At 39.3% G+C, this 144,179-nt stretch overlaps 3 protein-coding genes across 11 annotated transcripts in view; 1 reads left to right on the top strand and 2 right to left on the bottom strand.

Moving 5' to 3' along the window:
* Nucleotides 1–688: 688 nt before the first annotated feature.
* MAP4K3 (mitogen-activated protein kinase kinase kinase kinase 3) lies at nt 689–84,696 on the bottom strand. 9 transcript variants are annotated; one of them, XM_067463227.1, is made up of 35 exons: nt 84,322–84,696; nt 65,698–65,755; nt 62,174–62,264; nt 59,765–59,829; nt 56,710–56,765; nt 54,836–54,883; nt 50,924–50,966; nt 48,917–48,989; nt 47,988–48,119; nt 47,321–47,383; nt 47,161–47,242; nt 46,724–46,834; nt 43,862–43,937; nt 41,645–41,703; nt 35,984–36,046; nt 24,926–24,984; nt 23,588–23,626; nt 23,259–23,315; nt 21,770–21,868; nt 19,711–19,753; nt 18,925–19,081; nt 18,571–18,683; nt 16,960–16,998; nt 13,996–14,080; nt 13,754–13,833; nt 12,498–12,558; nt 12,289–12,406; nt 11,514–11,572; nt 10,603–10,706; nt 8,766–8,937; nt 6,368–6,436; nt 6,181–6,273; nt 5,487–5,557; nt 3,795–3,850; nt 689–2,783 (listed from the first exon to the last, which is right to left on the bottom strand). In XM_067463227.1, the coding sequence occupies exons 1-35, from the start codon at nt 84,427–84,429 to the stop codon at nt 2,696–2,698; spliced, it is 2,790 nt and encodes a 929-aa protein (XP_067319328.1). In that variant the 5' UTR covers nt 84,430–84,696; the 3' UTR covers nt 689–2,695. The 9 variants fall into 9 exon arrangements, with proteins under 9 accessions (XP_067319328.1, XP_067319327.1, XP_067319330.1 ...); XM_067463226.1 differs by having other exon boundaries at nt 16,960–17,001; XM_067463229.1 differs by lacking the exon at nt 35,984–36,046 and having other exon boundaries at nt 16,960–17,001.
* Nucleotides 84,697–97,438: 12,742 nt separating this feature from the next.
* Nucleotides 97,439–129,004, top strand: TMEM178A (transmembrane protein 178A). The gene is made up of 4 exons (XM_060754497.2): nt 97,439–98,038; nt 125,269–125,382; nt 126,058–126,195; nt 127,835–129,004. The coding sequence occupies exons 1-4, from the start codon at nt 97,612–97,614 to the stop codon at nt 128,074–128,076; spliced, it is 921 nt and encodes a 306-aa protein (XP_060610480.2). The 5' UTR covers nt 97,439–97,611; the 3' UTR covers nt 128,077–129,004.
* Nucleotides 129,005–131,364: 2,360 nt separating this feature from the next.
* THUMPD2 (THUMP domain containing 2) overlaps nt 131,365–144,179 on the bottom strand; it is a 23,402-nt gene continuing 10,587 nt past the window's right edge. Inside the window, exons 4-10 of the mRNA XM_060754496.2 lie at nt 143,091–143,168; nt 140,904–140,956; nt 140,062–140,149; nt 138,464–138,535; nt 136,650–136,764; nt 134,871–134,988; nt 131,365–132,499 (exon numbers count right to left, since the gene is read on the bottom strand). Coding sequence (XP_060610479.2) covers nt 132,145–132,499; nt 134,871–134,988; nt 136,650–136,764; nt 138,464–138,535; nt 140,062–140,149; nt 140,904–140,956; nt 143,091–143,168 — 879 coding nt within the window. The 3' untranslated portion in view covers nt 131,365–132,144. The remainder of the gene's footprint in view (nt 132,500–134,870; nt 134,989–136,649; nt 136,765–138,463; nt 138,536–140,061; nt 140,150–140,903; nt 140,957–143,090; nt 143,169–144,179) is intronic.

Consider the following 144,179-nt stretch of genomic DNA (forward strand, 5'->3'; position numbering starts at 1 on the left):
TATAAAACAATAAAAATTAAAAAATAGTGATGCTAGAAATGTAGCACCACAGTCTTTGAGCATTTTCCAAATTTCAGCTGGTATGTCATCTGGGCCAGTGGCCTTTCTATGCTTCTTTCTTTGTATGGCTGCATTTACTTCAGTGACTGTGATAGCTGGTACTGGGCCGAAGACTGGAACAGAGCTTATTACTGGTGGGAGGGGAAATTCTATATTACTGTAGGGAAAATAGTCAGATCATATTTGTAGGATAGTTTGAGTGTTACGCAATATTTCACCATTTCTTTACCATTACTCACAACCGCTTTCTACCTGAGAAACTTTTACATGACCCTAGACATATAACTGTAAAACTCTAATGTTTACTGATAATACATCAGTATTTTCAGGCTGATCTTTCTTTTTATGAACTACAGCTGAAGCATTTTCTGCAGAGTCCACTGTAAAGACTGCATGTTGTTGCTAGCAGGCTCATGTAAATGGGTAGCATTCAGAAACTTTATTGTTGCCAAATGTTTTATGACACCAACACTGAGCAAAGACCCAAAGTTTATGAAGTGGTTTGGTAGATGACCTTTAAGAGACTGCCTAATTTTATGCTCCATTACAGTATTTTAGTTAAGATGCTTTGTCCATTCCTCAGATGTTTAATTTCTTCAGAAAATGAGTGCAGATGGCAATCCAGATATACAACAAACATGTTAAAAAAAGTTTATTTTACATTATATACATTAGGAAATATCCAAAAGCATTACCAACAACATCGATACAGACCATAAATCACTTTTAATGTAGTTATTCTTAGTTTATATCACAGTATAAAGAACATATACAAAAAAAGCCAATATGTGCATTTCCCAGCTAAAACTTGGCATATACATATTACTGCATTGGAAAACAATCAAAAATCTTTTCGCTCAAAATTAAAAATTCCTGTGATGTGTAATAAATCATTTAAATTGTTTGTGTGAGGTAGTAACTAAATCATTTTGGCCGGGTGTTAAGACATTAAAAGGAAAATGTGAAAAACAGTAGTAAGGCCAAATATTTTTTAAAAGAAAAAAGGCCAAATTAAGACAATTAATTCATTGCTGCGGTAACCGACAACTCATTTTCATACGAAGAACAGTTGTTCTGTGGGTGTATTCCCATATGGCAGTAGGTTTTAAGCTTCTGGCCTTAAGAGAAATTAATGTGTTTCCTGAATAAACCCCGGCATATTGCATGGGATTTTTGGTACAGGGAATACACCATTCACACAGGTTATTGGGTTATGTATGTTTGGGTCTTAATCTCACCCCACAGGAATCAAGTGAGATCTCATGCTACACTCCCTGCTCCACAATAACTGCTTGAGACAAGGGAAAAAGTAGGGGAAAGAATGCTTTCTTTTAGGAACCCTTTCCACTATTGCTGAGAAGCTGAATGCTCTGTGAGGAACTCCAGAGCTTCCTGGAATATAGCTTGAAAACCACTATTCAATGAAGACCCCACTACTTAAAGAAAAATAAGAGCAGATGGATCATTCTGCTATCTGCATGTGAAAACCACTATGGAATCTCAGGGTGCATAGTTATCCTATGACGATTAACAGAGCAGCTATGCAGAACAAAATGGGTGAAACTACTGGTAACTAGCTAGGGATGCTACTCCTGTCCTGCCAAGTAGGACACCTACCTCTTAAATGAGAGAAACATGCATATCTTTATCATAATTCGAGTGCGAATGAATATCTGTGAAGTACTGCAAAGAGTACTATTTATGTGCAGTGGCCTTTTCGGTGCAAATGCCTGGATCTAGCGCCAAAATATAGCAACCACTTCCACAATGTGGAATGTTTTTTAATTTTTGCATGATATGGGTGGCACTGAAGAACAAAAACAAATCAAAATAATCCTTATTTTAACATTGTATACATTATAATTATGCCAAGGTACCACTATTTGCGATCCCCCCCATTCAAAATATTTACTTTATTCCCCCAAGCGCAGAAAATAATTAGAGAATTTTCCTTAAATATAAAAATACAGGTGTTCGACTGGCTAGTTTCACAAAGAAAACTATCCAAATAAACTAAAACACCCAAATCATATCTACAAAGTCACAGCTTACTTTTGTGACTAAATACATCACATATTAATACTTTGTGCAACCAAACACCAGTGTACTTGCATCAAATTTAAAACAAGATTGTAACAGGATTAACAGCCTTGGTTACAATGTCTAAAAGGTAAGATTTATTTGTATTAGTAAATTACATAATAAAATACAATAGTGTTATCTGAATGCACTGTTTAGCGCTAGTATCCATTCTTTTTTTTTTAAAAAAAGTGTCCTTAAAATAGTACCCCAAAAAGCAATTCCTTGTCCTTAGCTATCTTTACACATCTGTACAAATAAGACATTCGACCACTATCTACATAAAATCAAGAGATGCCTCCATTTCAACGAAGAAATACTGCATATATGTACAAAGATTACATAATAGTGAACCAAGCACTTATGTGATATAAATGCGCTAAATGTGTCCATAACATTCAGGCAAACATTCTTGCACTCATTCGCTCACACGCCACAATAAATTACAAACTAACTGAAGTTGGGGTACTGCTGCTTTTGTGCAATTTCAGCCATCCATAAGTGTCGAAGCAGTAGTGTTCTCTTGTCAGAATTAAATTGCCATGCAGATTGCTTCTCAGTAACTGTTTTCATGGCCTGCTAAGATGTACAAGTTGCTGTTGGCGGTAGGGTTATCTGTGGGCCGACTCTCCAGTACCACAACCCTGTGAGCAAGGTGGATATAAGCAAAATATAAACATAATGGCAAATATAACAAGCTAACAGGGTGTGTTTATGATAAAGAACCTTCAGGTTGTAGGGCAATTTGGTACCCCAGAAAATGTCTCTCCTTTTAAATACTGTTGGCTATACTTGTTTATCCAAATCATAACTTTGCATAAGAAGTCCACTTTAAAAATGAAATTTGAATATGTGCCACTGAATGATTATTAGGCAGGACTGATAATTATATCGCTGTCAGTAGCCGGAAAAGCTATCCGAGCAATGCTCTCCTTCATGTCCATTTATTGATGCAAGTCAGACTTTTAAGCTTTTGTTTATACCAAAAACAAATTTAGGAGTAAGTTGGATGTTGCCTGGATTTACATATTCAGCTTTGGACATAAAGCCCATTTTCAAAGCTATTTTCAATACAAAAATGAAACGATTTCATTCCACACATTAGGGATGAGTCCAATATTTTCCTGTATAAAAATATGCAAATGTTTGTGGTTGTATCTAAATGTTTCTTTCCAAAATAAAGGTTTATGATTATATTTTCTTGTACCAAAATGTTGTTTCCAAACCTACTATGTACATAATACAAAACACCCAGGCATGAGGAGTATATCAAAGTTTATCAAACTCTGCTCCTCCAGATGTTTTGGACTTCAGCTCCCACAATTCCTAACAGCTGGTAAACTGGCTGGGATTTCTGGGAGCTGAAGTCCAAAACACCTGGAGGAGGACAGTTTGAGAAATACTGGATTAAATGAAAGAAGGAAAAACTTTTTGGGTTCTCAATAATTAGTGACAAAGTTAGGGTTCCATGGGGGGGGGGGGGGAGTCTTCTGGAGGGTTCCATGACCGAAAAAGTTTGGGAACTGCTGCTCTAATAAGCTAACTACTATCCATGGTCCTGAGTCTACTGGTTAACTGAATCCAACACTATTCCTTCCTTCCTGAAGAACAGTTCCACTCAAGGTCCCATACACAATGACTGAGGGTGACCTTACCTGTCAGATCCAAGGAGTCTGAAAATTCTTGTATTGTCTGAAATTTCCTGTGTGATCTGTATGACGAGTCAAATAAAAATTGCGAAAAATGTTACTCTCTTGCTAAAAAATAGTTTTTATCTGCACATAATAATCTACTCCTAGCCAACAATGTGCTGCCACCAATATCATTTTTTCCCCCTAAGGATTGACAACTTTATCACACTAGAGAAAAGAAATCTATTTTAAAATCCGGTTTCTGCCTTCTGCAGAATTCTGAGGTTTGCAGTTTAGTGAGGCTGTTAAAGGCTCCTCCCTAAACTACAAACCCCTGGAATTCTGCAGGAGGCAGAAACCGGATTTTAAGTGGATTTTTTCTCTAGTGTGATGAGGCAATGAGTCTCTTTTGGAAACAAACCCCACCTATATTTCCAAGAAAGCTCTCTCTGCAAGTACAACAAGCTGAACACATTTTAATTATCCTTTAGTAGTTTTTATAGCACACATATGTTGCATGTCTCCCTAAACGTCATTGCATTTTTAGATGTGAATTCAAAGATTTAAGTCCAATCGTTAATCTCAACTAGAGTGATGCCCATTAAATCAATGGTCCTTCCAGAGGTTTGATGGCTAAAGGAAATAGTTTTGTATAGTGGTTAGAGCTCAGACTAAGACTCTCAAGATGGGTTCAAATCCCCACCCAGCCATGTTAATTTACTTGAAGACACACACCTAATACTTCCAAAGTTCTTGGTTCTTTCACAATATATATTTACAGCACTACATTACACTTTAATGCCATAATCTTGTGAAGTTTTGGGACATGCAGTTTAGGAAGGAATATTTAGAATTCCCAGCCAGAGAGCTCTTGTGCCTCACCAAACTACAAACCCAAGGATTCCACAGGATGTTGCCATAGCAGAACTGCAAAGTAGTACTAAAATTTTGTGGTGTTAAACAGTCCTTTTTTCTGTTGTTGAAGGCTTTCATGGCCAAAATCACTGGGCTGCTGTGAGTTTTCTGGGCTGTATGGCCATGTTCCAGACGCATTCTCTCCTGACGTTTCACCCACATCTATAGCATGCATCCTCAGATGTTGTGAGGTCTGCTGGAAACTAGGTAAGTGAGGTTTATATATTTGTGGAATGTCCAGCATGGGAGAAATAACTCTGTTTGAGGCAAGTGTGAATGTTGTAATAGGCCATCTTGATTAGCATCGAGTGGCTTTTCAGCTTCAAAGACTGGCTAATTCCTGCCTGGGGGAATCCTTTGTTGGGAGGTGTAAGCTGGCCTGGATTGTTATAAAATCAGATCAGTCAATAAAGAGGAACACTCTCACAACAGGGGAATTCCTGACATTAAACAATCATAGATGTGGGCAAAACCTCAGAGAGAATGCTTCTGGAATATGGCCATACAGCCCAGAAAACTCACAGCAACCCAGTCCCTTTTTGATTTGATGAGACTGTTCTAGAAGGGATCAGCAACTGGAATTAGGTCTAAAACTGAAAGACTGTGTGAGGTTACTCTGTGACTTCTCTGATGAGCTGAAGTTTGATGTGGAGTATTTCTAGTTTCACTATTTTAAAACTGATTTTGTATCCTGCAAAATCTTCTCAAGGGTGAAATATTATGGGTATTAAGAAAAACAATTTTATATTGGAGCTTATTTTTCAAGACAAGTCAAGTTTTATTCCACCATGGAAGATTTACCTCGTTTGACCGAAAACTTCTGCCCTGCATTCCATGCTTCCAGAAAGCCAAAACACTGTCTTGTAAACAAACTGGCAAAAGAGATAACATTGATTAACCTTCTACAGCCATTAGACACCCACACACCTACTGGTACATACACTATATTTATTTGACACACGTCTGAATACACACTCAAGTAAAACATGAGGTTACAATCTGTAACCATGGCTAACCCCATCTGGAAAGAAAAGGTCTCATTTAGATAATTGGAGTTTGTAAGTAATAGGACACTGGGGTTCTGACTGAAAAGTGAAGTGAAAAGAGAAGCATCTACTTCTTGTGATTAATAGATGTCCTCAACAAGGAGAAAATTTATGTTTAAAACACTAACAAGTTAATATAGCAACTGAGATACACAATTAACTAATTTATTTTATAAACCCAGAGATTTTAAATCAGCAGAAAATGCACATAAAACTTAAATACAAAAGGCATCATTTCTGTATACTGTGTTACTGTACACATTATCCTTTATTTGAAAAGTGATGTACATTTAACTTATTTTTGGAATAACGGATTTATGATTTGTCCGAGCTAGCTTTGTTGTCAGAAATACATAAAATGAATGGCCTACAATGAAAGACCTTAGAGGACTAGCTAGATGCTTCTAAACTGATTCAATCTGGAAAGTGTGGCAGTCAATTTTACTTACCTATTGATTCAATCTGGAAATCAAATGTGAGTTCTGAAGACAGTTTTCGACTAGATTTCAATCTACCTTGCAAATTTACTATCTTTATACAGCCTGAAAAACAAACACCATATATGTTTTATAGTGATCTTTCTTATATCATGCCCCTTATTTGAAAATGTATATCCAGGTCCCACAGGGCACTTACAATCCAGGCAGACTAAAATGGTATCTCTCTCCAACTGTGTTACGTGCACAACATTTGTCTGTGTAGTATCTACAATAAAAGAACAAAATCAATTGGAATTCATGTATATATCTTAATTCTACGTAGATGCTGTAATTCAAGTATTAATTTGAATATGAATTCTATTTCCTTAAGAATCTTATTGGACCTTATTCTTTATCAGAAACTATTTTATTATTTATGTATTTAAAGCATTTATATTCCACCCTTCTCACCCCAAAAGGGGACTCAGGGCAGAATATAAATGCTATGTATATACGATGCTGGTACAGCCTTTGGTACTATCAGTATGAACACAAATTTTTACATTTGAACAGAAAATAGAAGATTTTTGTTTATTTGTATTTGTTTTCATGACATGGTCAAGGTTCAGGTCTAGGCTATTTGGCTAGCCACATCCCCTTGTATGAACCTGGCCCTAAGAGCTTCAGGAGAGGCCCTTCTCTCAGTCCCACCTCCATCTCAAGCTCGGTTGGTGGGAAGAAGAGAGCGGACCTTCCTTCTCAGTGGTGCCCCTCGACTTTAAAACTCCCTTCTTCCCAGGAAAGCCAGAATGCCCCCCTTCTGCTGTCCTTCTGGCGGCAGGCTAAAACTTTTTTATTCAGGCAGGCTTTTAAAGATTAAAGTGTTTAAGATCAATTCAGGAGGTGCAATGGTTTTTAACTCTGAATTTGTTTTAATGGTTTTTAACTGGGCATTTTTAATGCTGTTTATATTTAATCTTGTTTTAATGTTCATATAATTGTATATTTTAAATGGTTATGCTGATGCTTTTATGTTAAGCCGCTTTGAGTCCCCTTCGGGGAGATAAAGCGGGGGTATAAATAAATATAGTAGTAGTAGTAGTAGTAGTAGTAGTAATAATAATAATAATAATAATAATAATAATAATTCAGACAAGGACTTCAATAAGAGGGATTTAATATATGTAGTATTGTTATATTCTTATTACCAGTTTATCAGAGGATACGTAGCCCCCGGTGGCGCAGTGGGTTAAACCCCTGTGCCGGCAGGACTGAAGACTGACAGGTCCCAGGTTCGAATCTGGGGAGAGGTGGATGAGCTCCCTCTATCAGCTCCAGCTCCTCATGCGGGGACATGAGAGAAGCCTCTCACAAGGATGATAAAACATCAAATCATCCGGATGTCCCCTGGGCAACATCTTTGCAGATGGCCAATTTTCTCACACCAGAAGCGACTTGCAGTTTCTCAAGTCGCTCCTGACACGACAAAAAAATAATCAAAAGTTATTATTATTAGTATTACCATCATCATCTGTGTATCAGAATACCATTGCATTTTTTGTTCCAGTCTAAGATGTGCTGGGGCATAGCAATACTATCATGTTTTTAGCCCTATTTCTTATTTTTGCTCCATATCAATTCTATTCTGATGGGAATCCTCACTCCTATTTCTCAAGACTGAGGAACTGAGTGTCCCTGTCAAGTGTAAGCAATCAATCCTCCAGCCACATGCGTACCCAAGTTGTGATGGTCGTAGAAATCAGGCAAAATTCAAATTAGCTGACAAGTCACAAGTACACTCAATCCCTCAGTCTTAAACGAGAAAGGAGTGAGGAATAACAGTTTCAGGGCAATCCCAAATAGGACATATATCTCAATTTTAGAATAACTGTATCAACACATTTAGCAGCATATCAGGTCAGTTATCTGTGTATTACTCCATTACGAATAGCACAACTTGAATGTAACATGGTTGCCTTTCCCTCACACACTGCGGGCCACTGAAAGCACTATGATTTGAGTTTTAACCTTTTTATTTAACCTTATTTTACTGTGGCCACACAGCTAATTGGTTATCCAATCAAAATCATTATCTTTATCTATATATCAACTACATGACAAGGTCTTTTCGTTGCCTGTCACCTAGTGTCCTACTAGTTTCTACTTTTAAAATTTTTATTTACCGTACATTCCACTGAATATCTTGCAGTATACACAGCCTAAAATTGAAACCATTTTTGAAACAATGTATTAAAGAAAGAAGGCTCACACTATTATTGACTTAATTGCCCGAATTAGTTCTTACGATTTATCTTATATTCTATAGACAGTAATCCATTACAGTCTATCCTTTTGAAGTATATGATTGGGCTGCAAAGTTGGCAACCAAATAATCTGGCCTGTAACTATAAAATTAATTTCTTACAACCAGGTCTGGAATTATTTGGTGAGCAGCTCATTACATTAGGCAGGCAAAATATGGGTTGGTTTGTATTCGAGTACTTTTTCAGTAAATGGAATTTACTAAGAAATCATTGTATCTGTAATTATGGGTGTTGATCATGCTCTAAGACAACTAACTGTATAAGGAAAAGTGACCAAAGGAATTCACAAACCTGTTTCAGTGAACCATGAAGAGGTAGAATTTGGGTTGACAGTCTCAAACTTCACCACCTGATTGAAGTCTCTTCCTTTACTCACACCAACACAAACTAAAGGGAATTCCTGTTCCGGTACTACCAGCATTTCAAATAATCTCAGTGGACAAGGTACAGGAAAATCTATATGCTAAATTAAGAAAAATATTATTAATTAATGTTTGTAAAATACTGTTAAACATTATGAGCTAAATCCAATTATTAGTTACAACTAGAGCATGAAAGAATGGGACTAGTTAAATTAGTACGTATGTCTCAATTGATTCAATGTATAAACTTTAGTTAAGACTAACAATTAGGTTTAATGTGTTGTCAGAGGTTTTCATGTCTGGAATCACTGGGTTGGTCTGAGTTTTTCGGGCTGTATGGTGATGTTCCAGAAGTATTTTCTCCTGATGTTTCACTCACATCTATGCAGGTATCCTCCGAGGTTGTGAGGTATATTGGAAACTAAGCAAGGGATGTTTATATATCTGTGGAATGTCCAGGGTGGGAGAAAGAACTCTTGTCTGTGGGAGGGAAGTGTGAATATTGGTATTAATCACCTTAATTTGCAATGCTAATCAAAGTGATTAATTGCAACATTCACACTTGCCTCAAACAGACGAGAGTTCTTTCTCCCATCCTGGACATTCCACAGATATATAAACCTTACTTGCCTAATTTCCAACAGGTCTCACAACCTCTCAGGATGTCTACCATAGATGTGGGAGAAATGTCAGGAAAGAATGCTTCTGGAACATTATACAACCCAGAAAACTCACAACAACCCAATTATATTTATTGCTATTATTTCAACAATGTCACAATATGATCTAACAGATTTCTCCTTTCATTGTAACTTCAGGCCTCTTTCGTGAAAGAGGAAATAGGTAAACGTTGGAAAGCGGTGTGCATGCAGATTTTGCCACTAGTATAAAAACAACATCTAAAAACACTCTACACCAGAAAACTTCAATCAGTTGTGATAGGTCATTGGGTGACATGTCTCTAAACTGTCAAAATGAGGTTGATTTACTAGCTGCTGATCCTGAAAAAAAAATCCATGATCTCTGAATAATTCTAGTTGTTTGAACTTGCAGGAGTCATTAGGAGAGGTGATACTTAATCCACCACTTCCAAAGCACTACCAATTGGTGACTGCCAGGGAAAAAGGTAGGAGGGCTCAATTCATTTTTAACACAGTCATTTTCTCTAATGAAGGGGAACTCACTATGCAAATTTGGTATAATTTATCTCTATTGGTGAAAGGTTGTCAGGGGACCAGAGGGGCCTTGAATCCAAAGCCTTCCCACAAGAAAGAATCCTTTCATCTCTTGCTGCTAGGATACTAGGAACACAAGGTGTGCTTCCAGTGAACCCTGACTTCTACATGCCAGAAACAAACTGATGTAATTGTACTATCTTAATCAAATAACCTCCTGCCCCAATTCAAAACATCAACATGCAGTACTTCTCCAACCTCCTATCAATGGGCTAGACTTTTTTCCAATTTTCTTACGATGAAATTACTTCGACAGCTTTTTTTGAATGAGAACATACTCCAAAAATTGGTTTTTAATAAGATGTACCTAACTCATTGGTTCCAGCAGGCATTATGAAGGACAGGCTATTTTGAAGGACCGGGGGTGGGGGAGGATGGGGGAGAAAAGTAATATAGCTGAAAAATGTATAGAAATCACAGAAGAACAGAAATATGGAAATAATTCAGAATGACAACTACTGAAATCTGAAAAAAGACTTTTGATTACTTCAATAATATTTAGGCTAGGGAAAGTTATGCTAGGAAGCTCACCTTGATTAACATGAATTTCTGCATTGGTTCAACCCACTCTAACAGAACAATGCTGGACTGTAGTGCTCCACACAGATATTTGTGTCCTGTGTAAGGATTCCTCACTATAAAAGAGAAGTGTTTGAAATACATTGAAATAAACACATGTAAGGCATGTGCGTGGCCTGGTCCAAAAGAATGCCGTGCTGCATTCATATGACTCTCTCTTGATAATAGAGGAATAATGAAACCTGTTTTTTTTAAGATTTTTATTTGTCATGATTACTTATGAAGAATGGATTATTTTGTAAGTTATTTTTTCCCCTTTTTCAGAGTCACCATTTGGATATTACAGAGTGTGTTGCAGTGACTTGAGAAGGAAACCAGGATTTGAATTTCTGCTCAGCCATGGAAACCCTTTGGGTGACCTTGGGCAAGTCACACTCTCTCAATTTCAGAGGAATGCAAAGACCCCTCTGAACAAATTTTGCCAAGAGAACCATGTGATCGGTTTGTTTCTAGATCAGGCTTAAGCAGCTGAGGGGGAAAAGGAAGGAGTCTGAGGCTGTTAGCAATGGTGGGACTTGAAAGTCCAAAGTACTTACAGCAGGCCTGTGCCTGCTCTAGATCACTGTAAGTCAGAAACAACTTGAAGGCACACAATAAAAATATTAGAAGATATTGAATCTAAGGAAAAAAATAAAGAAGGATTTATCCTCTTGACTCTCCCTTTCTATTTTACATATGTTAAGACTGCTATTCCTACTCAGTATGATCCCCTATAAGGTTATTTGAGAAAAAATATAAAAATTGGGTCTCCAGAATTATCCTGTGTAAAATTCCAACCCCACCATTTCGTTAGCAAAGACATATGATAACAAATGACAGAGGATTAGAAGGATGAGTGCATATTTGGATGACATTTTACTTACCCACGCAACACTTCTGGCACCATTTAGTGTCTGGAATTTTTGTAGAAACAGCAAACTTCCTACAATAAAAAACACACCAAAAATAAATTGAGCTCATAATTTTGCTTTTCAAAATGATGCATCTTCAAATTTAATCAAGTGGCTTTCTGCTCCAAATCCAGGAAGGTCCAACTAGTTAATGAGATATGGGTCGAAGTTAGCCCATGGCATATAGGTTGTGTGTGTGTAGATTGAACATGTCTTCCAAAAATATAGCATCAAAATGGCAAACCAATGCAACATACAGGGCACCCACCCCAATCTGAGTGAAAGCAGAAAATTCCACATCTCCACCTTGTTATAATTTCCCCTCCTTTCTGTAATATCTAGCAGCTTTCATAGTTAAATATGGAGGAGGAAAAGCCCAACTCCTCTATTCCCACTTTATCAATCTGTATAAGCATTTACATCTTTCCTGTTTTCTTCATAGTATCTTAAAATTTAATCAAGTGGCTTTCTGCTCCAAATCCAGGAAGGTGCAACTAGTTAATGAGATATGGGTCGAAGTCCATCTTTCCATCTAACTATGATCTTAAAAATAGTCTTTCAAATACATATATGGCTGCACACACACATATATGGCTGCACACACCAGAAACGACTTGTAGTTTCTCAAGTCGCTCCTGACACAACAACAAAAAAAAACACATACAGATATCCACATTAAAAATGGAATCTAATTGCTGGATTCCTAACCAAAATTCAACTGAAGTCTAAAAAAATGCATATTATTTACCTCGGAAGTATTCTGTCAGGAAGCTTGTGTGCTGGTATAGCAACTGGTAATTTCTGCATTTGTCGAGCGTAATCAAACAATCCCGGCAAATTATGGGAATAAAGTTGAGAAGCTTTACCTGTAAATAAATGTAGAAATTAAAACTGAACCACAGAGCACAGGCATTTGCATGCCAAATGATTTAAAAAAAAAAGGTTTCTAAGTCTCACCAGATATTGATAGTAAGCAGTTGTTCATTACGTACAGCCACGTACATCGTCGGGGAAAGAGCTGATAAAAGATTAAAAGAATCCAAATTTTGAGACTTATTTTTTGAAGGAGAGAACATATTGAATGAACAACTTACTAAATCCATAATCTACTCTTCAATACAAGATTCCTAGAATAGTGTTAAAAACAAACATAACTAAATTGGAGGGATAGTTGGTACTATTGTTTAGGTCAAAGGTGGGTAGGTGCTACTTGCAAGGTGTGTGAGATCCAAAAGCCCTCCACAGCTGCAAGATACCTTAATTTTTTAAAAAGAAGTCTGTTTTTTGAAAAAAATCCAATCTCCCAAATGGCCAAAAACTACAACAAAACAAAGAGATCTTTCTCTCTTTGTCTCCAAATCCCTTGAAAACCCCACCAAAGCTCAGGATTGATGCAAGATCAAAATGTTTTACGTTGTGTCTGTGATTGTTGTTCAGTTTTATAGTTTTAATGGTTTTAATCTATTATCATATGCTGTTGATTTGATATGTGATGTTTTTATACATGTGAGGCATTGAATTTTGCCATTGACTATGTTGTGAACTGCTTTGAGTCCCCCCAGGGGTGAGAAAAGCTGTATATAAATGCAATAAATAAATAAATAAATAATCAAACAAAATCATGAAATCAGCCTGAAATCTGCTGAAATTAAATACAAAAGTGACATTGATCACTTCTTGTTTCTATTTTGGGTTCTTTTTACATTTGTGTATTTTTTTTCATGGTCTGGCGGTGCCTAGGTGAGCAAAACAGCATTCCTCAATGGGTTTTGACGCACTGGAGAGCTGGGTGAAAAACTACCCAGAAATTTAAAATAATTCTTAGGGGTGTGGGGGTTTTAGTATGTGAGTAAAACGCACTGATGAAAACTCACTCCTGCTCCATGTAGTTGCCAACTCGTTCTAACTTACACTCAATCTTGAGCTCCTAGGATCCATTCACCCATGTTTATATTTCCTCTATATGTCAATATGAATATATGAGTATATTATTTACATATCTGGGAGAGTTTTTAATCATCAGGGTTCAAAGTGTAAACTTTTTTCAGTACCTTCTCAAAAACAGGTGAAATCTGAATTTAGATATTTTCAACTTCAAGAGGGAAGGGTTAAGATAGACTTAGGTAAAGCCATTACTTTAAAAGAAAAACAAAATATAATGAACGACACCAGGGCATACGTCGAAATAGGATAAACAGAACATGAACACAAACCTGTTCCATTGATGTTTCATGGAGCTCATTAAGGTTCAAGGTATAAATGCCTTCCTCAGCACCAAATATTAAGTACTGGTCTACAAAGAAATGAACATACTCATTTATTAAAATGACTTTATCAGGTGAAAGCATCAGATATAAGGTTGCTATTGTTGCAATTTTTATCATCGTCACCCTGCCTTTTTCCCAGTTCAGGAATACTATTAGGAAAATGTCAGAAATAGACATGAGATTATTACCTCGTGTGTCAGGATTAATCCATGAAGTTGCACAATGAATTTTTAAGGGGCATCCATTGAAAACCTTTGAAAAACAGGCACCCATCTGTGAAAAACAAAACCATATATTATTTGTAACATTTGTTTAGAGGATTCATCTTACCTACAGCTGCACTTCAATTCATGTGAAATTATGAAAAACAAACACAAATTGCTAAGCATATAAATTATTTCAATATTGCAAAAAATTCTCATTGTCTTGGCTACATTCAATTGATTGTATTGCTTTTTTTCTTCTTCCCTCCTTTTTTACTGGCTATCCTTTTCTCATTTGCCTATACAACTGTACAGTCTATATGTGGGAACCAACTTTTTTGGTTCAAAGCACTCTCTCCTTCAAAACACCAGGTTCAATTGTGATATTCTGGACTGATACTAAAAGAAGTTGGATTTAAGAATGGTAATTACTGTAAGGTACTGCTGTATGTCTAATTTATGTAATAAAGTAAGTGATCTGTCAGTGGAAGGTGACAGCTGGGAGTGACTGTCGACTGGCTGAATGTTTGAGGGGATTTTAAAAGGCTGGTGTTTATTATATGGAGCCATGATGGTGCAATGGGTTAAACCCTTGTGCTGCTGAACTGCAAGAGACACTCCAAGCAATCTCGCTAGCCACACAACCAGGATGTGAAAAGGCAGGCTCCTCAGCTTGAAAATGGAGAAAGGTACATTTCCAAAGCCAGATATGAGCACCACCTAAGAAGCCAGAGAAGCCTCTGCCTTTGTTTATGTTTGTGTGTCTCACAGTAAATGATTGTAAAGGCATGTAAATGCTGCAATCCGCTCTGAGTCCTCTAAGGGAGAAGGGCAGAATATAAATAATGTGAATAATAATAATAATAATAATAATAATTATTATTATTATTATTCAGACAGTGAGAGACGTGTGTGTCTGAGGAATAGCAGTGAAAGGCAGAGATGATATGAGAGTTAAAAAGGACCAGAGATAGAGATTCTGAGTTAGGCTCAGTCAGTTAGCAATATGAGTGAGTGCTTTGAGCTCAGTAGTTAGGCTCATTTTTATATGCCAATTGCCTATGGTTAACCAGAAGTCCTTTTCTGAGATCTGATCTATTTCTTTCTACAATCCAGTACAGAATCTTTCAATTTCTTTTCTTTTGCCTCTTTAGTAGGATCATAAACTTGAGTTAAGGGTACATTGATGGGTTTTCTCTGAGGTTTTATTGATATGATATGATACCGTACGGTCAGACTTTGCTTTATATGCGTTGTCTGCTTTTACTACATCTCTTCTCACCAGAAATGTCACCCAATTTATTTATACATTTTCATTTTCCGAGTAAAATACTAATTATCTGACTCTTTAGTTTGTTGCAATGTTTGTTCAATTTCTTATATCTATTGTAATCATATACAGAACACAATTTCTCTGTATCATTTTATTTTGCTCCTAACAGCATCCAATTTAGGATTCTGAATTTTTCAAGACTTTCACATGAGGGATTATCAAGAAAGGTATGTTGAAGAAAATACTATGCTTTCAGAGTAAAAGTCTATCTCAAAATCACAAAGCTTTACATCTAATATTATAAGCTATGCAGAAGAAAATAGGCCAAATTTTCCCTAAAGAAATGAAAGCCAAAACTCCATTTGACAGTTGTTGCATTCTCCAGACTGCTTTACAACATTACTGCTCATCAAAGTATGCGAAACCATCTGGGATCTTCAAACTAGAGACTTGGTTTCATTTTAAAAAAGGATTCTATCATTAAAAAATATACTACAGTGTATTTAATTAAGAAATTATCAAATGGGATTACGTTATTTTTCATATAAGCCAGTTTAATTTTGTCATAACTATATAGCATTAGAATAAACATGACAGGTTAATGTTTCTGAATTCTTGTTTTTTGAAAACTAACAGCATATACCTGTTATTTATAACTGTTATTTATAACTATGCATAATAATAAAACTTGTTTTGAAGTTCAAGAAACATAAAGATTATCATCACAGCTGCCAAATGAATTAAAATGATTTTTAAAAACCACTGCAGTTCTATGACAGATAGAACAGAATTGCAGGCCAAGACTGGTAAATTAATATTATAATTTTAGATAAATGAGGGTGCTAAAACACTCCCATCCCTTGAGATGATCATATTATTGGCACTTACAGGTCTTGGTATATAACAAGGATGTGCAAAGCATAGCCCATGGGTCACATGTGACCACCTGGGTTGTTTTTATGCCTCCCAGTGGATCAATTTATTTTCACAAACAGAAAACAAATATACCAAAATAACCTGGTGTGGAGTATTTCCATGGAGCTTGCCTGGAGCTTGCTTGGGATCAAAATAAACATTTGAAAAAAAAATCAAAATCACCCAAAATGTCTTCTAGATGCTCAGCAAGACACAAAAATACGATGAAAATGCCATGTCCCCTGTAGGGTATTTGGAGGCAAATAACCTTTTTCTTTTGCAGGTACAGTGAGAATGTAGCCCTTCGAGGCCTTCTGTGGGACTAGTGCAGGCCCCGAGCCACCCACAGTTGTCAACTGTGGCCTACAGAATACTAAAGCAAATAGTTAAGAATATGGAAGATCCAAGAAGTATCAGATTTTTTTATACGATTTGTGGACGAGGTATTAATGCCATCCTAGTTTATATAGAGCAGCTGAAACAGAGATGGCCCACTTATGTTCCCCCATAAGTTGCTGAATTGAATCTTCCAGAACTCTTTACCACTGGCTATGTAGCTTAGTTGTGCAACAACATTGGGAGGTGGGTGGCTGTTCTTTTTTGCCTAGATTTGTTGTGAGTTAGAAACAGGCCAATGCTGTATTAATTTTGACAGCCTTTATATTCTTAAACCAAACATCAATATTTACCCTTAAACAACAACACTCTCAGACCACATTTTAGTTAACATGAATAGATCATCTTCTAGACTTAATACTTACATGTACTTTTGGTGTAGGAGGAAGACCATTACTAATAGGCTTCTGGGGAAGAAAAAAGTTGAAATGTGACTTTGTGAAATTATTTCTGTACAACAATTAAAACTACAGAAAAGAATATAGTGCAAACATGTAGGGATAGAAAGCATACTGGAAGACCTGAAAAAAAAAGGGGGGGCACTCAAGAGAGGGGCTTCCCAAGTGTTCAGAAGTTTCCAATAAGGAGACTCTTTCCCAAGCACATTTCTAATTTTTTCCAGTCTTCAAAATACTGTTCCCACATCACAGACCCCATTGCATTCCTGCATTTCCTACTGCAGATTCATGAAGTGGCTAACAAGTGAATGGGACAGTTATGTGAAGACGATTGCTTTCAGTGCAGCCCATGTACCACAATGATGTTAACCTATATGACCTCTGTAGGTTACTGAAGAAGTCCCAGATGACTGCTTGCATTGACATGCATTAGCTACAACAGGACATCCTCCTTACCTGGCTATCCTTGTTTCCTCCTGAAAAAAAAGTCTAGCTTGAAGGTATAGTAATAATAATAATAATAATAATAATACTCTGGGACTTCTGAATTCAGACTGACAAGAGTTTTGGAGCACAATACTCCTGATCTCACGACTGTGTTAAAAAACCAAGTATGGATCGTCGATGTTGCAATCCTAGGCGACAGCAGGATTGAAGAGAAATAACACGATACGAGGATTTAAAGATCGAACTGCAAAGACTCTGGCACAAGACAGTAAAGGTGGTCCCAGTGGTGATCGGCACACTGGGTGCAGTGGCCTGCACTTAAACACAATCGGCGCTGACAAAATTACCATCTGTCAGCTACAAAAGTCCATCCTACTGGGATCTGCACGCATTATTTGCCATGCATCACACAGTTCTAGACACTTGGGAAGTGTCCGATGTGTGATCCAATAAAAACAGCTAGAAGAGTGACCTTGTCTACTGTGTACTAATCTTTTTGTGTTTCAAATAATAATAATAATAATAATAATAATAATAATAATAATTTATTTGGAGACCGCCCTATCTCCCTGAAGGACTCAGGGCAGTTTTCCAACACATATGGCGAACATCCAATGCCTACAAAGAACATATAAACAAACTACATCAAAACAAAATACATGAAACAATATACAAACAACCTGGCTGTAAACTTACCAAATAAATTAACCAAAAATACAACTGAAACCTATCACCATGTAGATTGAATAGAATACTTGTATAAGTGATTTAAATTGAGAATAAAATCAAAAAGTCCACCAGAAAAAGAAATTCAAATAATGTTAAAAATCTGTTTGATTTAAATCAAACCAAACCTGGAAGATTCAAACCGGGATGCACCCAATGACAATACAGCAAAAGCACAAGCAAGCACATTAGGAAAATGTAGAGCAATGGTTCTCAACCTTTGGGTCTCCAGGTGTTTTGGACTCCAGCTCCCATATTTCCTGCGAACTGGCCAAGAGGGCTGGGGAATTTGGGAGTTTTAGTCCCAAATTCCCAGTGGAGAACTACTAATGTAGAGAAACCAATTATGTGTTTCTCTATACACAATGTAAAAGGGCAATAAAAATGTAGCAGGAATGGACCTACCGGTACTTCCTTCTTTTCTTTCCTAGACGCATTAGTGTGTCTATTCTCATTTGGCTCTTGATGGGGAGATCCCTCTCTGTCACCATTTATTTGTACAGAATTCAATCCATTACCTTTACAAAAAATGTTAAAGGCAATTTAAAAAACATTAACAATCACCTTCCACATTTACCAATAAGATATCTTGAGATCATTAGAAGACACCCATTTAATGTCAAATTCTGGTAGTAAAAGCATAAAACATTATTCTTGGTAGCTGACCCTCAGTTCTACCACTCTTTTCAGTACACTCTATTAGACTCAACTAATTACAATTCATTTAATTTATAAATAGTTCTCAGAATGATGCATTACCTAAAGATTTCTGTGAAGGTAACCGAGGAGGTGGTGGTCTAGGTGGGACTTGAGTGTTGGATCTTGCAGGGCTTTCTGAAACAGGACATCTTTTTATGGTTCCTTGGTTATCATCCTCAGAAGAATTAACTTCTTGTGGCATGCAGATGGATTTAGGCTGAAAGATATAAATTATTATTCAAAGGTATCAAGGCATATATTTTTAGCACCTGTACCATGATTCCTGCATCTGCAAATTTCCATACAAATTAATAAAAATGGCACAGAGGAATGCAATTTTTTTCACTGGAAGTGAATGCAGTAAAACTTTCTGACTGATGACGAACAGCTCAGCAAATGCCTACACAACGGAAAAAACAGCAAAGCATAAATTAGATTATAGGTTCCCAAAGTCTAGATGTGTCAACTGCTTATTAGCCGAGTACTGTGAAAATAGGAACTTAATGTTCAAAACTGATAGCTAATGACTGCAATTCAGTAAAGTAGTTCTGCATTCTCAAACAAACAAAAAAAGTGCACTGAGGGAACTGCTTAGAAAAGGACTTTTAAAGAGAAGCACTGAAATGTAACACTAGTGTGGAGATGAAAAATTCAGAAGCATGCATTTTCAGTTTAAATGAACTGTATTCTGCTCTTTCATCCAAAATGAACAAGCTATTGCTAGTTGAAAACTCAGTTTAAGCTTAAAAAACAGAAAATGGGGAACTCACAGCCCAGTCCTGGCCAAACTACCAAGATCAATATGTCTGAACTAAGTTGCATGCAGGTTGTGAGAGTGCTTCTTACCTTTGGCGGCAAAGGAGGTGGCACTTTTGCTTTCATAGTTGAACTGCAAGAAGGAATTAAATAGATTATCAATGATACATACATATTCAATAAATATAAAAACCGAGATATTTAAATTTGTTAATGTACTGCTCAAACTGGGGTGGGCAACATGAAAACTGTGGATCACTCAAACATGGCCCAGGGGTTCCTGATAAGAATTGTGAGCCTCCCAGGTATTGGGTTGTCACGTGTTTTCCAGGCTGTATGGTGATGTTCCAGAAGCATTCTTTCTGACATTTCACCCACATCTATGGCAGGCATCCTCAGAGGTTGTGAGGTATATTGGAAACTAAGCAAGGGAGGTTTATATATCTGTGGAAGGTCTAGGGTGGGAGAGTGTTAAAAAACTGTAAAATCAGGACACTAAATAAAGAACAACACTCTGAAAACAGGGGAATTCCAGACATGAAACAATCAGGATCAGCTAACACCTCCCAACAAAGGATTCCTCCAGGCAGGAATCAGCCAGGTCATGAAGCTACAAGGCTTTGTAATGCTAATCAAGGTAATTAATTGCAACATTCACTCTTGCCTCCAACAGACAAGAATTCTTTCTCCCACTCTGTACCTTCAACAGATATAGAAAAACCTCCACTGTCTAGTTTCCAATATACCTCACAACCCCCTGAGGATGTCTGCCATAGTAAAGGTAAAGGTTTTCCCCTGACATTAAGTCCAGTCATGTCTGACTCTGGGGTGTGGTGCTCATCTCCATTTCTAAGCCGAAGAGCTGGCGTTGTCCATAGACACCTCCAAGGTCATGTGGCTGGTATGACTGCATGGGGCGCCATTACCTTCCCACTGATCTACTCACATTTGCATGTTTTCGAACTGCTAGGTTGACAGCAGAAGCTCACACCGTTCCCTGGAATCGAACCTGCGACCTTTCGGTCAACAAACTCAGCGCTTTAACCCACTGTGTCACCAGGGTCTGCCATACATGTGGGCAAAACGTCAGGAGAGAATGCTTCTGGAACATGACCATATAGCCCAGAAAACTCACAGCAACCCAGTGATTACAGCCATGAAAGCCTTCTGTATCCCAGGTATTGTTTTTAAAGTTTTAATATGTGTGCTTTCCATCCATTCACTTAACTTCTTACATGTATGTGGGAATAATTCTTATCATAAATGCAGGCATATCAGAGGAAGCAACAAAAAATATCAAAATTCAGAAACCAAATTCCTTATTTTTCATATAATTTTAAAATTCAAATATCAAGATGTTTTTCCAAGGTCAAATTTTGCACATTTGTAAGTGAGGCTTTCAGATAATACATCTCCTCTGAATAATTTATTACCATTAACAGATCAGACATCTCCCCTGCCTCAGCTCAAAATCGACTCTCATGTGCTAAGTATTAATATAATGCAACACAGAAATGCATATATCCTTTTTATATTCCTGCACTAATAAGCAGGTTGCCCAACCCAGATTTAAACGTTTAAGATATATATTGAAATTTCCAATAAGTACTTTCCCATCATATTTTTAAGATTTGAAATCCAGCACCTATTGTAAAAAACTCATCAAAACATGATTACACACACCAATCATTTGGGAGGCAGGGCCATTATGTCAAGCAGTTGATTTAACAGAGAATGATTGTGGGAAAATGCAGAAGTGATCTCTAAGGTAGACAATAGATTATAGATTTTGAAAAATTAGGTAGTGTGGTTTAAAAGGCTGGAGTACCACTTAAAAAGAAATATATAGTTCCTACTAAAATCAATGGAATTTAAACGGTAAAATGTGCTGAAAATTAGACAGGCTTTTCAAAAAGGCCACACACTTTGTCCAACTGTTGAAGTTTAGTTTTTCTCTAATCAGTTTGATATGGAAGCGTGATCACAGTCAATTAAAATTTGTAGTAAAACCATTTGCCAATATTCAGATAGATATATTTGTTTTCAAATAGGCTCATTACTCTGGAAGAAAAGCCTGCTCAAAAGTCCAGCCTTGAAAAAATGAGGAACCAGCAAAAAATAACCTCTGCATTTAAAACACTTTATTTACCCAGAGTTTGGGTTTATGATATTGACTTGATTCCCTACGTACTGCCGTGGAATCACTCTTTGTTCCCGTGATAGTATTTTTCCAAACTCCAGAACTGTCCTGTTAAACAATAGCACGTTTATGTATGGTCTTTTCCAAACATAGATGATTACACAACTGAAGGCAACAAAGATGAATTAAGGCTGCATTCCAGTACACTTACCTGAGAATAAATCCAACTGAATTAAGTGTAGGAGTACTGGAATGCAGCTACAAGGCCACACACTTTGGCCAACCTTTAGAGTAAACTGTAAATATTTTGGCTACTGATCAAACAGAGGCAGAATTGCTATGTCAATTCAGAGTGTGTTTCACTCACTCTGAAAGTAGAAACACAACATCTGAGTCTTTAGAGCTGCTCCAGTCCTTTAAAGGAGATGTTATAATACCTGTGAGGCCTTTCATACTCAGTGTGTGAATTCTAAAAAGGAAACAATCTGAAACATGCTACCTCACAGAAGAAATGCAAGTTACAGACAATTATGTTAACTCTACAGATTTTGCTTGAGGTAGTACCACTGAAAGGAAACAGCTGCCCGCTTGAGCCATGTCAATGCCTGAATTCCTAGAAGAAGATGGTAGAAAGCTTTTGTTCAAGCTCTAGGGAGGTCAATATATCAGATAGCTGTGGGAGCAGAGCAGTACCAAATATGGAACACTTTTGTGCAATGTACCTCTAAGGCAGAGGTTCTCAATCTGTGGGTACCTAGATGTTTTGACCTTCAACTCCAAGAAATCCTAATAGCTGGTAAACTGTCTGGGATTTCTGGGAGTTGTAGGCCAAAACACCTGGGGACCCACATGTTGAGCACCATTGCTCTAAGGCAGTGGTTCTCAACCTGTGGGTCCCCAGGTGTTTTGGTCTACAACTCCCAGAAATCCCAGGCAGTTTACCAGCTGTTAGGATTTCTGGGAGTTGAAGGCCAAAACATCTGGGGACCCACAGGTTGAGAACGACAGCTCTATGGCATGTGTTGCTCAAAACTGGATTCTGCTTTTTGTAGTGCCAGTCTGGGTAAACTTGACTAAGAAATTTGACACTTGGGAAGACAGTACACAGCCTCTTAGTCTGTACTGTACTTTAGCTAGGGTGAGACTTTACTTCTTCTACAACATAATCATATCTGGAGTTGATAATAACTGGAATTATTTCTGCTTGGCAGGATGACCTTATATGCCTCTTAAATCTAAATCAGGAATAGGAAAACTATGGCCTCTTAGATGTAACTGGACTGCAACTCCCACTGCTCCTCAATACTGTCTATGACTAATGGCAGCTGCAGTCCATCAACATCCAGAACGCCATGAGCTGTCCACTCCTGGTTCAAATATTAGATTCACAGCAGAATATAATTTGAACAAAAGTGGCTAAGCATTATATTTACACTGAACTACATGCATACACACTCTCTCTCTCTCTCTCTCCAAATATATTAATAAATGAACTCACTGTTTGGAATCATCACTGTCCACCTCTTCCTCATCTTCAAGGTGTGCCACATGTCCCCTAAGGAATTAAAAGCTGTGATCAGACGGGAATGTAAACTGTCAACTTGTCTCTGGTTATATAAAGTCTGTTCTCTGCAATCCTGAAAAGGTTATGTTTTCAGAAAGTAAGCGACAGTTGTAGGACAAACAAGCAAAGGGTTTTTCTGTAAATGCTTGACAAGAGTATGGTCAAACAAGTAGCATTAGACAGAAAGAGATACAAGGAACATTTATACTGAAGTAGAAGAAAAAGGATTTTGCAATCAAGAGAAAAGGAAAGTTAAGAATTACCGCTGATGCAGCTCTTCTTCAACTGATTTGAGAAGGCTCCTTTAAAAATAGAAGTAAAATTCAAGGACTGGACACATTTAGCAGAAGCACATAAAATTAGACATATTTGTATATGATTTGACAAATGTACACCATGAAATAAGCCACACCAACTATTTGTGGAAATAGATTAAACAAAGCAAGTAATTTTCAACTGGCTACACAGCACTATTTAACTGAAGTCAGCAATACAATCAGCGTCCTAATTATTGCAATTGGCCATCTTTTCAAAATACATTAGGACAGATGTAGCTTATTCTAAATAAAGCTACAAGTGAAACAGAACGGGGGAAAATCTATGTAAAATAATGCAAAACCACGAGAAAAAGGACTGGAGAAGATGAGAATGATCAAACCCTGACTAATATCTTCTTTTAGCATATTTATATTAATTTTAAACAATATACTTTAAATTAGTGTTGCTCAAACTGGTGGTCTTGTGTTTCCAGGAAAAATAACAGTTGTAATTAATGAGCTTAAATATGGTAACAGTCACTGACATTGGATGGAGAGGAGAGATTGCCGGTCTGCCACCCGTTTAAATTTCTCATTGTAGCATGAAAGCACATTTTTAATAAATGATTCATGATGAATTGCAACGTCCTCATTGAGAGTTCCAAGATGCAACAGCAGGTATTTAATTAATATAATAAAAGGAAAAGGAAAAGGGAGGGGGGGAAATGCGGCCGCGCTTTTAAAACTAATTGGTTTTATTTTGTGTGTGTGGTTTTGTGGATATAAAGTCACTTCTTTAGATGGAATAAATTAAATAAAGTGGGTCTTTAATACATGCTGGTGTTTGATTCCAGGAACCTTGTGGATGAAGAAATCACTGTATTTTTATATTCACAGCCTTAATACCATTCAAGTATGACATCCAAAGACATGGATTTATAGTGATAAAAACACATGAAAAAAATAAAAACCAGCTGGTCTTAAAGGTGCTGCCACATTTCTTTTTTCCTGTCCCCTTTTCTTTTGCAAGAGACTAACATGGCTAGTTGTTTGAAAGCTAATTAATGCTACAACACTGAAGCCAACCCTCATAAGCACACAAATGCTTAGGCACATATTCAGAATACAGATACACATGGTAAAGCAACCTGTCAGCACCAAAAATCTCCGTGACAAGTACATTAGCTAGACACCTGCCTCAAAACATTAGTAAAATAATAATTGGTCCAAACTTCAAATAGTTTCATTATATAGATGCTACATTCCTGGTTTAAGTCAATAGGTTCATTTAAAACCACACTCCTCCTCACAGATGAAAACGACAAGTTACTAAACAATACTTACTTATTTGCACCCAATAAGTAGCTTCCTTGGGGACCTTGGCCATATTCTAGCTGCAAATCCTATTGAAAGAAAACAATCACATACAAAATAAAACACAGATTGATGGATCTGTTTCATCCTACCCATTTCAAAGGTCCAACATCTAAACTTTTACTGCTATAGGTACATGGACTCAGACACTGCCCTGTGTATTACAGATTCTCACACATTATTTTAAGAAAGCACTAAGCTTCTAATATGAAATGTATGCACAAGAAAGGAAAGGATGCAGACAGGCAACAAGAGACAAAGTTAATGTTCTGTTTCAGACATTCCACTATATGAACACATACTGACCATTTGCTTGGATTGAAAGATCCCATACAATTTCCCTTCTGGTAGCTCACCCCACAACATATCACATGCCATATTGTGCTATGAAATTTCCCAACTACCAGAAGCAGGTTTTAAGAGAGTTTGCAAGGCAACAGCTGTAAGAAAGGCAATACTGCAGCATTCCATAATCTGAACTGTCATGGGGATCGAAGTTAAAAGCTATTTAGAGATCTGAAGAAAGGTCTTTATACTGGCAACGTTTCCAATTTCAATCACTACAAAAATACCCAAAATCTGATTGATGATAGGTGGTAGAGAAAAAAGACTAACCTGATGGCTACATCATACAACCTTAAAGTGCCTAAAAGATTATAATTACACAATCTACTGATCATGCTTCATTCATTGGAATACTGAAGCCAAACATGACCTTTCATAAACATACCACATAAAACAGTTGAAAATCTCCAAAGATATAACTAAACATGAACCAGAGAAGTGGTTCTCAAACTGTGTGTCCCCAGGTATTTGGCCTACAATTCCCAGAAATCCCAGCCAGTTTTCCAGCTGTTGGGATTTCTGGGAGTTGAGGGCCAAAACATCTGGGAACTCACAGGTTGAGAACCACTGAGTGAGTGTTCACCAATAGCTCCTTTTCAGCCTGGAGACAAAAGACTATTGGGATTATGTCATGGGCCTGGCATTATTCAATATCTTTATGATGGATGATGGGAAAGATGGCATGCCTATCAAATTTGTAATGATGCCAAATTAGTAAAGGCAGAAGATAGATGCAAGATACCGCAGAAGACAGAAGCAAGATACAAGTTGACCTTTACAGACTGAAGAACTGGGCCAAAACCAGTAAGATGGGTTTCAACATTAATACATTTTATATATTACATTTAGGGAGGAATTGCAAAATGCATATATGTGAGATGAGCAATACTTAGCTTAAAAGTGGAACACGTGAAATATATCTGAGTGTGATGCCACCATAGCCAAAGTGATGCTATGTGTGATGCCACCATAGCCAAATAAGCCAATGGGCTGCATCAATAGGAGTGTAGTGCCTAGATCATGGGAGTTAACAGTACAACACAATTCTATTCTGGCTAGACCTCCCCTGGAATCCTGTGTCCAGTTCTGGGCACAATTCAAGAAAGGGATTGACAAGCTGGAATATGTCCAGAGGAGGGCGACAAAGCTTAGGAAGCTGGCATGTTTAGCTTAGAGAAGATTGATAAGGATAGGACATCCATCTTTAAATATCTGAAGGAATGCTATGTAGAAATTGACAGACTTCTTTTGTGCTGCTCTGAAGACTAGAAGATGAACCAATGGATCCAAGTTAAAAAAGATTCCATCTAAACATTACAAAGAATGTATTATGGAGAAGTGACATTCATCAGTGGGGTAGAATGGTACTAAACTTTCTTTCTTTGGAGGTTTTAAAACAAGGCTGTGTAGACATCTTTCAAAAGTACATGAGCTGTGGATTTCTGCTTGGAAGGGAATTTGTCTTGCAGATGCTTCTAACTCTTTTTATTCTATGATTCTGTCTAACAGTGGTATTATAGAAACAGTCTTTGAAATCCTGGAAATTTTAGCTTCCTTATACAAAAATGTGGTTTTGCAAAATAGCTTGCCTCTCTTAGGGACAGAACAAAATAACAGGCACAGGTGTAAATAAAATGACTCATTGCTGCTGCTGCATCAACATGGCAAAACCCCTATCACATCACAACCCTCATTAATTGCCCTCATTAATGTGGTTTCCTAGCCCTCCAGAGCAGACTTCGTGGGTATATGGGAGACCGGAGTGAGAAGAGAAGATTTCTCCCTCCCAACTGTGCCAAATTCAGTTTCCACCAGTGAATGTCATGTGTTGGATAATGTTGGCAATTTTAGCCAACATTTATAGGAAGGATATCCAGGGGTCAGTTTCTATTGATCTTATCTCTTCCGATGAATAAAATTTCCCTTTGCCTTTATGCATTTTCCCAAGCTTTCTTACAAATCATAACTGTGTTTCTTGTCTCTATTCATCCTTTATCACAATATACAATACCAATGTACACGCTGCTTTCCTCCATGGAGGTGGGGAACCTATGGCTACAATTCTCATCCTTTGACTACTGAAATAATGACTGAGGCTGAAAAGCACTGGAGTTCAACAATACCTGGAGGAGAAAATATTCCCCAGTTCAGTTAATCAAAATAATGGCTGCTTGATAAACTGATCCTGAATTACAATTATATCAATTTTACTATTTTATGTGTAGGTGCCTCAGTGAAAAGAAAATCACTTACACTTTGCAATGACATTGAGTCAAAGAACTTTGGATCCATTAATAGTGCTGTCTGAATTAAATATTTCAACAGCGAAGATTTTAGAGTATCATTCAAAATCTTTTTTCAAAGTCAAAATTCTGAAAGAAGTGACAGTATTTAAAAATGGACTACTTGGAAAGTGATGCAAAAGTCAGGAATTTTTAAAAGTTTTGAATAGAGGAGGAAACGACGTCTTGTAATCAGTTGATTGAATGGAGGACAACGGACAACAGCACCAAATAAGTCAGAAGGTATTCATGCCTTGCAAAATGATCTTTACAATTTTGACAATTGTTACAGGATGACTTAAAGTGTGAGATGTTTATCATGTTTTATATGAACAGGATTTGAGAAAGGGAAATTATTGAAATAATTATGTCCCAATAAAAGCTTTCAATAAAGTGCATTTGTTTAAAATGCTTTGCGAAATGACAGGTGACAGCCACAAATAAGAGTATCAGCAAAAGAGTTGAGGATCCATTCTTAGAGAGTTCCATCTATTAATGTCCATCTGTCAACAAAACACCATCCATAAAATATATATTCCCCTTCCAGCAGGAGCCCCTCTGACAGCCCCCACTTCCCTGTTGCTCCAAAGATTGAAGGATCTCTCAAACATGATGGAAAGGCTGTAGGGAGGAAGTTTTTCGGCCAAAACATTAGTCTACTGAAGCAGCCCTAGATGTTGCCTAGAGAGAAAGAGCTGTAATAAATGTGCATAAAGATGGAAATGGGAGATCCTATGGCTGGGCAGAGACACAATGTCTCCCTCGATTTGGGAAGTGCAAATCCATGATAATATGTAGTCTACAGCAATGACAGAAAAGTTAATGTGAAAAAATAAGCAAACCTCTACAAAATGTAAAGAGACCCTTCATCTGTCACCATACGTTAGAATTCTCACAGGAACATTTTTACAAAAAGTGACATCTGTCAGTGTGGTTTATGTTTGGAACTTTTAAAGACCTAAACCTTTCTTTAGAGACAGTTTACTACTGTACTGTCCGCTAGCATCAGAAGAGTAAAACGTGAGGGTCCTATTCTGTTTTTCATGTCTCCTTCTAAACTACAATTACTATGAGTTTAAAATACAACCTGTGTTTTATCCCAGATATCTGTACAGCACAACACTGGGGAAATGCATTCTTTTGTATACTGATGCTGTATTTTCTTGCAGAAAAGGAAAACTCCTTAAAAAACTAGGACAAGATGGGACAGCAATTACTGCCAGTTTAGCATAGGGATTTTCTAAATAAGATACTCAAATCATATTTTTGGAGCACATCCATTTGGATGACAAAAGGGGTGCAAAAGGCATTCATGACACCTGTGCCATCAGAAGTGACGATAACTTACATATGTACTTCAACAGAGTATATTTTGCATTCTATAACTACAAAAATTACGGCACATAACCATAGTGTGTGTGTGTGGGGGGGGGGGGGGGGGGAGGGAACCTCATTAGAGCTGGAATAGCAGATTTTCAATTTTTAAATTATCTTTAAAACACTGTCCTTGCTCTGCATTATTCAACATAATGGGACTCAGATGATGATAGCTTGTATGATCCCAGCAATATTCCAAAATAACACATGATTTTGCCTTTGTGTACAATCCTTTCTGCTTAAAAAGGGATATCGAGGGACTTCAAAAGTGTACATGAATATAACTTTACCCCACATTGTGATATGGCATTGGGAGGGGAGGTTGGGCCTCACTCTTCCTTACCACACACATTAACACCTACTGTGGTAAATCAATGTGTTCTTCTACGATAACTGCAAGGGGGGATTCCAATTTTTCCTCCCTCTGAATATACCTGATCCTTCCACTTACAGATGGAAACAAGGTATCTAGAGCACTTCCAACTGAAGGCAGGGGGAAGGTGATTTTTAACTATTCTCTGTACAAAACCGTTCCATTTCCCACACTGACTTGAAGGGTAATTCAGGAACAGCTTAGGTGATTCCAAGGGAACCTTTCACCAGTGCCAACAAAAACCTATTGAGTACAAGACTGAATCCACTCATTACATCAAAGAAAGTTCTGGGTATAAGAAATCCCCAAGTTACAAACATCTGTTTTACAAACCACTCATAGTTAAGAGGAAGTGAGAGAACTCTACCCCCAGGAAGGGAAATTCACTCCTGAAAAAGTTATCACAGGGAAAAGGGGTCTCAACTGAAGCTGAACTTGATTCCACAACAAGCCAAACTTTTCCAGAATCCAATAATCAGAAAGTGAAGTGAAATCTTCTGAACAGAGTCACAGACAGCAAAGCAAACACCACAGGGGTGTTAACCTTTCCCTATGCTATCCAAAGTATGTGTGTAAGTGTGTGTGTGTAGCTGGAGTTACCCTTAAAATGTACCTGTTCTAACTTACAAACAAATTCAACTTAAGGACAAACCTACAGAACATATATTTTTAGTAACTTGGAACCCAACCTTCAGAAATGGGGCTACAAAGTGGAATCCACGACATGCGAGTGTGGACAAGAGCAAACCACTGACCATCTGCTGCAATGCACCCTGAGCCCTGCCACATGCACCATGGAGGACCCTTCTTGCGGCAACACCAGAGGCACTCCAAGTGGCCAGCTACTGGTCAAAGGACATTTAATCAAGTACCAAGCTTGCAAATTTTGTATTTTGTCTGTCTGTTTGTTTTATTCTGTTAGAATTGTAATACAATTGACTGGTTGCCCTGACACGACAAATAAATAAATAAATAAATAAATAAATAAATAAATGAAAATAGTAACTTGGAACTGCCTGTCTATGTAACCTATACAGCACCATGGTTCATTCACCCGCTGAAGAGAAATACTGAAAGGGAATACATTTTTTAAACTGGAACTAGAGACTACAATTATCTTTCCACATTTGGGTTTAACTTTTGCAGATTTGCATTTTTGCACTTTCCCAGAGTGTTTCTGAGTTTTTATGTTTGCATTGTTTTGTACATTTTGTATTTGCAAACACTGTAAATGCCAAAAATGAAACACTAATTTGTAAGACAAATACCCCTGCCACCTCACTGATGATAACTGAGAAAGGAAAGTTGTTAATACTACCATGGGACTTTAATATCTGGCAGGTTTCAAAATTCTAATTTGCTTTTTAACGGGAATACTGAAAACTATTTATCAAATTGACACAAAAGACTGACTAAGCAGACTGCCAATGACCTATCCCAGAAACCCATTCAGTGGGTAAATATCTACCCATTATCATAGAATAGGGATTCTAACATACCACTCTGACAAATACCTGACCCAAAGCAAACAGGTGGAACTATTTTGCAGATGTACAATACCAAAGCTGAGAAATAAACCATTAGCACAAAACCAGTGACAGCTAAATTCCCAGTTTTGTTGTTGTTGTCTTCTTGTTCTCACTAAAGGCAAAGACCCTTGCAAAATACCAGTAGAATTACCAGTAGACAACACTGACACTGAAATACAACATTGCCTGAGTTCTGCGAGTGCAGCATTTTTCCAAATGAAGCAGAGGGTGTTTGAGGATCAGGACATCCATAGGGATACCAAGGTGCTTGTTTATAAAGCTATTGTCCTCCCAACCCTGCTATATGCCTGCAAAATGTGGACTGTCTACAGACGTCACAGTAAACTCCTGGAACGATTCCATCAGCGTTGCCTCCAAAAAATCTTGAAAATCTCTTGGGAAGACAGGCGGACAAATGTCAGCGTGTTGGAAGAAGCAAAGACCACCAGCATTGAAATGATGCTCCTATGCCATCAACTCCGCTGGACTGACCACATTGTCTGAATGCCCGATCACTGTCTCCCAAAGTAGTTGCTATATTCCCAATTTAAGAATGGAAAACTAAATGTTGGTAGACAGGAAAAGAAATTTAAAGATGGGCTTAAAGCTAACCTTAAAAACTGTGGCATAGACACCGAGGACTGGGAAACTCTGACCCTTAAGCGCTTTACCTAGAAGTCAGCTGTGACTAGCAGTGCTGTGGAATTCGAAGAGGCAAAAATGAAGCGTGAAAAGGAGAAACATGCCAAGAGGAAGACGTGTCAAGCAATCCTGACCGAGACCGCCTTTCACCTCAAAACTGATGCCCTCACTGTGGAAGGCCATGTGGCTCAAGAATAGGGCTCCAGTCCTATTGTATCCACTGCCAAGACACTACACCATCATACTCTGACAACGAGGGGTCGCCTAAGTAAGTAAAGTACAAATCACTACTGATAGAGTTAACTAGACTGGTTAAAAATCCAGAAAGAGAAACACAGCAAAATTAAATTGGCAAAAGGATTTCGCATCCTAGACAGGAGACTCAGTAACACTGAGGGAAACACTGAGTCTTCCTTTGGAAGTGATACAAGTACTGTTATGAAAGAGCTCCCTATTTAGGGGGAACAAGAGAAAGAGAAGATGCAACCCTTTATTTTCCTTTTAATGACAATGTCGCTTTAATGTCGCTCAGATACATTTGGTGTATGATACAGTCAAGTTGTTAAAGGAAACTTTAAGGGGAATTATTTCAGAACAAGGCTGCCCTGACTACCCTCCATTTGATTTTTAACACAGGATTTGGCATAAATGATTTGAGAAGGAAACTGTCAAAGGATCCAGTCAACTTCATTGCCTCTAGAGCTCAAGTATGAAACTACAGCAATGAATTCTAACTTAGTTCTTTCATATGTAACTTTCAAAGAAAAAAATAGCATGAGCTGGAAGCATGTTTGACAAGATATGCTTCTGCTAAAGAACCAGGGATGTTGCCTGGATACAAGGAAAAAAAAACTTGCAAAATATGATCCATACTTTTATTAGCACTACACTTCAAACTGTTAGAACCAATGTGATTTTTTTTTTAAATGGGCAAAACTTGTCTAATTTTCAGACAATGCAAGGAATATCCATTCTATTGAATATCAACGCACTATAAATTAATAAGGATGGGGAACATGAGGTCTTCCAGACATTTATATATTGAATTTAAGTCCAGTCTTTCACCAACAATGATGAAAAACCATTAATTAAAGAACAGCATTCATCAAGTTAGATACTGCTTTTACAAGAATTCAACTTAGTTGCTTGTGTGTTTTTTGTATTACAAATCCCCTGGTCTTGAATTTGTTGGGCATGGTTGATGAGACATGCAATTCAACCTTACTTTCAATGGGAAAATACATTGGTTAGTATGATGAAAGCTACTTGTAATTCTGTAATGAAGAGATTAGTAAAAAAAAAATAAAAAAAGACACCTTCTGTTTAGCAGATAGTATTATAACCATGAGATGATTTGGGGGGAAATCATAAATTGCAGAGTGCTTTATTACTCAACTGAAGCTTAGAAACTGGGTCAGCTGGATTGCCGCACCTTCAGCAAATGTGCAAACAAGGGGACTGCTGTCATCATAACCGCACAATAAGCTGAGACACACTTTTTTTTAAATTCACCAAGGCGAACAGTTGGACACAGTTCTAGAAGAAATGTAAAAACGTTCATCGGAGTGTGCTCCTGAGCACATTTGACTATATGTGATACAATGGGACTTACTTCTAAGGAGATATGCATTCAACAGAGCTGCTATTTTAAAAATCTCTTTCAAAAAAGCCTTGAGAGAACTTTTAAAAACTGGTGTGATTTTACATGGCTTGGAAGGTGACTGTGATTAATCTGAGCATGCTACTTTATGCTGACTTTATACAATTTGTCTTAATGTTCCACTTCAGTCAGTATTTTAAAATTTCATTTTATATTACAGAAAAAGGATATAATAAGTCCTAAGGAGTTTAAAGATTATAAGTAAATTTAGACATTAATTCTGGAAAGCTGTACTTTGACTTCAATCCTAAGGCTGAACTAATGTCTTGTCTATGCGAGTGTGTAGGTTGCAAGAATATAACTTGTCAGTCATATTATCAACGGCAAATTTTGGAGTAGTCTATTAATAATCATTGAATGGTGATCACTACTCGTATACACTGTGGAGCTTGGGGGGGGGGGGGTTGGGTTACTGTTTTTGCCTGAAACTCACAGTAAACCTCAATAGTCAGCATTGACAATAAAATTTTGCAATAGATTTAAAAAGCAATTAGACACTATATCTTCACAAACCATAATTAATACAGAGCCAACAATCAATTCATTTTATATTCCTAAGTGGCTCTTCAGATGTTTCCTGCTATGGCATATTTTATGGGCCTGTCTTATTTTTGGGGAAATGTACAAGCAGATATGAACAGTCCTAAGAAAGAAAATATTTTTGGTGATTTATGATGCATTACAATAACTTAAAGATGATAAATATTCTGATTTTTAAAAATTAAAGCTGTGGGGTTGTTATCATCTGTAACTCCGATTTCCTTAAAAGGAAGCAGATGCTTTTCAACAGTAGATGATGATATAACATCAGACATGTTGTTGGATAATATGGCAACATGGCAAGGAGTAAATTGGGAAGTTTTGTATGTAAATAAATATTGAATCTTGGCTTACCAAATTAGGAGAAAACTATCTTCAAAAATAAATATGTACCTTTGCCAGTTTGAGAACATTAAAAAGAAGAGAGTACATAATTCTAAGATTGTCCCTACTAATGCTTCAATCATGAACTCCTATGGTGAAGCAGTGTTTGAACAAGCCTACAGATTTTTTTTTTTAAATCAGACAATGTTACGTTTGGTACAAAATACTGAATCTGCTGTGGCCTTCTGCTATAAATGGTATAAGTTTATTTTCCAGGGAAATCAAAATTGCAATATATTTTGCCAAAAAAAAGGGGGGAGGACAGGACAAGACCGGGAGTTGGGGGGGAATAAGGTTTGAATTTTCACAGAATGCTCTTAAAATAAAATGCTGCAGAAATGGGCTTTGGGTGAGTACTTGACCTGAACTCTATCTCAACTGAAAGCCACTGCTGAAAGGAAATATCTAAAGACACGAATAAGACAAATTTAGAAAAGGGTTTTTTTCTATCATGGAATGTTTTCTAATTCAGTAAAAGATAGGTTGGCAACAGAACACAGAATGTGATTATCACTAATTCCCCAAGGGTCCCAGGCCCGCAGAAACAGGTTTTTGGATGATGCATTGGTTGCAAAAAGAAGGGGAAGCAAATTGTAAAAGTCACCTCCTCTTCTGCTGGCAGGAGATGATTATGCCAGCAGGAGTAAGTCTGGATTCATGCCAGTATTAATGACACTACAAAATTCAAGAGGATTCTTAAAGAGAGAAACATATATGTCAAGGAGAAAAACCAGCATCTCAGTGCAAAGCTAAGGGTTGATAGTAGGCAATGAAAGCTTTTGACAAGTGGACAATTTCAACAGAAAGGAAGAAACCATGAAATTGAACAAATCTGGTTACCAGTATTTTTTAAAAAATGCTAAAATTATAACAGTAAATAAAGAACAAAACTCAAACACAGGGGAACTCCAGACAAAAAACAATCAGGAAAAGCTAATCACCTCTCAACAAAGGATTCCCCCAGGCAGTAACAAGCCACACCTAAAAACTCTCAGGCCATCAAATGCTTATCAAGGTGGCCAATTGAAATATTCACACCTAGCTCCAACAGACAAGAGTTCTTTCTCCCACCCTGGACTTTCCACAGATATATAAACCCATTTTTCTAGTTTCCAACAGATCTCACAACCTCTGAGGATGCCTGTCATAGATGTAGATGAAACACCAGGAGAGAATGCTTCTAGAACATGGCCATACAGCACAAAAACCTACAACAACCCTTTTGACAAATGCCTAATCCTGTTATTTTACGAGCATATACTGTAATGAAATTATTTTCTTAAATTATTCACAACAGATAAACAACAAGTAAGTATTTGGCAAATAATGTAACAAATTATAATCTGCCTATTCTGATTCAGAAGAAAAAGAAGGAGGCTCTCCAGAGCACAACATTTCATAGTGAAAATGTGGAGAATACTGTATTACGTGGCTGAAAAGGGAAAACTATTTTCTTTGAATCTTAAATTTCAGAGTTTACCGACAATGTTTTTTAAAGAAAAATTATAATGCAAAGAAATTAAATATACTGAAGAAAAACGTACATGCCATGTTTGTCAACATATGCTGACAACTTCCCTTCCCAATAACATTTTTTAATCTTTACTGATCTGATTATCAGTTGCTGATTATTCTGAGTATTAACCTAGCTAATATTATATTAATTATATAATTTTGTTTCAGTATAACATTTGAAAGATAATTAAAACACTGTGATAAATGTTAATGTCCAATTCAACAATTAAATGTTTGGTTAGTATAAGTCATTTTATTGAGGTATTTGCAGAGTTTAGTAGACCTTTGACTATTCTACAGAGGACAAAGTTAAAAACATTTAACTTTGAAAAACAAAAGACAAACACACACAGACGAAGAAAAAGCAATAGATGAAAATACCAGATTAGATCTTGCAGTGTAGTATATTTCTTCTGAACTGTCCAAAAATTCATTACTGTCGGGCTGTTCATCAGACAAAGACCAGAAACTCAAGTTAATTACTTTTAGACTTAGATACATGTATGTACAAAGGGATTTTTGTGTGATAGCTGTCTGTGGCATTTACACTTATTAAGATTTATAAAAACCTTATACACCATTGCAGCTAAATTAGTATAGTATTTAGACATGTACTGTGACTACAGAAAATAACTACAAAAGCAAGTAAAAGGTGCATGTTTATAATTTCTTTTAATATTTATCTCTCATCTTTTCTCAATAAAATTGTCATACTTATGTCCCTAGTCTCTAACACATACAACTACTAAATGTATGTAAATCCTCAAGGGCCAATAACATGTTGACATGAGCTGCTGGTTTGACCAGATGTCTACAATAATGATCCAGACCAACTCTATAACTTTAAGAAGGCTTACTGTGAGGCAAATCAGTTTCAAGGAAGTTTCAGATTAAGTGCGATCAATTTCTATTGACAAGTGGGCATTGGGACTAAAAATAATTTAGTTTTTTCTTGCGTAGGATGGCAAGAGCTGGGAACCATGGAACCAGAGGGACAGTGGTGCTCACACAATACCCTGCTCTTCACTCTGTGCCAAAAGGTAAAGTGCTTTTGAAGCTTTGAAATGGAAAAGAAAATTCCACTAAACAAGGTCCTTTCACAGTCTCTGCAATTCCCTGGGTCTCATACACTGCCTCAGAACAGAACAGAAGGGTGGATGTATAGATGAATGGATGGATGAATAAACAAACAACACTTCAGAAGCCCTGTCAGGCCAATTCTCTTATTCTGCCTCTATGTTCTACAGCTAAAACAAGAACAATGTATATGCCAAGCCTGCACAACCTGTGGCCCTCCAGGTGTTTGGGACTTCAACTCCCAGAAGCCACAGCCAACTTGTCCAATGGCCAGGGATTCGGAGAGCAGAGGCCCAAAACACCTGGAGGGCCACAAAGTTGTGCAGGCCTTGCCTATGCAATACTTAAAATCCGAGGAGCCCTTATTCATAAGTTCCAATTGATGAAATGGAACATAGCTACAGGCAAACATGCACTAGACTAGACAACCAAATATGGCACTGATATTTTAGCAGCTTATATATGAGCTTAGCTTGACTGGAAACTGCTTGGTGACCCTGTGCATGTTACATTCTCAGCCCTAGAGGCAGGCAAACCTCAGCTGAATACATTTTGCAAATAAAAGCTCATGATAAGTTGGCTTTAGGAGCACCATAAATCAGTCATCTTGAAAACACATAAAACTATAAAATCTAAAGAGAATTAACCTCAGTTTTCACATAATGTCAGACAGATAAATATTAATGCAGAAACCAAAAGAAAAGTGAGTTTGAAATCAGCTGCTTGTAGAAAAATAACAAAACACTGAGTTCCCTGTGTTGATAACTTTCCGCAGCTTGCAGAGGAAAAGAAAAAGCAACTGATCTACTAGTTGACTACTTCCATACACATATATGGAAGGTCCTTTGCATAGGAATGAATAATTGGTATGCAACTATCAAACAAGAGGGTGGGGTGTATTTTAAACATATGTATGGGCCAAGAAGTCAGGTTAGTCATAGCTTCACCAGCATGATGCATAAAACATGCATACATATTAACATCTTGCAGATAGAATCTATAAAGGAATGTAGTGATGTATGAAGAAGCACAATGTCACATGGAAGAATGCAGACTGAAAACAAATGACTGAATAACAGAGGCAAGATGAGTTAATACAGAAACCTTAAGCATTTCTAAGGCAGAATATAACTAAGCTATTAATTCTCAACAACTCTGAGGACTCAAAAACAATTGAGTATGGAAATGAAAGCTACAGAAATTGGAAGTCTGAAAGAAGCAGCCATGCTGCTGCAAGAATGGATCCTCTCTTCTTGCTGCATCCATTGTAAATCTGCTCCGGATGGCAGGGGGAAACCTCTGTAGCACAGAAGGGAACATGCAAGAAGAGGAAGAGAAAATCCTCGTGTGGAATTCTACATGCAGGACACTGGACAGAGTCAAAGTTGTACTGACTTCCACTAATGCAAGCAATGCTTAAAGCTGTGAGTACATAATCAGAAACCATTTTCTATGCATATGCTATGCAGGGTTGTGGAGTGGGAAATAATTTGGATAGAGCTGGATCTGGTAAGAATATATTGACTTGTGTCTTCAGCTTCAAAATTAAAAACCTATAATGCTCTAACAATATATGTATTATATTTTGTTAGTCTTAATTTTATAAATTCTTTAGTTTTAAGGTATATTTTATGTTTCTATTTAAAAATCTTTTTTCAAAATGTATTAAACAGCATATTTATTTTCACAAGAATTTAGTAAAGTTTTCATTTTATCGAAATTTTAATCAAATAAATGTATTTCATATTCTCTCAATCTAAATAGCCTGGTAATTTATGTGATGGTAATGAAATGCCCTGTGCTACCATTTTGCTACAGTAAATTTGTTATTAGTTAATATGTATTTGCCATTTATGAAGATGTCAGAGTCAAGGATTTGGCACACTGATTCCACATCTCTCTAATTCATTTAAAACTTTTTTAACATGCCTTTTAATCTGTGAATTGTTTTACATGTTTTACACTTTGAAAGCTATTTTTATTATTTATACTTATTATTATGTTTATTTATTATTATTTTATTTATATCATTTTATTTATATCATTTATATTATTATATTATTGTATTATTATTATGTTTGCTTATCGCTACTTTATTATTTATTAATGAATTAAATGTTAATTAATTATTATTTATGTTTATTTATACCCTGCGCTTTATCTCTCATGAAGGAGACTTATTTATATCTTAAATATATTAGACTGGTTTTGTTATTTGAGCTCTCTATATAAAGGGTGGGATATTGATATTTTAATCACTCAATCAATACATAAATATGGTAAATGTGTTTCATCCTTTACTATTCCAAGATCAAATCTTCATCTATTCTCCATACATATGTTTTCCATACACTTAGTTCCTGTAAATGCATAAAATTATTAATAGATAATCAGAACTACACAAGTGATTTTTTCCAAACTTCTGAGTTTTTATATTCTCCCAATGAGTATTTATACTCATTGGGAGAATACAGGCATTATGTACTGAAAGACCCAGCCTACCAATGCTATCAAGTAAGAGTGGACAGACAATGCAGCATGGTATTTTTAGTGTTGGGCTAGTACTCTGGATGATGAGAGTTCAGATCAAGAGTTCAGCCACTAGGTGACCAAGGGCAAGTCACACTTTCCCAACCTTAAAGGAAGGCAATGGCAAACCTCTTCTGATTAAATCTTGTGAAGAAAGTACTAAAATAGGGTTGCCATAAGACTGAGTCAACTTTGACGGCATGTAACAACAAACACTTGGAAACAGGGATGGATAACTTGTTTCCGTGTGTGGGTCACATGCAGTGGTGAGTCAGGATATGTATGTACACAAAGTTTCCTCTTGATTACCTCCTTTAGATACTCAGGTGTACATATACTCTCCCCATTCACCTTAATATGTAGGATGGAAAGGTTTCAGCCTCCTTGCTTTGCATGATGCCATTGCCTCCTCCCAAAACCAACTGACTGACACCGGGAACAATTTTTTCCTAGTGCCAATCATGTGGTTGTGATTTAAACATTTATATAACGAGAGCAGCATAGGGGATTATTTTATTTGTGCATCATCTCTTACATCATAACCATACTCCACATAACAGCTTCCTGAACAACTGAACAACAACCTTAAACCTGGCATTGGTTAGCAAGTGGCGTTTTGGTCACTTTGACCAACCACTTGCAATAAGGTCTGTAGGTTATCCACCCATGAGCTAGGCAGATCAATATATTAGCATAAGATAGCTTACTATCCTTATTCCAAAATCATTCAACGTGAAAATTAGAACCTGGAACCTTGACACTGTCTCGTTGCCTTGTTCTTCACCAAAAGAGAAGTTGAGAAAAACAAACAAAAGGTCTAGAAATAGTCACTGGAGTAAGATGACTAATGATTTAGGCAAAAAGAAAAGTGATAAAAATCCCAGAAGTGCACACATTCACACATATCTTAACATATGTGTGGGGAAAGGTGGTTATCCTGATTAGAATTCAGTGTAAAAATAAGACAAGGATGCTAAATTTTTATTAAAATTTATTCTCCAAGTGAAAAAAATCTGAAAATCTACAACCATCTGCCAAGCAATCATCTAACAGACATGAAGAAAGCATGGGGACAGTGATCTGTTTAAGAACAACATCAATAATCAAGCCAAATACTTAAAAGTGCTTGTCAACTAAGAACTGGCTTTATGGACTCTCCACCTTACAAGACCTGACAGAAACTGAAAGATACCCAAATCTTCTAAAACAAGAATGATTTTTCTGTTCAGTCATCACATACAAAACCATCAAAAAGATGCTCGAAATGCCAAAAACTGATGGTGTAAATAAAAGTACCATATACATCAATGTATTAGCATAGAAATTTTAGTCGAAAAATTGACCAAAAAATCTGGGTCAACTTATCCATAAGCCGATATAAGTATTGTACCTTAACACTTATTTTAAAAAGGAACCATCTTCTTTTCTGAGTAAAGGGATGAAAGGCAAGAGCTTACTCCATTCTGGGAGAACCTAAAAGAAGTACTGACATCTTCCCCCATAAGCATTGCTATGACAAAGACTAACTGTGTTGGTACAAAAATGACAATTAAAACAGTAGTTGCATAAAAATCTGGTTTCAGCTAAGGAGAGTGAACTCCTAGACATTTCTCAAGAGTAAATGGTGTAACTTTAAGGTGCCTTTGCAACAATTTTCATAGGACCCAATATTATGACATGCTTTCAGGCGATAAGCAATTACCGTCCTTTCCAGAACAGCAATTTGCCTTTACAATTATATTAGTCTTCAGACAATTGGAATACCATCTACCAGATTCAAAGTTTCTGCCCTTATGTGATTTATTCAGTAACCTTCTGCTTATTGAACACTGAATAGTTTGTGTCTAGTTTTACCTGATCTTCCCATTTAAAATTCACTATACATGTGTAACTGCTTCTCCCAGTTGATACTATCCTTCCATACAAACGAAGAGCTTATCTGTAATGTACACAGAACTAAAATGTGTAAGTGGGAGCCATGTTTTTTTCTAAGTAGATACTGGAAAGACAGCAAAGAGATTGAAAATACACCACAGTAAACCAGAAGAATGAACACATGTTATTTAGTAAGAATCCAAGTTAATGCAAAAACAATTCCTCTGAAATACCAGTAAGTTGTTATTATATTATACAGTCACACAGAATTTCTGATCTGTTAAGACTACAAAGCAGAATACCCATAAGTTACAAAGCCTGAACATTTTGGTCTGCTGTGTTTCATGGCTAGAGGGATGTAGTGACTGACACAAAGTTCCCCAAAACTGGGTAAATCCCTAAACAAACAGTGACAATAAAATTGTAAAGTGTTTTACAAAGGTATACTATGCAGAATGGAATACATATGTATAGGCTTCCCTTTCTTTTGTTATACTATAAGCACTTTCCCCCATATATATGGTATGTGACTAAAAACACCAAATACTTTTTGTTACTTACAAACTCATGATGAGGCTCTGTCTCCTTCCTTAAAGGTGGATCAAATTTTACTTGGCCAACTATTAAAGACAACAAGCAAAGATAATAAAGAGTAAGATAAAAGACAAGTAAAATGAGTTTAGTGATTTATACAGAAATTTTATCATGGAATATATAATATTTCATTTGGTTGTTAGCACTTTGTATTAGCTGAGAAGAAGAAAGAGAGCTCAAAGAAGAAACTAAGTCAAGTCAAAGCAAGAAAATAAGCCAATTAAAAACTACAATAGTTCAAATGAAACCCAATTGCTAGGCCTTGCTAGAGTAGTTCCACTGAATCAACACAGTTGCAAAAAGTGTTGACTTATGATTGAATGGCTCTACCATGCTTGTTTGTGTATATGTGTGTGCGCAGACCTATAAATCACTTGACTTTTTAAAATAGGAGTGGCCTTGCCAGTTATTTCCTCTGAAACATCATCTACAGCACTTGGCTTCTGCTGGGAATCTCTCATTTAAGTCTTAACATAGCTGATCCAGCATAACTTCCTAGAGCAAATGGAATCTGGTGTCTTTAGGTTATTTAGGCCCTGGATCTACTCTAGCTGAGACTAAAAATTCAATTTAGGGAAAAGAACCTATAGTCTTTACACAACAAAACCTTTAAACTTAAACTTCAGAGAAATCAAAGAATAGTGAAGGTGTCATCCTACAGTTGTTCCCAAATTCCATTATCCTAAATCACTAGCTATTTTAGCTAAGGCTGAAAGGAGCAGCAGTCCAAAAAATATGAGAAAGCATTATGTTCCACATCCCAACATTATTTTTAAAACCTAATAATCAAGCTTTATATTGTAAATATCAGCTGTTCGGCGATTTCCTACTACACATATCTCTTTTAGGACTATGAGTTTTATTGACCTTTTCATTCTAAACTTTGTATACTTAAGAAAAGTGAACAATTTCCATAAAGTTGCAAGACAGAACACAAGCCTATGACTCTCCTGAAAAATGCTGTAATCAAGGTGATATGAAACAAAGCCACCTTCAGGAATTTTTTTACAAGAAAGGGGACTGGTGAATTACTAGAAAGTGATTTCTTTTTTAAGGGGTAGGGCATCAATCATAAAAAGTTAATTCTCCTATAACTGTAAAAATCACTTCGCATATCTGTTTTTATTCAGCACAAAAATTCAATTATTAACAGCCCCCCACCCCCCAAAAAAGGAATGGAGATGAATTTTACCACTTTTGTATTATTACAATTAATTATGTAATAATAAAAATGTATTTTTAAAAAACTGTTTGATAGGGGAACAATATACAGAGGTAACATACTTGGTGAAATCACTCCTAATGATAACTCCTACTGGGTCCCACAGATCTTTCCTGATACCTAACTCTTGAATATTCCTTTCAAATAAACCTCTTCTGGAATAGTGAATAAAAAAGAAGAAAAACCAATGGTTAACCTCTTTATCATGCACTCAAAAGTAACAAAGTAGCAGCAGGTGAAACTCCGTTGATCTATTTCCTGCTTTTATTTCTCCTCCATCTGTTAAAAATAAAACCAGCCAAGCACCTATTATGCAATAATACAAACAACATACTGTAACTGGCGGAAAAGCAATATTGTTTCCGTCCTATATCAGTAGATACAGATATATTGAAGAAAAGGGCTTGTTTGTCTAGCCCAGGCATGGGTGAACTTTGGCCTTCCAGGTGTTTTGGACTTCAACTCCCACAACTCCTTACCAGCTGTTAGGAATTGTGGGAGTTGAAGTCCAAAGCACCATGCCTGGTAACCCCAACACATAAAGCAGAAATGGCTAGTATTTTCTCTCCTTCCTCTTTTTGGCTGAGAAACTTGAGGTGCAGAGAAGAATGCAAGCTTAGATATTTCAGCAATTCAGTACACAACTAGGGAATGTCACATTAAACTTATGATGATTTATTTATTATTGAATATCGTTCATATTATGTTCTAAAAGTGGGTCTTTCAAAAAGACGTTTCTACTGCTACACACATTTTTCATTTTCCTGACACTTTTTTTTCTTTTCTACCCGGGCTCTAACGCCTGCTTTTCTTCTACAGATAAATTTACTGTAACTGTTAAAATAATTTTGCAACTCGGTCAGAATGCTTAATCCAGGATGGAAGGACAATGATTAAATATGACATATATTAAATAAAAGGTGCAGTTACAATATTTTTTTCAAATGCATATCTATACTTACAGTTTATTTCAGAGCGTGTTTTTTCTTCTCTCACATTTCTACTTGTCGAGTGAATTCTATGAAGCACAAGAAGAGGCTAGGAAAAATATAACAGTTTACAATTAAGGATGTCCTATATACATTTTATAAAGAGTCTTAAAGATACTTTGCAAATTGAACCCCAGAGCTCAAGAAGTAGCCAGTCAGAAATGACTACTCATTTGCAATTAGCTTCTTTCTTAAATAACCAATAAATAACTACATCATGCTTGCAACTTAATGGGGGACACCTTCACTATGTTAACTTGTAGCAGAAATTAAACTCAAGAACTCGATTGTGCTCTGTAATGAGCACTTTTTTATTGTGTCAGAAGCGACTTGAGAAGCTGCAAGTCACTTCTGGTGTGAGAGAATTGGCAGTCTGCAAAGACTTTGTCCAGGGGATTTTTTTTTTCATGTCAAGAGCGGATTGAGAAACTGCAAGTCACTTCTGATGTGAGAGAATTGGCCGTCTGCAAGGACGTTGCCCAGGGGGTGCCTGGAAGTTTGAATGTTTTACCATCCCTGTGGGAGGCTTTTCTCATGTCCTCGCATGGGGAGCTGGAACAGACAGAGGGAGCTTATCTGCGTTCTCCCCAGATTTGAACCTGTGACCTGTCAGTTTTCAGTCCTGCTGGCACAAGGGTTTAACCCACTGTGCTACCGGGGGCTCAAGGGATGCTCAGATATGTTACCATACTGTGGGAAGCTTATCTCATGTTCCCACATGAGAAGCTGGAGCTGACAGATGGGAGCTCACCCCATCTGGCAAATTCGAACCACCGACCTTCAGGTCAGCAGTTCAGCCAGTACGTGGGTTTAACCCATTGTGCACTGCTGCTCCTAATCTGGGCACTGAAGTAACAACAAGATTGGCAGGAGAAGAGTATGTTTTGTATCACGGGACAGCAGCTTGCAGCATTCAGATTTTTTTTAAGAGTAGTAATAAAAAGGCAGCTATGTTTCTATGGTTCTATTTTACTTTCTTATGAGATATGCATACAAGCAATTATGAGAGTAGCCATGTAGAGTAACTGCACGTTACTGTAATATTTATAATTGTGATGAACTACCAGAGAAAAAGCAGATAGAATTGTAAGCTATTATTTTTTTAAAGAAATTTGACAGAAGAAAAGGGAATAGGAGTTATTAAAAACACTCTTTAAAGGGGAAAATAAGAAAAGAAAGCATAAAACAGCAAAGGACTAGAATGGAAGTCACAAAACAACAACACCTCCCTCCCTTTTTTTATTATTCTGTGTTTCTTGGTGGGTTTTTCTTTGTTTTTTTCTTTTCTGTTATCTTTTTCTCTTTCCCTCCTCTCCTTCTCCCAGTCTCCCTTTTTTACCCTTTTTTGTTGATAATTCTTTTCTTTTATGAAAATAGTAATTGAAAACTTTAATAAAAATTTAAATACACACACAAAAAGATCTATTCAATAATCTTAGAGACGCAGAGAAATTGACCATAACTGAAATCTCTGCTATCAAATGGCAGAGGGATGGCAAAATGTACCACTATTATAGACAGCCTTGTAGATGCCGTGTAGTCCAATAGAATTTGAAACCTCAGCTCACTTCAGAGAAGTAGATGCTTGTGAATTCAAAAGGAATACTGTATCCTCAAAAAAAACTGCATTAAGTGGAAACTACTTTGATGCAAAGTATCAATCTTGTATTCAAAAATACTTCATTCAATGAGATACAGGCAATTGACAAACTAGTGTTTTCCTCATTCCTTCATCATGAGTCAAGACTTGTCCACTATGAAGGGGAAACTGTTTATTTAATGAAGGCCTTGGGCCTTGGGCATTTTTTCTCATTTAAGTGTCTTATCTTTGGCTTTCAGAAGTAAAATGCCATTTTTTTCTAGTTCTGAACTGTTACTGCTAATGTGCGGTTTAGAGAGCACTCTTCAAGCACAGTTAATATTGAATTAATAATACAGGTAGGAGAGGGAAGATATTAGGAAGATGCATAGAGTCAACAGGAAAGATTCAAAGATGATGTAACTCCTGCTTTTATTTCTGAATAATACAAGGGATAACTCACAGGTGATTCTCAGCATCATTTAAGACAGTGAACAGATACCAACAGATAGGGTGGGAGAGAAATACTATATATTTTTTACAATTAGGTGTTCATTGTGCACTCAGTGATGTTTACATCCACTGTAAACTTCTGAAAAACCATTGCAAGTGGACACCATTATATATTTCATGCTGTAGTAAAATGTAAGTTCCAAAACTGGGCTGAGCAGATTGTTCAACAAAAGGATAATTAAAGGATGATTTAAACAGGAAGCTAGATCAGATGCTTTCAACAGTCCCTGCAATAAAATCGATTGTACCTCAAACAGTTTTATGGAAAGTTAAATCCAAGCAGCTTAAAATGTAGCCTGAAGAACAAAGAAGGCTATCACAGTTCTGCTTTATATGTTACCAAATGTTTAAAATATATAGAGATTTTTAAAAAGCTTATAGAAATAAAAATTAAATCATATAAGTATTAAGTGGCATCAGCTTCTTATATATTCACTGTAAACATCCAAATTATATTTGCAGTGACAAGAGTTTCAAAAATTTTAAACTATCTCAGAGGCTGAAGTTGGGCATGGTGTCTTTTTTTTTTTGGTCTCTGAGGCTCTCAGAGCTTCCTAAAATCTCAGCGCTTCCTAAAATTCAGTTCCAGGGGTTTGAAGAACTTTCCAGAGTGGGTTTGGGGATGATGGAGGTTGAGAATACAGCACTTAAGATGGATTCTACTAATATGCAAACAGAGCTCCAGCACAAGATACATCCAAGACTCTTTAATTGCCAAGGTCTAATTTCAGTAGTATTCTTACCTCAGGATCATCATCATCAAAATCATGGTAGGTGGAATGATCAGGATTGTTCATTTTATCCAATAGTTCTATAGCAAGGGTCCGGTTTAATGGCTGGGTAACAAAAGGATGCTGGAAAAAACAAAAGGCAAGTTAAAAAACAGAAATGGCATTAACGGGGGCTCCTTTAAATATAATGAATTAATTTCCTCCCACAATACTTCCTACAATTAGCAAATATTAACTTTAGAAAGGTGCTTAAAGATCCCATCCCTTCTTTGCGTCAAAGCAAAGGGACAGGCAGACTAAAGAAAAGCTGACTGGGCAAAACAAGACTAGGTTAGCTAACACATGTGCACTGTTCACACTGAATTAATTATTTACAAAAGTGTTCCTCATATGAAAACAATGAATACATAACTTTTTAGAAGACTTTAAAAAGTATTATGAAGTTATACCTGCAATAGTTTTTCAGCTGTAGGTCTTTTTTTAGGATTCTTTGTAAGTGCCATTTTCACAAAATGATGGAAACTATTTGACCTTTAAAATGAAATTACAGACTTTAGAAATGAACACAATGATCACAACGCCATACAGCAATATAACTACAGTACTCACCACTTCATTTTGTCTTTTAGTTTGGGAGGCTGGAAATTGCTTTTAGTCATTAAAAAGAGTGCTCTGAAAAGTAAGAACAGTGGGGACTTCACTAAGCCATGCCATTATTTATATCACTGAAGATAACAAAATAAAGAAAGGGTTGTTTAGGAACCACAGAACAGTTGGCCCTTCAAAATTATGGATCTAACTTTTGTGAATTTGATTAATATGTTCTCTCTAGGAACATCTAGGTCCTCCAGCATGACTCTGGCCAACTTCCACCAGACACTGAGTCATGCTAGAAGACTTCTCTATGCATTTGTAGACAATCCAAACAAGATTCTATGGTTAAATAGAGGTTACAGAGATTCCTAGAGAGGTCTTCTCTCAGGTTAAAAAAACAAACATTTTTATTTGCAGTTTTTCTACAACAGTTAGCCCCATTATCTCTCTTTTTCGCAAGCAGATGGTCTAGAGCTACAAGGGGGAAAGGGGGAGGGAATCAAATTTATTTCCTTCTTTTCCTTCTTCCTGCATTGTGAACAGTTGCCAACACTGATCTTGCAGCCATCTGTTCAAATGATAGGAAGGTATTTTCTTATTAGAAACCCTACAAGTTATATTTATGCTCTTATATGTTCTTAAATGTTCCCTAAAGCTTCCAGCCTTACATAAAATTACCAACCTCATTGGATGCAAGTCAAACATTGGGGGCTGGAGTTCTGCTAGTTCTATAGCAGTGATTCCAACAGCCCAAAGGTCACAAAGTTGGTTGTATCCACCTTTCCTTTCGACTGCAGCAACCTCAGGAGCCATCCTAAAAATAAGAAAAAAGTTAGTTTAGTTTCCATCCCCATATTCTTAAGGACAGTACTGACTAGACACATTTCAATGTTAACCTCCTTGATGCTCCTTAGGCTTTTATTTAAGAGACAGACTATAAGTGCCCTTCAGAGTGAAGGGTCTAACAAGTTAGGTTGATTTTCTTCTGACTAATACCAGTAACCTAAAACGTATCAAAGAATTATGTGCATAAATGATGCTGAGAAAATGCTGGAGAAAGCCATGCTAGAAAGTCAGTCATAATTTATCTTGCAACCCTAAAGCTCACACTTTGTGAAATAAAAAGTAAGAAGGGATCAGGACACAGTTCACAAATCCCAAGATGAGTGGACAACAATGGGAAAAGCCATCTAATTGCTGAAACTGAGCTGCTTCCCTCCACAACTGAATCAGGGCACACAGAAACTACACATTTTGTGTTAAAGAACAACTGAGATACCCAGAATGTAGTAGCAGTGCAACCCCCCCTCCTCCTGATCAGATAAAAACGTGTCTTTTTTCAGTGACATGTCACTGAAATTCACCAGCTATGGACAGAAGGCAAAAGAAACATGGGCTATATGTAGTCCAAAGGCCATGTTGCCCACAACTGGTGTCCACACAAGACCTTCCCCACTCACTTCAAGAGCCAGCTTTGGGTGTGTATCACCTTGGGTTACATCCAGCAGTTTCTGTTTGTCAGCTGAATCAACAAGACTATTGGAACAGATTTCCCCTCTCCTTGACAACTCCCCACACATGTCCGGAATTATTAGAATAAAGGAAAATTACCAATATGGTGTTCCAATGAAAGATTTCCTTTTGGCAATGGTTGCTGTTATTTGTGCTGCTACTCCAAAATCAGCTAAAAATGATGGAAGACAGCAAGTGATGTAATCATACTTATGGTGATCAACACAATAGTTAATTTTCTACAGTCAAGATCTATTAGAAACAAGCTTTAAAAGTCTTTGTAGTCCCATTTTTCCACTATACATTTTGGGCTAAATCCAACTTTTTGTTCCAATCAGAATAGAACATTTGAATCAAGGGAACTTGCATAAGTAGCCCCTGAGTCTATTATAGTTGGGACTAACAGTCAGATCTAGCCGATTATACTCAGACCAAAAAAAAGAGAAGTATACTTTCTTTAGAGCTTACAGAAAAGGGTCACAATATAACATTTCTTGTAAATTCTTAATAATAGTTAACTGCATTTTGAATGAATTGCCTTGGAACCTAATTTTTGCCTCTATGTCTTTTTAATTTTAAAGAAAAAATTGAGATTCTACTCCACGATAGTTTTCTTCAACACACTGAAACCAAATACTTATGAAAGATGCTTCATAAAGGTTTGTTAAATGGCACAGAATATGTAAAAGTAAACAATGGCTACATTCCAAACATACTACAAATGAACACAAGATAAAAAATATAAACAAGTCAGAGCATTCCAGTTTTTAGCAGAACATTTTTCTTAAAAAACTTTTATTATAAGCTTTCTTCATACAATTGAATTCATTTAATTTAGTTCAATTCATTTAATTTTAAAAAATTATTCTTCCATCATAGATAATACTGAATTTTTCCAACTTCAAGCAGATAGCAATCTTACTGCCACAACTACTAAGCAGAATACTCTTTGATTACTCCTTTCCAATTGTCCCTAAATAAACAGCTCTAGTTTCAGCTGTCTACTAGTTTTCAAAATCGTCTAAATCAAAATATGTATTTGAATTCTGAACTTTTTTTGCTTTTTCACACATCTATCACATCTTCCCTCCTTGTTCTGCCGGTCCACCTCCGAGCACAATTCAAAGTGCTGGTCTTGGCCTATAAAACCCTATACGGCTCCAGCCCAGCTTACTTATCCGAATGTATCTCTCTCTGCGTTCCACCTCGTAATTTAAGCTCTACTGGGGAGGCCCTGCTCTCGGTCCCACCAGCTTCTCAAACACGTCTGGTGGGGACAAGGGACAGGGCCTTCTCGGTGGTGACCCCCCGCTTATGGAATTCGCTCCCCAGTGAGATTAGATCGGCGTCCTCCCTCTTTACTTTTAGGAAAAAACTGAAGACGTGGTTTTGGAGCCAGGCCTTTGGCTAGTGGTCACAACAGCACTTTAGGCACTGAACTCGGACAATAGGATTGTTTGAAAATTGGAAATGGCTTTTTGACCTGTGATTCTGTGATCTGTTCTATGTGGTTATGTAATTTTAATTAATATCGCTGCTTAATTGTTATGCAATGGATTTTATATTGCTGTTTTATATTGTTGTTTTCATACTGTTGGCATTGAATAGTTGCCTGTGTTAGCTGCCCTGAGTCCCCCCTCGGGGGTGAGAAGGGTGGGGTAGAAATTGTCTAAATAAATAAATAAATAAATAAATATTTTTTTCACTTTCTAGCAGATATTCAAAACTCCCTTATACATTCTGGACAGCTCCTCTGATATCATATACCAATGATACATCGTTTTATAAAAGTTCTCCTTAAGATAATATAATGTAAATGTAGACCTTTCAGCAGAAAATTTTGATAGCTGAAGACTGAGCTTTTTAAAAAAACAAAACAAAAAACAGCAGTGTGTGTCTAATAGTTGAAGTTATTGCAACAAAAGTGTCAAAACAATTATTTGCTATGTGTACATGCAATTTATTTGGCCACAATCTGATGAATTTTTTTCACTTCGAGAGTATCAAAGATACAACATTGACTCTTTTAACTTTTTGGATATTTTCACAGCTTATATTATTACTAAAATGCATTATATAAAAGTAAATCTACACAGAAATACATACCTAATTTCACATGGCCATTGTCTGTTAAAAGAATATTGGCTCCCTTGGGGACAAAGACAGATTTCTTTTTAGTATTATAATAATATCAATCACAGTCACATGGCATTCTAAGAATGTAGAATATTAATGTTAGGGCTGGAACATAACTGTTACCAGAACAACACCAATGAATGGAAAATAGAGATAGCTTCACACTAATTCCAACTACAACTACTTTAAAGATAAAACCACCTATGCACATATAGAGACAAATTGAAGCAAGACCTTCAAAGAGAATATCTTAATATAACTGCATCAAATTACCATGAAATATGACACAGCACCAGCCTATCATTCTAAGAGGGCAGAAAACGTTCCAATGCTATGTCTCTGAAAATGTTTCAATATCATATCCATTTTTGTACAAGCAACATGCAGTTTCTCAAGTTGCTCCTGACATGAAAAAAAGGCACAGCTTTCTTTAGGCATGTGCCCTAAAATATTCTTTCAAGTGTATAAGGGAAGTACGGTATATGCTATTTTTGTTACATTAATTATTCTTCCACATTTGTGGTTGTGACTTTTGAAGATTTGATTTTCTACAGATTTAATTTAAAATGTTCTCTCTAGGAATCTCGAGATACTCCAGTGTGACTCTATAAACTTCCTCCAGTCATGCTAGAGGACCTAGGGACTCCAATGCAATTCTATGGTCAGCTCCCAGCAGAACCTGAGCACAGAATTGTGCTGAAAGACCTAGAAATTCCTGGAGAGATATTATCTCAGATAAATAATAGCAATATCTTCATGTGTAGGGTTTTTTTTCCATTTTTATGGGGGTCTTGTGCTCCTAGCCCCAGTGAACGTGGAGGGCTGACCATATTACAAATATTCCCGTGAAATAACTTCTACCTAATGCTTTCAATAAATTCAAATATAGCTTTTTAACCAAACATGCTTAATCAGATAACACTGAGAGCACCATAGGAAACTAGAATAGTATGAGGACACCATGTACTGTATGTAGTGCTAACCTCATCTTTGTCTTTATTACTAGAATAGCATTTAAATCCTATATTTAGATAGTCCTTTTTAAATGCTGACTATTGAAAAGTAAAACTTGGCATCTTAACTAGTATTAGCTGACTTCAGCTTATGGAGTAGGGCTGTCCCTATTCCCCTGTACACTACACACCCAAACTCTGATCCAAGATGTAATACTATAAGTTTAACAGGTCTACAAGACAGGAGTAATAGACTGCAATTAAGAGAATTTAAATAATTGAATTAAATTTGAATTTTCTATTGCTATTTCTTCATATATCACATGAATAATGAGACAAACCTACATGTCCTTTAAATCCTACTACTTTAGAACTAAAGAAAGATTTGTGTGTGTATGTGCTTTTCAAGCCACCAGCTGAATACCATGAATTTTATAGAGATGTCCTTACAGCATAAGGAAAGGAACACTAAAAAGTGTATAAAATTCTATTCTGCAATTTTCAATATTTTAGAAAACATACTGCTAAACAGATTTAGTGTGCTGGCTACACTATTGGAGTTACCTAATATTAGTCAAGTTATTTGTTCAAATAGTATTTACAATTTATTAAAACCATATAATTTCTATTTTATAATTTTCAGACACTTCTTTTTTTGTATTTTGTCCTGCTTCTGGAAAAATTACAGAGAAAACAGTCAAGGGCCCCAATCTGCGTACTATACTAAAAGTGCTTTCTGCTTTGCAAGACATCTCCAGATGCAAACAAATATCTGGTTCTCCTTACAAAATTTTAGAATATAATTCTGAGTATATTAAGGACTGGTGTAGAGAAAACACAAACAATCCAACAATGGTAATAATTATTACATAGAATCATAGAGTTGGAAGAGACCACGTGGGCCATCTAGTCCAACCCCCTGCCATGCAGGAAAAGCCCAATCAAAGTACCTCTGACAGATTTCCATCCAGACTCTGTTTAACATGTGAAGGTTGGAGCATTACATGCTCCCATCTCCATAAAAATCACATTCCCAGCAATCTTCACAGTTAAAGAGACACATTATGTTACAATTTAAGGTATGATAGTTTCCTATCTCTATCATAACCAATTATGAACAATAATAATAATAATAAAGCTTTTTATATCTTGCCCCCTCTCCCCAAGGGGACTCGGAGCAACTTAAAACAAGGAACAACAACAACAATAATCACTTTTATATTCCAGAGTAAGTAAAAGCTAAAACAGCAAGTCAGAAGAAAAATAAATCATGACAGGTAAGAAAAATAAAGCACAACAATAATGCCTATGATTAAAGGGTATGGGGGAATTTGAGCAAGAGAGGACTAATTGTACTCTTGGACTAGTATAAATAAACCATCAGTGTTATATATTACATCAGTCTGAAGTAATAATTTTAACATTTGAAAGAACATTAGTAATATACAGCTACAGAACACTGAAGGCAGAAGTCAAACAAAACAAGGAAAAACAAGGAAAAATGATGGATTACGTTTGGTGACAGAGACATTTGCAAAATATAGGTTATTTATTTACACCATTTCTACCCGCAGGGGTGAGAAGAGTCAGGTAGAAATGCTGTAAATAAATCATATACAAGAAGACACATCAAAAATACTTTTAAAAAATTCAGTGAGAACATACTGAAAAATGCATCACTATCCAGACTTTAACTTGGAGAAAAGCTGCATGAACAGACTGATTAGTTCCCTTTAAAAGGTAGATAGTAAAATGTGCAATTCAGTAGTAAAATGTGCAATACCGAGGGAAATACTTAAAACCAAAGTCAATACCCAGAGAATCCTGATTAGATCAAGGTGGCAAAACATGGACTTCGAATACAAAGAAAAAGTATGCAGCAATAAAAAATTCAGAAGGAACTATGACCTAGAGGCACTCATTTGTGTCAGTGTCCCAGACACAGAGAGATGAGAATGCTGCTTCCTTCAAATTCTTGAACTCTGACTCAGATCCAAAAAGCCGAGTACAACAGCCCTTTCCTACCATCTTTCTTATGCAGTCTCCAATGGGCCATCAAAAGCTAAACCAGAGAATAAAAATCCTCTTGGATAACATGGGATTATAATATAATAAATAATCTTTATTTGTACCCCGTCACCATCTCCCCAAAGGGACTTGGGGCAGCTCACATGAGCACTCCAAGTGTGACATGAAGACAATAAGTATAAATACAATGACAGAAGTATAATCAACAGTGCATTAAAATCTCATTGATAAAATTATAAAGAATTTAAACGTATAAAATTCCTAAAAGGCAGTGGAACCTGCAGGCGGGCTATCTGTCATAACAATCAATCAAAGTAAGAGCCAGTGCTATCAATGATTCATCACATTGGCCATGGATTACTCAGGATCTAAGGCCTGTCTGTTTTTAGACTCACTCAGAAGACCTGAAGAGAGGGGGCTAATCTTATTTCTTTAGGGAGAATATTCCAGGAAAAGCGAAGCCCCTTACAGCAGTGGTTCTCAACCCATGGGTCCCAAGATGTTTTGGCCTTCAACTCCCAGAAATCTGGTAAATTGGCTAGGATTTCTGGGAGTTGTAGGCCAAAACACCTGGGGACCCACAGGTTGAGAACCACTGCCTTACAGAAACATAAGTGCCTTCTGCTTAGCAAGGGATCCCACTTTAAATCCTCCTCAACATCAAGAATATTTCTCTATCACTAACAATGTACAATTATTACAAAACACAGGCATTCCCATAGAAACACAAGTCCAATTATATTGTCCTTTGGTACACTTTTTCATAATACATTTTCTCCTTGATAGAAGACGTTTCACGTTTAAAAAAAAATCAAAAATCATGATGCTTCTGTTTACAGAAGTTAGTATTTGAAGTCACAGTTTTAAGCACCCGAGGAAAGAATTTAAAGAACAGACTGACCTTTATGTCTCTGTGCATTTTTCCTTTACTGTGAAGATAATATAATCCCTACAATTAAAAAGACACAAAAATTGGTTAGAAACAATATATGAACATCTTCTTTTTTTTCTTCTTCTTCTTCTTCTTCTTATTATTATTATTATCTTTATTTGTACCCTGCTAGCATCTCCTGAAGGACTCGATGCGGCTTACAAAGGCTAAGGCCTCAAAACACAATATAACAATACACAACCTAAAGCAAATTAAAAACAGTTAAAGCAATATTAAACAACAAGCAATAACAATACACCAGGACACAATAAAACTGGGCCGGGCCATAGTATTGGGTACAGATTAAAAGTGCTGATGTGACAGGTGATATGTAAGGATTATAGGGTAAGTGCAGTGTGCCAGTAATCTTAGTTTCTAATAAAGTGCTTCTGGGACTTGTTGTTGGAGTTGTTCTAAACAACAACAAAACCCTAATCAGATGTTTGAAAATGAAATGATGCATCTATATATTTTTTATTTAATATAGTTTACATCAGAATGGCTGACTTAATGAGGGCTGGGACGTGGTCCCCCAGTTGATCTCTTCTCATTCCTGTTTTGTTTTTTAAAAACATTGTAAGCTTTATCATATCCTCAGGGGGATGTATAAGTAATTTCATTCATCCAGCCCAATCCAATCCAAGCCCTCTAATTTAGGCCCAAGAATAGCCTTGTTTCTTTTTTTCTTTTTACAAAACTGGAAGAAAATAATTCTAGTTTTAAAACTGGCTAGGCCTAAAATACCTTGGGGAGAAGATCGACAAAATTAGTTCCATCACCCTTACAGGGCATGAGTGGCTAATTTTGATTCTGGGTTTGCGGACAGTGTTCTGCATCATGATTACTGCATTCTCAGTCTATGCTTGAACACATGGCAGAAGGGGAAACATGCAGAAACAAATAACTGAAAGTTAGACATTTTCAATAACTGAAAGTTAGACAAAAGCACCAAGCTCGATACAAATACACACAAGTACAATGAAGCCTACACTCCTATATATACTAATGTGTACATCAGCACATTGCTGCTTCTTTTTCAGTAAATGTTTTGGGGGATTTGAATTCCACAGGTTTCTTCTTCATCATATATTGGCTATGGAACGCTTGAAAAGTAAACATGGATAATTTTTGCAACTATCTCAATAGCTCACCTTGCCCCCGGAGTCCCTGGTGGAACAATGGGTTAAACCCTGGTATGAATCCAGGGTGCGAAGTGAGGTCCTGTCTGTCAGCACTAGCTTCCCATGTGGGGACATGAGAGAAGCCTCCCACAGGATGGTAAAACATCGAACATCCCTGGGCAACGTCCTTGCAGACAACCAATTCATGATTGCTGTCCAAAGGCCTGGTCCCAGAACCATGATTTAATAATAATAATAATAATAATAATAATAATAATAATAATAAACTTTATTTAATACCCTGCCACTATCTCCCCAATGGGGACTCGGGGCAGCTTACATGAGGCCAAGCCCAACAACATATTACAATAAAATAAAACCAAAACACAATAACAACACAGTAAAATACATACAACATATGAGTACAAAAAACGATAAAACAAAATGATACACAATAAAATAACAAGGAGCGGGCCGCATGTGCAAGATAAAAAACTAAAATCCCTGCCAAGCGCACTTGCAAGGCTGTCGAGACCGAGAGCAGGGCCTCCCCGGATGATCTTAAACTGCAAGGCTGGGTGTAGAGGGAGATGCGTTCGGACAGGTAAGCAGGGCCGGAACAGTATAGGACTTTATAGGTCAAGACTAGCCCTGGAGAAAGGTGCATTTTTTCTTCCAGATTATTTCTACCTCTAAGATTAAGAATGGAAATATTTTCCTCACCTGTAGTGTTTCTCTGCTTACATAAGCAATCTGCAATTCTAAGAGAGGTCCAGTCACTGGAAAAGGGGAAAAATTACATTTCACTGTTAACTTTAAGGATTGCTCTCAAATAGCATTCTCTCACACAAGAACAAGTATGGTAAGTGTTTCTGGCCATAAATGTAAAAAGACATTAAAATAGTAATCTTTTGTAAATGCTTAGGTATTGTTGTCGAGGGCAGGGTTTAAATCTTTTCCGCTCACAATCCTGTTCCACCTGAGAAATGTTTAAGTGACCCCAAGTATATAGGTATACAAATGCAAAATAGGTATACAAATATACCACTTTTCCCTTTCTCAAGCAGCACCTCAATCCTCTTCTTTCTAAGTCCAAATGCGCCTTTCTCTTCTCAATCAGCACCCCAATTCCACCTATTTCTTCATCAGTACGCACCACTTTTTCCTTCTCAACCAGCATCCCAGTTCTTCTTCTCTGTCCATATGCTTTTTTGGGCATTCTTTTTGCAACCCCCACCACTCACTTTCGCAACTCCATTTGTGGTTGTGACCTCCACTTTAAGAAGCTCTGGTCTAGAAACCCAAGAATGGGATGGTAGTGTTATCTTGTAGTTGTTTTAAACTGAAATCTTCAGGAACCTGCAACTAGTTAGCTATTACTTGAATAAATTCCTATCAGCCTCATTCAACATAAGCAATAGTGAAGGATGATAGTGAAGGATGATAGGAATTGGTATCCAGTGACAAATTGAAGTTTTCATCACTGGTTTATAATGTCATTTACTATCTGTGATCTGATTGCATTGAGCTCTGCTTTTATGCATAGGTATACCTATACATAAAATATACATAAAGTATATTATGCAATTCTTGGAAAGATGATAATTACATGAACAACATCTAAGGTGTTAAATAATTCTATAGCAACATAGAGTGCTTGCTGAAGTATTCTGGATATCACTAAAGCACTTGCAAATCTAATTGTTGATGCTGGCCTGGTGTAAGAAACAGCTTGGAAATTAATTAAAAGACAGAATATTTCACATTTTACAAAAAACAGCTTTGCAGCCAAAATCAGTAGTAACAGGAAAGCATTAGCTCCCAACATCTGTTCGACCACAAGTGTAAAATAAGCTCATTTCCTAAAACACAGGTGGCACCATCACAAGGACATCAATCACTGCATTTACAAAAGAAACACAGGAATGAGGAGGCGCAAAGACAGAACACAACAAGCTTGTACAAGTAAAGAAATTACTTTTGTCAGAATATAAATTCTGACAACTTGACTATCAGAAAGGTCTTGCAATCACTCAACTGCAAAAAAGCCATCCACTTTACATGTGCTCCCAATTCTTAGAAAGTAGTAGAATTGAATCCAAGGGAATATTGGCGCAGGAAGAAGTCAACAAGGAACTGCTTTGCTTACCAACTGCCTGATCATACAGAAATGACATGATTGCATTGTGTCTATATGTCTGCTGAAATATGGCTACAAGCCACTTCATATTATTATATGAAGTGGCTTGTATTATATTCTATATGAATGTGATTCAATGACCTATGAATTGTGACAGCTGACACAGTTTTGGAGCCTGGGCTCTGTGTGTCATGAGCACATTGAGAACTGCATCACAAAATGTGGATGGATGCTGCTGTTTTTACAGCTATTTGTTTTGTTTTTAATTCTCTTGTGATTTATATTTTTTACAAGAGTGACACATTCTATTTCGGGCTCCAAATGACCTTTCACTTCAAGCAGGATCCTCCATTCCTCATCTTGGTTATCTCCATTTTTGTTGGCAATCTACAGACCCTGAGTAGATCTACAATGATTTGCAAGATCCTGGAGTCTAACTTTATCAGAAAAGGGCAGGATATAAAACAGAGGTGGGAATCATGTGGCCCTTCCATTGTTCTCTTGCACCACATTTTTTCACCATGTTTGATAGCAGCAATCCAACAGGATTATAGGAGGCCTATAAGATTTTTTGCATAAATATATACTGTAGTATACAGTAATTTGTAGCGTCAATGTACTTTGAAAGGACATAAATCTCTCTCCCCCCATTTGGAAATTGTTGTTATCAAACAGAAATAAACAAAAGAATACTGAAGCAAAATGGGCAGAACCTGAGCTCATTTTATTTGTTTTTTGGTTTTTATAGAGACAGCAGTATCCGTTCATAAAATACACTGTTATTAAATTCAGACATTTTTTTCACTCAAGAGTAAAGGTTTATCTACCCATTAATTTCCACTTTACACAACATTTATATATTGTGAAATGATTTTATATTGCAAGTAACCACAAACCCACAATTACCAGTGATGAAAACAAAACAGGGAAGTAAAAAATAATTAACAAAGGAGACCTCATGTCTTAACCAGTACTACAGTCAGTAAACATTCTGAAGAGGCTTTGACTTGTTATTTCATAGCACTTGACATATATAACAACTATATTGTAGATCAGGGGTGGGCAAAAGGGCGACACATAAACTGCATGTGCTCCTCCCCTCCTTGGCTATATATGTGTGTGTGTAGAGAAAATGTGTGCAAAATAACCTCTGGGGGTGTAGAGGCTATTTCCACCATGCCTGCAGCTCCCCTGGGCTGTCCATGTGTAAAAACAGTCTGCTATTTTTTTTTAAAAAAAATGCTCCAAAATGTACCCTGGCATGAATCATTTCTACCTTTGCCCCACTGAGAAAATTTATTCAAGGAATAAGTCTTTATTTCTATTAGGAAGTCATTTCTGCTCACGTTCCGTTTCTTTTAAAAAGGTTCTGCTAGGCCTAAAATGGCCCAGAAAGGCCCTTAAACATGGCAAGCATGAGAGTGTCTGGGGTCATTTGATGCAGTGGAGGTGGCCCTCAAATGTTTCCTGTAGGGTTAATGTCCTAGGCTAGCAGAGTTGCCCACCTGGATATAGATCCCCCCCCCCCAAATTTGGAAACAAACCTTTGTCTAAAAGCCCATTGTCCAAAGAAATAACAGAGTTCTCTTAAATTTTCTAATTTATATTTGCAGAGTCCCGTACCTCTCTTAAACTTACCATGGTAAATGTCCTGCAATGAACCTCCTCCACAGAACTCCATGCAAATCCACAGTTTATCACGTCTAAAAATCATATATTTCATTAGTTTGGCACACTTATAAACACTGAATGCAGTCTCAATGACAATTTGCTAGATATGAGTGGACATTCCTTATATGTTTTTATGTTTATTGCACAAAACACATGTCGGCACTTAATAGAAAACACAGACTACTGTGTTTCTCAATTCCTGCAGCAAACTCCAGAATGAAAGAGCATTCTTTTGGTCATTTGAACTGTGCACCAAGACCATATGCAGAAGTATTCTAGTAACTAGAGAATTTAGTGCATGGAAGATACGCTCAAAGAAATGATCCAAGTATATTTTGCTTGTCTGGTAGTCTGAGAAGGTTAGTGGGATTTTCACTTTCTACTGGACTTTTCTCAGTTTTCCTGTCAATTTTATACTTCACATTTAAAAAAAGGAAATAACCCACACTAAAAACGTAGAGTAAGGGAGAAAACTAAAATAAATATAAATCTGAACAAAGCAACACATAACATGCCTACATTTTTCATCATACTGCAAGAATGCAAACACAGTACTATCACAATGTAAAAGATGCAAAAGATGTATTAGTATTTCATTAAAGTGTCTTTGAAGTCATTATACATCTCAGTTTTCTGGTAGATTTAAGCAGTACAAACATGTTGATTGTCTTTTTTCATCTTGGTGTAATGAGAAAATAACCAATATTTGTTCTGCTATTTTAGGAAACTCTCCTGTTTTTCCTAAGCACACAGCAGTACTCTCCCAAAGTACTACATTCCACATATGGGATAACTCTCATACTGGGAGGTACATTACATTATAGAAAGGTCTTGATGATCTAAATAGTTATATCTTAAAACTATATGAGAAATGAACAAAATGCTTTATTAAAAATGTACAAAAATATATAAAATGTATGTTTTCAGAAGACCAAGAGACCACTCAACAGCTGCATGTCTTTGTAATACTAAATAATGATCTGGTATTATGTGCATAAACTGGAACAAGCTTTGAATGCAATTTTCCTGCTTCTTGACAGGGGGTTGGACTGGATGGCCTACAAGGTCTTTTCCAACTCTCTGATTCTATGATTAAGCCTGAATGATTTCCCATCCTCCTCACTGGTGACCAATAGCATCTACTTTCCATTTCCCTGTAGTGTGGCTTGCTGGTATGTTCAGTCATTTGATGCAGTGGAAGTAGCCCTCAAATGTTTCCTGGAGGGTTAATGCTGTTCCCTTTGATCAGTTTCACAACAAGCCAAGTTCAAACCAGCATTTGTTAAAAACTAAAACTAAACTAAAACTAACATACAACTAAACTAAAACTAGCATACAATTTTAAATCACATTGCAAGGAAATGGAAAATTGACAGTCTTGCTTTTACACACAGTGCTGTCATCCTAAGGTCACAATGCATTGGTTTAACACTACATTTTGTACAGGCAGTCTAATATAACAAAGTGCAAATTTAACAAGTAGTTGACAAATGGTATCATACTGAAGATCCATAACAATCAAGACATTCATAAGTCATCAACTAACAATAAACCCCTAGACTGTAATAAGGTGAGCCTAAACTGTGACAGTCCAGGCAAGACTGTTATCCCACCACCACTCCACTTCCATGCCTCATTTACTGCACTATCAGTAAACACTTGGAAATTTGTCAGAAGATCTTTCTCACCATCTCCAACTCAATGCAAAGAATAGTTTCACCTGCTAAATTGCTGCTTGCTAGGTGAAGGAGGCCTATCAGGAAGGAAAGTCGTCAACCTGATCATCTGGAAAAACAGCTAGGGATGCATGCTTTAGCCTTTAAGGCAAATGAACACAGGGGAAAGTACCAAATGGGAGTGTCGTAAGGATTTATTCAATTAAGGGATGGTAGCATTAATTCACTAGTCAGCATGACTAACAGATTCATTTTTCTAATCAGATTAAAAGGATCATCCAGACTTTCAGACCTTGAGAATCCATCTGTCTCCTCCACCTTCTTAGACTATATCCCGTCCTCATCCTTTTTGATGCTGGAAGACAATTACCCACTATGTCTTGAAGACAAGTTACACAGAGACTTGAGCAGCATGCTAGGTGGGAACAGAGTCTGCAAAGTCATTTCCAGAACAAGGACTAAATTGTCCCGTGTAAATTCACAACAGCAAGAGCCAAGAATCTGAAGTGATTTGTTATGAATATGAAAAAGCAGACAGCCTCAACTCCCTAAGGAGTACAGGATGCCATAGTTAATTAGAAGCTGGTATTGCTAAATTCCCTAACCTAGTCCACCCCCCACTCAGGGCCATGAAAGGTCTTTTATTTTTGCAAGCAGTGAAAATTCTTAGATGAATAAGATACACCATAAAAAATTATACCTGAGATAGCTGCCAAAATAAGCAACAATGTTTGGATGCTTACAGTCTTTCATCATAATGATTTCCTGCTGCACAACAGCAAAATCTTCTCCTAGAAAAAAAGCACTTTCTTTGTCATTCAGAAATAACAATGATAAAATTGACACAAGCAGGTTATAAAAATTGTAAGACAGTTCAATATACCGGAATTACTCAAAATGGCCATGTATATAAGTAATGCATATATTTATTTCACTTCCACATTATTGACAGTCCACAAATCACTATTTTGATTGAATAACATGGCACAATCATTAATTTTTTTTCTAATATCTCATTCACACTATTGAAATAGGGTATTTAGGCCATATACATGCCTATTTTTCTGCAAGTTGGTAAACAGAAATATAAAGGGTGCATGCTCATGGTATATAGCTCATCCTGCTTTCAAGACTGTGATTTTTTTAAAGGTATACAATCTTTACCAACACAAAAAATGTGCATAACGGGACTGATACAGTAGGAAGAGAGACCAAAAGTGCTCTTACGATGAAATGACATGTTATAGCTGTGATTGTTAGAAGCACTGCAAATCCACCCACTGTTCTCATGTTTACCCGGGAACCACCCACACGTTTTCCAAGCTCTTTCCCATAACCATAAATATTAGGAATGTCTGCATTTAAAGTGTAAAATTATACTGTGAAATTCATCATCAATCATTCAAAAATTCAATAGTATAATATACTGGTAGTGTATTATATATATTGTGATATAATGCTATAGTACAATGTAATAATATAAACAATATAATTATTGTATATTATATATTACATGTAATATCACTAATAATATTGCAGTATCGTGGTATAGTACAATATAGTAATATATAATACTAATATAGTGCTAAGCTAATAATATATTGTTTATACATATAATATTGACAATATTATAATGTAATACAATAATGGTATTTTTTCATGTCAGAAGCAATTTGAGAAACCGCTTTTGGTGAGAGAACTGGCCGTCTGCAAAGACATTGGCCAGGGGATGTCCAGATGTTTTCCCATCCTGTGGGAGGCTTCTCTCATGTCCCTAAATTGGATGCTGGACGTGACAGACAGGAGCTCACCCTGTCTCGTGGATTCAAACTGCTGACCTTCAGGCGAGCAGTTCAGCTAGCACAATGTTTCAAACCATTGTGCCACCGCAGCTTCTAATATTGCTAATAATAATTCAATATAATACTATATACTATTATAATATAGTAATACTAATATATTAAATATAATTACTACTGATAATACACAATAATATATACTGTAATGATATACTGTTTTATTATTGTATATTTGTATATTTTAAGTTGTAATGTTTTTTTATTGTGAGCCACTTTCAGCCTCTGTATGGAGTGATAAAACGGGATATAAAGAAACAAACGAGCATCCCATTGGATCCTGCACTAGTCTAGTTCTATGTTACAAGAATATGAGGCTTATGTGGTTATAGTTGTTATTATTATCACAATTTATTTAAATAGTTTTTGCTTTGAACACTGTATCTCCAGTCCTGTTCCAAAAGCCTCCAGCTTCTTTGTATGTTTGCCTTGGCACAAATTGCTCAATGTGTTTATCCCTTTGCTCTTTCCCCCATACCCTACAGAACTGATCTCTAGGTGTCCTGTAATTTAGAAAGGACCTTGAAAGATGGCCAAAGGGTTACCTACAGCTACTTCCCTGCTTAGATCATCTTGTTAAATATACAGAATTTTATTCTAGTGAAACCATTTTGTGAGTACATACAGATGAGTAAATACTAGTTTATATCCTTTCTGCAGCTCTTGCTAACAAATAGTTACGTTATCTTCTTAATAGCCACTTCTTTTTTTTTCTAAGTTTTATTTACAACTTGGAATAGAAGTTCTACATTTTCATAACTAAGATTTAAAAGTTCAAGAGTAGAATAACAGAACTATTCTTTAATCTGTAAAATTAAATCATTAGTCCCAAATAGAGATATGAAGGACTGGGATCTGGGGAAATGGACAGAAAGATTTGGGGGATTTTTTTTGTTGTTTTGTTTTTTATCAAAGCCTTTCCCTCCAGACTTATGGAAAATTTTCTATTATAACAATAAACTAAATAAAACAAGATATTCATATGTTTACTCCTCACAAAATCATGAAGCAGATAGGCTTTTATGTAAAGATGAGTGGCCTGAATTCCCAAAAGGTACCAAATTCCACTTAATTTTGAAGGCTAAGCAAGTTAGTACTTGGATGGGAGACTGACAATAAATACCAGCTGCTGCACACTATATTTCAGAAGAAGAAACTGATAAAACTACCTCTAAGTATTTCTTGCGTGAGAAAATCCTATGAAATTAATAATGTTGTCATTAGTTGACAGATGATTTGAAGATACACATACACACATGTACAGTATCTATCTTCATTGCAATTTTTGTCTTGGTTTTCTTTTTTCTGTTCTTTTGCAAGAATGAGAGTTTTATGTCTGTTTGGCACTAAGGAGGACTTTAGTTCATCTTGGAGGAGGTGGGGTTCACGGATTCTTTTTGCACGGTCTGCCGGGGTTAATTGTGCTTCTTTTTTGACTCGGGTGATGGCTGGAGTTTTTATGTAGGTATCTATTTGTGCGTGTACGTTTTCTGTAAACTGTTTTCTTCTCTGGTGATTCCCCAATTTTTTATTTATGCAAGGCCAAATAAGTAATAAAGACTTCTAAGCAATGGCAACCAACATTTCCAAATAGACTGGACACTACTGCTGCTTTGATTTCAGAATTCAACTAGCTTATTTTAATGTTGTTTCTAATAAAGCTAATTGCAACTCCCTACTCCTAGATATCGTATTTTTCTAGCTATTTAAGAAGGGAAACAATCCAGTCCACAAATGTTTATTCAGAACTAAGTTTCACTATGTTCAGTGGTGCTTACTATGAAAACATATGCATATAACTAAGGCTTAAAAACATAAACAAACATTAAAAACCATTCGTTCAAGTTTATCTAAAAGCCAAAATAATGCAGTTGGGTTATAGCCAACTATGCCCATATACAACATTTCCTTACGAAATCTAAAATAGAATACAATGTCGACATTGTAATTATTAAAATTAAAATTGCAATCCACATTTATCTTCATACAAACCTGAAATTCTGTACATATACAAGATATTAACATTTCAATATCAATTTTGAAACAGTTTGAAAATTCAAAGAGTGCAAAGAACTCCCCTTCTTTCACTTGCAAGTATAAGCTAGAAGCCCTTTTTTTACTCTCTCAAATATCCCTTCCAGAGAAAGGACTTCATAAGGTACAGAGACAAACATAATACTCTTTAAAAGCACTTTAATAATCTTACAGTTATAGCTACTCATAAAAATGAGTAATTAAGAATATTATCTGAGCATCACTGTACCACTTTTAAACACCAAAATACAAAAGGGATACAAAAAAACCAAGACAAAGATAGGGAAAATTCAGGAACCATAAACATGAAAGTAAGAAAACACCAAATGCTTACCTGGTTCTAATTTAATTACTTTAATTGCCGCCAGTTCACTTGAGTTAACATTCCGAGCCTATTTTAAAGCAAAACAAAAACAAAGGATTTCAGATGTAGGCAAATAAACACTGCTTTAAGTAAGTTATTAAATTGCTGGAATCAGCAGACATAAATTTAAGCTGAGCTTCCTGTAGTCTCCTGGTGGGCAGAGAAACAGAAATTAAAAATTGAACAAAAGAGTTGCCAGGTAATCTACCGTCCTATTAATATATGAAGGGAAAGCTACTGAGTACATATTTTTCTGATGATAAAGAAATGTCACATGTCACCCAGAACTCTGGGAGAAATATTAACTATAATGTGTCACAAGTATATCACATAGGAGTGGTACTATTTGCATGATAAAAAACTATTTTTGTTTGTAGTAAAATTGGGTTGTATCTTACTGGAGTCTTACTTTAACATAAAACCTTTTGGCTTTTAGTAGATGGGTCTAAGGCTCAGGGTCAACAGAAGTTCCTAAACTTCCAAATGAAGCACTTCAATTAGGTGCCATTTAATCATTGGATATAATCCACTGGTCTAGGTGTCTTCTTGTTGTCATTGTTGTTGTTGTTGTTGTTGTGTGCCTTCAAGCTCTAGCCAACTTATGCTAATCCTAAAGTGTACCTCTAATGAGGTTTTTTCTTGGCAGGATTTGTTCAGTAAGGAGGTTGTCTTTGCCTTCCTATGAGGTTGAGAATGTGTGACATGCCCAAGATCACCCAGAAGGGATCAGCAGGGATCAAGCCTGGCCTCCATCATCATAATCCAATGCTCAAACCATTACACCATGCTGATGAGTTAATTAAAATAAGCCAGTATTCAGTGTCAGCTATTATTAAGGTGTTAGCATAATCAAGTCTGAAATCTTAAACAAATCCACTGGGGAATAAATTACCTTGAATTTAGTAAGTATTATTGCTGAGTAAACAGCTTGAATTTGGGGAGGTTCTAAAAGTTCTTACAAACCTGTAGTTAATAAATTACTATTAAGTGGCATTAGATTATAAAAAGCGAGCCATGAGTCAGGGAAGTTTTCATTTGACTTTTTGAAGGGCATCTTGCACCTGTATGCCACAATATGCAGCCTGGGCAGAGGTTTGTACTTTCAATCATAATTTGGTTAAAGGTTAGGTCTACAAGATCACAATCTAATTGAAACAAAATGCATGAGACTTACATAAAGTGAGCTACCAAATAAAAAAGATTTCGAAGATTTCTAACTAAAGCAGACCCTCTGAATTAATTGCTGAATGGTATTATCAACAGTGATGTACATCTCACAAACAGAGAGAACTGTAGATCGTACCAGCAAATAGATTCAAGCCAAGATTTAAAATCAAAATAAGAACAATTTCTCTATTTGGAAATTTAAAATTATACAGTTCCAAAAAACACACTCAGAGCTAAGCTACATGCCATAACTATAATTTCACAGAGTCCAAAACTTACTGCCTTTTCTACCAGCTCATGACTATTTTTTTTATTTTTTTAAAATTAAATACAGACTAAAAAGGGAAACAATTTTTCTAGTAATGTAATTTTGAGTGATACGTAAGTTTTATTAACCAGATTCTCATCACTATGTGAACAACAATAAATGTAATACGGTACTGGAAACATATAGAAAATTACTATTTTAATGATTTCAACTGCCGTTCTTCTTAACATAAAGGACACTGACGATACCGACAAACAACAACACCCCTGCTAGCCAATACAAAGTTCTCATCACAGGCAGGAGCTGCAGAAAAACCAACCAGCTCCATCAGATCCAAATACCAAATCACGTAATTAGATAATGGTGCCATAGTTCTACAATTGAAGCCACTTGCAATCTCATTTGCTGCTATCAGTGTATTACCAGGCTTTCATACCCTGGAACCCAACTGTCTCGGTGGAAGATGGATATAAAAAGCTACAGGTGCAAAACAGAAAAATTAAAGAGGAAAACAAAAAATGACCTGTTGATTTCCAAGGACTCCCCACTGCATTTGGAAAATGTTGGATTTTGAAGTATTTTATTTTAGAGAATGATGAATAAAATGTTTAAGGAAAAGCTTTCAGATATTGTAAATGACCTTTACTATTGCAAAATAATATCTGAATACATTTCAGACTTGATATTAGACAGTAACTTTCAAATGCTGCAGGACACAGAATATAGTAGGCACATGGTCATGGAACACCCTTTGCAATTCTGCCAAAAATATATTTCTTGTTACATAATGGCAAGGCCTTTGCACACTACAATCTCTGCAACTTTTCACTAAGTGGTTTCAAATGTTGCATCTCCTGTAGCACATGAAAGAGATTCTGAAGTGTTGGAAATAATAAGCACCACAACAAGAAACGAACTGACATGTGAACAGGCAAGGAAGACTGCCCTCAGTCCAACTGCCCATAACAAAAGTAGACATGAGACTGATCTACTTCAAGATTAGATTGCTTTGACAAAGTTTCATATAGCAAAAAATGTATCCTTTGAGTTTGGGGATTGCTTCTTTCTTCTTAGATATTTGTCAGAAAATTAGTGTATCTCTTGGACACCACAGAGGAAGCTACATTCAGAATACAGTATATAAAATGTTTTACTACAATGTTGATAGGTCCTTCTGCTTGCAACTTCAGATTTTGACAGCATCTCATCAACTGGGGAAAAAAAAACTCCCAGGAGATACTGCAATTGTTAGGTTGTGGCATCTTTCAGCTCTATTTGCCATAAAAAAGAAATTTAAAAGTTAATTTGACTGACAAATAAGTATTGTTATCTCAATGTTTGAAAATTTAATATATTAAAACCTGGAACATTTTATTAGCAATCCTACACAAAGCTCAAAATTCAATAACTAATCACAATTTAAGTAAACCCCAAGAATAAATGGGATTTAAATAAGGCTTGACTTATAATTTGGCAATTTATTCAAGAATCTGCTCTAGTTGCGAATATAACTATATTTAGACTAATGTTGTTTACATTCTTAAAACGACTGTACGTTTATAAAAAAAAGTCTTTAAAAGCATTACATTTTTTAAAAAAAAAATGAAAGATTTCTGTTTCTATGGGAAATTTCCCATTTTTAGTTCTGACGCAGTGGACTAGAAGCTACATTTGAATTCCTAAAATCACTACAGTAGTTAAGGCAGGGGGAGGGAGAGAGCAAGAGAGAGAACACATGCCGTGTTTTCATCAGCTGGCAAATCTATGTTACTAAGTAATAAATTCTGCATGACTGCTCTAGTTTCTCACTGAATTAAAACCAACTTATTAAACTGGAGTGTGCGAAAGAATGAATTATCTTTTCTTAATCCTAAGAAAACCCTAGGAAAATCACAGGGTTGCTTTAAATTGGCAGGTGACATGCAGGAGTGCAGACACACACACACACAAAGTAATCCAGTTGTTATTTGCTTTATTTTCTCTACTTTTAAACCATTTGTAAAATACTTTTCAAACAGAATAACACTGGCTCACAATTATATTTGAAGTACGAAACATATTTTATGTATGATCATTTCCTCAAATGCATTCCTCTGTCATGATGTACTTCTATGGAAGGAAAGGCCTGCATAAAAACTAGGTTGCTTGCTTCCATCCATCAAAACAGAAATCTTGGAATTCTGTCCTGACTCTAATGTTTGATTCTTAGGGTTTACTGTATATTATATCAGTAGTAATTCCAGTGTACCATTTGGCAAATTGCAAACTTTTGATATAAAATGAACGAAGGGGTTACACTTCCTACCCTTAGGACTTGAGTGGCATTTTTCTTGAGTGCTAGCATGGAATATGAAACCTTGCAAGAATTTCACTGCATGCTAAATTAGTATAAAACTGGAGCATAACACAAGCAGTGACTGGGTCTAATTCATAATTCCATTTTAAAAAATGTTACTGACGTGGCAAAACACCAACTGTCAGTGATATTATTAGTAACAAGAATCAGGCCTATTTTTTAATAGATACTTTCAACTTCCAGAATCCAAAGAAAGTTCCAAAATCAGCTATCTAAATAGCTTTTCCATACATATCTTTTAAAATCTGTATTGTGCCTTTTCTGTACAATGGTGATCTTGTTAGTTCCAACGAAAGTTTCAAAATAAATGTAATAAATGAGGATTAAATACTTAATAGACCAAAGCAGGTTAGTTTCAGCAGTCCCTGGCTACATAGCTTCTATGGAATTTTAGAAACAAAAAGCAGCAGCACAATCATTTACATGTCTACTTAGAAGTAAATTCCAGAGATTTCAGTAGTCCTTAGTAACTGCATACTGGATGGCAGCCGAAATTGTGCTATTTGCATTCAATCCTTACATCTGTTAAATGTTTGACTCTTTTCTAGAGAACATTCAGTTCACAGTTGGAAGGTTCTCTTTGCCAGGTTTTATACCAAATTATCATAGCTCAAATCCTAAGAGAGCAGCCAATAATTAGATAGTCACAAATTTATATCGCTAGCAAACTGAATTCAACAATATCTATACTATGTTATCTTGAAAATTGCTTAGGCCCATTCACCAACTAGGTGCACATAATGCTATGATCTTTAATTAAGCTAACAAAGAAAATTTCAGGCCCAGCAGCTATTTGCTTGTTTGTTTTTTAACCTTTGTACTAAAAATGATTATATTTGTACATTGGAAGAAATAATAATAATAATAATAATAATAATAAATGTTATTTGTTACCCACCTCTCCTAATGGCTCAAGGTGAGGTACAACAAATTTATTTATTTATTTACAACATTTCTACCCTGCCCTTCTCAACCCCCCCCCCCCACGGGGGAGGGGGTGGAGACTCAGAGTGGCTTACACTGGCAACAATTTGATGTCGCAACAAATATAACAATATAAAACAATAAGTAAACAGTAGATTAAAAACAGTTATTATAAAACATGATTATAAAACAAAGTCAAAACATATGAACATACAATACATATAATAAAATACATAGATAAAAATACATCATAACAAAACATACATGAAACACAGGGTACAAAATAAACATAAAGCAGTAATAGAATGTAAATTCAAAACTCATGAGAAAGGTGGGATATACAACAAATAATAAATCTCTCACAAAACTAGCAAACCAAAACTGGGCAACCTGCAATTGCCCAGATGTAGTCAAACTTCAAATCTTATTAGACCAAGTCAGGAATTGCCAAAGCTTCTATAATTAATGGAAAATATAGTCCAACATTATTGGGAGGTTGCCAAGTTACTAATTCCTTCAGAATGGTTTAACAAGATAGTAATGCTCCTTTTAAAAATGAAGTATGCCACCCTCACCTTTGTAGGACTTTGTGATTCATTCAACAACCACCACAGGCCATGAGAGAAAGAATGAAAACTTCCCTTAGAAAGCAACCAAGAATGTGGGATAGCTTTATCTTTGCCCTTCTACAATGGAACTCTGATGTCACCATAAAGATTAATATTGCAAAATGGCTGCCACAAATCAAACTGAAGAAAAGAAAATATCCTGGTAAAGTAATTAATTAATTAATCTGTTTGTTTGTTTGTTTGTTTGCCACACTTGTACAACACCCTTCTCACCCAAAAGGGAACTCAGGGCGGCCTCACAAACGTAAATATTAGGCATGGATAGAGCCGCTTCAGATAACCCATTGCTCGTAATAATTTCATTAAAATTACCTTTTTGAAGCAATATCGACGCTTTTTTAAAAACTGGAAGTACCTTTGCCCTTCCTAAGCTTTCCCCGCCATTTTTGTTATGATTCAGGGAGTGTGTCGGAAATGATTCAGCTTTTCCCTGCTTCTGGTCCCTGGCCTCAGCTCAAGCCAGAGAAGCCAGTTTTAAGCCAGAGAAGGGGGGAATTTCCTGGCATCGGCTCAAGCCAGAGGAGCCAGTTTTAAACCAGAGAAGGAAGGAATTTCCTGGCCTCAGCTCAAGTCAGAAAGCCAGTTTTAAACCAGAGAAGGAAGGAATTTTCTCCGCTTGCTTTTCCCTGCTTCTGGAGTAAAACAACTACTTTCAAAGTAAAAACCACCCAATGAAACAGGAAATAACACTTTCAAACCATTAACAAAAGGATTCAGAAGTCACAGAAGTTTCGAAAAGTTTTGAATTTTTTTTTTCTGTGAAAATCAGAATTGACTTTAGAATTGAACCACTACATCCAAAACAGTTTTTGAACCATTTTTAAATCAACCAAGCCTAGTAAATATCTATGGTTTGTCAATATTGTGTGTTTTATTGCTTGGCCTTTTACAACAAGGACACAGAACCTGCAACATCGCCTTTTCACTATTGACTATTGGTGATTTAGTGGCTTGAACATGGAATATGACTCTGGGGTGTAGGGATTGAATCCTGATTGAGTCATGGACATCCACTGGGTAATCTTCTGCAAGTTTCACACTCAGCCTCAAAAGGAAGACAAAAGCAATTCCTCCTTGAACAAATCTTGACAAGAAAACTCTATGATAGGTTCACCTTAGAGTCAGTGTTAAGTCAGAAACAACCTTGAAAGCACAACAACAGACTGGCTAAGCCAGATGTAAATAATGGAGCACAAAACAACGTTTAAAAGATATTAAAAATAAGGATTCCAGCTGATTCTTGTGGGCAGGATACACATTCACATATGTTTAAACTTGAGGTTTTTATGTTTTTTGAACAAAAACACACATCTTTTAATTTCACCTCCTGGTTCTGGTATGGAATTACTTCTCCTATCAACAGAGTGTAATACATTTTCAAGGTTCTCCAGATATATGAGCTTGTCATATGATCATTATCTACTGATGGAAACAACTTTTGACAAAGGTGACAAGCCGTTCTAGGTCCTCTAGATTAGATTGTACGATATTAATTATTTCCTCTATCTTTGAATAAGTAAAACCTCAAACTAATGGTCACATCACACAAAATATTGTCAACATGAGAATAATGAATATGAGAAAGAAATATCTGCAAGCATGTTAACATTTCAACTTGCTTTCTAGCCAACTGTATAGTTAAGAAGAGAGATAGCATTCTGGGCACCCGTGTAACAGCCCAAGACCACTGAGCACAAAACTGAGACTGGTACAGGTTTAGTATCCCATATTCAAAATGCTTGGCACCAGTAGTGTTGTTAATTTTGGACATTTTTATTTGGGAATATCTGTAATTAAATATACAATACATCATGAAATAGCTTGGAGATGAAATCCAAGCCTAAACACAAAATGCATTGATGTTTCATGTACACCTTATACAAATAGGTAATTTTATACACTATATTTTAAGAATGCTGTGCATGATACAAAGGTGTCATTATCTCATCCACCCATGTGGACAATTTCGGATTTTGGAATAATTTGGAATTCAATATTAACCTGTACTGTTTTTAAAAGGAATACTGCACTGAAAAATTGAAAACCTGTAACTCTCCTTGTGGGATATGCTAGAAGTAATTTCCAACAAGTACAAGAAAAAAAATCTCTACTTGCTTCTGGAAACTGTATTTGTTAAGCTCTTCTAATAGCTGGTACTGTGCTACATTAACCACAGATTGTTTTGATTACGGAAAAATTATAAGTAACTCTTTAATCCAAATTGTACAAGTTTGAGATCCTTGTAGCACACATAAGGAAACCAAAGGTCAAGTTTAAATATTATTGACCTGAGCATTCACTTTCTTTCCATGTATAATCTACATACCAACTTTGTTGGTAAAACACATTAAGGTATTTTAACTGAGCTTTTCAGCACTTACTCTGCATCTCTTCTCAGAGAGGATGCATAAAATTTTGTGCAACAGCATTATTTTCACTTTAATAGAATAAGTGCTTATTCAAAAAGGATTAATCAAATACTGACGTCAATTAAATACCATTGTACAACTCAACTTTGGAAAGTAACCAAGTGACTGTTTTTTCCAGACCCTAAAAAAACTTAACATGTGTGTACATACACACATAAATAAATACCTATACCTTAATTTATAACCAGTTAAATTTTAAGATCTTTTCCATAGACATTTCTCCTAATTTGAGTCTCTTTATGGAGAGAAAAAGTGGGACATAAATAAACAATAATAATAGTTTAAAATTAGTAACAGTAGAAAAACTTCTGCTGTATTCAAGCAACTTTTCTAATTGTGTCTCTATTAAAAAATTAAATTACCAGTTTTCTCTATTTGTTATCTTTTACATCGCCCCAAATGTTTTACAGTACTTTCTCTGTTCATTCTCAAAATTACCCTAGCAAGTTACAGTAACTCTAATATATTACACCACCTTGTTGAAAGGCAACAAACTAAGATTCATAGACCACTAAAGGAAAACATAAATGAAATGGAATCTGGAAATGCATAGTATCAGGTTATAGTCCAGCAAAATAATTCATACACACACATATACACACACTCTTGCTTATGCATAGCATTTTAAGTACCATCTACTCTAAATGTCCTAAAAGGAAGCAAAGTATTATTTTAAGGCAAACACAATCCCATAGGCAAATCTTGTGACATCCAGCAAAACTCCCACAACCTTCAATGGTAATACTGGGTAAAGATGATGAGAATTATATTCCAATATTTTCAGACAAAACCAGACAGGAGAAGGCTGCTAAACAAACTGGAACACCAATAAATCACACAACATTCAGGGGAGCTAACTTCTAGTTCACTGGAACTGTATCTGTTTAATTTTTTAAAATTATTTGGGTTCAGGTTCTGTGGAATGGACTGGATATAAATTAACAAAATAATAGTAACAACAAATACAACATCAACAGCAGTTATTAAGCCTGTTTTGCTAATATTTAGAGTAGATGCGATTGTAATGTATTGTCGAAGGCTTTCATGGCTGGAATCACTGGGTTGTTGTAGGTTTTTTCGAGCTATATGGCCATGTTCTAGAGGCATTCTCTCCTGACTTTTCGCCTGCATCTATGGTAAGCATCCTCACTATTTCTGAGGATGCTTGCCATAGATGCAGGTGAAACGTCAGGAGAGAATGCCTCTAGAACATGGCCATATGGCCCGAAAAAACCTACAACAATCCTGTGATTGTAATGTTTCTCTGATGTTGCGGTTGATTTTATTTTGTCTTATTTTATTGTGTGTTTTATTTTAACCTGTATTTATTGAGCCTGTCCCCTTGTAAGCTGCCTTGAGTCCCTTCAGGGAGATGGTGGCGCGGTACAAAAATAAAGTTGTTGTTGTTGTTATTTAATGCCAAAAGGAAAACCATACAAATAATTTAGAACAAGACAAGGCACATCAAACAATATAGAACAACCAACTACAACTTAATTAACAAAATAGCAATAATAATAATAAAATACAAAAACCTGATAAAACACACTAAAAATAAAAATATAAAACCAATTTCATTGGGACACTATCAGGTGAGGTACAACAATACCAATGGCCAGGAGTACTAAAATAGACGTAATCAGCTATAAAAGGGCTGAGCCAGGGATAGTGCAAGCAACGTATCATAGGGCCTGGGAAGTGTATGAAGTACAGAACCAAGTACTATCTAGCAACCTAGGGACTAGTCATTTTTGAAAGCTTGCTGTAATATCCAGGTTTTCAGTTCCCTATGAAAGGATGACAGTATGGGGACTTGGGCTTTAAAAAAAAAAGATCTTGTGGACATCTATTGGCACATTCCAAGCAAAGTTTCAACAAGGTCTACACAAACCCTCAGATCTTGTACAGAATATTACATTCTATGACTCAAGAGTGTTTTTAATTGTACAGGTTCTTCATATTACACCAACTTGCTTTCCCCTCCTATTACAGACAGTCCCCAAGTTACAAACATCTGACTTACAAATGATTCATACTTAAGAACAAAGGTGAAACAACAGGAAGTGAGAGAAATCTACCCCTAGGAAGGGAAATTCACTCCTGGAAGAGTTATCATGGGGGAAAGGGGCCTCCACTGAAGTTTGATCACCAATCTGTTTCCACAACAAGCCAAGTTTTTCAAATTCCAATTGTCACAAGGACAGAAGGTGAGGTGAAATCTTCTGAACAGAGGCACAGACAGCAAAACAAACACCACAGGGTGTTACCCTTCCATATGCTATACAAAGCTTATATATGTGTGTGTGTGTATGTATGTATGTGTGTGTGTGTGTATATATATATATATATATATATGTATGTATGTATGTATGTATACACACACTCACACACATTTTCAACTTAAGAAAAAACATAGACCCTATCTTGTTCGTAACTTGGGGACCGCATGTGTTTAGATGGTCAAGGTAATGAAAATACATGCCATAAGCTTTTAAAAAGTGTGACATAAATCCAGTAATTTTCAATAAACCTTGCAGTCTAGGGTAAAGTATGCATTCAATTTACGGTGAAATACATGTTATAACACTGCTGTGAATAAGCCCTAAGGACTCTGTCAAATGAAGTGTTGATGAATGGCAGAGGAAGCACTGTGCGTTCCCACTTGGGTTCACACTAAAACAGAAGCAACAAAACCAAATCACACCTATTCACTGCTAGTTGCATATATATTTCTAATCTCCTTTCATGTTTCAATGCACAATCCTACCAGGAGCTATATTCTGGTTTGTCAAAAAAGCTAGAGAGCACTTTCTGATTAGAGAAAGGTTTGTATATTAGACAAAGGAGCTTGCAAAACTACCTCTGAATATTCTATGCCTAACAAAAGCCTGTGAAATTGATGGGAGTCACTGTAAGTCAACAGGCAACTTGGACACATACAGACAAACATTCTTTGCAATGCATACTTGGCAGGAATCCAATACTAATAGCCCAAGCATCAAAAGTCAATGACCTCCCATACTCAAGACACAACAGCCTGGATTTCATTCCTGAAAGTAGATGACCAATCTCAGGAACTGGCATTTTTCCAAAACTATAAGCATGGATCATGGCACCTGATGGGGGAAGGGAAGTGTTGAAAGCAGTGGCAGGGAGAAAACCAACATGATCACAAGTTACATTCTGTTTGAAAAGATCTGAGAAATGAGTTACTTTGGGTGCGTGTCCGAGATACAGGGGTGTACTGATAAATTTGGCTGGAGTGACTGAATCTAGACTGAACATCCCCTCTGGGAATGGATAACCCAGCTGACAAGTTCTGACTAAAGCTCAACCTAGTGGAAACAGAATAGAAAAATGGTTTAGCTAGAAATAATCACCTACCACTCCTTTCCTCGTATTCATGACAAAGAAGAGAGTTGGCTAGTACAGTATGGTTAGAATATTAGGTTAGTAGCAGAAGAAAGATTGGCTTGTTTTACGGGCAATAGATTCCTGATGGCATGGCAAATCAGAAGAATCTGATATGTACTCACAAGCATCTCCCCCCCTCCCCCCCACACACACACCCCAAAGGGGGGGAAAAACCTACGTTAGAAGGAACCAAGTCTAGGGAATGTGCAAATCACTACTGTTCTGGCAAGGGATGTGGCAACAATTATTTTGGAAGAAGAGGGTGTGGGTCAAGACTGGAGAGTGAAGAAGTTTTGTTTAAATAGTATACAAATAGCCAAATTCTGTTGATCTTGGATGCTAAGCAGGGCCAAGTTCTGGTTAGTACCTGAATGGGAGACAGCCAACAAATACACTGGGCCCTTAGTATTCACTAGGGTTTAACTCCAACTCTACAAATACCCAAACCCATGAATGTTCAAGTCCCATAATATTCAATGGTGTAGTAAACTAGTATCCCTTATATAAAATGGCAAAAATCTAGGTTTGCCTTTTGGATATATTTATTATAATATTTTCAAGCTAAAAATTGTTAAATCCTTGGGTGCAGAATCTGTGGATAAAGAGGGCTGACTGTTCCAGGAACTATAGGTTATATTTCAAAGGTAAGAACTGGCAAAACCACCTCTAAACACGCCTTGCCTTTGAAAATTAGAAAATTTATGGGATCACCTTAACTGGACAGGTGACTTCAAGGCACATACATTGTGACAGTGGAGCTAAGTTGTCTAAAGAGCAACAAAGATTCTTGTAGCACCTGGAAGACTGAAGGTTTTTTACACTGTATAATTAATGCAGTTTGGCATCGCTTTGACTTCAATGGTCCAATGCAGCAGGATCCTGGGAGCTGTAGTTTGATGATGCACCAGCATTCTTTAGCAGAGAAGGGTAAAGATCTTGTAAAATTACAGCTACAGGTTTCCATAGCACTGGATCATATCAGTTAAAGTGGTGTCGAACTATATGAATTCTACAATGTGAATGCACCCTAGGTCTTTCTTTTAAAGCATCAACCTTGGTGCATCTTAGCCATGGAAAACACCCATGTTCATGGCTTAGGGAGCTGCGTAGATTTAAGATTGGAGAAAAAAAGGCTGTGAGAGAACATGATAGGCATGCTTTAATATTTGCAACACTGAGGAGTGGGCAGGTTTGTTTTCTGCTGTTTCAGACAATACAACATGGATCACTGCATTTAAATGGCAGGAAAAGAGATTCTACTTAAAGGTTAGGAAGAACCTATTGAAGGCAAGAGGTGTTTGGTACTACAATATGCTGCCTGGGAGTGTGGTGGAGTCTTCTCTTTTGCATGTTTTCAAACAGAGGCTGGATGGTCATCTGTCAGGAGTGCTTTGACTGTGTATTCCTGTATGACAGAATGAAGTCTGCTACCGAGCACAATGCAAAGTGCTGACTTTAGTCAATAAGGCCCAGCTTACCTGTCTAAACCTCCCTCCCTCTATGAACCAGGCTGGATGTTAAGATGTCCCAGGGAGGCCCTGCTCTCGGTCCCATCCCCTTCACGGGTGCAACTGGTAGGGACGAGGGACGGGGCCTTCTCAGTGGTCACCACTCCCCAGCAATATTAGGTCAGCTCCCTCCCTCTTGGTTTTCAGAAAGCAAGTTAAAACCTGGCTGTGGAACCAAGTGTTTAGGGTGTAGTACAACCACAGTGCAATATACACAAATCCGCTTGGACTATGATTGCGGTTTTAGGCACTACATTTTTAAGTTACAGTATTTAATTGTATTTATATGTTTAATTCTCTTATTTTAGCATTTAATGTGTTGTGCATTAGTATGCATTTATGTTTTAATGTGGCACTGAATTATTGCCAAACTGGAAGCCACTCTGAGTCCCCTCTGGGGCGAGATAGAGCGGGGTAGAAATAGAATCTATATAAATAAAAATGTAATGTTTGTTTGTGGAATTAGCATAACTCAAAAACCACTGGACAAATTGCTGCCAAATTTGGACCCAAGACACCTACTAACCCAAGGGGTGACCATAACTCATAAAAACCTGCTTTTGTTATTTGGGAGTTGTAGTTGCTGGGATTTATAGTTCACCTATAATCAAAGAGCATTCTGAACTCCATCAATGATGGAATTGAACTAAACTTTGAACACAGAACTCCCATGACCAACAGAAAATACTGGAATGGTTTGGTGGGCACTGACCTTGAGTTTTGGAGTTGTAGTTTACCTACACCCAGAGAGCACTGTGGACTCAAACAATGAAGGATCTAGACAAAAATTGGCAAGAATACTCCATATGCCCAAAATATGAACAAAGATGGGGTTTGGGGGAAATAGACCTTGACATTTGGGAGTTGTAGTTGCTGGGATTTAGATTTCACCTACAATCAAAGAGCATTCTGAATCCCACCAACGATAGAATTGGACCAAACTTTCCACACAGAACCCCCATGACCAACAGAAAATATTGTGTTTTTTGGTAGTCTCTGACAACCCTGCTGACACCCCCTCGTGTCCCCAACCCCCAGGATGAGAAATGCTGCCTTAAGGCCAGCCAGTCCAACTCGCTTCACCAGGGCAAGAAAACATAACCAAAGCTCTCTTTTACTTTTCCAAATCACCAGACTGGGCCACAGCAATGCGTGGCAGGGAACGGCTAGTAAATAAATAAATAAATCCTAAAAGCCCATAGGACCCAAGTTTACCCATGCTGGATCTAGACCCTATTGCAAACATCTTCAAACTACAGCCCACCAGCTGTATTTAACTCTCCAACTCCCAGAATTCCTGACTATTGAACAAGCTGGCTAGGGCTTCTGGAGTGATCCTGGATTCATTGATGGACCTGGAACCCCAGGTTTCAGCAGTAACCAGGGGAGTTTTTGCACAACTAAAGCTTGTGCGCCAGTTGCACCCGAACCTTGGGAAGTCAGACTTGGCTACAGTAGTTCATGCTCTGGTTACATCCCGTATAGAGTACTGTAATGAGCTCTACGTTGAGTTGCCTTTGAAGACTGTTCAGAAACTTCAATTGTCCAATGGACAGCAGACATATTACTCACTGGAGTGGGGTACAGGGAGCACAATCTGCCCTGTTACGACAGCTCCACTGACTGCCAGTCTGCTGCCAAGCACAATTCAAAGTGCTGGCTTTAGCCTATAAAGCCCTAAACGGTTCCAGCCTAGCTCACCTGTCTCCCTCTATGAACCATCTCAGAGATTAAGATAGTCTCCGGAAGCCCTGCTCTCAGTTCCACCTCCTTCACAAGCACGATTAGTGAGGATGAGACAGGGTCCTTCTCAGTGGTGGCTCCTCGGCTATGGAAATCCCTCCCCAATGAAATTAAATCAGTGCCCTCCCTCCTGGCCTTCAGAAAAAAAGTAAAAACTTGGCTCTGGGACCAAGCCTTTGGGCAGTAAGCAGTACAAGGAATGATCAGGGATGATGTGCAATAGATATATTTGGAACAGCCTGAACTACAATTATTGGATTGGGTGATTTTAAATGTTATATTGATAAGTTTGTAATTCCATGTTTGAATGTTAAAAGATGTTGTGCTTTATGATTTAATTGATAATTGTATTTTATTATTGTTATGTTAGATTTCTGTATGTGCAGCATTACATTTTGCCATAATTATGTTAGAAACCGCTTTGAGTTCCCGCTGGAGTGAGAAAAGCGGTATACAAGTGAAGTATATTTGTGTGCCAGCTTCTAACACACCTTGTGAATTCTGGCTTAGCCAGGGTGGTCCACACCTTGGTTACAGCCAGACTGGACTATACTGCAATGCACTCTACGTGGAGCTGCACTTGAAGACGGCCCAGAAATTTCAACTGGTAGAACGGGTGGCAGTCAGGCCTCTAACAGGAGCAAACTATAGGGAGTACACAACGCTCTTACTAAAACAGCTTCACTGGCTGCTGATAAGTTGCCGAGCCAAATTCAAAGTGCAGATTATGACCTATAAAGCCCTAAATGGTTTGGGCCCCACCTATCTCCGCAACTGATTCTTCCTCTATGAACCAGTGCGAAATCTAAGATCCGCCAGAGAGGCCCTTCTCTCGCTTGAGACGGTGGTGGGAGTGAGAGAAGGGCCTTCTCGGTGGTGCCCCCCCTAGGCCCACCCAGGGAAATAAGACAGGCCCCATCACTCTCCTCTTTTTGTAAAAACTTGAAGACTTCGTAGTTTCATCAGGCCTTTGAAAACAACTAGCCTCAAGTCCCAGGCCCTAGGATGTCAGTTAAGCCTCGGCCTTGCACTCCACCCACTATCCTGGTCCTCTGTTTCCTTGGGGTACTTCCCCTGGGCCAGTTCTTTTCTCATAGGTTTTTAATAGGCGCTGGAAATAAGTAGTTCCAGTATGGCCATTGTTGGGACCAGTCCTTGCACTTTACCCATTCCCCCAGCTCCATGTTTTTCTCTGCACTAGCCCCGGCCCAGCCCTTTCAATCAGTCTAGGCCCTTTTCGAAATTCTGGTCCCTGGTAGCTTATCTTGCATGAATGAATAATGCTGAAATTGGTTTTAATGTATAAGTTGCTAATAATTGTATGCTTATGTTTACTCTGTATGTTTTTTGTGTTTTTGCTAAACTAAAAGGCCGCAGTTTGAGGATACCACCCAGAATCGAATGGGCTTTGTGAGCTGCTGACTCATGCTCAGCTTGTGATCTACTAAGATTCCTAGAGTTGGGTTATTGTATGTTTTTTTGGGCTGAATGGCCATGTTCCAGAAGCATTCTCTCCTGGCGTTTTGCAAGCATCTATGGCAGCCGTCTTCAAAGGTTGTGAGATCTTTTGGAAACTAGGAAAATTGGGTTTATATACCTGTGGAATGTCTAGGATGGAAGAAAGAATTCTTGTCCGTTACAGCTAGGTGTGAATGTTTCAATTGACCACCTTGATTAGCATTTACTGGTCTGGCAGTTTCAAGGTAAGCCGCCCTGAGTCCCCATTGGGGAGATGGTGGCGGGGTATTAAATAAAGTTTATATATATAAGGTGTGGCTTCTTACTGGGGGAATCCTTTGTTGAGAGGTGATTAGCTGGCCCTGATTGTTTTTTTTTTTGTCTGGAATTCCCTTGTGTTTTAGTATTGTTCTGTATTTACTGTTATGATTTTAGAGTTTTTAAAATACCGATAGCCAGATTTTGTTCATTTTCATGGTTTCTATCTTTCTGTTGAAATTGTCCACGTGCTTGTGGATTTCAATGGCTTCTCTGTGTAGTCCGACTTGGGGTTTGTTTTTTTTTTTTTGTTGTGTCAGAAGTCGCTTTTGGTGTGAGAGAATTGGCCGTCTGCAAGGACGTTGCCCAGAGGACGCCTAGATGATTTTGATGTTTTTATCATCCTTGTAGGAGGCTTCTCTCATGTCCCCACATGAGGAGATGGGAGCTGATAGAAGGAGCTCATCCACCTCTCCCAGGATTCGAACCTGCGACCTGTTGGTCTTCAGTCCTGTGCTAGAGATGTGAGGTGAAAATGTACCTCACAAAGTTTGGGCATGAGAGAAGGTCTCTTCCAACTATGATTCTAGGATTCTATCCCATCCCTGCGTTAGAGAGGTGAGGAGAAGATATAGCTCACAGAGGTTAGGGAGGAAACGATGATTCTATGTGGTCAGTGAAACATTCACACCTAGCTAACACCTCCCAAAAAAGGAACCTCCAGGCAGGAAGCAGCCAGGCTTTGAAGATGCAAGGCCATTCAATGCTATTGAAGGTGGCCAATTGCAACATTCACATCTGTCTCAAGCAGGCAGTAATTCTTTCTCCCACCCTGGACATTCCACAGATTATTATAAACCCCATTTTCCTAGTTTCCAACAGACCTCACAACCTCTGAGGATGACTGCCATAGATGCAGGTGAAATGTCAGGTGAGAATGGTTCTGGAACATGGCCATACACCCTGAAAAACCTACAGCAACCCAATGATTCCAGCCATGAAAGCCTTCCTGTCCGAACATATCTCCTTCTACGTCCCACCTCGGAGTTTAAGATCTGCTGGGGTGGCCCTGCTCTCGGCCCCACCTTTATCACAAGCGAGACTGGTGGGGACGAGAGACAGGGCCTTCTCGGTGGTGGCCCCTCGCCTGTGGAATGCACTCCCTGGGGAGATTAGGTCATCAACATCCCTCCTTGCTTTCAGAAGGAAGCTAAAAACCTGGATGTGGGACCAGGCCTTCGGGTAAGCTGGCAGATGGACAGAGACAACCAATGACGACCAGAGTAGGAAAGGATAATGACGATGCTTGATGGATTACGGACTATGAACTGGCGAACATTGACCACAAGATGATTTCATTGCTGCTAGTATATTGTTTGACTGTTTTATTTAGTTATAATTGTTGATATTATATGGTAAATTTATGTATTGTATATTGTACTGTGAGAGCTGGACCTTAGGGAAGGCTGAGCGAAGGAAGATCGATGCTTTTGAGCTGTGGTGTTGGAGGAAAGTTCTGAGAGTGCCTTGGACTGCGAGAAGATCCAACCAGTCCATCCTCCAGGAAATAAAGCCCGGCTGCTCACTGGAGGGAAGGATACTAGAGACAAAGTTGAAGTACTTTGGCCACATCATGAGGAGACAGCAAAGCCTAGAGAAGACAATCATGCTGGGGAAAGTTGAAGGCAAAAGGAAGAGGGGCCGACCAAGGGCAAGATGGATGGATGGCATCATTGAAGTGACTGGACTGACCTTGAAGGAGCTGGGGGTGGTGACGGCCGACAGGGAGCTCTGGCGTGGGCTGGTCCATGAGGTCACGAAGAGTCGGAGACAACTGAACGAATGAACAACAACAATATTGTACTGTATTTTGTGAATTGTTAGGCATTGAATTGTGCCTTTTTGTAAGCCGCCCTGAGTCCTCCCTAGGGGGTTGAGAAGGGCGGAATAGAAGCACCCCAATTAAATAAATAAATATTATTATAAACCCCATTTTCCTACTTTTCCAACAGACCTCACAACCTCTGAGGATGACTGCCATAGATGCAGGTGAAACGTCAAGTGAGAATGGTTCTGGAACATGGCCATACACCCTGAAAAACCTACAGCAACCCAATGATTCCAGCCATGAAAGCATTCAACAAATAAATAAATTATGGGAGTTGGAGGCCCAAATAGCTAGAGGGCCGCAGTTTGAGGATACAGCCCAGAATCGCATTGGCTTTATGAGCTGTTGACTCATGCTCAGCTTGTGGTCTACTAAAACTCCTAGAGCTCTTTCAAATGGGCTGTTGTCAAGCCAGATATCCCTCTGAACATGGTGTCACCTGCAGTTTTGATAGGCAAGCCCCTTATTCCAGTCATTGATAGAGATGTGGAACAGCACAGAACCCCATTCTTTCCAGGCCGACGAGGAGGCGCCTTTGGGGGGGCCGCTCACCTTGTAGACATCGCCGTAGGTGCCGCTGCCGATGCGCTGGATGAGCTCGAAGTCCTCCTGGGGGTTCCTGCGGGACAGGTCGCACACCCGCCCCCCGCCAACACTCATGGTGCGCAGGCGCAGGAGGAGGCGGCAGCGGCGGCGGCAACGGAGGCCCCCTCGCCCCGCTGCGTCGCGGCCGAGCTAGGGAGAGGGGTGAGGGGAGGGCGGGGAAGGGAAGGAAGGAGAAAGAAGGGTGAGGAGAAGGGGAAAAGGGGAGGAGAAGGAGGGACGCAACACCTCAGGCGGGTATCACCACCACCACAGCCGCCTCAGACGCGGACGCCTCCCCCTTGGCTGTGTCGCCAACATGGCGGCCGGAGTCATCTCCTACGCATGCGCGGTTGCCGCCTGGAGCACGCGCCAGCGGGCGGGGCCTCGGCGCCCTTCGCAGCTCGGACGATTACGCCGTGGGCGGGGCCTCTTTAAAAGGGGCGGGGCGCGAGCCTTTCCCGAAGAACCAATGGGATGGAACGGGGGCGGGGCCTTTTTGACAGGTCTTTGGGTTTGTTTGAAGACAAGCAGGAAGTAAAAGATTCAAAACACCAGGCTGGGAGGGATACTCAAACTCTAGCCCAGGCTTGGGCCAACTTGGGCCCTCCAGACTTCAACTCCCACCATTTCTAGCAGCCTCAGCCTCCTTTCCTTTTCCCCCCTCAGCAACAGAGAGGAAACAATCAAGGATATCTAATCACCTCTCAACAAAAGATTGCCCCAGGCACCAACAAGTCACACCAAACAACTCCCAGGCCATCAAATGCTAATCAAGGTGGTCAGTTGTAACAGTCACACCTAGCTCCAACAGATAAGAGTTCTTTGTCCCATCCTGGTCATTCCACAGATTGTTGTTCATTCGTTCAGTCGTCTCCGACTCTTCGTGACCTCATGGACCAGCCCACGCCAGAGCTCCCTGTCGGCCGTCACCACCCCCAGCTCCTTCAAGGTCAGTCCAGTCACTTCAAGGATGCCATCCATCCATCTTGCCCTTGGTCGGCCCCTCTTCTTTTTGCCTTCCACTTTCCCCAGTATAATTGTCTTCTCTAGGCTTTGCTGTCTCCTCATGATGTGGCCAAAGTACTTCAACTTTGTCTCTAGTATCCTTCCCTTGAAGAGATGGGGAAGGATAAAAGAAAGATTATTATTATTATTATTATTATTATTATTTCCGTGCAGATTTAATTACCATGGCTCAATGCTGTGGAATTTGCTATGGAGAAATGTCAGTGTGCTGGAAGAAGCAAAGACCACCTGCACTGAAGCAATGATCCTCCACCATCAACTCCACTGGACTGAATTCCACATTGTCCGAATGCCTAATCAACATCTCCTATAGCAGTTACTATACTCTCAACTCAAGGACGGAAACTGAATGTTGGTGGACAGGAAAAGAGACTTAAACATGGGCTTAAAGCCAACCTTAAAAACTGTGGCAAAGACACTGAGAACTGGGAAGTCCTGGCGACAAACGTTCTAACTGGAGGTCAGCTGTGACCAGCAGTGTTGCGGAATTTGAAGAGGCCCGATTGGATGGTGAAAAGAAGAAACATGACAAGAGGAAGGCGCATCAATCCAACCCTGATTGGGACCACCTTCCATCTGGAAGCCAATGTCATCACTGTGGAAGAACATGCAGATCAAGAATAGGGCTCCACAGTCACCTATGTATCCACTACCAAGACACTGCAGTTGTAAGGCCATCATACTTGGACAACAAGTATATTACTCCAACCAGCCCTTTCTCTAAACTCTGTGCTTTTCTGATTATGTCTTGCATCATACTCTCCCTACCTATATATTCTCCTTATTTTCCTTGTTTCAATTTATTATATAGCCCTAGTACCTTAATCCAATTTTTGTGTCCCTTTTTGTCTCTACAGCCACCTTCGTATTCACCGCCAAGGAACAACACTTGGAGGGCCAGTATACTCGAACAAGGGATCGCTTAAGGCTAAGACTATGGAATCCTGGAAGCTGTACATTCGGAATGCCTTTGTCAAAGAGTGCTGGTGCCTCACGCAACTACAAGTCCCATGATTCCATAGCACTGAGTCACTTCAATTAAAGTGGTGTCAAACTGCATTAATTCTGCAACGTGGATGGGCCCTGAGTGTTTTATATTAAATACCAAATGAAAGAACACTTCAATCTCTTTAGCTATCTATTTGTGAAATCAGCATACAGTCCTCATACATAATTTACAGGAGGCACACACTGACAACAAAAGAAACTTCTTGACAAAATGTAGGCAGATCTTTCCTCCCTGAAGATTTTAATTCCTTTAATGAAGAAGCCAATTGAGTTTTGAAAGCTTTCATCATGCATTCCATTCATTTTTGGTCGATCCTACATGCTAGAATGTGGTTTGACACCACTTTTACTGCCATGGCTCAATGTTATGGAATTGTGGGAGTTGTAGTTTTGCAAGCTCTTTAGCTCTCTCTGCCAAAAGCCACTGGTGTCTTACCAAACCACAGCTCCCATGATTCCATAGCATTGAGCCGTGGCAGTCAAAGTGGTGTCAAACGGCATTAATTCTACAATGTGGATCCATCCTGAGGCACGATAATTCAACAGACCTCCCAGTAGCTGCCATTGGCATATAGAAAGTACATAAGATAAAACTTAATTGGCTATATATGTCTTTCTCCTACAGTCTATGAACACTTTAGCAGTTGCTTTAGTATTCCAAAATGTGCTAGAATGGAAAACTTCTCATTCTGGATTATGATAAATTCAAACTATGTAACAAAATTTGAAAAAAAAAATCTGTTCCTGGTTTGAAAGTGTTATTTCCTGTTTAATTGTGCAGCAGATACTTTTATACTCCAGAAACTTCATTTTTGTGGCTGCCACAAACTATGTTGAATTGATTGAGACTTGATAGTCATTGAAAAACTATAGCAAAATGTGTTGCAGGATATTCCACACAAACAAAGTTTTTGCAGCTTAATAAAAAATTCTATGTCTTTATGATAGAACCAATTAGGAAATGACATTTATAACCCAGGAACAAAAATTGTGTTACGTAATGTACTGTCGAAGGCTTTCATGGCCGGAATCACTGGATTGTTGTAGGTTTTTCGGGCTATGTGACCATGTTCTAGAGGCATTCTCTCCTGACGTTTCGCCTGCATCTATGGCAAGCATTCTCAGAGGTAGTGAGGATACTTCACTATCTCTGAGGATGCTTGCCATAGATGCAGGCGAAACATAAGGAGAGAATGCCTCTAGAACATGGTCATATAGCCCGAAAAAACCTACAACAACCCTGTGTTACATAATGTTATAGGTTTATTTCTGGATGCACAACCAAACCTTATTCCAGCTATAACAAGTCCTCTCTTTCTTTCTCCTCTTTCTCCTGTTCTTTTACATCAGTGCCCCCCCCCACCCGCCCCACACACACACATTTTTGCAAATATAGCTCAGAAGTTGGGTGACATGGGAATATAGACTGATATTGAGCTTACTTTACTTACTTACTTACTTAGAAAATCCCTCCTTGTCTGAGTATGATGGCTTTCCAAGAGTTTTATTTTTTTTGGAAGACACCTGTTCATGAGTTTTTTGAAATGTATAGAGGTCAGTGCACAGCCAATTAACATACAGTCTTCACAGAGTGAGGGCCCCAACCAGTGGCATGGTTAACATGGCAACAGTGGCTTCTCAATGTGTTGCAGCCTTCTTCCACATTCACAGCCATTGCAATATATGCTATATTGAGGTCTTCAGGTCTTCGGATGGATTGTCACCTTGTCGTAGTGAGGGGGCTTGCGTGTTCCAATGAATCTGCGGGCGTAACTGTCAGAGTCATGTCCTTCCAGAACGGGCCACAGGAGAGGTTCCAGACCAAGCACAATTCGAAGACCTGATTTTGTCCTCACTCCATCTGTATATTTCATTTTCTGTAGTTCTGCCACTATAAGATTGCACATTCATTTCTGAGTTCTATTACTTACCTGTCCGAGTGCAACTTCCCCTATGAACCATCTTGGAGGTTAAGCTCTTCCTGGGAGGCTCTGCTCTCAGTCCCACCTTCTTTGGAACTGCGGTTGGTGGGGATGAGAAACAGGGCTTTCTCAGTGGTGGGTCCTCAGCTATGGAACTTGTTGGAGCATGCAAGAAATCAGTCAATGTGTATGTGTCAACTGTAAAATAAGATGCCTGAAGCCAAGTTGTTGAGCAATGCCCGGGGTGATGGCTGAGCCTAGGACTTTTGGATACTGTTGCATTTTTGTTTTTTATGCGGATGCAAAGAGATGATGAGAGAAGCAGAGAGAGACAGACTGATTTGCTTCTTGGCTGCTGAAAGAAGGTTATTCATATGGACACTGAAAGGACCATTTTAAATCTCTCATAAAAGGACATTATGTGAGTTGATGCAATTGATCAAATTGTACATATGTTGTTCTGAAATAAAAAGAGTAAACTTTGTTCTTTACTGTTCACCTGCGTGGCATATTTTCTTTCTCTAGCAAAGCAGTGTGTAGGCTGATCCAACATGAACTACACATGGTTTATTTTACATTACGCCACAGAACTCTCTCCCCAATGAAATCAGATCAGCACCCTTCCTCTTGGCCTTCAGAAAGAAAGTGAAGACCGAGCCTTTGGTCAGTAAAGTATTGTAGTCACAGAAATGGATATGGAATATGTGCAATCAACATCTGGAATGGCTCTGGATTACGATTTTGGATTGCAATGTTGTTGCTAAGATGTTTAATTCTATTATTTTAATGTAATTGTTTATTTTAATTGATTGTTGTTTTATATGACATTGAATTGTTGCCTATCTGTAAGACTGCTCTGAGTCCCTTTTGGGGTGAGAAGGGCAGGATATAAATATGGCAAATAAATTATAAATAAATAAATTTCAACAAAAAATAAATCAAATCTGAATCTCCCCAATTAAACTTTGTGAACTTACCTGGAACAAGAATGGTGATCTACAGCAGACAGCACATTCATTTACTAAACGAAGACAGTCACAGCATTTTCCGCACATCATCTCTTCCATAGCATAGTCCAGCTTGGTTAATTCTTTAACATCTGAAGGATATATTCCAAAATGTTTCTGTGTTTTATCCATTAAAATAAATGTTTGGCTAGGAACTGTTTTTCTACCTCTTCCATCAATGCCACATGTTGCAGTTAATACTTTTTACAATTTAGGTTTATATCCAGCAGCAACTTTGCCATGCACAACTATTTTGTTCTTTATGTCTGGGAAAGATATTAAAGGTTTCTTGGCATACAAATACATATCATCTGCAAATGGACTCTGTTTGCATTGGATTAGACCAACTTTTATTGCCTCTGCATTATTACTTATACCTGTTTGCTAGGGCAAGAGGATATAGCGAAATAGCAAACAGAATATGCTTGTGTTGCTGAAGGCTTTCATGGCCAGAATCACTGGGTTGCTGTGAGTTTTCCAGGCTGTATGGCGATGTTCCAGAAGCATTTTCTCCTGATGTTTCACCCACATCTATGACAGGCATCCTCAGAGGTTGTGAGGTCTGTTGAAACTAGTCAAGTGGGGTTTATATATCTGTGGAATGCACTAATCAACCAGAATTTCCCAGAAGACATCACATCACATAAAAAAACACTCTAGAATCAGGACAGTAAAGAGCAACACTCAGAAAACAAGGGAATTCCAGGCAGGAAACAATCAGGGCCAGCTAACACCTCCCAATGAAGGATTCCCCCAGGCAGGAAGCAGCCAGGCCTTGAAGCTGCAAGGCCATTAAATGCTAATCGAGGTGGCCAATTGCAACATTCACACCTGCCTCAAACAGAGAAGAGTTCTTTCTCCCACTCTGGACATTCCATAGACATATCTCATTTATCTAGTTTCCAACAGATCTCACAATCTCTGAAGATGCCAGCCGCAGATGCGGGTAAAAAACGTTTAGGAGATAATGCTTCTGAAACATGGTCATGCAGCCTGGAAAACTCACAACCACCCAGAATGTGTTTGCCTCTGAGAAACTGCACAGAGACATGCACTGTAAATCTGACCTTTGCAAACTGTTAAAAGAAATTTAATTTAACAAAACCAGCTGAATTCTTCATGGTGTAAAGTCACTAAGAATCTGGTCTCTGTGGTCTCAAATGACATACATCATGTACACTAACCTGCAAAGGGATCAAAACAGTGTTGATGGCAGCCCCAAGGGACGTATTTGCTGCTGAGAAAGCAATGGAATCAGTCACTCATGTCAGTTTCTATAAACTGAATAGATGTTCAAGTCAAGGAATTAGACATCCTGTTATGTACATCTCTAGCAACCTGACAGAAGAATTGATGTAGCACTGAAACAGCTGTGGTTCCACACCCCATTTCTTTACATATGATACTGGAAGATAGTTTCAATCTGTCAAGATTGACCAAGATCCTCTCTCAAAGTGGCTTGTTGGTATTCTGGGAGAATTACATTGCCAACACACATTTTGGTGCCCTGAATGTTAGACCTGTTTCTGGGAATATCTATACCTGCTGAAGGCACCCCATCAGCTCTAGTTTTTGAGGTACAGCACATATGCCATGTACCAATCATCAGAAATCATTATAACAATCATAACAATGGGTTAAACCTTTGGTCGAGCAACAGGTTGCCAGTTCAATTCCAGGGAGTGGGGTAAGCTCCCATCTGTCAAGCTCTAGCTTCTCATGCGTGACATGAGAGAAGCCTCCCATAGGATGGTAAAATATTAACCATCCGGGCGTCCACTGGGCATCCTTGCAGATGGCCAATTCTCTCACACCAGAAGTGACTTGGAGTTTCTCAAGTCGCTTCTGACACAAAAAATATATATAACTAAGAAACTAGAGCTGATGTTGTCTATCCAATGCAGTTTTCTGAATCAGTGCCCTAAATAACCCTAGGAAAAGGCCTCAAAACTAAGACACCAAGGGAAAAAAGTTGTAAGTACAGTGCCAGCACAGAGGTGGGTGAAACATCAGGAGAGAATGCTTCTGGAACATTTTATTTATTTATTTATTTACCACACTTTTATCCCGCCCTTTTCAGCCCGAAGGCGACTCAAGGCAGTGTACAGACTGGCAACAATTAGATGCCAAATACACATAAATACATTGTTTAAAACAGATTAAATCACATAATAAAATTCATATAAAAAGCAATTAAAAACTATAAAACTCAATGACTTCCGGGTTTGAATCCATGTCCATTTGAATCATAAAGCCATTCCATATTCATTCACAATACTGACTTTATCCCAAAGGCTTGCTTGAAGAGCCAGGTTTTTACTTTTTTTCTAAAAGTCAGGAGGGAGGGGGCCAATCTAATATCCCCAGGAAGGGAGTTCCACAGTGGAGGGGCCACCACTGAGAAGGTCCTGTCTCTCGTCCCCGCCAAGCGCACCTGTGAGGCAGGCGGGATCGAGAGCAGGGCCTGCCCAGACGATCTTAAATTCCTGGAAAGTTCATAAGGGGAAACATGTTCGGATAGGTAAGTTGGGCCGGAATCGTTTAGGGCTTTATAGGGTAAAGCCCTAAACATGGCCATACAGCCCGGAAAACTCACAGCAACCGAGTTATAAATAAGAGTTTTCCTTATAGCCGCCTTCACTGATCCTCCTTCTGTTTCAGAGCTAACAATCTGGTCTGGGGAAAGCTATCTGATTACTTGTATGTTCCACTCTCTGCACTGGAGAGTAGTAGAGATTCCACAGGTAAATAAATAGAATTACTAAGTTCAAGCATTATCTTATAAATAATGCAGGCTTCTCAGTATGTTGGTGTACTTCAAAGAGCAAAGCATGGAAGGAGAGGGCCATGGTATGCAACAGAAATATGCTGGAAAAAAAATGTGGACTTGGGCATGATCTCCAATTCTTCCCAGCTGTCTGTAGCAAGAGGAGGTACTTATTCTTACTTCTGAAGTTGGGACCTCATCTGCAGCATTAAACATGATCCTGAAATGGGGGGCAGTGATGGATCTTATAGAAGCGAGTCCTAACTTCCTGCTAAGAAAGGAAACAAAGAACAGGCAATGATTTCCTGCAAAGACCCTCTCTTCCAAATGGCATCTTCACTTCCCACCTGAAACAACAATTGGAGAGGAATCTTGGGAAAAGATCTTTCATGGGGAGAAAATCCCATAGTCCACTGTCCAAGGTGTTGAAAGTCAATGGAAAGATTGTTAACCAAAGAGTAATTTCTCCAAATCTCCAACGAGACTGAAATGATGATGATGATGATTCTGAAATAAAGAGTTCCCAGAAGTTGCAGAGAGAGGCTTTCATAGAATGATAGAGTTAGAAGAGATCTCGTGGGCCATCCAGCCTGTCGGGGGTGCTTTGAATGCGATTTTCCTACTTCTGGGCGGGGGATTGGACTGGATGGCCCACGAGGTCTCTTCCAACTCTATGATTCTATGAAAGCACCAGAAAATAAGAGAAAAGGGTGTGTCTCAGTTCATGTTTACCTCTGATGCCTCCCACTTTCCCATCCACTCCTGGCATGTGACCCTAGAGAGAATGTGAATTATGACTGGAAAAAATGTCTTTCACCCTTAGGCCAAATAGCACAACTCTAAAGCACTCAGGTATGAGTGTAATGTATGCATACAGTGCATTGCATATAGGAACACATTGAACGCTTCACTGCTGCAACACAGTTGACAAGTTCAACTACACCTTTCCTCTGAAATGAACGAACAGCAATGATTCATGTGGATAGGAGAAAGTGAAGGAGTGAACATAGGGACAGTTGAAAAATGACTCATTCCGGCCTCATTGTCTGTGGTTACACACTGGAATGCAACATACACTTGTACAGTATGTGATGGCACCATTATTCGGAGTTCAACTCATGTGCCTATTTTCAAATGTGGGAGGAAATATGCTGTAGTGTATCTTACCAGGAAAATAAAAAGGAAGTTGTTTGAGATCAGAAGTGATGGACCAGTCCAAAAATACTTTTTTGGTGGTCATCAAAATACCCTCCAATACCCTACATGGGCTGTAGATGCTACCAGTACTAAATCTGGCTACCAGTACTAAGAAAACTCTAAAATTATAACAGTAAATAGAAAACAAAACTGAAATATAGGGGAACTCCAGACAAGAAACAATCAGGAACACCTAATCACCCCTCAAGAAAGGAATTTCCCAGACAGTAACATGTCACACCTAAAATGGTCAGGCTATCAAATGCTAATCAAGGTGGCCAGTTGAAACATTCACACCTAGCTCCAACAGACAAGAGTTCTTTCTCCCATCCTGGACCTTCCACAGATATATAAACCCAATTTTCCTAGTTTCCAAAAAACCTCACAACCTTTAAGGATATCAGGAGATAATGATTCTGGAACATAGCCACACAGCACGAAAAACCTACAACAACCCAGTGATTCCGGCCATGAAAGCCTTCAATAATCCACAAAATATAAGATATTGGTTAGAATCATAGAAACATAGAATAGGAGGAGACCACACAGATCCTTCAGTTCAAACCCCTGCCATGCAAGAAGAGTCAATCAAATCACTCCTGACAGGTGGCCAACCAGCTTCTGTTTAAAATATTGAGGAGTTTATGGTCTATTAAGACTCCAATATCCCTTTCAAGCTGGGTGCCACTCATCCTTTATCTTGGCATTTACGGTAATCTTTTTTCTGCATTGCATTTCTCCTTTTTTGAAATTCCTGTCGTTAGTTTTGGCCCAGCTCTCTCTAATCTGTTAAAGTCCTTTGGGACACTGATCCTGTCATCTGGGATATTAGCTGTCCTTCCCAATTTAGTGTCGTCTACCCCTCTGTTTCATCATCCAAATAATGGACAAAGACATTGAATAGCACTGGGTCCAGGATGGAGCCCTGTGGCGATCCACTAGTAACTTCACTCCAGGATGAAGAAGAGCCATCAGTGATCCAATTAAAACAATTACAAATCCACCCAACAGTAGCACTGAGATCTCTGATTATGATAGATTTAGAGACTTGGAGAGTTAAGACAACTGTTAATAATGTTAGCTGATAAAGTGTAAGAAGATTAATAGTGTTGCTTGAAAAAGATTTCTAACCCTACATTGATTTTGACAGAAAACAAATATATGTTTTAATAAACCTTGATTTTTATTATTAGATACCTACATCAGAAATAATAATAATAACAACGACACTTTATTTATATTCCTTCCTATCTTCTCAAGGGGACTCAGGGCAGATCACACATACACAGCAAATATTCAATGCCATTTGGACAGACAGGACAGAAACAGACAGAAAAAAGGTATATTGTGTGTGACATTCAGCTTTTTGGTGACTTGGAGGTGGTGCTCAAATCTAGCCACAAGGGGTGCTGTCGCTCCATCCTCTGGCAAAGAGCCATCAGGACGTCCAACTTCCTTTTGGTTGCCAAGCATTTTCTGATCTTTTTATTTTCATGGTGTCATAAAATACCTCCCCCACTTTTTAGTGGTACCTAATTTCTCTACTTACAACTCAATTTCTCTACTTACAACTCGAACTGCTTAGGTAAACAATGAGCTGGGCTGACAGTTGGGAGCTCACACCGACCTGTGGCTTTGAAATGGCAACCTTTCAGTTGGTAGATCTTATAGCTGCTGGTGATTTACCAGCTGTTCTAAAGCTCGGCTTGGCTTTACAATAATAAACTTATAATGCAAACATTAAAATGTGGCAATAATGTTGTAATGTAATACAATATAATACTAGTAATAATACAATATAATAATTATATATTATACATTACATGTAGTATTACTAATAATATTGCAATATAGTGATATAGTACAATATAGTAATACTAAGCATAGCACAATACTAATATTGTGCTATGCTGGTAATATATTGCTTGTACATATAATATTGATCATAATATTATAATATAATACTACTACTACTAATAAAATATAATTATACAATAATTATATCCTATGTATTACATGTAATATAGTAATATTACATGCAATAATATTGCTTTACAATAGTAAACTTATAATGCAAACATTAAAATGTGACAATAATATTATAATACAATACAATATTATACTAGTAATAATACAATATAATAATTATATATTATATATTACATGTAATATTACTAATAATATTGCAGTATAGTGATATAGTACGATATAGTAATATTTAATACTAATATTGTGGTGTGCTAATAATATATTGCTTGTACATATAATATTGATCATAATATTATAATACTACTACTAATAATACAATATAATTATACAATAATTCTATCTTATGTATTACATGTAATATTACTAATATTGCAGCATGGTGGAATAACACAATATAGTAATATGTAATACTAATATTGTGCTATGTTAATGATACAGTATATTGTATATACATATAACTTGTAAGCTGCTCTGGGTCCCCCTCGGGGTGTGAGAGGGTGGGGTATAAAATAGTAAATATAAAAAAATAAAAAAATATTGGGGTCACCCTAAGTTTACTTGAATGCACAAACATGCATAAACCATATAAAGAGGAGAACAGTAATATGTGATATTGATATGTGATTATAGATGTATAAACACATTATGTATTTAAATAACCGCTGGAAAAGGTTGAGAAGTCACTGTTATCTTCTTATATTTTTTCTGCAGTTGAGAAATCAGAAAACTAGGACTTGTAAGGGCAGCTATGAAGGAACTAGAAATGTTGAGATATATAACTGAGTACTGAAGTTAGATTGTCCATGTATTTCCTGGATTTCCTACTTCTATGTATGGTTGTGAAAGCTGGACCGTGAAGAGTGCTGGTTGGAAGGAAATCAACTCATTTGGAATGTAGTGCTGGAGAAGAGTCCTGCAGATAGTGTGGACTGCTAAACAGTCAATCAATGGATCCTAGAGGAATTAAATCCTAAATTCTCCCTTTCTTGTACTCTGGCCATATCTTGTCTTTATTTCCTCTTCCTACAATTTTCCTCTCTCCCCTTTCTTCCTTCTCCCTTCCTCTCTGCCTTCCCTTTCCTTCTTCCTTCCTTTCACACCTCCTCCTTTTCTTACAATTTTATCACCTTCCCTCTCTCATTCCCCCTTTTTTTCTTTCCTTCACCCCTCCTCCAGTTTATTTCCTTCCTTGTTTCTCTTCTTCTTTTTTCCTTTTCCTTCCCGTCTTTCTCCTCCTTCCCCCTTATTCCCTCCCTCTCTTTTCTTCTTCACATTCTTTCATCCTTCCTCCTCTCCTTTTCTTCTCTTCCTCCCTTTTTCCCTTCCTTCCTTTTTTCTTTCTCTTCCAATTTCCTCCCTCCCCTTCTTCTCCCACCTCCTTTCCCTCCCTCTCTTTACTTCTTCGCTTTATTTCCTTCCTTCCTTCTCTAATTTATTTCCTCCCTCCCCTTTTCCTCTTCCCTTTCTTTTTCCTTTCTTCCCTTCTTTCTTTTCTTTCTTCCCTCCCTCCCCTTTCTTTCCTTCCTTCCTCTCCCCTCCTGTTCCAATTTCCTCCCTCTCCTTCCTTCCTTCCTTCCTTCCCTTCTTCCCTTTTTTATTTGTTTCCTTCCTCCTCTCCTTCCTTCTCCTCCTTTCTTTCTTTCTTTCTTTCCTTCCTTCCTCTACCCGTCCTTCTTTCCTTGCCCTCTTCCCTTTTTTCTTTGTTTCCTTCCTCCTCTCCTTCCTTCTCCTCCTTTCTTTCCTTCCTCTCCCCTCCCCTCCTCTTCCAGTTTCCTCCCTCCCCTTCCTTCCTTCCTTCCTTCATTCCTTCCTTCTTTCCTTCGTTCCTTCTTTATTTCCTTCCTTCCCTTCTCTTCTTCCCCTTTTTTCTTTGTTTCCTCCCTCCTCTCGTTCCTTCTCCTCCTCTTCCTTTCCTTCCTCTCCCCTCCTTTTCCAATTTCCTCCCTCCCTCCCTTTCCTTCCTTCCTTCCTTCCTTTCCTCCGCTTCTACCCTTTCTTTCTTTGTTTCCTCCTCCCCCTTTCCTTCGTCCCTTCCCTCTCCTCCTCCTCCCCTTCCTCCTCCAATGCCTTCCCTCCCTCCTTCCCTTCTGGGTGGCGCCCTTTCTTCCCTCTCGCTCCGTCCAGTCCAGTCCAGTCCAGTCCGTTCCCGGCTCCCATCCCTTAAGGAGGCGGCGCTGCTCCCCCTGCCGTCCGGAGCGAGCCACTGCGGCTCCCGCCTCCTCGCCTCTTCCTCGGGGTGGCTCCGGCGCTGTCCGTCCTTTGTGGTGCTTCCTTCCCTTCCGTCCCTTCCTTCCTTCCTCGGCCGGCCAGGGATGCGTCCTTGGTGGGGGGCGGGGGGGCCATGGGCGGGGGCCGGGACCTGGTGGGCGCGCTGAGCCTGTGCTTGAGCGTGGGCTCCTTGGCCCTGCTCTCCACGGCCATCTTCACGGAGCACTGGTACGAGACCGACCCGCGGCGGCACCGGGAGGGCTGCCGGGGCGAGGAGGACGAGAGGCGCCCCGAGGAGAGCGGCCGAGGCGGAGAAGCAGAAGCCCACCGCCCGCCCGCCCCGCCGCCCCGCCGGCGCCTCCTCCCGCTGCCCCACCTGCCCTTAAGGGGAGCGCCCCCGTCTTCCTCCTCTTCCTCCTCCTCCTCCTTTTCGGGGAGCCTCCTTCTCTGGGAGAGCCGGGCCTCTTGCTCCCGGCCGCTCTTCGCCACCCACGCCGGGCTCTGGAGGAGGTGCTACGTCCTGGGAGTCGACAGGGACCTCGACAGCTTGGTGGAAAGAGGTAAGGAAAGGAAGGTGGGCAAGGAAGGGAGGGCAGAGGCACCGGCGTCCCTCCTCCTCCTTGCCTTGGTCCCCCATCCATCCATCCATCCATCCCCCCTCCTTCCCACCCACGTCTCCAGGTGGAAGCGCCATCTGTGCTCTGTCTCATTCCAGCATCTCCAAAGACCCCTTCCTTGCCTCCCTCCCATGTTGAAAGGAGGCTGTTGGTGCACACACCCCTCTCTTCTCTCCTGCTGCCCAAACTCTCTGAGCTCCATCTTCAGTTGAGAACCCCTGCTCTCTATCCCATCCCTCTGCTAGAAAGGGGAGGAGAAGATGTAGCTCACAGAGTTTGGGCAGGAGGAGAGAAGGTCTCTTTCATCCACTTCAATTATTGTTTAAGTTCCAAATGTTCGTGGTTGGCAGGGGAGCTATACATCCCAGCAACTCCCAAATGCAAGTCTATTTTTGGGTTGTTGTAGGTTTTTTCAGACTATATGGCCATGTTCTAGAGCAGGCATGGGGAACCTTCGGCCCTCCAGGTGTGGTGGACTTCAACTCCCACAATTCCTTGAGGCCAAGGTAAGCCTTTGGGGCGAATGCCGAGCCTCAAGGAATTGTGGGAGTTGAAGTCCACCACACCTGGAGGGCCGAAGGTTCCTGACCCTTGTTCTAGAGGCATTCTCTCCTGACGTTTCGCCTGCATCTATGGCAAGCATCCTCAGAGGTAGTGAAGTCTGTTGGAACTAGGAAAAAGGGTTTATATATCGGTGGACTTACCAGGGTGGGACAAAGGACTCTTGTCTGCTGGAGCTAGGTATGAATGTTTCAACTTACCACCTTAATAAGCATATAATGGCCTGACAGTGCCTAGAGCAAACTTTTGTTGAGAGGTGATTAGATGTCCTTGTTTGTTTCCTCTCTGTTGTTGTGCTGTTGTAATTTTAGAGGTCCATTTTTCCCTAAACCCCGCCAGTATTTTCTGTTCGTCATGGGAGTTCTGCATGCCAAATTTTGTTCATAGAATCATAGAGCTGGAAGAGACCTCATGGGCCATCCAGTCCAACCCCCTGCCAAGAAGCAGGAATATTGCATTCAAATCACCCCTGACAGATGGTCATCCAGCCTCTCTTTAAAAGCTTCCAAAGAAGGAGCCTCCACCACACTCCAGGGCAGAGAGTTCCACTGCTGAACGGCTTGCACAGTCAGGAAGTTCTTCCTCATGTTCAGATGGAATCTCCTCTCTTGTAGTTTGAAGCCATTGTTCCGTGTCCTAATCTCCAGGGAAGCAGAAAACAAGCTTGCTCCCTCATCCCTGTGACTTCCTCTCACATATTTATACATTGCTATCATGTCTCCTCTCAGCCTTCTCTTCTTCAGGCTAAACATGCCCAGCTCTTTAAGCCGCTCTTCATAGGGCTTGTTATCCAGACCCTTATAGAATCATAGAATCAAAGAGTTGGAAGAGACCTCATGGGCCATCCAGTCCAACCCCCTGCCAAGAAGCAGGAATATTGCATTCAAATCACCCCTGACAGATGGCCATCCAGCCTCTGTTTAAAAGCTTCCAAAGAAGGAGCCTCCACCACACTCCAGGGCAGAGAGTTCCACTGCTGAACGGCTCGCACAGTCAGGAAGTTCTTCCTCATGTTCAGATGGAATCTCCTCTCTTGTAGTTTGAAGCCATTGTTCCGTGTCCTAATCTCCAGGGAAGCAGAAAACAATCTTGCTCCCTCATCGCTGTGACTTCCTTTCACATATTTATACATTGCTATCATGTCTCCTCTCAGCCTTCTCTTCTTCAGGCTAAACATGCCCAGCTCTTTAAGCCGCTCCTCATAGGGCTTGTTCTCCAGACCCTCTGAACATGAGGAAGAACTTCCTCACTGTGAGAGCCATTCAGCAGTGGAACTCTCTGCCCCGGAGTGTGGTGGAGGCTTCTTCTTTGGAAGCTTTTAAAGAGAGGCTGGATGGCCATCTGTCAGGGGTGATTCGAATACAACATTCCTGCTTCTTGGCAGGGGGTTGGACTGGATGGCCCATGAGGTCTCTTCCAACTCTTTGATTCTATGCTTCTATGATCATTTTAGTTGTCCTCCTCTGGACACATTCCAGCTTGTCAATATCTCTCTTGAATTGTGGTGCCCAGAATTGGACACAATATTCCAGATGTGGTCTAACCAAAGCAGAATAGAGGGGTACCATTATTTCCTTTGTTCTTGACACTATGCTCCTATTGATGCAGACCAAAATCCCGTTGGTTTTTTTTGCCAACATGACATTGTTGGCTCATGTTTAACTTGCTGTCCACGAGGACTCCAAGATCTTTTTCACACGTCCTGCTCTCGAGCCAGGCATTGTCCCCCATTCTGTATCTTTGCATTTCGTTTTTCCTGCCAAAGTGGAGTATCTTGCATTTGTCACTGTTGGACTTCATTTTGTTAGTTTTGGCCCATCTCTCTAATCTGTCAAGATCATTCAATTGTATTCTTGCTGGAGTTCAGAATGCTCTTGGTTGGCAGAGGAACTATACATCCCAGTATCGCACCTCAGAGTAGAACCACCTTGCTTAAGACACCAAAGAACACACCAGCAGTTGTCTTTGTAGTTTTATTAAAATAAAAGATAAAAAGTTCCAAAAGCAAAAGTATATTTCAAAAGATCAATCCAAGGTAACATAGGCAAACCAGATCCATGAAGGCACAGGCAAGGCAACGTCCCATAAGTACAAGGCAAAGTCCTAAAACATGAACATGGAAAGCTACAAGATAAATCCCAAAGCCTCTTGGTTAAAGCATGAAGTTGCTCTGACACTGAGGCACATCCAACCAGACCGTTTAATACCCTTGGGCCAGCATGAAGGCGTTCCTATGGCCTTGGGCCTCACAGGCCTCTCTCTCTCTCGCCTCCCAGCGATCCTGACACTCCTTTGCACTTTCAGTTCCAAGCGATCAGCCCTATCTAATTCACCAGCCCCATCAAGGTCAAATCCTTCGTTAGCTGGCTGAGAACTATCCTCTCTAATTCCTTCATCAGACACCTGGTATTCGGTCTCAGTAGTTTCACTTCCCCCATAGTCAACTCTTGCTGTGGGAAACAACTGAACTCCTGCCCCCTGATCCTGGTCTTCCTTGTTTAACACAGGCACATCTTTGCTTTGCATCTGAATCTGAATCTCATCATCCTCATCAGAATCACTGACACCACCACTGTGTGATTCCAGCTGAGTCACAACACCCAGCAACTCCCAAATGTCAAGATCTATTTCCCCCAAACTCTACCAATTTGGGCATATTGAGTATTTGTGCCAAGTTCTGTTCAGATCCATAGTCATTTGGATTCACAGTGCTCTCCAGATGTAAGTGAACTACATCTCCTGTAAATCACTGTCAATTCTTCCCAACCCCCTCCAATATTTTCTATTGGTCATTGGGTTCTGTGTGGCAAGTTTGGTCCAGGTCTGTAAGTCATTGGGATCTCAGTGGTCTGTGGAATTCAGAGCTGCATCAGTTGAAGGTACAGCAGATCCCATCATCCATTGTCCATACTCCCCCAAAAGTATTGTTTTTGTGATTAATCACTATTCTTTAATTATGTTCAATTTGTAACAATGAAAATATACTTACATTACAATTCATAACAGTAGCAAAATTACCATTATGAAGTAGCGAAAATATGGTTGGGGGTCACCACAACATGAGGAATTTAATTTAGGGGTCACGGCATTAGAAAGGTTGAGAACCACTGGGATAGAATCATAGACTTATAGAGTTGGAAGAGACCTTATCTCCTGCCCAAACTCTGTGAGCTACATCTTCCCCTCACCTCTCTAGCACAGAGATGGGATAGAATCCTACAATCATAAAGCTGGAGAAGACCTGTCCTGCCCAAACTCTGTGAGCTCCATCTTTGCCTCTCCTTTCTAGCACAGGAATGGGATAGAATCATAGAGTTGGAAGAGACCTTCTGTCCTGCCCAAACTCTGTGGACTACATCTTCGCCTCACCACTCTAGTAAAGGGATGAGATAGAATCATAGAATTATAGAGATGGAAGAGACCTGCTTTCCTGCCCAAACTCTGTGAGCTACATCTTCACCTTACCTTTCTAGCACAGAGACGGGATAGAATCATAAAATTCTAGAGTTGGAAGAGACCTTCTTTCCTGTCCCACCCACATATCTGTGAGCAATGCCTTAGGCCTTCTGAATGTTTATGTGATACAAGCACCCCAGAGATATACAGACTTAATCACAGTACTTGCTTAGCTTGGCTTTCGTGTCATTATTGGGTTTTAGTCTGAACTTTAAAGGTATTGTCTGAAGTACCCACACAGTACCTTTAAAGTTCAGACTAACTTTAAAGGTATTGTCTGGGCTTAGTCTGTTGGGCTCATTGCTTTTGAAAGCATCTTGCATCTCGCTCTGGGAGAAAATAGAAGGTTGAAAGAAGACACAATGGCCATGTTTTCAGTATTTGAAAGGATGTCATATTGGTGAGGGGGTCAAGCTTGTTTTTTGTTGCTCTGGTGACTATGACTTGGAGCAATGGATTCAAATGGTAGGAAAAGATATTCCACTTTAACATTAGAAAGAACTTCCTGATAGTAAGGGATATTCAGCAGTGGACTAAGCTGCCGTGGAGTGTGGTGGAGTGTCTTTCTCTGACCATCTGTCGGGAATGCTTTGATTGTGCCCTTTTGCATGGCAGAAGAGGGTTGGACTCAACAGTCCTTGTTTTCTCTTCCAACTCTATGATTCTAAATTAATAATACGGTGCTGAGTTTTAGTCAGAACTTCAAAAGTGCTCTCCAAATGCCAAATAATAAAATAATAATAAAATATTTTATTTTATTCCTCCCTATCTCCCTGAGGGGACTCAAGGCAGATTACAGTGCACATATGCAGCAAACATTCAATGCAGATTATGCAGTTAACAAAGACAGACATTACATAAGCAGAGGTAAAGCTTTCCCATATTTTTCCATCTCTGGCATCTGGAGGCTGTGCTTAACTCTGGCCATGAATGTGTGTGTGTGTTGTTGCTCCATCTTCCATACCGAGGAGCTTTGTTGTCTTTAGACACTCTCCCGATCAAATTGCCGGCATTCCGCATGGACACCTTTTATTACTTCCACACCAAAGCAGTACCTATTTATCTACTGCTAGGTGAGAAGAAGCTGGGCTGATGGTTGGGAACTCACTCCAACCCTGGCTTGAACTGCCGACCTTACAATCGTCAAGATTTTCTGCAGCTGGCAGTTTAACCTGCTGTGCTAAAGCCTGGCCCTGCAGCCTATTATGGGGATAGGATTCAGCCACTCAAAAAGCTGGGATTTGCCATGTAAACATCATGAAATGGAAGCCACTGGGTGCTACTTCCTAAGGCCATCTCAATGGAAAGTAACTTTTTGGTCACTTGAAGTGACTTAGCAGTTCATTGTCCTTTTGTTCTCTTTCTCAATCCTTTCACCATTTTTACTCTCACGCTTTACTCCTGGTGATTGTCCTTTGTGTTCATCGGTGCATTGCCTCCCCGCAGCGCTGCCCTTAAGGCTTCTCTGCATTCAGCGGCTCCTTTTCCTCCTGGAAGGCACCTAGCAAATGTAGTAGTGGAAGAGCAATGGCACAATGAAGACTTTCTAGTGTGCCTCAGTGATGCATAGAGGAAGCCATGGAAAATAGTAGTACATTCCTTAAAGTGGCCATGTCCTTTCCATTTTGTGCTCACATGTCATTTCATTCATCAGCCACATCCTTTACACATATACTAGGAATCCATGAAATGCATCATTGTTGGCCTCTCTGTTCCTTTGACAGTAGGCACTTAATGTACATAAAACTCATAGTAGGTTGTAGCAGCTACTTAGATAAAGGCATAGTTTTAGCAGTACAGTAGATTAACAATTAACCGGCACCCCCATGCGTATTGGTAGATGCTGGATAAATGTAGCTTCTGGTTGCTTGAGAATTACTATTGAAACTAGGCCTAAATAATGCTATACCCCATACTATACCATGCCATAAAGTGCATTGAATTGGTGTTGAAATATAATAATCAAAAGAAAATTAGGACAAACTTAACTTGATATAATATTTCTGCTAAAAATTATCCAGATCCATCGGATTTTGGGTTCATAGTGCTCTCTGGATGTAGGTGAACTACAACTCCCCTAAATCCCCCAAATCAAGGCGAATTTTCCCCAAAGACCTCCAGTATTTTTTGCTGGTCATGGGGGCCCCATGAGCAAGTTTGGTCCAATTCACTTTTTGGTGGGGTTCAGAGTACTTTTTGATTGCAGGTAAACTATAAATCCCAGTACCTACAACTCACCCCCAAACCCACCAATATTCCAATTTGGGCATATCAGGTATATGTGCTAAGTTTGGTCCAGGTCCATCATTGTTTGTGTTCACAGTGCTCTCTGGATGTAAGTGACCTACAACTCCTATAAATCCACCCAAAGACTGCCAGTATATATTTTTTTGTGGTCACAAGGATTCTGTGTGCCAAGTTTGTTGCAGGTCCATTGTTGGTGGGGTCTAGATAACAGATTAACTATAAACACCAGTGCTTACAGCTTGTATAAATCAAGATGAATTCCTCCCAAACCTCTACAGTACTTCTCATTGGTCATGGGGCTTCTGTGTGCCAAATGTGATTCAGATGCATTGTCTGTGGGGGTCACAGTGCTCTGTTATGGTGTAGAATGAACTACAACTTCCATCATGTTGAGTCAGTCCCCCAACCCCCTCCAATATGTTCAGTTGCTGATCAATTTCTATGTGTTTGCTGTGTGCCATAGGAAAGAGTAGGAAAGGGTTATGGGTGAGGCGGTGGGCGGGGTCATGCAAATTCCACAGCAGTGGAGAGAGTAAGAAACACTGGGATGCCTGTGGTGGAGAAAAACATAACATCTAGGATGAAATGGTCACTGTATGAAAACCTTCACTTAGGTGGTGGGAAGTATGGTGTTTGTGGAGAACGTTGGCAGGGCTCTTGTTCTTGTTCATGGCGCTCACTATAACCTGCAATGTCATTGGAGGGAGGGCTCTTGGTGTCTCCTGAGTAGTGGGATTTATAGCTGTTTGTGGAGGCAGGAGCTTGTTTGTATAAGTGGACACCCCATCTACATACACACATACATATTTTCACTTTTATTCTGTGTATAGAAGATTGTTCTTTTGCTATGTTTTCCTTGTTCTGATTAGAAAATTAATTTTAAAGCTCATTATCTGCTGTGCAGAAACTGTGCAGGCATACTCCTCCTCCCTTGTCCTTAATATATTGGCTTTCAGAGCTTCCTGTATCCAGTTATGACCTTCCATGCACCCCGTTATCTGCCATTTAATTGGAAAAGAACCACCAATACTCCTCAGATTAATTGATTATTGGGGTTTGTGTCTTCTCCCTTCAAAGTCTACATAATCCACTGGAACCATTCCTTCCCTTTGGGCATCTATTGCCATGCAGGTCCTTTCTCGCTCTTTGTGAACATCCTTTCCTTTTTCCTAGGTAAATAAATAAACCTCCACTGCGGGCTCTGCAATGTCCTTCTAATACAAAGGCAGTGTGACCTTCCCTTCACAATAAATAGGAAATGTTTGTGGCCTGTCATGTGGAGATAGCAAGCACTCAGTCCTGCTGGGAAAGCAGAAATCTTTCATCACCTTTTCCAAAGGGCTATAAAGGTGAGCCTCTTTATAGCTCTTTCTAACTAGCATTAAAAAAAATTAGTACGCCTACTTGAGCACCCAGGGGTGCATCTACACTGTAAAATTAATGCAGTTTCACATTTATTTATTATTTATTTACTTACAGTATTTATATTCCTCCCTTCTCACCCTGAAGGGGACTCAGAGCGGATCACAGAACACATATATGGCAAACATTCAATGCCGTTATACATTGACAAGACAAACAACTCTACATAAATAGAGGTATATATAGGCTTTCCCCATCTTTGGCATTTTGGAGACTGTGCTCTGTTCCAGCCACAGAGGAGTGCTGTCGCTCCATCTTCCCTGCCAATGAGCTTTTGTTCGTAAACTTCCTCCTTGATTGAATTGCTGGCATTTTTATGGTTGCATAAATACCTCCCAGCTTTTAAAGCGGTACCTATTTATCTACTTACAACTGCTGTTTTTAATCTGCTAGGTTGGCAGGAGCTGGGCTGAAGGCCAGGAGCTCACCCTGACCCTTTGCTACTTAAATTCTTTTTTTAAAAAACCCTGTGAAACAGCGAGTCCATGATAAGCGAACCGGGAAGTAGGGAAGGACCACTGTAGATCTGCTATGAATAACTTTTCAATAACTTTAAAGCATAGGCTCTTTTTATTGCAAATTTCCAGTAAGAGAAAGAGTATCAGAACTTTTACAGAACAAAGTTTAGACATACAGGCATACAGATTCCATATAACTACATTGGATTCACAACTTACAGTTACATTGGCTAACAAACAAACAAAAGGGGAATTACATTTTTGCTCAGTATTCACACACATATAGACATCCATCTGTCCTCATGCATACAAATATTACCATATCGTTTTTCCCTCCTTGGTGAAGCACTTGCCTTTAGGCCAGACCCTGTTTTCTCCTGCAGCCTGCCAATGCATAGCTCCAAAACTCCCAAAATGCTTCTAAAATACCAAAATACATCATTTCCCTAAACACAATGCCAAAATGCATGCTCCTGTATCTTCCCTTGAGAAAAGGAGCCCAAGTGACCAGACTGCATTCAATTGCAGATCTTCCACTACCAAATATACCATCTCTCTCGAGCATGGCAGGTGAGCCAGACTCCTCTAGTCTGCCACACTTGAGAATTATTAGATTGATTCTTTTATAGCAATATTCTGTTGCTGTAGTAAATAATTGTCCAGTTGAAATTATCTTGAGTCTTCACCTCTTGATAGATGTTGATTCTTCTTAATTGGTATTGGCAAACATGAGCAGCCTTGTGTTGACTTCCTTAATAATAATAATAATAATCTTTATTTATACTCCACCACCATCTCCCCAATGGGGACTTGGGGTGGCTTATGTGAGGCCGAGCCCAAAAATACAATACAACACAATAAAATACAGAATACAGAAAACAAAAATTACATCAGACAACAATCACAATAGCAAAATAAAATAATAAAGCAAATTAATTAAAGAACCTTATAAACAATTCCTTAAATAGTGTCTCTGATCATGTAAACAAGTTGTTCCCCCCCAAAAGTTCAACAGTTAATGTCACAGTTCTTATCAATATCAGCAGTTCAGCAACTTTTAATTACAGTTCAGCAAGCAGTTGTTTTCCAGGCTTCAATATTTTAGAATAGTGTCTCCAGAATTATTAGCTCTCATTCATTCATTCATTCATCCATCCATCCATCCATCCATCCATCCATTCATTCCTTTCATACAATTTCATTCAAACCATATATCATATTTCATCATGACAGATCAATAGGTACTGCCTTGGCAGAAAGGTAAAAGGGCGCCCCATGCAGGCATGCAAACATGTCGGCAACTCGATTGGAGATGTCTATGGACAACAGGCTCTTTGGCATGGAAAAATGGAATAAGAGCACCACCTCATGGCCAACGTTGAGCATCACCTCCAGATGCTGGAGATGGAAGGGGAAGGCCTTTACTTGTCTGTGTATTGTATGTTGTTTGTTTACTGTGTAAAAGGAATTGAATGTTTGCCTTATATGTGTATACTGTAATCTGCTTTGTGTCCCTCCTGGGGAGGGGGGATGGTAAATCAGAATATAAAAAAGGATTATTATTATTATTATTATTATTATTATTACAACCCTGATCTCCCATAGTCCTAATCCACTTTATCCACTTTACCTTCAACGTATTATACTATCTGTCAATTGCCTGTGCAAGGTCTATGATCTAATAGAAGTACAGGACAAACGCTGAAAATGTCTTCGTTTTTGTGAAGCAGGGAAAAAGGCTGTATTGATTTATAGCATCACAGCTTGAACAAGATGTAGTAGCTGTTGGGAGCTTGTTTTCAGAGACACATGAGAAAACATGTCAGTTTACAAAATTATTAGTGATTAATAATTCATTTACACTGCAGAGCCCGTTTGGCTGAAATGAAAGCCCACCTGCACTTGGAATTCTTTGCAATCTTTGATCACAATTTCAGGGCATAGCTGGAACCCCGAGGAGGAAATATGTCCAAGAAATAAGGCGACACTAAGTTAAATCAGGTCCCTTCTTCACAGCCATATAGTCTAGGTCATATGAACTGGATCATATGAGTCTCCAGTGTCATATAATCCAGTTCAAATCAAATAATCTGGATTTTATATGGCTGCGTCAAAGGGGCATTAGAATCATAGAGTTGCAAGAGACTCTAAGGGCCATCCAGTACAACCCCTTGCCATGTATCTATATACTTTCACATTTATAGCAATTTGATGCTTCTTTAACTAATAATAAATAATAATATACTTTCAGTTCTTGTAGGTTTTTTCGGGCTATATGGCCATGTTCTAGAGGCATTTCTCCTGACGTTTCGCCTGCATCTATGGCAAGCATCCTCAGAGGTGAGGTCTGATATACTTTATTTATATTCCGCTCTATCTCCCTGAGGGGACTCAGAGCGGATAATAGAACACATACATGGCAAACATTCAATGACAGACAATACATAAACAGAGGCAAGGCTTCCCTCTTTTTCATTTCCGGCATTTGGAGACTGTGCTCAACTTGGTCACGAGGAGTTAAAGTTGTTCCATTTTCTATGCCGAGGAGCCTGTTGTCCATGGACGCTTTCCTGATTGAGTTGTTGGCATAACTTCTTCAGGAGCGCCTTTTACGTCCCTGCTTTAAAGCAGTACCTATTGCTCTACTCACATTGCTGTTTTCGAACTGCTAAGTAAACAGAAGCTAGGGGTGATGGCAAGAGCTCACCCCAACCCACGGCTTGAGCTGCCAACCTTCAAGTCGGCAAGATTTTTTGTAGCTGGTGGTTTAACCTGCTGTGCTAAGCGCTAACTAAACAGCTTCTTTCTGTCAAATACAGAGATTTGTGATTTTGAGAGGTACTTATAATTGTCTGCCAAAGAGAGCTCTAGTGCTATAACCCAGGAGAGATAACACTGAAACCCAAATATTTCACCAAAGTACAAATGGGCAATGTGTGTTGTTATTTATTTGTTTAGTCACTTCCAACTCTTCGTGGCCTCATGACCAGCCCACGCCAGAGGCTCCCTGTTGGCCGTCACCGTCCCCAGCTCCTTCAGAGTCAAGCCAGTCACTTCAAGGATACCATCCATCCATCTTCCCCTTGGTCGTCCCCTCTTCCTTTTTCCTTCCATTTTCCCAAACATCATTGTCTTCTCTAAGCTTTGCTTTCTTCTCATGATGTGGCCAAAGTACTTCATCTTTGCCTCTACTATCCTTCCCTCCAATGAGCAGTCAGGCTTTAATTCCTGAAGTATGGACTGGTTGGATCTTTTTGTGGTCCAAGGCACTCTCTGAATTTTCCTTCAACACCCCAGTTCAAAAGTGTCTATCTTCCTTCGCTCAGCCTTCCCTATGGTCCAGCTCTCACTTCCGTAGGTGACTATGGGGAATACCATTGCTTTGACTATGCGGATCTTTGTTGCCAGTGTGATGTCTCTGCTCTTCACTATTTTATCGAGATTGGTCATTGTTCTCTTCCCAAGAAGGAAACGTCTTCTGATTTCCTGGCTGCAGTCTGGGTCTGCAGCAATCTTTGCGCCTAGATATACAAAGTCTGTCACTGCCTCCAGGTTTTCTCCCTCTATTTGCCAGTTATCAATCATTCTTGTTGCCATAGTCTTGGGTTTTTTTTTATGTTTAACTGCAACCCAGCTTTTGCACCTTCTTCTTTCACCTTGGTGAAAGAAATGTGTGTTGGGGCTGCTTAGTTTGAATTGAGGGAAAAAGATTTAGTCCTTTGCCTCTGATATAGGATTACCCTTAGGATAAAAGGTTTTATTGCAAAGGAGATGCAAAGGGTTATAGTCCTCTTCTTCCACAGTTCCAGGTTAGCTTTCCCTGTGCATATGTTAGTTATTAGTTTAAGAAAATCCCTCAGTAGCAGCAAAATCCCTGTTTGTATGTTTTCTTTTATGATACACACACACGTGCCTCTGTGTTTGTCTGTGTGCATGGTGTTTGGATGAGAGAAAGCATTTGGTGCCTGCTCACTTTCGGGCAGCAAAATGGACACAATCGATCTGTAGCTGCGTGGATCACAAGGTATGAATCAGGCTCTTAGGTTACAGAAAGTCACTTACATGACATAAATGTCCCAGTGCAGTTGTGTAAGCTCTGCTAAGCCTTTGTGTGCTACTGGTATTCCAACAGCGCACATGAAAATAGGAGAAAGGAATCGATCCAGACTTCATAGCACATTGTTTGAATTGGGTGAGATGTTGTTATCATTTTAGCCATGCCTCAATGCTGGCTGAAATGCTGAAGTAAACAGAATGACTTGATGTCAGCAACACATCAAGCCTCTACACTTAGGATCAAGTTGGTACAAGCAATTAATACCCTTCCTGGAGCAGAGTCAGCACCCTACATGAACAATAGCTGAAGCAGAAGAAATTCTTCTTTAGATGGTCACAGGTAAAGGTAAAAGTTTTCCCTGACATTAAGTCTAGTCATGTCCAACTCTGGGGTTGATGCTCATATCCATTTCTAAGCCGAAGAGCTGGCGTTGTCCGTAGACACCTCCAAGGTTATATGGCCAGCACGACTGCATGGAGTGCTGTTACCTTCCCACCTACAAGTGAATGCAGCAACTAAAAAACAAACAAACAATGAAATTCTAGGTGGCAACCCTTTCAGTATTTTCTGTTGGTCTTGGGAGTTCTGTGTGCCAAATGTGGTTCATTTCCATCGTTGGTGGAGTTCAGAATGCTCTTTGGTTGCAGGTTAACTATAAATCCCAGCAACTACAACTCCCAAATGACAAAATCAATCCTCCCCCCCCCCCCCAACCTCACCAGTATTCAAATTTGGGTGTATTGGGCATTTGTGCCAAATTTGGTCCAATGAATGAAAATACATAGAATCATAGAGTTGGAAGAGACCTCATGGGCCATCCAGTCCAACCCCCTGCCAAGAAGCCAAGAACATCCTGCATATTGGATATTTACATTACAATTCATAACAGTAGCAACATTACAATTATGAAGTAGCAATGAAAATAATTTTATGGTTGGGGTCACCACAACATGAAGAACTATATTAAGTGGTTGCGGCATTAGGAAGGTTGAGAAACACTGGTCTAGATCGAGATAAGTCATAGTCCCACTCTATTCTGCTTTGGCTAGACTTTATATGGAATAATCCTGTGTCCAACTGGACATCATAATTCAAGAAGGATATTGATAAGCTGGAACACGTTTAGAGAAGGGCAACCAAAATGGTCAAAGCTTTGGAAGCTAAACCCCATGAGGAATGATTTAGGGAGCTGGATCTGTTTAGCTTGGAGAGAAAAAAGACTGAGAGGGAATTCAAAAGCCATATTTAAATATTTGAAAGGATGCCTCATTGATGAAGGGGCCAGCTTGTTTTCTGCTCTTGAGACTGGGACGAAATGGACCAATGGATTCAAATTGCAGGATAAATGATTTCAACTGAATAATATTAGGAAGAATTTCCTGACAATCAGATGTTTGGCAGCAAAATACGCTGCCTCAGAGTGTGGTGGGGTCTCCTTCTCTGGAGGCTTTTAAAATGGAGGGTGGATGGCCATTTGTTGAGAGTGCTTTGACTGTGTGTTCCTTCATGGCAGACGGTTGGACTGTGTTTCTTCTGGTATCTTCCAACCTGTGGTTTCTTCCAGCTCTATGATGCTAGGATTCTCCTAAGGTCACCCAGTGGATTTCCTTGTCTGAGCAGGGAATTGAACCCTGGTCTCCAAAGTTGAAGTCCAATGCTCAAATCACTACAACATGCTGGCTCTCTCTACATCAATGGTTCCCAACCTTTTTTTGATCAGGTACTACTTGACCAGCTAGGGACCACTCTCCAACATTAGTACCAAAAGGGTTACAAATCAGTTTTTGGTCAACTTTAGATTCAGTTTTGTTATTTGGAATGCCGATTCAGAAAATTGCATTGGATAGACCACATCATCTCTAGTTTCTGATACAGAACACATGCCATCCAGTAGTCGCCATCTGTTTGCCCACAGAAAACTATAATAAGCCTCGACACTATAAGGTTTCATGAGACCTGTTGCTCTCGTTACAACGGTGTAATAATGGTTATGCCATGGACCATATTTTAGTACTTGAGGACCACTAGTGGAAACCACTGCTCTATACCCTCGGAGATTGTTTCTGATAATGGGGCCAGAAGAACAACCTGGGTGTTATATGGGGCCCAGGAACCATGCCTTGCCCATTCCTGATCTAGATAGCTTCTTTCATTTCTGAATTCTCCTTGGGAGAATATGGCTGTGAGGACCTTCGTGATGAGTGTTTACCTTTCAACATATAAAACCGATCACTTGAATTTATTTCTGGGTCCCACAAGGAAAGCATTCCGGTTTCAATCTTTCCTTAAGCTGATCTCTGGTATATCATAGCAACTGAGGCAGAAGAAAACAATATATTCAGCTTAATGAAATGTTTTGGTGCAGCGCTCCTGAAAATGCAACTTTGCACCCCTTGGATTGTCTTGAGGATTGGGCTATAAATTGTTTTAATTGTGCTGTGCAAACAGAAACGGTGGAGTTTATGTCAGTCTCTCTCCGTCAGGGATGTGCTTCCCTATTAGTAGCAGGATATAAAAATAGATATGGCTTTAAGTGCTTTCATGATCACAATCGGCAGAATCATTATGACATTTCAGTGCTTGTTTCTCCAGGGAGAACATTTAATATTTATAGCTGGTTACACTGTAGCGCAGGAGAAAATACCTTCCTTGCAATGGATGCCGAGGTTTCTCATGCTTGACTTATTCATGACCCTTCCGTGTCTTTGAAAACATCCCAAATACTGTTTTCAATGTTTTGGCAATCATTCTTGACGGGAACTTCATCAAATGTAAGCAAGATATCTCCAAACTTAGCCCATCTACTGGATGGGTGTGCATGTAGGGCTATAGGGGCCAATTTACATTGCTTGCATGTCAGATGAGATTTGGGGGGGGGGGGGGGCAGCCGAAGGGCTGGCTCTAATAATAAAATCTAATGGATATAATTGAGCCTGTTTATTTATTTATTTATTTATTTATTTACAGTATTTATATTCCATCCTTGTCACCTCGCAGGGGACTCAGGGCAGATTAAAATGCACATATACATGGCAAACATTTAATGCCATCAGACATACAACATATATAGACAGAGACAAAGGTAATTTAACATTCCAGCTTTCTGGCTTCATGAGGGTATGCTCGATTCCGGCCACCTGGGGAGCTGTTACTTCACCATCCACCTGTGACACAGATTCCTTTGATGGAGTGCTTCCTCATTCATTTGCACACTACTGGAGATCTTTATGGCATCGTAAATTAGTTAAATTAGCCTCCCTAAATTTCCTACTTGACAGATGCAACTGTCTTTCAGGCTGCATAGGTCAACAGCAAGCTAGACTATTAATGGTTGGGAGCTCACTCCGATCCGGGCTGCCTTCGAACTCATGATCTCACAGTCAGTAGTGATTTATGCAGCTGGCTACTAACTAGCTGTGCCACAGCCCAGGGCTGTTTGGGGCTTTTTTGGTACAACTGACTCCACAATAACTTACAGACTTTGTGAACCAGTTGTAATAGTGGAGTTACCATGTTTTTGAGAATCAAAAAGCTAGTGCTTGAATTCTGATTTGGAAAAAAGAAAGGCAACTCCAAGTAATAGGGCTGCATGAGACACATATTAGAAGTAAGCACAATCATGCATCAAGAAACTCTTTTACTTTCTTGCTTGTTAGGTAGACAACCACTATTGATTTCGAGACTTTAATCCCATTCATCAATGAAGAAAGCTTAAATTCTAAAATGGGGTGGGTAACTGTGGAAAATTAGGGAGCAGAATTAGCACCCCCTAAGACTTGGATGTCCACACCAGCTGGGTGGAAGGGCTCTTTTTACTCCTAAATGCCCTCTAGGAGACAAGGGCCCCATCAACTGCATTATCCGGTCAGTGTACTCAGATAAAAGGGATGAAAAGAGAGGATGGTTGAGGGAGAAGGTTCCAGGGAGGTATTTCTTCAGCAGCTTCCACTTACAGAGATGTCCCTTTGGGACCTTGTGGGTTGCAGGCTAGGGACAAATTAATTGGCTTCTGGAGGAGTTGTAAAAGAGCAGAAGGAATCTGGGAAGATAAATTCCCCTTTGACATGCAACTGTCTTGGCATTTGAAGCCCACAGTTAATTAGTAGATGGTTTAATGCTTTATGTCTTTCTAAGTGGTGTGGAAGTGGAAGCACTAACTTTAGATAAAAAGGTAAAGGTAGTCCCCTGACATTAAGTCCAGTCATGTCTGACTCTGGGGTGTGTTGCTCATCTCCATTTCTAAGCCAAAGAGCCAGCATTGTCCGTAGACACCTCCAAGGTCATGTGGCCGGCATGACTGCATGGAGCGCTGTTACCTTCCCGCCGGAGCGGTACCTATTGATCTACTCACATTTGCATGTTTTCAAACTGCTAGGTTGGCAGAAGCTAGGGCTGACAGCGGAAGCTCACGCCACTCCCTGGAATCGAACCTGCGACCTTTCGATCAACAAGCTCAGCAGCTCAGTGCTTTTTAGATACCAGGATTTAAATATAATATCTGCAAGTGCAAAAGAGTTTGTCGGTTCTCTTTTAGGTATCAGTGCAGAACAAGGCATACGTTCCAAGATACCATAGATCGGTGATTCTCTACCTTCCTAATGCTGCGACCCCTTAATACAGTTCCTCATGTTGTGGTGACCCCCAACCATAACATCATTTTCATTGCAACTTCATAACTGTAATTTTAATACTGTTATGAATTGTAATATCCGAGATGAAGGATGTTGTTTCATTCACTGGACCAAATTTGGCACAAATGCCCAATACACCCAAATTTGAATACTGGTGGGTTTGGGTGTGTGTGTGTGGGATTCTGTCATTTGAGAGTGGTTATTGCTGAGATTCATAGTTCACCTACAATCAAAGAGCATTCTGAACTCCACCAACGATGGAATTGAACCAATTGCATACAGAACTCCCATGACCAACAGAAAATTCTGGAAGAGTTTGGTGGGCATTGACTTTGAGTTTGGGAGTTGTAGTTCACCTATATCCAGAGAGCACTGTGGACTCAAACAATGATGGATCTGGACCGAATTTGGCACGAATACTTAATATGTCCAAATATATGCCACTGATGGAGTATGGGGGGAAATAGACATTGACATTTGGGAGTTGTAGTTGGGATTTATAGTTCAAGCAAAGAGCATTCTGAACCCCACCAACGATGGAATTGAACCAATTTCATGCAGAACTCCCATGACCAACAGAAAATTCTGGAAGAGTTTGGTGGGCATTGACCTTGAGTTTGGGAGTTGTAGTTCACCTATATCCAGAGAGCACTGTGGACTCAAACAATGATGGATCTGGACCAAACTTGGCACGAATACTTAATATGTCCAAATATATGCCACTAGTAGAGTTTGGGAGAAAATAGACATTGACATTTGGGAGTTATAGTTGGGATTTATAGTTCAAGCAAAGAGCATTCTGAACCCTACCAACGATAAAATTGGGCCAAACTTCCCACAGAGAACCCCCATGACCAACGGAAAATGCTTATGATGGCCTTTGTTGACCCCTCTGACACCCCCTTGTGACACCCCCCAGGGGTCCCGACCCCCAGGTTGAGAAATGCTGAAATAGATGAATAATACATTTCCAGTTTCTCCTCCTTGTTCCTGTTTCCTTATTTCTTTTTTTACTCTTTTAGCTTTGTTTTGATGTATGGAACTGGATGCTGGTCTGTTGTTTTCTTCTGTCCTTCCAGCATTCTTAATTCGTCCTTTCATCTCTCTGATGTATTAAGCACTTTTCTCCTATGTAAGGATGGGATGCCAAAGTTGGAACACAACTAATAATTTTAAATCCCCATCCCTTTGATGTGCATCAGCTTTTTGCAGTGGGTAATGGCCCAGTTGTGCCAACCACTGAGCACTTTGTTCCTATCATCTTCCTGGAGAGCTGTCAGAGCTGTGTGTTATGAAACACAAATCACACGGAAGCCTGCGATATTGTGTAGTGATCGCTGGTCAAAGTGGACACGGCATGCAAATATAACAACACATTATATTACAGAGCAAAGAGAGTGGTGTAATCTCTACATAGCCATTTCTGGATCACAGTGTCACCTACCTGTTGTGGGTTAATGCCTTGTAATACCATGCCAAAAGCAATTCTGAAAGGCTGATTTGACCATTTTTCCGCAAGGTTAAAGGAGACACCGTGAACCAAATTGAGATACATTACCCATTCATTTGGAGTGAGGTACACAAGAAAAACACTTCTGTGTTGTGAATTGGTAATAGGGATCTGCCAGGGCAAGAAACAGTTGGAAAAACTCAAAAAGGGACTTATTCAAAGATGAAAGAGGCCACTGAGTGATAGGAAAATAGCCTTTTAGTGATAATGATTGGTAAAACCAACTACAAAATAGCATTCCAGAATGATTTGAATGTAATTTCTCTTATTGTTATTATTCTAACCCTTTAGTCACTCACAGCCAAGCCTTTTGAGCATTTAAATTGTGTATGCAATCTGTTTCTTCTCCATTGTTGTGTGTCTTCAAATCATTTCTGACTTGTGGCAACCCTAAGACAAACCTATCAAGGGTTTGGTTGGTGTACGTTTTTTGAGCTGTATGGCCATGTATGGCCATGTACTAGAAGCATTCTCTCCTGACGTTGCAATTCTAAGCATCTCTGAAAATTTTCTTTTTTCATGAAGAAAACATTAAAGTAATCCTGTCATAGGTTTTTTGGGGGGATGGGAAGAGAACAAGCTTTGTTCAGAGGAAGTTTGCCAATGTCCTCCTCTGTAACTAAGAATGTGACTTGCTTAAGTTACTATCTTAATAATGTCTTCTCTGGTGGGTTGCTGTGAGTTTTCCAGGCTGTATGGCCATGTTCCAGAAGCATTCTCTCCTGATGTTTTGCCTACATCTATGGCAGGCATCCTCAGAGGTTGTGAGGTCTGTTGGAAACTAGGAAAATGGGGTTTATAAGTCCAGGGTGGGAGAAAGAACTCTTGTTTGTTGGAGGTAGGTGTGAATGTTTGAGTTGGCCACCTTGATTAGCATTTCGTGCAGGGGTACCACCCCCAACCATAGACCAGGAGCAACAGGAACACATACAGGAGAACCATAGGCTCTTGGACGAATCTCAATGGATTGTCCTTGACGAATGCACCGGGGATGTCGAGGAGGAGGACAACACTTTTCACCTACACAATTCACACCAACAGGATCACTTTTCTGGAGACCTACACACTACATTGCACAAAAGGGGCCCTGTCATTCCTGAAAGTAAACAGGTCTTGGTAGTAGGCGACTCCCTCCTTAGAGGAACGGAAGCTGTCATTTCCAGACCGGATGGGATGGCTCGAGAAATATGCTGCCTACCGGGGGCAAAAATACACCATATCACTCAGAGGCTCACCAGGCTCCTCAAGCCCTATCACCGTCCTCCCCTCATGTTGATTCATGTAGGAACCAATGATACTGCAAGGCATACGTTTCAAAAGATCACAAATGATTTTCGAGCTCTAGGAGCAATGCTAAAAGAATGTAATGTACAGGTGGTCTTTTCATCCCTCCTCCCTGTTGTAAGACACGGACCCACAAGAGCCAGAAAAATAGTACAGGTCAATGACTGGCTTAGAAAATGGTGTCAGGAGGAACGCTTTGGCTTCCTCGACCATGGCCTGCTATTCCAGGAGGATGGCCTACTGGCAAGGGATGGGGTGCATCTCACACAAGTAGGAAAACACCTTTTTGCTCACAGACTCGCAAACCTCATTAGACGCACTTTAAACTAGGTCCACCGGGGGAGGGGGACAACAGCCTTGCGAACACTACTTTACCCAAAATGTCTGGGAATCGCAAGAAGGCTAAACGGAGGGCTGCACAAACACAACAAGGACCAAGTACCAAAAGCACAATAATCCCAATTAAACAGCTCAAGGGAAGATCCCAGGGGCTCACATGTCTTTACACTAATGCACAGAGCATGGGAAATAAACAAGATGAACTCCAACTTCTAGCACTACACCACAAATATGATATCATAGCCATCACTGAAACCTGGTGGGATGACTCCTATCGCTGGAATGTAGATATCGAGGGGTATAACCTCTTTCACAGAAACCGAACAAAAGGGAGAGGAGGCGGAGTAGCCTTATATGTCAAAAACTCTTATGCGGCAGAAGAAATTCAAGACAGCAATCTGGGAAACCAGCTTGAAATCATCTGGATAAGAATCAAGGGAACTGGGACTCAAAAAGATGTCGTTGTAGGCATCTACTACAGACCCCCAAGCCAGGAGGAAGATCTTGATGAAGTCTTCTGCCAACAGTTGACCAAACAGGCACAGAAAAGAGATGTAGTAGTCATGGGCGATTTCAACTATCCCGATATTTGCTGGAAAACAAACTCGGCCAAGAGTACAAGGTCCAACAAATTCCTCGCTTGCCTTGCAGACAATTTCATGGTCCAAAAGGTAGAAGAGGCAACAAGGGGATTGGCTACTCTTGATCTCATCCTAACAAATGCGGAGGACCTGATCGATGTGGTTGAAGTGGTAGGATCCTTAGGGGCAAGTGACCATGTGCTCCTGCAATTTGAGGTACAAAGGAAGGCCGAAACTAAGACAAGTCAAACCCGCATTTTGGACTTTAGGAGAGCTGACTTCCAAAAAATGAAGGAAACGCTGAGCAGCATTCAGTGGACACAGATACTAAAAGACAAGGGAGCTACGGATGGATGGGAATTTCTCAAGAGTGAAATACTCAAGGCGCAATTGCAAACCGTGCCAACAAAAAGAAAAAATAGGACAAGTGCAAAGAAGCCAGAATGGATGTCCAAAGAACTTCTAGCTGTGCTAAGACACAAAAGAGACATGCACAAGAAGTGGAAAAAGGGAGAAATCACCAAAGAAGAATTCAAACAAATAGCCAACACCTGTAGGGAAAAGGTCCGCAAGGCTAAAGCACAAAACGAGCTCAGGCTTGCCAGGGACATTAAAAACAATAAAAAGGGCTTCTATTCTTATGTCAGTAGAAAAAGGAAAAACAAGGAGGCGATAGGACCTCTTCGAGGAGAAGATGGGGCAATGCTGACAGGGGACAGGGAAAAGGCAGAACTACTTAATGCCTTCTTTGCCTCGGTCTTCTCACAAAAAGAGAGTCTTCAACCTCAGCAAGATGGAGTGGATGAGGGATTGGAGGACATCCAACCCCAAATTGGGAAAGAAGTCGTCCAGGAATACCTGGCCGCTCTTAATGAGTTCAAGTCCCCAGGTCCAGATCAACTACACCCAAGAGTACTGAAGGAACTAGCGGAAGTCATTTCGGAACCATTGGCAACCATCTTTGAGAGTTCTTGGAGAACGGGAGAAGTTCCAGCAGATTGGAGGAGGGCCAATGTGGTCCCAATCTTCAAGAAGGGAAAAAAGGACGACCCAAACAACTACCGTCCGGTCAGCCTCACGTCGATACCGGGCAAGATTCTGGAAAAGATTGTTAAGGAAGCGGTCTGCAAACACTTAGAAATAAATGCAGTCATCGCTAATAGTCAACATGGATTTATCAAAAACAAGTCATGCCAAACTAATCTGATCTCTTTCTTCGATAGAGCTACAAGCTGGGTAGATGCGGGGAATGCCGTGGATGTGGCGTACCTGGATTTCAGTAAGGCCTTCGACAAGGTCCCCCATGACCTTCTGGCAAGGAAACTAGTCCAATGTGGGCTAGGCAAAACTACGGTGAGGTGGATCTGTAATTGGTTAAGTGGACGAACACAGAGAGTGCTCACTAATGCTTCCTCTTCATCTTGGAAAGAAGTGACGAGCGGAGTGCCGCAGGGTTCCGTCCTGGGCCCGGTCCTGTTCAACATCTTTATTAATGACTTAGATGAAGGGCTAGAAGGCATGATCATCAAGTTTGCAGACGACACCAAATTGGGAGGGATAGCCAATAGTCCAGAGGACAGGAGCAGAATTCAAAACGATCTTGACAGATTAGAGAGATGGGCCAAAACTAACAAAATGAAGTTCAACAGTGACAAATGCAAGATACTCCACTTTGGCAGAAAAAATGAAATGCAAAGATACAGAATGGGGGACGCCTGGCTCGAGAGCAGTACGTGTGAAAAAGATCTTGGAGTCCTCGTGGACAACAAGTTAAACATGAGCCAACAATGTGATGTGGCGGCAAAAAAAGCCAATGGGATTTTGGCCTGCATCAATAGGAGCATAGTGTCTAGATCTAAGGAAGTAATGCTACCCCTCTATTCTGCTTTGGTTAGACCACATCTGGAATATTGTGTCCAATTCTGGGCACCGCAATTCAAGAGAGATATTGACAAGCTGGAATGTGTCCAGAGGAGGGCGACTAAAATGATCAAGGGTCTGGAGAACAAGCCCTATGAGGAGCGGCTTAGGGAACTGGGCATGTTTAGCCTGAAGAAGAGAAGGCTGAGAGGAGATATGATAGCCATGTATAAATATGTGAGAGGAAGCCACAGGGAGGAGGGAGCAAGCTTGTTTTCTGCTTCCTTGGAGACTAGGACGCGGAACAACGGCTTCAAACTACAAGAGAGGAGATTCCATCTGAACATTAGGAAAAACTTCCTGACTGTGAGAGCCGTTCAGCAGTGGAACTCTCTGCCCCGGAGTGTGGTGGAGGCTCCTTCATTGGAAGCTTTTAAGCAGAGGCTGGATGGCCATTTGTCAGGGGTGATTTGAATGCAATATTCCTGCTTCTTGGCAGGGGGTTGGACTGGATGGCCCATGAGGTCTCTTCCAACTCTATGATTCTATGATTCTATGATTCTATGATTCTATGATTTGATGGCCTGACAGGTTTTAGGTGTGGCTTGTTACTGCTTGGGGGAATCCTTTGTTGAGAGGTGATTCGCTGTCCCTGATTGTTTCTTGTCTGGAATTCCCCTGTGTTTGGTGTTCTTTATTTACTGTTATGATTTTAGAGTTTTTTAAAATACTGGTAGCCAGGTTTTGTTCATTTTCATGGTTTCTTCCTTTCTGTTGAAATTGTCCACATTATCATTATCATCATCATCATCATCATCATCATCATCACGGTTGCAATGTTTCTGGTTTGCAATGTTTCCCAGTCATCATTGTTAATCCTACTGTGAAAATCTGTCCAGGGATGTTGACTCAAAAATAAGACCTGGTGTCTTCAAGAAGACTAAATAGATCTGGTTTTTCATTTTGGTGGCTTGGTTTAGTTTCACGTTTATCCATTTGTGGTGTAGGAATTTCTCCCTGCTCCTTCCTTGTTATTTCCACCAATAATTTCAAATTTTGCACTAAAGAGGTAATGATCAGGAACACACCTACTGTGCTGGTACAGCTGTACCAGGAGCCCCAACTTCTTTTCCTTTCTATTGAGTGTTTGCATGTATCCCAAAGTTCCATGCATTTTGCAATAAGGTGGCTTCCCTTGGTTTGCAGTAATAGAGCCAATGACCCATCAATTATCATTATGTTCTTTAGTTCTGCCCCTTTTCTGGGTTAAGGAGGGGAAAAGGGGATCTCTAGTTCAGTTCACACAGAGAAGCCTTTCGTACAGGACGTGAATCAGTTCCACCTGTAGAAAGCTTCGTCTTTTACAGCTTTGCTGGGATCCAGTCCCACAGCTCTATAGAGAACTACAGCATGGCCTTTGTTGGAGAAATACAGCTCCACGGTTTTACAGCCAGCCTTCGCTGGGAATTGAAAGCCTTCTTGGAAATCTACTAAAGGACTTTGGCCTGGTAAGGACCTCTTGCAGCAGCCATAATGCAAATTGGAACCGGGTGTAGGGGCCCCACGCCAGCAAAGCCTAAATATAGATTGCCCAAGGAGGGGTCAAGGATTTCCCTTATAGAAGGAAGAAACAGTTTATGAAGAAAGTTGCCTGTCCCTTGTGGACAAGATTTAAACAAGCCACCAGTTGATTCAAAGCCTTGAAGTATTTGTTTGATTTATTGAAGATTTAAGCAACAATAAAAACTTTGTTGAACTTTCTAAGTCTTTAAAAGAACTTTGTGTGGGGAAATCCGAAAGGCCTCTCAGCTGAGGCATCCCCAGCATCGCGTTGGGCATTCAGAAAACACATCCTGTCCACAGACTCTTTCACAGGCCCAGCGCGTGACAGCACACCTACTTTGTTTACTACACTGCGAGAAAGACTTTCAGATTCAGAAGTCCATGAATAATGTGCAATACCTGCATGCAAATATTCAAGTGACACTGTTTATGATGTACTTATCGATACAAATCAGACAGCCAGGAGTACAAAGGCAACTAAAGATGATCTTTCTGTTTTTTTCAAGCCAGATAAAGTCTTTGTGAAATCTAACTCAAGCAATGCAGTAGGAAGGGACACAAATGAACAAAAACCAAGGAACCTGTTATAGTACACATTCACTGTATAGTACTGTGATTGTTTTGGTTTCATCCTATTGAAGTCGAGCACCCCCCCCCCCCCGCAATAAGGGATAGTGACTTATAGTTCTGCAGAGGGCAAGGGTACCAGACTGCACAGAAGGGGTTAAGTCTTGGTCAATTTGCCAACACACTAACAACAACAAGGACCCCACAAGGCTTTTGGGAAACAGCTGGACGTTGAGACTTCTCCCCCCCCCCCCCCAAGGACCTGCTTCGTTCCCAGCTCTGAAAACCTCCATCCTTTGGCTCAGTGGAAGCCAACCAGCTTTTCTCTATGGCTTTGGACTTTCTGCCATATGTTTGGATTCACAAGGACACATTTTCACTCATGAATTTTCCCCAATTCAACTATGGACTCAAATTCTTTTTGAAATTATTTCTTTATTAAATTTCTCTGGTGGGTGGGATGGAGAAGGGGTGATTGATATGAATTTCCTATGATTTCTATGTACTTTCCTTCTATGTATTTCCTTCACAAGTCTGACCCAGCCATTAACTCTTTTGCCCTTTGGGAGGCTGATCAGGAAGCAGCCCGCTGGGCTGAAAAGGCAATTAGGGATCACAAAAACACCTATTTACTAGGAACTCACATCTGAACAATGGGACCTACCAACTTCACTATGGAGTCCTGGGATGTACAATTGAAGGAGAAGTACTTGGAATTCTTGATTGAAGAGCTCCAGGCTATCAGAAAACTACAGATCCCAGCATCCCATAGGAGGTTCCTATGGCAGTTGAAGTGGAATCACAGTGCTAAAACTGTATAGTTTGAAAGGGCTTCAGGGGAAGTCTGGAGTCCTGTACTTATGTAACTTGGGAGGGAGGTCCATTCAGTTAAATAGGACTTCCTTTTGAATAGATCTGTTTGGGATTGCATTGGAAAATTATGTATGCATAAAGTGTGTGTTTTTAGCAAATGATGATTAAGAGAAGCTGCCAGATGTACCAAGGCACTCCATTGTGATGCTAAAGAGGGTCAATGGTTTCAGGCAGACAATTATTTTGTACTAGAAAAGACAAGAAAAGAAAAGCCTTCTCTAGCAAAGCTGGTCAGTTATGCAGATGATTTTGCACTGCAACACCCATAATTTGTTTCCATTGGGTATGCGGTCTACAATGAAGTTTGCAACCCAACTTATCTGCACAGTAACAATTGCCCATGTCTTGTTGTTTCCAAAAAGTTCACAGTTGCTTAATAATAATAATAATAATAATAATAATAATAATATTTCTTACTTGCCTCTCCTTATGGGGTTACAGAATAAATAAAATACATAAAGGTTGTAAAAACACCACAAATACACATATTAAAATGTATTTCTATAAAAGATACATATTAAAACATATTCCTATAAAATGCATATTAAAATACACAAAACAGTGATTAAACAAAGGACATAAATTTGAAATTGGTTCAACAGAAAAAAATTCCCTAATTTTCCCAAAATTAAGTCTCATCAAGTTGAAAGAAAGTCAACGAAGTTTTATTTGATTCCAGCTGGAATGGATAACAAATGCAGTTATCTGCCCAGGAGCTGACATAACCCACTTCAAATCTCAAATGTCAACTTCAGAATTCCCATGCCCGCCTCCTGAGCCAGCTTCATTGTGATTGGCTGTGATGTCAGCGAGCCAGGAGGAGATCCAATGAGGGCCCTGGCCCTGCTTTGGCCGCTCAGCCAATGAGATGGGAGGGAGGCAGGCAACAAGGAAACAATGAAGAAATGTCTAGGTGACTGGATTACAAATGACTGGTGTTTGCCAAATGACCAGGCAATAGCTTCAGGCTTTCAAGCCTGGTCTGAGTTATTGTTTTGTCTCTTGAATTAACATTTTTGTCTGGTCCCAAGAGGACAAGTCCTTTGTCTTGCTATCCTGCGATATGGAGGTCACTGATGAAGCAGAGATTGGTTTTGGAGATCGGGATGTGGCACAGCAGGGAGGCGGTGACAAATCCCAGGTTCTCTGCAGATGGGGAGATGTCCTTTGTGTTGGGTGATCCCGTATCTCCATAGACTCCGTTATTCTGGATGGCCTGGTCATCAGCACTTCAAGGTCCAGACAAATGGAGTCATTTCCTTACTGTCCATGCAAATGGGTTTTGGTCAAGTCCTTTCTTAGGGGATTATTGGCTCAGGAAGTTTGGAAACTCCAAGAGCCATGAGTTGCTTGTTCATGAAAAGGTAGCTTTGCTTCATATTTTCTTATATAGACATACATACATATAGGGAATGAGGAATGGGGCTTTGGAGCATACACATAGGGAAGGGGGGGGGTCATGTAGGGTTGAAGGGGAACTCATGCCAGCCCCCCAAAGTCCATAAAAGTTCCTATAAAGTTCATGAGAGTTCATAAAAGTTATAGGGGATTATGGGATCATTCCACCCTGGTGTCCTTGGCAAAACTATGAATTCCCTAATTCTGAACTATTTTTTACAGAGCCCGGGGGGGTGGGGGGGGGTGGGTACCTCCAATTACATAAGGGCCCTGCCATTACTTGTTTCGTGATGCTAAAGGTTATTGTCTTCTCTGACCTCTTTTCAAGTCAATTTGCTAAATACTCTGTCCTTTCCTTCCTTAAAGGTATTGCTCAAAGATGCACAGCAATCAAATACCACTTTTCTCCACCAATACGCTTACGAAACATCCCATTCAATTTAACCAAGATTATCCAGCAAGATGAATGGCACCTTCTACGTAAGTATTTGTCTTTTCCTGATGAGTAAATAGTCTTCCTAATGGCTGCAAAATATTGCAGTTTACATTGATCACACTTAATGTTTTAATCAGAAAATGTTGCATGTTGTGATAGCAAAATGTGCAATACGATCCGTACCTTTACCAAGAGGTTTGCCACCAGCAATAGAAGTTCCTGAAAGAAGAGGACAGGAAATTTCCCATCTGAATCCCCAGAGGCAATTGTGCGATGCTCAAATTGATTAATTCTCATGGTGGAATGAATGAGACTTCCAAAAGATTAACAGTAGTAAAGAAGAGAATGGATGACAAAGTTTGAAATTGTCAGTTGACTCAGAGACCTGGAAAATTATATCTTGGATATACCTACGATCAAAAAAGGGTCTAAAAGGATCTTACTCCTCTGCTCCATTTGCTTGGTCACTGATCACCTGCAGTTTTTAATAAAAGTTACTGATAAAAACTGTTTCATACACATAGCTGTGTTTCTGCTTAAGCTGCAGGAGGGAAATACTTTACTTTCGTGATCAGTGGGTGCATAGAGTCCTTACAGTGAGAATCTGTGTTTATACTTATTGAGAACCAAATCCCATTGGGTTCACTGTCAGCCTCAATTGTATTTTTTTCAGTTGTGGTAATTTAACCTCCTCCTTCTCTTTTGCTTAATGGGAACAGATCTAAGAAGAATCACAGCAGGCTTCCTGGGCATGGCAGCAGCTGTTCTTCTCTGCGGGTGCATCGTAACTGCAGTCAGTTTCTTTTGGGAGGAGAGCCTCACGCAGCATGTGGCTGGTCTTCTTTTCCTCATGTCAGGTAGCTTTTCCCTTCTCCTTCCCAGCAACATAGGATCCAAGATCTGCTCTGTCATTAGGTTGAGATGAGTCATGAGGAGTCTTGTGGAAGGATAGCAATCTGCTAATTCTTTAGGCAAGCATCCTGTATAAAAGTTAGGTCACTCTAAAAAGAATTAGTGTAATGTAAACTTGAATGGCATCAATGTGCTGTTAGAAGAGAGTTGGAAGAGACCGCAATATCTATCTATCTATCTATCTATCTATCTATTTAAAGCATTTATATTCCACTCTTCTCACCCTGAAGGAAACTTAGGATGGATCACAGAACACATGTACGGCCAAAACATTCAATGCCGTGAAACAGATGGGATAGAAAACAGATAGAGGTATTATGCCAGCATTTTCCCCCAATGTTGGCGTCCTGGACATTGTGCTCTATTGTGGTCACGAGGGTGCTGTCGCTCCATCCTCTGTGACAAAGAGCCCTTGATCACAGACTTCCTTCTTTTGATCACCGGCATTTTCTGGTATTTTCTTTATGGTGCTGTAAAATACCTCCTTGCTTAAGCAGTGCCTAATTTCTCTATTTATTTATTTTTAATTTACCATATATATCACCTTTCTCAGCACGAAGGCAACTCTACTCTCAGCTCTCAGCTGTTTTGGAACTGCTTAGGCAGACAGTAAGCTGGGCTGAAGGTTGGGTGCTCACCCCAACCTGGGCTTCAAACTGCCAACTTTTTTGATTGGTCAGATCTATTGCTACTGCCGATTAACCAGCTGTGCTAAAGCCTGGCCCATTCAAAATGACTTCCATAGTTTGGAGAAATTGTAGAAATTATCCAGCTGGCTTCGAACTCATGACCTTTCAGTCAGTAGTGATTTAATGCAGCTAGCTACCAGCTAGCTGCGCCACAGCCAAGTCTTTGAACTGTGTGTTCAAGGGCCCGCTGGTGGCGCAGCGGGTCAAACAACTGAGCTGCTGAACTTGCTGACTAAAAGGTTGGCGGTTCAAATCTGGAGAGTGCGGGGTGACCTCCTGCTGTTAGCCCTAGCTTCTCCCAATCTAGCAGTTCAAAAACATGCATGTGTGAGTAGATCAATAGGTACCGCTTCTGCAGGAAGGTAACGGCGTTCCATGCAGTCATGCTGGCCACATGATCTAGGAGGTGTCTATGGACAATGCCGGTTCTTTGGCTTAGAAATGGAGATGAGCACCACCCTCAAGAGTCGGATACGACTAGACTTAATGTCAGGGGAAACCTTTACCTTTACCTATGTAAGATGCTGAAACCTATCCTCCAAATAGGTTTGCCTTTGAGATAGTTTCTGTAAACATCACAGGGATTGGGACTCAATAGCGCATGGACCGGTTTCCAACTATATAAACTTACTATTCTATAATTCAATTCAAAATTAAAATTCAGAATAGATTCAGCACTCAACCAGCTTGTGATCTAACAAAATTGAGATCTGGGGCGACAGATCACCAGTTCAGTTGCACATACGTAAATCTGATTATACAACATGGTGCGCTGTCTCCTCCCTTCCCTACCACCTCTTCAGAATTATCCATCCTTCCTTAGCACTGTATGTATCCAAAGGATTTATCTTTAGACATTTTCTAACTGTGATGTTTCAATTTTTCTCATTTTCAGGCATCTTTTGCACTATTTCTCTCTGCACATATGCAGCCAGCGTCTCCTATGACCTTAACCGCCTACCCAAGTTCATCTATGGTCTTCCCGATGACGTTGAACACGGATACAGCTGGTCTATATTCTGTGCTTGGTGCAGTTTAGGACTCATCGTGGCAGCAGGGTGCCTTTGCACCACGTATCCGTTCCTTAGCAGGACAAAGATTAGCCATCTCAAGTCGACCAGAGACTCTTCTGTATGACTGCTGATTTGGGAATAATCTGTTTTCTTGTGAGGCAGCAGGTGATCTGAAGAGTGGTCTTCAAGGATTCATAAGGGACCTAATTTCAGAATCCAAGCACAAAAAAAGAAACCTTGATCCCTTAAAATGCCAAATGCTGTGTCTTACTAGCCAGGAAACATGGAGGAACATGCAGGCAACCAAAATCCTTGTGGAACCGATTGCTGCAGTTCAGCACAACGTATATGCACACATCACAGTCAGACAAAAAACACTGTGCTGATTATTTAGGGCTGTTTTTATTTTGCAGAGCTTTGTACATAAGGTGACGACAAACAACAAAAAACATAACTGCCAAAACCTCCCAAAGCTGCAAGAATAGTTCTTAGTTATCCTCAGTTAGTCTTACTTGCTTCTGAATTTATGCATTTTTTTGGTATGGGAGAGTTCCAGTGTTATAAGTGGATGAACAATTCCCTTCAGAAACAATGCAGGAAAAGGACCTGTTGACTTTCAGGATATTGCATTCTACTGGCCATTCCCTGTAATGGAGAAAGTTAAACAGTACTGATCTAGAACATGGCCATATAGCTCGAAAAACGTACAACAACCCATTACTGATCTGCCTATCCAGTAATGGCAACGTTTCCTGTTATGTATCCCCTCCTCAATACCTTTTTGTATCTCCTATGGAACTAAATGCCATGTATAAACCAAGATTAACTGTATGAAATGGATGATAGGGCACTAGTTAGTATCTTGTTGGAAGTAACATCTGTTGTACAACCTCAACCTCATTAGATCTAGAAGAAAATTAGTTGCAGATCATCTCCCTCTCTTGATAGTGTCTGTAATATCGCTGAGCAAATATATTCCAGACCTGGGTATGGTGTCTTCTTCAACGATGATGTAAATTCAAAACAGAAAATACAACCATGAGTTCAAAATGCCTCTGTTTTTGGTCGTATTGATTTTTTAAATAACACTTTAATTTAATACTTTATTTATATTCCGCCCTTCTCACCCCAAAGGGGACTCAGGGCGGATCACAGTACACATACACGGGAAACATTCAATGCCGCTTTGTACAGACAATACACAGACAGAACAGAAGGAGGTAGTTTGTTTCAACTCAGTGTCTAGCTATTTTTGGTGCTCTGGAAGGTTAGGCTCGAGTCCAGGGGGTGCTGTTGCTCTATCCTCTATGATTAAGCGCCATCAGGACTTCCTCCTTTCTTTTTTTGTCACCCAGCATTTTCTGATCTTTTTTCTTTATGGCGTCGTAAAAGACCTCCCCTGCTTTTAGCGGTATCTAATTTCTCTAATCACAGCTAAAGCTGTTTTTGAATTGCTAAGGTAAACAATGAGCTAGGCTGACAGTTGGCAGCTCATGCCAACCTGGGGCTTCGAACTTGCAACCATTTGGTTGATAGATCTTATCATTGCTCATGATTTACCAGCTGTGCTAAACCTCCAATTTCAGCTTTTATGGAGACATCACTGGGATTTCTCGGGGGGAAAGCTGCCAATATGAAGAATACGAAGAATCATAAAATTGGAAGTGTCACTATGAGCCATGAGGTCCAACTCCCTGCAGGATCTCAAGGAAGTGCCAATGTTCTGCTGCAGTGCAAAATAGGCAAACCTAAGAGCTCTTAATTCTCAACAGATACATCAGATACAGAAATTCAGACATTGTTTATTTATTTAGCGTTGTAAAAACAAAGATGCCCAGTAAGTTGTGGTGTAATGTAAAATAAACCATGTGCAGTTAACGTTTGATCAGCCCACACACTGCCTTGCCAGATAAAGAAAATATGCTACTTATTTTACCCTTCTTAATTCAGAAGAACATATGTATTTATTTATTTACTATATTTATATACCGCCCCTCTCAGCCTGCAGGCGACTCAGGGTGGTTTACAGTTGGCACCAAAACCATAAAATACAATTAAAAACATTAACATGAATATAAAACCATAGCAAAATCAATAAAAACATGTATCATAAGGTGTCCTTGTTATAAACATTGTCCAGTCACATTGTCCAGTCGTTCCATTTTCCTATAACTGTTACATTTCCTTTGCAAACGCTTGAAAGAAAAAGGCAAGTCTTGACTTTTTTTGGAATGTTATAAGGGAAAGGGCCGATCTGATTTCCTTAGGGAGGGTGTTCCATAGCCGAGAGGCCACCACTGAGAAGGCCCTATCTCTCGTCCCCACCAGCCATACTTGTGATGAAGGCAGGATTGAGAGCAGGGCCTGCCCAGAAGTCCTGGAAGGTTCCTAAGGGAAGATGTGTTTGAACAGGTAAGTTGGGCCAGAACCATTTAGGGCTTTATAGGCTAAAGCCAGCACTTTGAATTGTGCCCGATAGCAAACTGGCAGCCAGTAGTGCTGGCGTAGCAGAGTTGTATGCTCCTTGAGCGCTGTTCCTGTTAATAATCTGGCTGCTGTCTGTTGGACCATTTGAAGCTTCCGGACAGTCTTCAAAGGCAACCCCATGATGCAGTAGTTGCAGAGTATACGTATAGACTACTGCAAAGTAATGCATAATATGATCAGTTGCATCAACTCACTAAATGTCCTTTTCAAGAGATTTAAAATGGTCCTTTCTTTGTCCATGTGAGAGACCTTCTTTCAGCAGCCAAGAAGCAAATTCAGTCACGCTCTCTCTGCTTCTCTCTTCATCTCTATCCGCACGTTCATAGCTCGAGCATGTACAAAAATGCAAGTATCCAAACGTTCCAGGCTCAGCCATTACCCTGTGCATTGTCCAACCAATCAGCTTCATGCCTTATTTTACAGTTCACACACACACACACAGATTGCTTGCATGCTCCAACGTAAGTGATATGTTGGATAACCTCTGCTTCTTGGCACTTGTTACTGGTACAAAAAAGGGCACTTCACAGTCTCACTAATAGCTAACCCAAAGGCTGTAATCTGCACTAGCCAAATCTGTGTCTTTAGATGACTAATTTTATCTGTGTATCTGGAGTCAAAAGCCTTTCTTTAACTGTGATAAGGACTATTTCTGTGCCACTACAATGCTGATTGCATCTGGATGTCTGAAAAAGATACGTTAGATTCTAAGGCCACAGGATTTAAGGAAGGGAAAATATACTGTGGCCTTGGAATCTAACGTATCTTTTTCAGACATCCAGAGGCAATCACCATGCCTTATATCAAATTAGACTATTGGTGGCATTACTACTACTACTATTCCTCTTTTATCTCAGGATTTGAGACCCAAAGCAGCTCACAACCTTAAATAGCCTATACAATTAAAAAAATCTACAAAACATAGTAATAGTAATAACAACAACACTTTATTTATATTCCGCCCTTCTCCCTGAGGGGACTCATAGAGGATTACAGTATATGAACAAACACAGGCAAACATTCAATGCCTTGTTACATGACATACAATGAGGCACAAATAAAGAAAGGCAAAAGCTTCTCCTTTCATTTCATTTCACTTCCGGCTCTGGAGGCAGCGCTTGTCTCCGGCTCTGAGGGAGGTGCTCTTTTTCCATTTCCAAGACGAGGAGCCTGTGTCCGTAGACACCTCCTGGTTGTGTGGCTGGCATGACTGCTTGGAGCATCTTTTGCCTTTTCCTACCAAAGTGGTACCTATCTGCTCTCATTTGCATGTTTCAAACTGCTAGTTTGGCAGGAGCTAGGGCTAACAGCAGGAGCTCACTCTGTCCTGCGGATTTGAACTGCCAACCTTCAGATCAACAGTTCAGCAGCACAAGGGTTCAACCCATTGCTCCACCACAATAGTAGAAATATCCTACTACTGCCAACACTCTCTCATTTGGGTACATTCACCAGAATTCTGTATCTTTGGTTGATCTCAAATCTTGTGTCTTGTTGCTTTCAAGTTTTAGCTGAGGACAACTCCACCAACAAGACCTTTCTGTGGTTTCAGGCAAGACTTGATAAGCCTTCAGGAACCATTTGCACTGTGTGAAGTAGTGTACCATTGACTGCTAGGCTCATATTCACACATGCCTAGCTTTCCTGGCTCCATATGATTTTAGAGCATGATCCAGGCAATTTGATGCCCTCTTGTCTGGTGCTGTTACCTCCTTGTAGGGTTTGCAATTGGCTTCTTATACTTGCATATAAATGCGTCTGTTTTACCAAGACTAACTTCAAAGGATTCTTCTAGCACCAGAGAGCCAAAAGCTGTCCTAGGATGATTGGTGATGTGTTCGTTCACTTCATTCTGAGCTGATGGAGAAACTGCTTCAAGGCCAGGGCTTTTGTCTTTGGGATTTGACTCGGTTGATATCATGGCAGTCTGGGTGCAATCATTAGCAGCTTCTACAGAGATATGATTCTCAGATTCAGGACCACTGGTAATGCCATGAGAAAGGCACTTATACAGCTCTCGACTAAGTAACAGCACCAGAGTTCCCCCAGCACAGAGAACCCTGAAAAAATAACAGACAGAAGGTAATTATTAACATGTATCCTTGTTTAGCTTTATTATTAATTCCTGGTCATATAAGATACTTTTTAATAATAATAATAATAAATAATAATAAACCTTTATTTATACCCCACTACCATCTCCCGGAGGACTAGGTGCGGCTTACAAAAGGCCGAGCCCACATAACATCAGTAAAAACAACAACAACAATACAACAACAAATGAACTCAAAACAAAGCAATAAACATTAACAACATACCATGAACCATTACAATCTATGGCAGGGCCAAATGTAATAATTAAAAATTTAAAAAATATGCTGGGCATGACCAGGTGAAAGGTGAAAAGGATAGATATTTGGAGGGGGGTGGGGCGTGCAGATTTCCTAGATCTCTAGAAAAGTGCATTTGGGGACATCTTGCTTGGTGTTTCCTTATTCTGAGAAGGCACACTGGAACAACCACGTTTTCAAGCTCCTCCTGAAAACTGCTAACGTTGGGGCATGCCTGATGCCAGGCATGTAGCCGGGGGGGGGGGGGGGGGGGGCTCGGGGGGCTTCAGCCCCCCCCGAAATTTTCATGGTGGTTCGCGAAAAGGCCTTATTGGTGCATTATTTAAACTGTTATGTTTATTCATATCATGATCTGATCACCATACTCAATATATCCCATATGCATGGGGGTATTGGGGTAATGATACAAAAGGTTTGCTAGGCTAGACCCTCTTTCACTCAGACTCAGCCCCCCCCCCGAAACTCAGCCCCCCCCGAAAAAAAATTCAGCCCCCCCCCGAAACGAAATCCTGGCTACGGGCCTGCCTGATGCCCTTAGAAGAGAGTTCCAGAGTCGAGGGGCCACCACCCAGAAGGCCCTGTCCCTCGTCCCCACCAATTGCGCCTTTTTAGCATACAAAATATCTTTTTGATTCTTTTTGTTTGCTATGTTCATTTATCCTCATATCCACTGTCTCACGCTCCTGTCACCCTTTTGCATTCAGTAACTACGCTTAATCACTGGCTTTTCCTATTCTAATTTGATCACACCACATTTGTCTATAATAATAATAATAACAACAACAACAACTATGTGGCCCAAATGATTCATTGGAACTTATGTCACAAGTACCACCTGCCAGTAGTAAAGAAATGGTGGGATCATAAACCTGCAAAGGTAGTGGAAAATGAACACGCAAAAATACTGTGGGGCTTTCGAATCCAGACTGACAAAGTTTTGGAACACAATACACCAGACATCACGATTGTGGAAAAGAAAAAAGTTTGGATTATTGATGTTGCCATACCAGGTGACAGTCGCATTGAGGAAAAACAGCAGGAAAAACTCAGCTGCTATCAAGACCTCAAAATTGAACTGCAAAGGCTCTGGCATAAACCAGTCCAGGTGCTCCCAGTGGTCATCGGCACACTGGGTGCCATGCCAAAAGATCTCAGCCAGCATTTGAAAACAATAAACATTGACAAAATCATGATCTGTCAGCTGTAAAAGGCCACCTTACTCAGATCTGTGTGCATCATTTGAAAATACATCACACAGCCCTAGACACTTGGGAAGTGTTCAACTTGTGATTTTGTTATACAATATCCAGCATATATATTGTTTGCTGTGTCACACTGTGTTTTTGTGCCAGTAAAAAATATTTATTTATTTATTTTGGACATTTATATCCCATCCTATCTCGACCACCGCAGAGCGACTCAGGGACATCAACAATGATGATGATGATGATGATGATTCTGGCACAAGCCAGTCAAGGTGGTCCCAGTGGTGATCGGCACACCGGGTGCAGTGCTTAAAGGCCTTGGCCTGCACTTAAAACAATTGGTGTTGACAAATTTACCATCTGTCAGCTGCAAAAGGCCACTCTACTCAGATCTGCATGCATTATTTGCCAATACATCACACAGTCCTAGACACTTGGGAAAATGTTCAACGTGGTCGAATACAAAAGCCAGTATTGTGATCTTGTTTGCTGTATACTAATCTTGTGTATCAAATAATACTACTACTAGTAATTTTAAATCTTACCAGTTTCTCCTCACAGTTTACATAAACACAGTAAAAGGGTATTACTTTTAACTGTTTTTTTTTTGGCACACACTGGGTTACATGCCAATCTGTGATTTCATTTCATATCTATTATTTATTTATTTCAGAGTTTTATATACCGACCTTCTCATCTCTTTTGAGGGACTCAGACCGGTTTCCAACCATAAAAACACATACAATCGGTAAAAACATCATAGTTCATATTACAATAACACATTAAAACAACAAATATATCCAAAACTACAGTGGTCAGTCGTCATACTAAAAAACAATTATACACATATTTCTCACATACTGGAATACACATACCTTTCAAGTTCTTGAAAAACATCTGGCAACAACTTCATGTCTTTGGTTATTTTGAACTTTTTTCCAAAGGGGATGTCCGCCAAAACAACATTGATGCTTTCTGAAGGCAAGGGTAATGCTGTAGTGGTATTACACAATGAATCACATTAGAACAAAACAGTAGCATTTAACAGAAACCTCTGAAAATAAAATCTCAACCACTACTCTCTTGTGTGTAAATAAAGAATGACTGCATACCAACTAGAGACTTCCAGCGGATTGCAAGGCATCACCAATATTTATGTGCAGTCAGATAACAGGGGAATTGCAATTACAATCTTTCTGACTTATAGCAACTTTATGGCTACTCCTTTCGACCTGTAAAATTTTCTCAGATGTGGGCAAAATTTTACAGGTCTCTGGGTATAGGAAATGGTAAAGGTTTCCCCTTGACATTAAGTCTAGTCATGTCTGACTCTGGGGGGTAGTGCTCATCTCAATTTCTAAGCTGAAGAGCCGGTGGGAAGGTAACGGTGCTCCATGCAGTCATGGCAGGCACATGACTTTGGAGATGTCTATGGACAACGCCGGCTCTTCTACTTAGAAATGGAGATGAGCACCAACCCCCAGAGTCAGACACGACTGGACCTAATGTCAGGGGAAAACCTTTACCTTTACCTAAATTTTCACAACCCCAACATTGAGCTAAGGGGTCCCCATTTGAGATCAGGACCCCCAGATTACGAAGCAGTGCTCCAGATAATCTCTCTCAGAGAAGATATTTATTTATTTATTTATTTCAGAGTTTTATATACCAACCTTCTCACCTCTTTTGAGGGACTCAGACCGGTTTCCAACCATAAAAACACATACAATCGGTAAAAACATCATAGTTCATATTACAATAACACATTAAAACAACAAATATATTCAAAACTACAGTGGTCAGTCGTCATACTAAAAAACAATTATACATAATCTTCCATCCATGTCTTAGGGTGTTGTCTCACTCATTAAAGGCCTGTCTCCATAACCACGTCTTCACCTGTTTCCTAAAAGTCAGGATAGAAGGGGCGGCTCTGATCTCCGGTGGGAGAGAGTTCCAGAGTCGCGGGGCCACCACCGAGAAGGCCCTGTCCCTCGTCCCCACCAGACGCGCTTGTGAGGCTGGTGGGACCGAGAACAGACCATCTTAATAATCTTGATGGTTCATAGGGGAGAATACGTTCGGAGAGATATCTTAGGGTTTCAGACATAGGAAAAATGAGAGAAATTACAAGACGCAAATCCTGCTATTTTCAGATTCAGAATCCCTTGCCAGTTAACATGAATGGTTGCTGTGTTAAGTTGGATATAAATTACATTTCTTAAGAGACTGTTTAAGGCATTTCTTAAAAAGCATATCACTTTCCATGCTTTACTTAAACTCATTGTGTTCCACTGTTATCTCTGATCAGACAGGCTTCTAAATATGGAAAAAATGGAAGGCATCCATTCCAGAGTAGAATTTTCTCTTTCAAACCATTAAGGCTTTAAAAACAAACTGTTTTCTATCTCCAAGCCACAGTTCCAAAGGGACCCAGGTATGATGCTGCCGATAACTTTTATCAAATCAAGGTTTCAAGTTGCACAGAACCATTCTGAAAAACATGCAAGCTTTTTTACTTTATTTTATGCAACACAGGCTATAAAGGAATTTTCTGTGAACTGTTTTGCATCCTATCTATTCATCAAAAACAAACGAGAAACCCAGCAAGCTTTGATCTGTACTTGGGAGAAGCTAATCCTGCCAAATCATACCTGTCACAGAAGCTTTCAGTAACTGAATCTTATCCATTAAATTTGCTTCTTTAATATTTGTGTAGGCTCCTTGCAACTGTGCATCACTTATGTCAGCCCCCAAGTAATTTACATCCTAAAGATGAAAAACAAATATTTACATCGGGGGAAAAGCAATGTTATTAAAATATACTCAGCGAGATATACTTATGTATTGTTGAAAGCTTTCATAGCTGGAATCACTGGGTTGTTGTGAGTTTTCTGGGCTGTATGGCCATGTTCCAGAAGCATTCTCTCCTGACGTTTCGCCCACATCTATGACAGGCATCCTTTTGTGAGGTCTGCTGGAAACTAGGCAAGTGAAGTTTATATATCTGTGGAATGTCTAGGGTGGGAGAAAGAACTCTTGTCTGCTTGAGCCAAGTGTGGCTGTTACAATTGGCCACCCTGATTATCTCCAGACCCACTAAGAAAATCCAAAAAATGCTACATTCAGCAAAGGACAAGAGGGATCCTCTCACCTCTGCAGGTGTCTACTGTATACCATGCAGCTGTGGACAAGCCTACATAGGGACCACCAAATGCAGAATTGCCCAAACACGAATCAAGGAACATGAAAGGCACTGCAGACTACTTCAACCAGAGAAGTCAGCCAAAGCAGAGCATCTGATGAATCAACCTGGACACAGTTTATTGTTTGGGAACACAGAAATGCTGGGCCACTCTAACAATCATCATGCCAGACTACACAGAGAAGCTACTGAAATCCACAAGCATGTGGACAATTTCTATAGAAAGTAGGAAAGCATGAAAATGAACAAAATCTGGCTACTCTAAAACCAGGACAGTAAATAAAGAGCAACACTCAAAAACAGGGGAATTCCTGACATGAAACAATCAGGGCCAGCTAACACCTCATAAGAAAGCCCCCCCCCCCCAGCCATGAAGCAGCCAGGCTTTGAAGCTGCAAGGCCATTCAATGCTAATAAAGGTGGCCAATTGCAACATTCACACTTACCTCAAGCAACAGGTAAGCAACCTCACTTACCTAGTTTCCAACAGACCTCACAACCTCTGAGAATGCCTGCCATGGATGTAGGCAAAATGTCAGGAGAGAATGCTTCTGGAACATGGCCATACAGCCCAGAAAACTCACAGCAAATCAAGATATACTTATTCTTCTAAAACAATACAAACTGCAGAATCTGAAGCTACCGGGGACAGTAGTTTGCATATTAGTGAATTTCTAAACTAAAACTAACACAGTTCATAAAATAATAATAATATTAACAACAACTTTATTTGTATACCCCATCTCCATCTCTCTGAAGGGACTCGGGGCGGCTTCCATGGGGCCAAGCTCAATGATACAATTAAAACATAACACATTAAAACCACATCAACAAAATAATAACAGAAGCAATATAGCAAAATAAAAAAACCAATAACATTAAGCAATATAAAACAAAACATCAGGGCTAACAACCAATGGTAAGATTTAGTGTCTCGTTGTGGGTGAGTGGACTGGTGCCACAACCATAGAGGATAGAGCTAGTGAGTAAAGTGCATATATCATATAGCAGCATTAAGGGTAGAAAAAAATATCAGTAAAGGTTGAGATGTTACAGTGCTTAAGGAAAGATTTTTGTATATGTATCCTGACTAGGACAAGTTATACAAGGAATTACCTATCTAAATAGATGACATTTAACAGCTGTAGTTTTTATCCCTGCTATGGTAAAAGAGAAGTCTTTATTTAAAATATATGTTCATGGCAAATTGTAGCTTCGTGTGGCAAAACTACATGTATGTATTAAGGGTAGAAAAGAACATACAGGCCATTCCATTGCAGCTTCCAAAAGTATTGTTCCTAGACCACAGGTAGGATCCAACACAAATGCACCGGCCTGTGGAGAAAAGTGAAAAATTACAGTATGCCATTTTAAAATAATTAAGAATTCTCTTTTAGTAAGGCAAAGATCCTCTATATCAGTGGTCCTCAACCTGTGGGTCCCCAGATGTTTTGACCTTCAAGTCCCAGAAATCCTAACAGCTGGTAAACTTCCTGGGGATTTCTGGGAGTTGTAGGCCAAAACACCTGGGGACCCATAGGATGAGAACTACTGCTCTATATTAACTACAACTTCTATGACCTCTTACAATGTTAGGGACTTGCTCTAGGAAACCAAAGCTGTGCCAATATTGTTCATTTGTAAAGAACAAGACAGATAATTAGACCAAAACTTTTGTTATGAAGATGTGCTTAGAAACATAGGCTGAAATACTTTCTGAAATGCAGATTCACAAACTTTAAGAAAGTCACAATGTCTTGAGGAAGTCACTGTCTGTAATTTTGCTATTGTTATGAATCGTAATATAAATATCTGATATGCAGGATATATTTTCATTCACTGGACCAAATTTAGCAGAAATACCCAATATGCCCACATTTGAATACTGGTGGGGTTGGATGCGGATTGATTTTGTCATTTGGGAGTTGTAGGTGCTGAAATTTATAGTTCACCTACAATCAAAGAACTTTCTGAACTCCACCAACGATGGAATTAAACCAAACTTGGCACACAGAACTCCCATGACCAACAGAAAATACTGGAAGGGTTTGGTGGCCATTCACCTTGAGTTTTGGAGTTGTAGTTCACCTTCATCTAGAGAGCACTGTGGAATCAAACAATGATGGACCTTGAGCAAACCTGGCACAAATACTCAGTATGTCCAAATGTGAACACTTGTGGAGTTTGGGGAAAATAGACCTTGACATTTGGGAGTTGTAGTTGCTGGGATTTATAGTTCACCTACAATCAAAGAGCATTCTGAACCCCACCAACGATAGAATTGGGCCAAACTTCCCACACATAACCCTCATGACCAACAGAAAATACTGTGTTTTCTGATGGTCTTTGGTGACCCCGCTGACACCCCCTCGTGACCCCCCCAGGGTCCTGATCCACAGGTTGAGAAACAATCAGTATACAGACATAAGGCAAAAATTCAGTGCATTTTACATAGTGAACAACAATGACATACAATACACAAACAAAGGTAAAGGCTTTCCCCTTTCATCCCCAACGTCTAGAGGTGGGGCTCAACTCCAGCCATGGGGAGATGCTGTTGTTCCATTTTTCCAGGCAGCAGAGCCTGTTGTCTGTAGACATCTCCAATCGTGTTTTTGTCAGCATGTCTTCATGGGGCACCCTTTTACCTTCCCGCCGAGGGGGTACCTACTGATCTATTCACACTGCAAACTGATAGGTTGGCAGAAGCTAGGGCTAGCAACGGGAGCTCATCCTGATTCATTGCTTCGAACTGCCAGCCCTCCGGTCAGCAGATTTCCTGCAGCTAGCGGTTTAACCCACTGCACTACTCTCTGTGATAACTTCCCATGATAATTTCTCAGTAATTAAAGGTTTATTACCTTGATTTCAGCAAGGGACACCATAGCCCAAGCAATGGTGGATCGCAACCCAACAGTTCTGATATATGCTCTGTTTGACAGGGGAAGTCTGCAAACCAATATAAAAAGATTTTAAAACATTAGGTTATAGAATATTCGATTCTCCTTAACCCAAAGTTCACCGTGACCCTCACAGTTACAGTATTGAACAGTCAGTTATCAATAATAATGATCTGTTGTCATTAGAGAGTTCTGGGGTCCCTCTGTTTACTGTAGGTTGCCCCAGGCCTGCAAATACTTCCATCTTGCTATTCTCCTTATTTTTAAGTCTGAATAGCAAGATAATATTGTCCCCTGGAAGTGGAAAAGAGTGCAAATATGTTTTGCACAAGGCCTCGGAAAGCCTATAGGGCAGCATGGGCCAACTTGGGCCCTCCAGGCATTTTGGACTTCAACTCCCACAATTCCTAACAGCCAATACTATTAGGAATTGTGGGAGTCGAAGTCCAAAACACCTGAAGGGCCCAAGTTTGCCCATGCCTGCTATAGGGGACAGCAGGTTGATTTGGGTATTTTCCATTGTTATTTGGAAGCCACCTGTAATCTGTTTGAAGCCACCTGTGATATGCTCTTAGGGACAATCTCACTTCCTTCCTTGAATCTGTTCTCTATCAAATTTCCCTGAGAACATAGCACAATCATAAATATTTCCTCATTTTTGTTGTTAGAAAGTTGTTTGCTCATCGTATTTAATCCTTTAATATTCAAAGGAAATCATGTAATCATTAGAAAATGTAATAATTCCCTGAAAGGATCATGTTTACATAAACATAATAAACAGTAATTTTGAATGTCATATCTACCTAAAAACTGGTATCCCAATGATACAGTAAATATCATTTAGATGCACAAAGATCTGAAAGGCAATGGGAAATTTACAGTTAAGAGTAACTTGAACTTTTAGGCTGTAATCCTACACACACAACAACAACAACAAAACTTTATTACATACATTCCATGATTTACCTATGCTTACTGTTGAACTCAATGGTCTGAAGTAGGGGAAACAAATTACAGGCAGTCCCCGAGTTACAAACATCTGACTTACCTATGACTCCTAGTTAAGAATTGGGGTGAGACAACAGGAAGTGAGAGAAGTCTAACCCTGGAAAAGTTATCATGGAGAAAAAGGGTCTTCACTGAAGCTTTCTTACCAATCCTTGTTTCCACAACAAGCCAAATTTTCCAAAATCTAGTTATCACAGGGACTGAAAGTGTGGTGAAATCTTCTGAACAGGAGCACAGACAACAAAACAACCCCCAGGGGTGTTAACTCTTCCCTATGCTATCCAAAGATATATATAGTCTTGCTAACCCAACTTAAACAGGCTGAATGTTGGATAAGCAAAAATGTTGGATAATAAGAAGGGATTAAGGAGAAGCTGATTAAATGTCAAATTACAATATGATTTTACAAACCAGGCACAAAATCATCATGTTTTACAACAAATCAACAGAAAAAGCAGTTCAATACACGGTAACGTTATGTAGTAATTACTGTATTTACGAATTTAGCACCCAAACATTGCAATGTATTGAAACAGCTGTGGATCCAGGTGGGAGGTAGACTACATTGGGGGTATGTGTATGTGTGTGTATAGTTTGCTCGTGTTACACTAAAAAATGTACCTGTTCTAATTTACATACAAATTCAACTTAAGAAGAACCCTCTTGTTCATAACCTGAGGACTGCCTGTATTTATTATTTCAATTATCTTTGCCAATATAAGCAACCTGTTCCTCAAACAAATGTGTCACTATACTGGGGCTTTATCTCTACTGAATACATATGACTCAGCTGCACTGACACTGCAACGAGGACACCCATATAGATCTGAGGTCACATCCTGATACTTCCCAGTTGACAGAAATGTTTAGACTGGTGCAGAAAAGTGAAAAGAGGAAGAGCAAAGAAAAATCATAGAATCATAGTTGGAAGAGACCCCATGGGCCATCCAGTCCAACCCCCTGCCAAGAACCAGGAAAATCACATTCAAAGCACTCCCGACAGATGGCCATCTGGCCTCTGTTTGAAAGCCTCCAATGAAGGAGCCTCCTTCCACCACCCTCCGGGGCAGAGTGTTCCACAGTTGAACAGCTCTCACAGTCAGGAAGTTCTTCCTCATGTTCAGGTGGAATCTCCTTTCTTGTAGTTTGAAGCCATTATTCCGCATCCTAGTCTCCAGGGAAGCAGAATACAAGCTTGCTCCCTCCTCCCTATGACTTCCCCTCACATATTTATCAATGGCCCTCATCATGTCTCCTCTCATCCTTCTCTTCCGAAGGCTAAACATGCCCAGCTCTTTAAGCTGCTCCTCTTAGAGCTTGTTCTTCAGACCCTTGATCATTTTAGTCCCCTTCCTCTAAACACATTCCAGTCTGTCAACATCTCCCTTCAATTGTGGTGCCCAATACAACACTATGCTGAACATCTCTGTTGCTTTTGATTGGAGAAGGGCCCAAAGTGCATGAAAGCTAACATATGCTACTGGTGATGAGTGGTAACCATGCATAGGTTAGAATGGGAGATTGAGAGAAACCCAAACCCATACTATGACCAAGATCCAGCATCAATAAGACAGAGCATAATTTTATACCAACAGAGGTATGCTTCAGTTGCGATGTTCTATTTCATCATGACATTACAACATTGCACAACCAATGTGCACTGATGCACAAGACATAATCACCCAGAGTCACGCAACAATGCTGTGCAGCATTCAATGATATCAAATGTCTAACTCCATGAAACTTCAACTGAATACAGCCATAATGTACCAGTCAAAAACGCCTACTACTGGCATAAGGGAATGTATACAAGTGTGAGACACCAACAGGCTGCCAGCCTATAGATATCTTGTGGGGGATTGACACAAGTCTTAAATTTTCCCTGTTTCACATTTCCAAAACATGCTTGGTCTTATATACTGATTTTATTAAACCAGACCCTCAATTGATCCTGTTTGATTATTGCTAAAGTCTTTCATCACCTCAATATCAGGACGTCTCAAATCGGCTTTCCATCCAAAATTTTTCATAAGAGCTATTCCAATTATTCTTCCCATCTCCTGAAAAGACAAAGACAAATCAGCTGTAGAGGATACTTTACAAGGAATAGATTCTGAACTTGAAGCAAATGAGGAAAAACACACATGGTTACAATAAACTTTAAAATAGCAAAGTCAAACTGACATTCCAGTGAGACCAGGTGTTGCACCCCAGGCCTAGAGCCACCTATGACCACAGCACCACGCAAGAGTCCAGCATATAAAAAACCCCATTTATTATAAAAACACATAAAATATATGAAAAAAGCAGGAATAAGGAAATGAGTTACAATCCAAAAAAGGGTTAGCAAATAGATGATAGCCACACAGAAATCTAAATATCTCCTAAAAATCCAAAGTTTAACACCATCCAGGAATAGCCAAAAATCAGAAGCACAGAATAAATCCATAAACAAAAGGTATACTTAAGCAAACTTGAGCAGGAATCATATAAAACAAGAGCATAGTAAACTTTCAGAATACAAGAATCCAAAACCAAGACTTGACACAATGACTAGGAAACTCAAGCCTGACTTCTTGTTCAAAAGCCAACATTGCTTGAACTGAATTTGGGTTCACACAGGCTGACTATAAACAGACATGAAGTCATGGCGTCTTCCACAGACTCTTTCTATCTGTTTCCCACAAAGCCTTGTTGATCTTCAAAGCTGACTTTCTCTCCTAATCTGCAAACGTAATTCTTTGCTTAGTTTTGCATTGCCAGGTGTTTTCTGCCAATTCGTCTTCACTCAAGCCCTTGTCTAGGGATGTTGTTTCTGTCTCTTGTGACTTACCTTGGAGCTCGGAGGGTATTGCATTCTCTTGTTCTTGGCCTGTATCACTATCTGAGGCAGTCACATTTTTTGGCCTGTATCACTTTGAATCCCAAGAAAGCCCACAATCCTTTCTGAGTCTAACTCATCAGTGAACCCATCAGCCCCTAGCTGTTGTGACTGCTGGTACTGCTGAGCTACAATACTAGGGATTTTTGCTCCAAATCTATGCTAAGGATCAAAGTCTTGCAGTGACATC

Source organism: Anolis sagrei, chromosome 1 (genome assembly GCF_037176765.1).
Source record: "Anolis sagrei isolate rAnoSag1 chromosome 1, rAnoSag1.mat, whole genome shotgun sequence".
In the NCBI taxonomy this organism is placed as follows: domain Eukaryota; kingdom Metazoa; phylum Chordata; class Lepidosauria; order Squamata; family Dactyloidae; genus Anolis; species Anolis sagrei.

Coding starts and splice junctions, on each gene's coding strand:
- TMEM178A (XM_060754497.2), top strand. CDS start 97,612: ATGGGCGGGGGCCGGGACCTGGTGGGCGCGCTGAGCCTGTGCTTGAGC. Junction 98,039..125,268: donor CGACAGCTTGGTGGAAAGAG/GTAAGGAAAGGA, acceptor CCTTCCTTAAAG/GTATTGCTCAAAGATGCACA. Junction 126,196..127,834: donor TCTTCTTTTCCTCATGTCAG/GTAGCTTTTCCC, acceptor TCTCATTTTCAG/GCATCTTTTGCACTATTTCT.
- MAP4K3 (XM_067463226.1), bottom strand. CDS start 84,429: ATGAGTGTTGGCGGGGGGCGGGTGTGCGACCTGTCCCGCAGGAACCCC. Junction 17,002..18,570: donor AAGAAAAGAAGGAAGTACCG/GTAGGTCCATTC, acceptor TTTCTTCCCCAG/AAGCCTATTAGTAATGGTCT. Junction 5,558..6,180: donor TTTCCAGATTGAATCAATAG/GTAAGTAAAATT, acceptor CTCTTTTGCCAG/TTTGTTTACAAGACAGTGTT.